General features: G+C 38.5%; 1 protein-coding gene across 1 annotated transcript; it reads right to left on the bottom strand.

Moving 5' to 3' along the window:
* Positions 1 to 10,959: 10,959 nt before the first annotated feature.
* On the bottom strand, positions 10,960 to 14,689 carry LOC148041142 (uncharacterized). The gene is made up of 4 exons (XM_087676985.1): positions 14,278 to 14,689; positions 12,665 to 13,705; positions 12,369 to 12,524; positions 10,960 to 12,252 (listed from the first exon to the last, which is right to left on the bottom strand). Exons 1-4 carry the CDS (start codon positions 14,401 to 14,403, stop codon positions 12,076 to 12,078), a joined length of 1,500 nt encoding a protein of 499 aa, XP_087533111.1. The 5' UTR covers positions 14,404 to 14,689; the 3' UTR covers positions 10,960 to 12,075.
* Positions 14,690 to 144,179: the final 129,490 nt, after the last annotated feature.

The following is a 144,179-nucleotide window of genomic DNA, read 5'->3' as shown; positions in this document are numbered from 1 at the left end:
TATACTCATGCTTGCATTATAATTGAAACATAGAGGGGAGAAGCTCGAGTGAGAGCATGAGCATGCCATAGAGAAAGAGAACAAGACTCAAGATGTGGGAACTCCAGTAGTCACAAAGTGTGACTAACCTTCCCATTATTTAAACATCACTAAAAGAATAAGGAATGAAATGGCAATGATGGTCACCTTCCACCTACAATGTACAGGTGTGCATATACTATCAATGTAGTAATACATGATTGGTGTAGCATAGATGCCTTCAACTCCAACAACCTTTCATTTAAAGGTGAATGTGCCCCTAGTGATGAGAGAATAATAAAAAATGTGACAAAGTATAAATGTACATAAAGAAGAATAGGATGAGGAAAGATATCATCTTATCCAACACCCATCAGCTTCTTAAGAAAGGCAAAATGATTCAATGAGGGACTTTTATGTTGAGAATATGGATCTAGAACTAGATGAGCTATGGTGGATGCAAACACATGATACATGATTAGAATGAGAAATTGTAACTCAAGTGAACTAGATGAGCTATGGTGGACGCAAACAAAATCTTGAGTGACTCAAAATGATTTGTACTCTATATTGAAATGAATGTCAAGTACATACCTTTATAGCTTTTTGGATAGCACCACTCTCCTCACTATGCATATGGGATTCTGAACATCTCTTCCAAGAGCATACATCATTTGTCTATCTTCTAGCCTCTTCAGGGCATACATCTAGCCTCTATGGCATACATCATTTAATTTCTCAACACCCCCCCCCCCCTCAAATAATGAGTCTCTACCCTTGCTCGCTTTTTGCCCCCCCTGCATGCAAACATGGACCAGGAGACTAGCTCTTTGGCAGTCTAGTCAAGTTAAGGCTTGAAATTTTACATCTTGGTAGGGTTTTTTACATCCATTATGGGAAGAAAATCCACTAGGGGTATTCGAGATCCTCTATGGGAAATTTTTGCAAAACATTTTGTTGCTTTGTAGCAACGGAAAATATTTTTTTCATCCTTTTTGTTTTGTTGCTTCTTTGGCAACCTTTGATCTTCTTTGTCTTTCTGGACTTCTTTTTCTTCATGCTCCTTGGCTTTTGTTGTGCTTCTTATCCCTTTTGCCAATGCATGGTACTTCTCTTTTTGCTTCAATCTTCTTGACACAATCATTTTTGCTTCATTCTTTTACACGTGAGTATGCTGATGGATACATGAGCTTTGTTTGACAAACTCTCACACATGAGATGAATTTCGAGATACATGGTTTTTGGATTTTCATTTGGCTTTGGCTTTCCTTTTGAGCCCTTATGCAAGAAAGTCATTTTATGTAGGAAGGTCTTACTGCGAGTATACTCGGGCAGTGTCTAGTCCCTTACAAGAATAGGAGTTCAATAGAAACTCTAATCACAAGTAACCTCTTAGGATTTTTGATAACTAATTATCAAGCATATTAACAATCTTTTCTTTTAGTTCAAGCCAAGTTGAGACACATATAGTGAGAAAGTTAGTTAAATGTGAAGGCAATTTGATGATGTAGTGTTAGATGAGGAGGCTGGTTTGAAGAGATAGAGTGTGAAATAGGCTTGTGAATGGAGTTGTTTTGGAGAAGGAGGTGTGAATGGGCTTTATAACACATTGATTTGGGAAGTAATTACGTGTAAAAAAGGGTTGAAAAAAAGGGAAGAGTTTTAACCTTAGTAAATAGGGTTTTAGTTTAAAAAAGAAGGATAATGCAATCGTGAACCACACGTCAGTTTCTAGCGTCGTTTTCGTCTCCTCCTCTCGATCTGATCTGTGGTGGGCGCATCGACGATGGTAGCTCCAGCCTATTTTATCATTTCGGTGAGCTTCTTAGATATGAGTGCATGTCCAAGCCATGCCATTGAGTGAGCCAGCTCCACTACAGTAATAAAGTCGTTGCCATTGGTATCAAACGCATAAAAAAGAGCTCGTAACTGCTCTTCTGTGTATGATGATGGCTGTTCCTTGCTCAAATCAGGCGCAAGAAGATCAACAAACTCTTGAAACTCGATCAAACCGTTGTTATTGGTATCTACTCTCTACGTCGTGTGCTCTCCACCGTCACTGTCCGTCTAGTGGATCATCTGAAGAAAGCATATGATCTCTATGCCTCACGGTAATTATACCCTGCCATTGAATATTGATGAGACCTGGTGTGTATCTCTTTAGCATTTGAGGAGGCATTTTTGGTAAAATAATAGGGCTGTTGTACTCCATCCCTGTGCTCCAACCCATTTTGCCAGGAAGTCGCTCGCCATGGATGGTGCACCTTTTGATCAAGAGCAGCTAGTTGAATTGAAAAAAAAAATTCAAGTTTGATCGAGATGCAGATGAGAGCATCACAGAACTAGTGTTTGGCTCTCTCTTGAGGTCATTGGGCCTAAAGTCAAACAAAAGAAATCACACCACTAGCTACCTAGCTCAGTCATGGATCTGATACCATGTTGAGAATATGAATCTAGAACTAGATGAGCTATAGTGGACGCAAATCAAACACATGATACATGATTAGAATGAGAAATTGTAACTCAAGTGAATTAGGTCCCAAGATAGATTAGCTTGGACTCATAAACACAATCTTGAGTGATTCAAAATGATTTGTACTCTATATTGAAATGAGTGTCAAGTACATGCCTTTAAAGCTTTTTGGATAGCACCACTCTCCTCACTATGCATATGGGATTCTAAACATCTCTTCCTAAAGCATGCATCATTTGTCTATCTTCTAGCCTCTTTAGGGCATACATCTAGCCTCTATGGCATACATCATTTGATTTCTCAACATTTTTGTGAGTAGATCTACAGGATTTTGGTCAATTGAGATCTTGACAAGCTTGACGGACTTATCCTCAATGACCTCTCTGATAAAGTGGTAACGCACCTCAATGTGCTTTGTCTTTGCATGGAAGACCTAATTCTTAGCCAACTGAATAGCACTCATAGAATCTAAATGTAGTGTAGGGACAACATCGGTAATACTAAGATTTGTGACTAGATGATCTACTCAGAGAGCCTCCTTACAAGCCTTAGTGGCTACAATATACTCTTGTCTATATAGTGGATAGAGATATGCATTTCTACACCCTGGACAAATAAAACCTCTAGTAAAGGTGAAGACATAGTAAGAGATAGACTTTCTACTATCAGCATGTCTTTGCATAATCAAACTGTGTGTGCCCTGCAAATCCTGTATCTCGACCACCATAATAAACGCACGTATCTGCATTTCCCTTAAGGTACCTCACGATACCCTTCACAACATCTAATGCTACCTACCAGGTGTAGCCATATAGTATGCCACAACTCCCACTACAAATGCTATGTCGAGACGAGTGGCTATCATGGCATACATCAAACTACCCATTGTAGATACATAAGGGATCTTGGCCATCTCATCCTTCTACTCATCAAATTGTGGACAATTGGCCTAACTAACCTTCACATGAGAAGGTAAAGCATAGCCATTAGGATTAACATCTTGTATATGAAATTACTCAAGGACCTTTTGGATATACTCCTTGTGTGACAAGTAAAGGAGCCCCTTAGAGGGATCGCATGTGATATGTATCCCAAGAATATGTGAGGCATATTCCATGTCATTCATCTCAAAGCTCTTCTTGAGGTGACTATTCAAGGCATCTAGCTCATCACGAGCAGTCCAAACAATCAATATATCATCTACATGGAGTGCCAAAATCATAAGACTCCCACCATTGCAAGCCTCATTCATATATAAATATGGATCTATATTACTCTGGGTATATCCTTGTGAAGATATAAATTTATCAAACTTGTGGTACCATTCCCTAGATGCCTGCTGAAGGCCATAAAGGCTCTTTCTCAACTTGCACACTAGGTGTTTCTTGCCTTTTTTTCTTAAAGCCCTTAGATTGTTGCATATAAATCGCATTATGCAAGTTCCCATGTAAGAAAGCCATATTGACATCCATCTAATAGTGGTCTAGATCTAACGGTGCAACCAAAGCCAATCTATCAAATGCATCTTTTTTTGTTATGGGGATGTAAGTGAGATGGGCTATCACCTATGGAATCTGCAAGGTCATCCATGACTATGATGTTGTTTTTCATAAGGAGAAAGTACGTAAGCAACTTGAGTAGGTCATTGAGGTCTACAAGATGATATTGTAGGAGGAGTCTTCTATTCCTGTATATAGCTAGCTAGACACCCTGTCATCGCAGCTAATGCTCTAGTGGCCCACGACCATGATGTTAAACTAGATGTACAGACCCCACATGCTATTTTGTGGTGGTCTACTAGATATAGATATCAACCTAAGTAGGTGTGCTCTATATGGATTATGTTATAGTGAGAGATGTTGGTAAGCCTCTTACTTATGATGAGGCCATGCGCAGAGGTAACAGTCACTCTTGGGAGAGGGCCATGCAATTAGAGCATGATTCATTGCACAAAAATTATACATGGGATTTGATTCCATGTATGCCTAGTGAAAGCATGCTTTTCCATGCAAGTGGGTATAAAAGTTGAATAGTACCCCTAGACATCCCAAGCCAACCTATAAGGCTAGATTGATTGCTAATAGTTTTAAGTAGGAGCATGGTATTGACTTTGATGAAGTCCTCCCTTATGTAATCAAGATGACTACCCTACGCTTGGATCAATTAATCAAATATATGGCAATAGTAACTACATCAGCCTTGTGTTGTGTTAAGCCTACTTGGCTAAGCATACTATAGACTCTCCTAAATCATCCTATTCATACGCTCAGCCATACCATTTTGGGGTGGAGTATATGGGGTAATCAACTAATTCTTAATTCTCTCTTATCACAAAACTACTCAAAGGTTTTAGATGCATACTCACCCCCATTATCGGATAGTAGACATTTTAGTCTATATCCAAACTAGTTCTTCTCAACAAAAGTAAGACAATGTTGAAACATAGCCAAGACTTTTGATTTTTTCTTTATGGGATATTCTTAGACCTTGTAAAAGTAATCATCAATGAAAGTAATGAAATATTTTGCACAACCTAATGACTTTTAGAGCATAAATCCACAAACATTTGAATGAATAAGAGCTAGAGGCTTTCACCCATGTAGTCAAGGGACAAATGATATTGCAAACGAGTAAGTATTTTCATTTTCTTTAATGACATGTGCCCAAAGTGATAATTTCATAATGATACATGTGGTACTACAACCACTGCCAAAACATGGTCGATAGACCCAGATCCAAGTAAGGGATAAAGAGTGCCAGACTTGGCACCTCATGCCAAGACAAGATTCCCATGGGTAATATTCCATAAGGAATCACCAAAAGATACAACATAACTTGTATCATCCAATTGTCCAATAGAAAGTAGGCTTTTAGTCAAAGCTAAAACATGGTGCACATCATGCAGAGTAGACTAGACATCTCCAATACTAACAATATCCAATGCCAAGTCATTATCCAATCTAGCAAATCCTATCATAGTATGACAGGAGTGGAAACACTCACGATGAGTGTAAAATGAAATGAAGCCCTTAAATCAAGCAACGAATACTAAGCATAGGTGGACGAGGCATCCATCAACTACGAAATATCAAGAGAAGAAGCTACAAGTATATGATCATCATCAGAATCAGTTTACACGATGATAATCTCCTCAATGTTGATGTTGAGCTTGTTAGGCAACACTATATTAGGGAATTTGGAAATTTCCATGCACTTTGGAAACCCCTAGTACCTTTATTATTTGACCACATGGTCAAATCTTGTTTTTTTACTTAAAGGTGGAGTGTACTCTAAATGCTATATAAGCTATCTTCCCAAATTCCACTTTCAAATATGGAGCAAGATTTAGCCACGTGGTCAAATATTTATCACTTATTTGAAATTGGGACTTGGAAAATTCCTTGATTCTCTAATATGGTGTTAGGCACAATGTTGCAAACATCATTCTTTTCGTGCACTTTGCTCTTTCCCTTTTTCTTACACTTTTGACATCATCATTTTATGGGATTGTGGCCAAATATGACTCTACTTCCCACAATAATGAAAGGTAAATGTGGACTTATGGCCATGAGACTTACTGTGAGACTGCCCATGTGACTAAGAACGAGACTTTGACTATCAAAGCATGAGAACTATAGGAAGCATCAATATTCTTTTGTTAACCTCTTCATTCAAGAGTGCACCCTCTACATCCTGCAATTTCAATCCATCAACATGCATATTTGCACACATAGCAATATGGAATATGTCCCATGACTCAAGAATGCAATCAATAGGAACAAGGGAGGAAGATTCTCCTTAAATTCAATCCCTTGTGAAGACATGTGGCTGAAAATTGAATAAAACTCATTTAAGTAGGCGGGAAGCAAGACTTTTTTTGTCATAGATATCATGAATCTTCTCCCATAACTATCACATAGTCTCTCCTTTAGAGACAACATTATATAAAACCTACTTAGAGAGTGAAAAAACGATCGTAGATTTATATAACTTATCTAATTCAGCCCAATCCTTTGTATCAAAACATTTGGGCTTTACACCCTCATATCTCAATTGCTTAATCTACAATTTTTGCACTAGAACCCACCATATCTGTGCCTTTCAATACCTATAATTGGTGCCATCCAACTTGTCAATATTGAAGATAGCGCAGTTGTTCAAACTACCAGCCATAATGCAATGAATGAAAGCATAGACCAACACAAAGATATTATTGTAAATAATAGAAAAATAGGCCAAAATCGAGACCAAGATAGTGTATAAATAGATGAAATCAACAAAGGGTAGGGTTGTCTACTAACTATTAGTAAACCATGGTCAAGTCAAAGTATTTTCCCTCATAGATGATGCATAAACGTACAATTATACCAAGCTGAAAATAATGACAACAATAAATCCAAGACCAAGTGGGAGCAATTAACTGATAGAATCCAATGTATAACTTCTAGGTATATCCTACAAGAAGCGGGGTATATATGAACCAGTAGTAGTCACTAAGCATGCAACTGGTATTGAGAACTATCAAACCCAATGTGTTAGAGTGAGATACATCCAATAGGCATAGCTATTATATATAGTAGGTCTCAAAGATAACAGAAGAGAACTACTAGATACAAAAGTGACTGAGCAAGTGTAAAGAGGCTCAATACATAGCCAAGTAGGATGAAAACATCACTAGCAATAACTTGACAGAGATAGGTGCCAGCTCACAGCATGAATCAAATCACCCCACTAGGAAAAAACGTCATCCAAATAGCATATGGATACCATGAACATAACTCAATCGAGTGCCATGGTCTTACTGAAGTAAGATCAACTACATAAACCTAGAGCTTTCCTCAAATGCAAAATATCCAAGTAGCTAAAGTAACTACCACTGGAATAAAACCAGATTCCAAATGAGCAATGCACACTTAAAACATCAATTACATGGAAATCCAAAATCCCAAATACATGAAGTGTGGAGTCGAGAGCATAAAATCCAATAGAATCTTCAAGCCCATAATAATGGTTTCTGTCTCGTCTATCACAAAGTGCTTTCTCAACCTCTCTCTCGCCATGTTTGTATCAAAAGAAGGATTCCAATTGAATTAAAAGGAGGCAAGTGATTTTAAAAGGTTTTGGGCACATTTAATTGTGCATTTTTGCACACATTCTAAGTGACCCTTTTTTATACGAATTTAAATATGCCCATAGGTTGTGGCAGTTGTATGTGCATTTGATTGGATTTCTAGGACCTCAACTAATACCCCAATGTCAAACAAGATGCTTCATGGGTTTGTAAACATGACTGTAAAAGTGCATCATGATCTTGTTCTTTACTATGATTTTGTTGTAGTGGAAAGAGACATGTTGAAGGAGCGAGAAGAGGTGAAAAGCCACCTTATGTTCATTCAATATCACATACACATCCAAGTTATGAACAACTTCTACTATCCGACAATATGTCAATTTTTTCTACCTATAGATTTAGACTAATTTACCCAAATCTACAATTAGATGCTAGGAATGCCCATGAATTGAAGGATCTTACAAAATAAGAGGCTCTTACATCTAAACGAATTTAGAAACCCAAGCCATGTGAAAGGTCAAACTCGAACCATGAGCAAGATTTCAATCGAAGGAGGTGGAGTAGGCATAGGATTGCTTCCCATTCAAAGGATAGATAATGTTGATTTAGGGATGGCCCTTGAGAGCTAGATCAATTGTATTTCAATGCCTATTTAATGGCACTTTGATTTCATTCTATATAGTATGTGTAGTTGACCAATTATGTCTTCACTTGCATGCATTATTAGAACAACCTTGCACTTTCTTTTTATGAGAATGATAAGAGAGCTATATATCCTATCCTTCTTTGTCATGATCCTAATGCCTATGCACCCTTTGACTCAACATTTTTACATGCCACTATTAACCTTCAAGAATGATTAAATGATTTTGGATGCGAACTCATTTGTGTCGCTAAGGAACTGGAACTTAAGATTTGAACTCATACCCAAACTCAAACCACTCGACTGCATTGGCACATCTTCAAGCATGATTTTCACTGTCATGGAAAGGTCAAGATCTAGTTGGCTTTAGAAGGGACTTCATGGTTGAAGTACATTAGAATATGTTGCATTTTCTCACATGAAGTTTTCCAACAAATTTCCCTTTTCCCTACTTTTGACATTCAATTTTTGTTACACTAACTTGGTAGCCACCTAATCAAAGTTGATAGTGATAAAGTAATAATGCTACAAATAGATTACTCTATGAGCTTTTAGCCAAGAAACATCCACCCATGCCCATCAAAGCCCTTATTACTTGTTGCCATACATAGCATGAACACTTTTGTGTGGTATGACAAATTCTAGGTTGCTATGGAGTCAAACGGTTTAAATGTTACTTAACAGTGAGAATGATCCTCATACAGGACTTTGGATACTTGTAAGCTCTCGAGGGGTTCACTATATATATATTCTCTATATAACGTGCATTCATGGCCTATTTATAAATATCCTAATCTGTGAATTTTTCTTGAATAAAAAACAACCCTTTTCTATTCACCCTTCTGTATGTAGAAAATGTATAAAAATGGTGTTTTAAAAACCCCTTATGTTGAACTCACGTTATATATACATATATTCATGAGTGACCCCCTCGAGTGTAAGCTCTATATAAAGTAATGCAATCCTTCATTTATTATCATCTTTATATTTGTATGTTAGTGTTATATTTCCAACCTAGTATTCAATGCAATTCCTATTTTCTTTGTTATTCCTACACTTTTTGTGAATTATGCATATATTGATAAAGTCACAAACTTAGAGTGAATATTACTGTCACTACTTACAAAATAGAACAAAATTTATAGAAATGAGGTTTCAACTACCATTGTATTAAGGGAGCTACATTGCAATCATTCCACAATCTCAAGGATATGTAGTATTTTACAATCATGCTATGTTTTACAATGTTTAGTCCTAGTCTTAGTCTTAGTCTCATCCAACTAGCTCTCTAATCTAAAGTAGATGTGCCTAAGGGAATCACCACACATCCTTTGAATCTCTTGTCTAAAGACTCTCATTGGACAATTACTTTGATGATTCTTCAATCATGGCCTTATTTATGAATTGAAATATTAAGAATGCTTTATGTCCTAAATAATCATGGTCCTATCATTGATATGACAAGAATGCTCTCCATCCTACATGCTCACCCAATCAATCTCTCTCTCTCTCTCTCTCTCTCTCTCTCTCTCTCTCTCTCTCTCTCTCTCTCTCTCTCTCTCTCTCTCTCTCTCTCTCTCTCTCTCTCCAACTATATCATAGTCCACTAGACTATGTGATGAGCAAGTTTGGATGTTCCAATCATTTCAATGTAAACATTAGTTTTGATTGGCACCATTTAAAGTTTGATCTCTTAGCCTATCAAATCAACATAGAGCTCATGTTATATTACATTGTAATGGTGTGTAGTGTGCAAATAATCTATAGACCTTAGTGCCATATGAAGTGTGGTTTAGCACATCACCTCGTACATGAATGTGAATTTTGTTTTTGCATAGGTACTTCTGATGTAAATGGCTCTTAGCTTTTAACCTTCAAAGCACAATTTGAATGGAGCTATTTGTTCAAAGTCAAAGTGGTGTTTAAACTTATTTATGAAATGCAATGGTACTTCTACTATGAATAGCTCTTATATTCTAACCTTCAAAGCATTATTGAATGAAGCTATTGCATCAAGCTCAAATTGGCACCTACCAACGAAGTTATTGTGAGGTTATTGCTTATTCTGAGAATCTTAAACTTCCAAACACTGGGGTGTAAGGCCCAACTTTGTGAAACATTGAAGGTATCATGCAATTGAACTTGGAGTCTTAACTTATCAAAATATGCACATTAGAGGAACATCAATCTTTTAAAGTAAAGGGGAAAATAAAGTGACACCCCCAAAAGCATGATATACCCCACCCCAATTTAGTGGCAATTTTGTACAAATGATGCCTCATTTGTTGCTAACATGAAGCTATCACATGAATTCTTAGCTATTGAATATAGGTGTGAACATAAAACATTGAGTTATATCATTTTTTAAGTATTTTGGTTTTTGTAGAACCTTCAAACAATGCTTAGTTACATCAATCAAACGATTGAGTTCTATGATTTTTTTAGTGGTTTGATTTTTGTAGAACCATCAAACAATGCTTCCTTTACTATCATTATATGGGCCTCTCATTGTCACTCTTTTGTGAACCCTTGATTTATAGCTAAGTCTACCTCATAAAGAGATCAAAATGCTAGACTAGGTTTTTCTTAGAGATGATATGATGTATATAGTTCAACTATAAAAAGAGGAATCATACAATTTATCTAAATTAAACAAAGATTAAATGAGGAATCCTTAAATGTCACTAAATAGGCCCCTTTACCCTACATGTTGTGAGGCCATGTTCCATCTTCTAAGACAGCCTGCTGTTCATTTGCATTCTCGTCCAAAGTTCTTTTACTTCCAGTTCATTTCTGATCATTTTCTAGTGTGAATGCTTATAAACTAACAAATTCTTCTGTTCTAAAATTAATCCATCCTTCCCAAGGGTAATGCCTAGCACTCTCTATACACCTGTCTGCCCCACAAATCTTCCATTCTCAGTATCAAAGGATTGTCAAAACAGTCATTTTACTGATTTAAGGAACCTTGGGCAAAGTTCTATAAGCATCTCATGATTCTCAGGCTCACTACATGATTATATAACAATGATTTCCCAGCTTGAAACTTGTACATACAACTTGCCCTCACCAGCATCCATTGGGAATTGTCAAGTCCAGCAACTGAACCAAACACACCAATAATCTGCTCATTTTTTCAAGAGCAGTCCATTGAAAGAATGCTTCAGAATATATGAACACCCAAAGGTTCACTGCTCAGCTAACCTTTGAAAGACAGGATATTGGAAATTTAAAGAGAAGAAAGTCTCTCCCTGCAAATCTCAGCCAACTTTTGACCATGCCCAGCTAGCAGAGTCACCATAGCATTCTTATATGATTCAGATTTCAAGATTGAACTCTGATATTCGTATTTAATGGTAATATACAACACATCTTGATGCCCTTCTATAGGCAGATGCATTGTTGCATTCAATCTGGATCGCAATGTTCTCCCACTGTCCCCTCAGCTGCTGAATAGTAAATAACGCCAGCATATTATACAACCAGAGGAGTTTCTAGATTCATAGTACATCCTTATATTATTCATATTTCAAGATTGAACTCTGATATTCATAAATGGTGATATACAGCACATCTGGATGCCCTTCTAAAGGCAGATGCGTTGTCGTGTCCAATCCAGATCACAGTGTTCTCCCACTGTCCCTTCAGCTCCTGACAGTAACTAATGCTAGCATATTATACAACCAGAGAGGTTGCAATGGCAAAATGCAACCTGAAGGAGTGCAATGTAAGCATAAACTGTTTATAATGAATGCTACCCATGCATTACAATTGGACCTTTAGGTAATGCATAGACTTGACCCTCCCAATTTTTACAGATATAGGCACAGGATGCTCAGCTCAGAACCTAAACAAAAGAACTAGAATACTTCAGCTATGTAAGGAACAGCTAGATAACCTTTGCTGCCAATGGGTCTCCTCATCTTCATCCTCCTGGCTGCGCCGCCCACCAGAGTGAAAGCTGAGGGCATCATCCATTTCATCATTCTTGGCAAATCTTCCTCTTACTCGAAGGCGATTGTCTGCCAATGTTTTCCTGCATGCATACTGCATACATGCAATGAAAGGATAGTAAATAGCTTAGCATGTTTACAAAATCTCAGTGTCTCAAAAAGTGGGCATTGCAATGGCTCCAGCAATTCAAAGCACAGCAGTTATTGTACCTTGATCTTTTTGCTGAAGTTCCTCTCAGTGCGCTTCTGTCTGTACCTACAAATTCTGTTCTTTCGCTCCTCCAAAGTATAACGCCCTACCTTCAAGTTTCTGTCATCTAATACTGCAAAAGGGGGGCTTTTTCCAGATTCCTGCAAATTCATAGTCTGCAGTATAGACAAAGGAAAACTCAAAACCCAACCAATCACATTAAAGAGCAGTAGCCTTGGTTCTCAACCTATGACCTAGTATCCCACTTGAATCATTCTCTTCAGATTTCGCATGGGCAATGGGATAGGATATGGACCTGAATATCGCCTGTGCTGAAAACACGACGTATTGAGCAGGCTGGAGTTGTGGTACAGTTCCAGGCTGAGCTTGTCACCTGGAGTTGTGAGTGAGCAGGCATCACATTAGAAGGTGAGCAAAGAGATGCTGTCTGTGCAAGGGACGGCAATTCGATCATATGATCCACAGCCATGTTGCAAGTATGCAGCTGCCCCAAAGCATGGCTACTTAAACTCCGCTGTATAATGCGAGTTTGAGGAACCTTCACAACCTCAAACAAGGGAGACTGAGTCTTATAACTCTGAGTTTCCATGCCCTCAGCTGATAAATCCTGCCTGTGCATAAGACGCTTTTCAGGATTTGTAAATAAGAGTGTGCCATTCTGCAGAGCTTTAGAACCATTATCCGGGCCATCCTCACCATCATCATGGTTATGGTGTTCATCCAGGCTATAGACCATGGCATTGTTCTGGCTCATTGAATGTGTGCGAGAGAAAACTGCTGTATTGGAGGAAGTTCGCTCCAAACTGGCAATTGGAGCGTAGATTGGCTCAGCCATAACTGGCTGCACATTTGCTACAGTGATTGCATTGGCAAACATGGAGCTTGGGCTGAGAGATGAAAATGACTGCTTATCCTTACATACAAGGCCATCGAAGCAGCAAGACTCTTGTCGTACAATGTCTGGATTCAATGCATCTGCTGCAGTCAAGGTGCTTTCAGAGCTGCCAGTTCCTGATGCAATGGCAGGAGTGCTGTTAACACCATCTGTGTTGGCACACACATAGCCAGACTGTACTTCTTCCTTCAGCTCCTCTTTAATGGTAAAGGATGAGGTGCAAAGACCATCAAGTTTATTGCAAGGCACTGCAGATTGAAGCAACTCAAAGTTGTGATCCTCTGAAACCATAGCCGATGATGAAAAAACCAGAGTCTCATTAGCTTCAGTTGGCACAGGAGCCTCCAATGGCATCCTAGTTGAGCCCAGAGTCGAGAAAATGTCTTCATTATCTTCAAATTCAGCAATTGGGTCCTCGGACACAATATCGAGGATGCTCCGCTGCAGCATATGTCAAATTCAGGAGAAGTACAAAGCAAAGCCCAGCATGAATGAGATAGTGTGTGAATCAAGTTCGACATTACATAGCAAAAGCCAGAAATTCAAGTAACATTAACGTCAAGGAGGTAATATGGTATGATGCAGACGGTTTGCAATGCCACCCCAGCCTGGCCATGGTTTGCAGTGTTAAAAGAACCCCAAAGATCTCAGGAGCAGAAGATTTATGTAATACAAAGTTTTGCAATCAACAAATGCCATCTCAGTCTATGCATTAATACTCACAATAATATCAACATCTACATCACCAAAGCCATAGTTGAAAAATGCCATATATTTGCAATTCGGTTATGTCATTTCAGCCAGTGTTGAAGCATGTGAAATAGCAAAATACACATGTGCTTGCACAGATAGAAGTGATCAAACACAAACATGGCACAGATAAAATTGATTAGACACAGCATTGCACAGCATCTCCACTGCAGCCCTTTTCTAATCCACAAGCAGCAGCAAATGATATGGATCCTATATGCCGGAAAGCCCCAGTTGAGTTGTTCAACGGATGAGGTAATTACCGAGAAGAATCCTCTGCTGCTGAGATCAGGCAATCCTCCATCGGACTGGATACAATTAGACGTGTAGGGGAAGTCCAGAAAAGGGTTAGAGAAGGAGAAGTAAAGCTCATGCTCCATTGAATTCATGTTTAGCCAAAACGAGGAAAAACGGTAGGAGGTGAGAGAGCAAATTATCTGAGAAGGGTATCAGGTTTGTTAACCTGGTGATCAAATCACAGTAGAGTGAGCAAAACCAGGCACTGTCGAAAGCCAAGTTGATCAATGCAGCTGGGGACAGATGGAATTGTGCCAGAAAGATGAACAAGCTGATTTAATGCAGGGCACATAAGTCCGCTCTCCTTTTCAGACAGAAATGGCGACGCACGATGATGAAAGGAAAGGTGAAGGAGAGAGAGAGAGAGAGAACAGGCAGGGCAAGAAAAGGGGCAAAATTTCGCAGAAACCCAAATTATACAATATATACCATATACCTGTAGAAGTGAATGAAAAAGACAGGGAGACATCCCTGTAATATATTTTTAAATACATATTAAGGCTAAAAATATATTAATACGGCCTTCTCAAGACAAAAGATCTCCGTCATATATTTTTAAGCATATATTAAGGCCTCTTCAAAACAACCCCTTAAAAAAAGTGCCTCATCAATTTTCTGTAGTACGTTTTTTAAACATATATTGAGGTCAAATTAATCAGCCAAATTAAGATACGTGTGAATGCAAAAGAAATCGATGGAGCTCTGCCAAATTGAAGCAGGTGTGAATGAAAAGAAATCAATGAGCCAAATTAAGCCAGGTGTGTGAATGAAAAAGTTATGGAGATCTTTGTAATACGTTTCTAGATATATAGTAAGGCCTTTTTAAGGAAGATGCCTCATGAATCATCAAAGGGTCACACCACCCCATAGGCTATCAAAATGAGGCAGAGAGAGAGTGTGTGTGTGTCTCTCTAGAGACTATAGAGTTATTTTTTAGTCGTGTGAAATATAGTTATATAAAGATATTTGCAAGCCCTTCCAAAAAAGGAAATGTTAGAGCTCAAAATTGGAGAAATCATGCAAAAATTGGGAAAAGTCGGCCAAAACTTAGGTCTTGTAAAGTGCTCTCAAAAACCATGTTTGCTAATGAGCTATATCGCCTAGTTGGTAGAGGTGGGTGTATGTGTTTCAATCGGTCAAAATATTGATTCCTCCCAACTGCTGCTACAACTGTGCGGCACGTGCCATCCTTCAGAGTGGTGCTTTGATTGATATCTCGCAATAAAAATTTAAAGCAACCCATTTAGCAACACAATGCAGAAAGTAAAAAACTACATTCTAGTGTATTTGTATTAATTGGAAATTTCTAACACTGGTGGAAATACCCTTAAAAATAACTGTGGATTTTTTAAATATCTTATTTATAAAATCAGCCTTTCATATAGATTTTGAACATCAAAACCAGTTGCTTTGGGACTTGTCTTTATTTTACGAGTTGAGAAAAAAGTTTTTCCTGAGCACTAGTCCAACATACTTATGTATCTTAGAGGTTTGAAAAATCAAGGTCACACCTATAAGCATATAGTTATATGGTTGTGTCGCATTAGGGTGCAACAAGGCTAGTTGCGGGGTGGGCAGGAAGAGGGAGGGAGAGGATTAACCTCAGTCCCATGAGGTTGCACAAAAGAGGGATTAGGGGGAGTGGGGTTTGTTGAAACCCCACAAGTGCTACTAAACCGAACGAAAAAGGATTGTTTTTAAAAACCTCTAGTTGCATTCACAAATGAGAGGAAGGATCAATTATCAAGGAACATGAAGGAGCCAATCAGAATTTGCCAACACAAAGACCTTTCATAAGTTGTCATTTATTATAAACGACACACGGAAACACTTGAGCATCTACAAACAACTCGCATGATTGGATGATACCTTTTTCCTTCATCGTCTTCCTCTTACCCCCACTATACCTCATGCGGCATAATTCTTAATATACAACACTCGCACAAGCTTGACTCTGGTCCCAATTGTGACCATGACTCATGCCAACACCAAGTGGTACCAATCAAGCAAAAAATGAACAACTTTAATTGCTACTATTGTAGCTTAGCATCAAATAGGAAGGTTTAGGGTGACGCCATGTTGGGATTTGCTAGACTTTCTAGAAAGTAAAGTCTGCCTTGAGTTGGTATAAAGAATGAAAGTTTAAGAAGGTGCCACATGAGGCTTGCTTTACTTGTGAGACTTCAAGAAGGCATAACAATATCTCATGTGACACTGCCCTTGGAGACTAGGACACATGGACAAGAGTTTGAGTTGCCCAAAGTGGGATAATGGAGAGGGATTAACCCCACTCCAATCTACTCTTTCAAGGAAGTCACTCATGCATATGCAAGTCTAACAAGTACTCTAAGCAAGGTTAAGCATTCATTGGTGAATTTAAGAAGGATTTTCTGCTTCAAATGTGCACACCTTAGTCCTTTATTATATATTAAATGTTATGAAAAGTGGGCTTGCATTTCTAGGGGGCTATTTAATGCGAGTATGATATAATTGTAAGTATGCAAGTTGAAGCCATCCTTTACCACCTTAACACACATGCATTGTGAGGAGGATGCAAAAAAGAGGAGGAGAAAGAAAAGGATGGGAAGGGGTTAGAACTTGAGACAAAGATATCAATGTGAAACAAAATGTGCAAAGGGATTGTGTGTGCAAGTTTGTGCATGTGTGTTCGAGTGTATGTGCATCTAAATGTCCATATGTGTGTTTTTGTGCTTGTGTATTTACAATAGCGAGAGAAATGAGCTAGCAATTGAAGAATAATTGGGGGTCTTTTGGCACATGTTTCAGCGCCTATCATCATTTTGCTAAGTAGTTCGTAGAACAAAGTTCTAGATTTGGAGCATATGTGGTGCATCACATGACATTGGAGGGAGAGCATTACATAATAAAGTTGGAAGCAGGGGAGGGGTGTATGGGGTATAAGCCATCAAAGGGATGGTTATTGTCTCATTGGCCGGGGTAATGTCGTGCCATGGTGAAAGAGTGCTAATGAACATAGAAATGATGCATCACTCTAATGTAGTGACTAATGGATAGAGAAATTAGGCATCACTATATCCACCTAACACCCTCAATGTTCTCAATGAACATTGCATGTGTCACACTTGTTAGGAGAGAGCACTAGAGTTCAAATAGCTCAAATGCAAAGGACCCATGGTTTTGCACTAGGGTCAATGCTTTTAAAAAGTTGTTTTCTACTGTCAAAATGCATTATAGAAAGTGAAGAAAGAACCACCAAAATTTTCCATAGAAGGTTTCAAAATTGATTGGCGAAATAATTTTAAATATCTCGGAAACAAACTTGCAAAATTTTACGGGGGGGTTTTTTTTTTATACTAGTTGTCAAATTTACTTGATTCTTTGTGAGCCAAGACCAGCTAGCTCAAGTGGTAGTGAACTGGATTGATAAACCCATGGTTGAGGGTGCCATTCTCATGGGCTATGATAAGGCACAATGTATATCGTAAACAGTGATTTGGCTCCACTTGGTTGACCACCGAGGTATATGTTGTAATGGGACCACACATAAGTGTGTCAATAATCATGGGTTTGGGTGGCCCTTGATTTACAAGTATGGATGTGAGCCTAGCTATTCAATTAGTACAAAATCATTTCGCATCCACGAAAATATTCTGCTAGAGTTAGAATCGTTGCTAGATCATCACTCAACATTGCTGCAGTGAATATGTACCCGAGCCGTGTGCACACCACACATAGACTAGCAAATGATTAGGGTTTTGGCATCGCGATGCGGGTGTACATGGGACTAGGATTATAGCACCGCAATGCTAGTTGTGAAGTTTGAAGTTGTGGGGGCAGGTGTGGGACCCACAAAGGGCGAATCTGCCTACTTTTTGGGATGCCCAGGATGTGGGCCCACCGCAGGCACGCTCAGACCTCAGGTCAGCGCGTCTCCATCGGGCGCCACGGAGGTCGCTGACGTTTTCTCCTACGTTTCCTCGCACGTACATACGTCATGACGTGTCACCATTGTATCGTGATTGCCCTGGTCGAGTCTCCCTGGTAGTGGGAAGAGAGAGAGAGAGAGAGAGAGAGAGAGAGAGAGAGAGAGAGAGAGCGAGCGCGCGAGAGAGAGAGAGAGAGAGAGAGAGAGAGAGAGAGAGAGAGAGGCTAGAGCAGTCAAGCCCCAAGGACCAACTCCCCTCAATTTCAAGGGTACTCTCTCACTAATGGCAATTCTAACATGCAACTTCAAAAGGTGTGATCACATAGACTCTTCTACCTAAATCTGTCCTTGCTCTAAGCCTCACTATAAAACTTTCTTTTAAACTTGTGTTGGGCTTCAAATTTAAGGCTAATTATGCATGCACGCACACACACGCACATGCACACACACACACACACACACGCACGCACACGCACACATACACACACACGCACATGCATGCACTCACACCCAGACGTAGAGGTGAAGGCTTGAATTTCCATCTTCTTATTACCTATCATGGAAAAGGAGATGTACTTCTCTTGCAGAATTGATGTGTTCAACTTTGCAAGTCTATCATTACAAACACCAATGACAAGCATAGGCTTGTTGAACCCTTGTATCTTTAAGATCCTCACAACCATGATATGGATTCTTCAAATCCTAGAGAGCATGCATGAAAGTTGAATCCACTAAGTATGATGGTCCAATCTAAATTTATAGATATAAGACGTTTCTTACAGATGTGGGGAGCCAACGTCCCGACTATGTCAAAGTGTGAAAAGTTTTATTGGAGGAACCACATCTTCTATGGAGTCACATTTATTCATGGTCATTTGTGAAAGGTGTTAAAATAGATTCATATACTAATATGACCATCAACATCTTCTCACGGGAAAAGAACTCACCTAGCATGAGTACATATTATGATGAATCACATATTTCTTGGGTTTTTTTTTTCTGCACAAGGTGCATGGGGGTGTATCTAGATCTATATAACCAAAATTCATTCTAGAATGGGGGTAATTGAGTGGTAAAGGAAGGGGGATTTTTTCAAATGTTATATAAGTGTATACAAATAAGACAAGCTCAAATTACTTTTCCTTACTAAAGAAGGCTCCAGTTATTTTTTGTTACTAAGCCTTTAGAAAAGGAGGGATGGGGTGTAGGGTTTTTAAAATGTTTTTCCTTTTGGGAAGAGGGTAAAGGTGCATAACACACACACACACACACACACACAACATATTTATAGTTCTACTATAAACATTTCTTTTAAGTTTATATAAGTTATTTATTCATTATTATAAAGTCCATTGAAAACTTTAAACTTAATATAAAATGCATTATTGTAATGATTTTAACGTGATATAAATAAGAGAATCAATTAACACACAATGGGGTAGATTCCTCTTATATGAGTGGTAAATATAGGTTTTTAAACTCTTCACTCACAGGTGACATGTCTTCTTTCTAAAGATTGAATCCCTTGGGTGTAAAATAGCTAGCTATTCTCATTACGAAGTGCAAAAGATTGCAAGGTATAACAAACATGTACATCATCATACACACACACACACACATACACACACAAAACAAATCTTGCTAAAGATATAATTTTATTAAAACTAAATGAGTATGTTTTTGAATATTGATGTAACGTGTAGGTATGCTAATTTTTATGTCACATTATTGAAAGAGGAAACTTGGCCAAGACTTTTTAAGTCATTCCCTCTTGAAATTTGGTACATCTATATAGCTCTTATGGATGTTTTGATTGTTATAAAATGCAATGCTTATTATGCTTACTAGTTAAGAAGTGCAAATAGTCCACTTTCTTTTCTTTATCAATGCCAAATGGAAAGCCACTCTATTGAATTACAAAAGTGCAACAAAAACAAACAGATATTTGACTCGAGGACAAATCATGGACCTTGCTTATGGAAAAGCCCCTCTCCTCATGAGAAGATTATTGGCATTAGGAAAACAAACATTGGAGCTCACATCTACAAATGTATATTTCTCTTATAGAAACAATAGTTTATAGTAGCTAAAGCTTTGGACATTGTCCATGTCTTTTGCCACATGAGAATGGACCTAATCACAAATGGCAAGTGTTTTTCAAGTAAGTTTCTATAGAAGTAAATACTTAGCATACATTAAACGTTAGAACAAACTTAGATGGTAGCAACCATTGCTCTATAATAATTATTATGCTACATCAACATTATTATTATTATTATTATTATTATCATCATCATCATTATTCTACACCAATATTAGAACAAACTCAAATGGGTAACGGACATTGTTCTATGATAATGATCTTTTTTCTACACCAACAATTACATTATAACATAACTAGTAGAATGGCCAACTTTTGAAAATTGAGAATATTTCAAAACTTGCATGTGTGTTTGACCTTAGCATTATTGTAGAAGTAGATGTAGTGCAAGTTAAATTACTAAATTACTAAGTGATCTCATGAAGTGCATTAGTTGAATGATATGGTGAATTATATTGGCACAATAATGAGATGTCAAATTGATCCAAAGAGGAAGGAATCTCCCACTCCATGTTTTTGCAAGTTAAAATCTTCCAAATTTCTAGGGCTTTTGTATGGTTGGTAGTATAAAAGCTTCACTTTTGAAAGTGCATTGCAAGCACAATAGTAATCTCCTAACTTGGCCTCCTTCCTTGTTAAAGTAATCTCCTAGCTTGACCTCCTTCCTCACTTCAACAATCTCCTTAGAGTTTGCCTCGTTTTGGTGTTGCCACTACCAGAAGATGATTGATATAAACAATTTTGGTCATTTCACACTTCACAAGGTAGGGGATATCATTTGATATTGAAGCCAACTATGCAAGAAAAATATTACAGACAAGAAAAACTTTCTTATCTTGTTGGTGTCACCTCATCAACTTAGCCATTTCTTGGGACAAATTCTTAGGATGCATGCACTTTTCCAAAATAGGAAGGTGATATTACCTTGCCAAATATAGGGAATCTTGCCATGAGTGTTTATGAAACCCTTTGAATATTGGACTATATTTAAAGCATACCCTCACTTTTATGTGCATGATCTTTAAAAACTTGGAAAAATCTTCCTTGCACCCACTCTTTCAAATCCTTGTAAGGCATGAAGGCTACCAAAGTATTTGGTTTAGTGCAAAGTTTTGGTATTAGAATGTGTTGCTTGTATATAAAATGGGCCCTATGGTTGTGAAGACTAATTTTTCTAGAAAAAAAGTTAAGATTAGTTATATTACTTGTGCAAAAAATATCTAAGTTTACTTAGAATAGAGGTTGATCCCTTAGGAGCTCTTAGGCCTAGTTATATATAAGAAACATGCCTCGGGGGGGATCACTCATGAATATATGTATATATAATGTGAGTTCAAAATAAGGGGTTTTTAAAACACCAATTTTATGCATTCTTTACATACAGAAGGGTGTCATATAAAGGGGTTACTTACAGATTGAATAGGAAAGGGTTGTGTTTTATCCAAGAAAAATTCACAGATTAGGATATTTATAAATAGGCCATAAATGCACGTTATATAGAGAATATATATATAGTGAACCCCCCGAGAAACATGCACACATTATTGTTGAGATGGCAAGCTCAATATGTGCGGACATTGATGATGGACCACTTGGTTAGATGGGTTCGCACGTCTACAGTTAGCACCTCGATTGTCATTATGATCCTCATATGGCCATTGAATTATCACTTATGATATTTGATTTGTTGTATCTACCTATAGCTCGTATAGTTATAGCACCAGTCAATTAATATAGTAAGTACAACAAATCAACAAGAAGAAGAGGATCATTTGCATGTGAAAGAAGAAGAAAAAACCAACAAGAAAAAACCAACAATGTTTTCTTGTTTAATGTTTTATCTTATGTTTTATCTTATCTATACTTTGTGAATATTGTATTGCATGTGAAAGAAGAAGAAAAAACCAACAAGAAAACATTTTTGGCCACCATCTCTCTTCTTGTGTTCTTGAGTGAGCTTTCTCTTGTATGTATGGTGTGTGCTTGGCGCAATAGCTCAAGGAAGTCCTCGCACCACGTGTTTCATAACATGGTATCGGGGCAGTGCTACTAAGAGAGGCTAGTTTTGAAGACATAAGTAAGGGAGAAGAAGCAAGAATTCAAATAAGCAAGCAACAAGTAAGAAGCTCTCCCATTCTTCCACTCTTTCTCTTATGGATAGTGCCTGTGGAGGCACCAAAAGCAAGGAATATAAAAAATCTCAAATCACTATGTGATTCGGTGTGTGAGTAGAATACAATATATTCTATACATTAGGCCTTTGGGGTTGTCTTACTACTTTCTTAGCCATCGGAGGCTGTTTGGAGCCTTGTTTTAGACTCACAAGGTTGTGAGTAACAGTTTTAGGGTATACTATGATTTTGGTAACTTGTGTTGATTGAAAGTAGGTGTATAGGTTAAAAATTTTGAATCCTTAAGTTTTGAGTTGTTTTCCTAGAAGCAAACACAAGTTATATTGGCTAACAGGTTGCAAATTACATGTACTGTTGAGTAATCACTAAAAAAGATTGGTTAGTGTGTTGCTATGCACTTGTTGTTGTGAAAGGGTGGTAAAGACTTGCTTGCTATTTTGTATCAATTTTGTGATAATGACATAGACTAGTGAAAACCCATCATTGAGAAGCTAGACAAGAACAACTATCCATCATGGAAGTTTTGAGTGACAAACTTTCTTACTATCGGAAAAGGCCTCTATGAGTTTGTTTTAGGTGAAGAAAATGAGCTAATTAAAAGTAAAGTAATCCTACGAACTGCAAAAGAATTAAAGGTATGGAAAGAATGGAATGCAAAAGATAAAAAGGTGATGTATTGACTATCTACAATAATTGATAATACTATATTGAGACATATTAGAAATGTAGAAACTTCACATGCATCTTGGATAATTTTTGAGAACATGTTTTTAATAAATACAAAGGTGCAAGAGATTCAACTCAAGCAAGAGTTGAATACTTTGAAGAAAGAAAATATGTCTATAAATGAGCATGTTTCAAAAGTGAGAAGCATTGCAAATGCCTTAATAGCTATTGATGTAATACGTAATGATGATGATTTGGTCTCATCTACCTTGGGTGGTCTTAATAATGACAAGGCATGGAAATCATTTCTCACTTCTATGTATGTACAGAAGCTATTTCTAATTTTTGATGAGTTGGCATGTCTCATGATTGCTAAAGAGATCAACATGTACAGTGAATCATCTAAAAGAAGTGGTGAATAGATCCAAGCATTTTACTCAAGTTCAAGAAGGAGATGTAGTAGATCCTCTTCAAGAGGTTGTGGTATGGGACATATTGGCGATAACCAGTAAAATAGGTTAAATCAACAATTCTTTGAAATGTAAGTTTCAAGAGGCCATGAAAACTTTAGAGGTAGTGGGAGCTTTAGAGAAAGATGTGGATGGCAGAATAGAGGCTCTTGTATTGATTGTCATTATTGTGGTAAAAGAGATCATATTGCAGCCCAATGTTATCCTAAGAAGGACGATATCTATAATGATAGATGATGCAGGGAAACTATGTATCATCTTCATAACAAAATAAAGAAAGACCTTTTGAAGAAGAAGTTTAAGATGAAGTATTTGGGTAAGCTAAGGTACTTGGTATTGAGGTGATCAAATGTGATGATGGTATATGGCTATCCCAAAGGCAATGTGTCTTGGATATGTTGTCCATGTAGAAATTACATGACATAATGAATAGAATGTGAGTAAGGAGTAGAGAACACACAACGAATACAACAAGAATAGAGACTAATTTAATTTCAAATGAACTTATATGAAGATGACTCTATTTACACATGTGCTTCCAGTATGAAGCTTAGATGGCAAAACAAACAGATGATAGGTGAAGAGCTTAGGATAGCGGGAAGAACTCTGACTAGATGAAAGATAGATTGACAATGGCTTTAAAGGAATATTCCTTTTATAGCCTAGGAAGGTAGTCTAGTTGCCATGTCCAACCATATCATGAATCTTCCCTTGTCGGCTAAGGAATATTCTTGGGAATATTCCCTTTATGCTTGAGCGGAGCGGACTTTTCTCCTTAGACCTATACTAGCGGACATCGCCCCCCTGAGACTCTCGTAGCGAAGGGTTGTTTCCATAGTCCTCGAACCCCAAATAGGGGCCCATGATAACTCTCACAACCTAGAACTCGATTCATTGTGCCTTGAATTGCTATCAGCATAACTACTCTATCTACCCCAAAGGTTAGATTCACAAAGGTCACATTTTTGCCATCTAATCGCATAGATCTCATGTGATATACAAGCTTAGAACCCACCCAATGTCCATGCTCACACATGGCTTCTCCCCATAATGGGGGACTTACAACTTAAGAGCACCATGGATCATTTGTGGCACCTTACAAGGGTGGGGTATTGAGTATATTAAACACCCCCCCCTCAATGTTCCACATGTAGATGAACTACATATTTTGCCAAACACTGAGTCTTTGAAGATGAATTCGAAGGAGATCCTTTGTAAGAGCTTTGGTAAGGATATTTGTTCCATTCTCCTCTATTGGAGAGTAGACCAGCTCTATTATCCCATCCTCGATCAAGTCACACACATAGTGATATTGGATCTCAATATGTTTGGTGTTGCACGCATGAAAAATTGGATTTTTGGCAATGGTGATGCAACTGTGATTGTCACATCTTAGTAGTGTTGGATCTTAATCTTGTGCTTCCATATGACATAAGATCCTTCTTAACCATATTTCTTCATATGTAGCAATACAAGCTGCCTTGTACTGTGCTTCAGTAGAAGACAACACCACAATTGGTTGCTTCTTATTGATCCAAGAGAAAATTCATGAACCTAAAGAGAAACAATATCCAAAAACTAATTTCTTGAAATCACTGTCACCTGCCCAATCTGAAATCACTTCCAAAATTGTCAAGAGTTTTCTTCACATACCTGAGAACTTGCATTCTAGGTTTCCAATGAATTTCTCGGGGTTTATTTGAGAAATTGCTTAAAACACCAACAACAAAACTAATATCTGGCCTAGTGTTACACAAGTAGATGAGAATGCTAACCAGCCTCATGTATCTCCCAATGTCTGCTATAGTGGCGATGTACCCTCATATGGATAACTTCACATTGACCCCCATAACTGTAGCTATCTCCTTACACTCGGTCATGTCAAATGCTTTTAAGATCTCCCATACATACTTTTTTTGAGAGATGAAGATTTTGCCAAGATCATGCAAGACTTTAATCCCCCAAACAATAGTGTAACAAGTCCAAGTCTATTATTTGAAACTCACAGCTCAAAGCCTTTCGAGTCTAATGGATCACTTCTTCATAGTCACCTATAATAAGAAGTTCATCCACATATAGGACAATCACTACAAACTTTTCACTATCCCTATAAACATACAATTTAGCATCTGAGTCATATCGTTTGAAATCCAAACCTAGAAAGAATTTATCTATCTATTGGTACCATGCTCTAGGGGCTTGTAACCCTTCTTTAGCTTACAAACTTTGTTCTTAGAATGGGGGGCCTCCAACCCTGGTAGCTGAGCCATGTACACCTGCTCCTTGAGGTCACCATTCAAGAATAATGATTTGACATCCATTTGGTAGACTGGCCACGTCTTATGAGCAGCCATTGCAAGTACTATGTGAATAGTGGCCATTCTAGTAGTTGGAGCAAATGATTCTTGAAAATCAAATCCTTTAACTTGTGAAAATCCATTTGCAACTAATCTAGCTTTGTACTTTTCTAAGCTGCCATTAACCTTGTACTTTATCTTCTAGATCCACTTGGTACGAATAATCTTCCTCTTTTCTGGCTGATCCATTAGGTCCCAAGTATTATTCTTGATTATGCTATCACACTCATCTTGCATAGATGCTCTCCATGCTAGATCGACAAGTGCTTCTTCCAAGTCTATTGGCTTCTTTACTTCTTTCATAATCTCAGCCACCATCAAGGCCATATTGACTATGTGAGCAAAAGCATTTCTTTGATCCTCTATTCTTAGAGACCTCCTTGGTCCATCCGCTTTTTCCTCAATGTAGTAGGCATAGGGTTACTGCAATCATAGAGTTTATTAACCCATCATAGCAATGGATTTTTTGGTGGCGTAATTGCAGGTTGGTGAACTTTGTCTTTATCACAACGCTACCTCCTCCTTGAGAGTAGAGACAACTCTTGGGATAGATTCATAGTGGATTACTTCTTCACTAGATAATGAAGTGGAAGAACTTCTCCACTATATATGGTTGCTCCATGAACACCACATCATGGCTCTCTATGATCTTCTTTGCCTCTTTGGTCATACAATTTGTCTCTCTATGATCTTCTTTGCCTCTTTGGTCATACAATTTGTAAGCCTTTTACTCATCACTATAACCTAAGAAGATACATTTTGTGCTTTTTTAATTTAATTTTTTTCTTTTATCCTTTGGAACGTGTGCATAACTTTCACATCCAAAAGTTCTAAAATGTGAAATAGATGGTTTCTTATCAAAACAGGTCTCATGAGGAGTTTTGCCCTTAAGAGACTTTGTGTAACGCCAATTGAGAATGTAGACTGTAATATTAACAGCTTCTTCCCAAAACTAGTTAGACAATCCCTTGCCCTTAAGCATGCACCTTGCCATTTTCACAATGGTGCAATTTCGACATTCAATAATACCATTCTACTGAGGTGTATGAGGCATCATCAATTGATGTTTAATCCCTTTGCTATTGCAAAAGTCTTCAAACTCATTTCAGTTGAACTCTCTACCACGATCTATTCTAAACTTCTTCACACTTTGCCATGTTTCATTCTCAACAAGTTTTAGCCTTTCTTTAAACTTACCAAAAGCTTGAGCCTTATCACAAAAAGGAAGTACACCACACCTTCCTATTGTAGTCATCGACAATCAACATAAAATAAGAAGATCCTCCCAAGGCTTTTGTAGGCTTTTTACCACACAAGTCAACATGCACCAACTCTAGAGGAGCCTTTGCTCTATTCTTGCTTTCTTGTGGAAATGCCTTTCTTTGTTGCTTACCCATCTTACAAGCTTCACATGGTTCATTCATTTCAGTTACTACAAATAGGTGAGTAACCATACCTTACTTATGCATCTACCTCATCATTGCAACATAATGTGACCAAATCTTTCATGCCAAAGTTTACTTATGCCCATATTAGTGGTGGCTATAAAAGCACTTAGCTCATACATGCTATTCCTCCTTTCTTCTTTGCCGATAACTTTGCCAGCGCTATTGATTATTTCTGCACCTATCTTAGTGAACCTTACCTCATGGCCTAGATCAGTTATAGAAGCAACTGATAGCAGATTTCTCTTCATCTTTGGAGCATACAACATATTTGAAAGATTTTTGAGTTCACCATTTGCAATAGCAAAGAAGATAGTATCTATTCCCTCAACAAGTTATTTTATATCATTTCCAACCGTCACAGTGATGGATTCATGTAGAGGCTTAATAGAAATATATAGACCTTTCTTGTTGGACATGCAACAAGAGACACCACTAGCCAATATTCATGAGCCAGTATTAGTTATTTCTTGCATCGAGATACACACTTCCTCAATGGATGAGTAACTCCACCATATTGGTTGTTCCTTCTCTTTAGTCTTCATGGTGCCATTCTTTTCATCTGCCTTCTTGACATGACAATTTGCAACTTCATGTCCTTTCTTCTTACAGTGGAAGCACTCTCCTTGAAAATTTTTCTTACCACCCTTCTTCTTTTTGTCACTATTGGTAGAGGAACTACCTTTACCTTTTGCATTGGTCGGGATTGCAACATCTCCACTATCGCTACCTTCTTAGATTCAAGCCTTAACTCCTTCTCCATTAGTAGTGCACAAAATTCCTCAAATGTCAAAGCTTGGGGTCTCACCTGAGTGTTTAGGACAATTACCAATCCATCAAACTTTGGTGGACAAATTTGAAGATAGCTTCGAGCTAGCTCCCCACTAGTCATTTGTATCCCAGTGCCAACCATTTGGTCACGTAGATTTTTTATCCCAATGATGAATGCTTCAACTATCTCTCCTTTAGCAAAGTTATTTGAAACTAGTTGACTCTCCAAGTTCTAAATCCTTGTTTGATTTTGCATTTTGTGCTGATTCCTCAGTATATTCCAAGCCTCTAATGCCTTGGTTATATGCTGAATCAAGGTCAAAACACTATCAAAACAATTTACAACTGGTACACAATGCATCTTCATTCCTTTGTTTCCAAGGTCATAGAAATTGCCATTTGGAGATATCATAATACTGAAATTCGATGGGTGAAGGGTGGGTTGTGGTTCTAGATCAGTCTCCACACAATCTCCACCAGAAGCTCATCGGATTCAAGGATAGTTGTAATTTTAAACTTCCGCAAAGTATAGTTTGTACCATCTAACTTGCCTTTTGTTGAAGGTTGGTGGATGAATTCTTAGTGTTTGAATTGCTAGTATAGCAGCACCACAACCTGATGTGCCAACACCACTACTCAATGAAGTAGATGACATTTCTCATCTTTGCTATTGAAGTCGTTGCCTCTCGTGTACTCTTCACTCCTCAAAGCCCCTTGGGCCTTGATAGCATGTAGAAATTACAAAACACAATGGACAAAATTCAAGCAAGGAGTAGATAACACACAACAAATATAAGAAGAACAAAGTCTGCTTTAATTTCAAATGAGCTCATACAAAGATGGCTCTATCCACCCGTGCACTTCCATTGTGAGGCTTAGATGGTGATCCAGATAGATGATAGGCAAAGAGCTTAGAGTAGCTAGAAGAACTCTAATTGGGTGATGGCGATCTAGACATATGATAGGCAAAGATCTTAGGATAGGTGAAAGAACTCTGACTAGGAAAAAGATAGATTGACAATGGCTTTAGAGGGGTCTTTCTTATATTGTTGGGGGAGCTAGTCTGGTTAGCATATCCAACCATATTATAAACCTTCCCTAGTCAACCAAGGAAAATTTTAGGAAATATTTCCTTTACCATTGGGCTAGGGGTGCTACCCTTGAACCCTCGTCAAGGGGCCTATTACCATGGCCCCTGGTTGGGGGGTCTCAAAGGACCAATGGGTCCTTTGATGGGGATCAAAGGGTAGTGCCCTTGGCCCAATGGTAAAAAGGGACTTGGACCCCAAAATAGGGGCCCTATGTCTCAAGTTACTACTGCCAATATAACTACTCTATCTAACCCAAAGGATACATCCAGAAAGGTCATCCATGGGGGCCTTACAACTTAGAGCATCATGGGTCATTGGTGGCACCTTACGAGGGTGGGACATTGAACATATCTGATAGTCCAAGTATGGTATGATGGTGTATAAGCCTCTTTCAATACCATTGGAGCAAAATGTGAAGCAGAGTGCTAATGTCGAGGATGAGATAGAAGACCCTAATATGTTCAGGAGGATAGTAGAAAGTTTAATTTACATGACTATCACAAGGCAAAACTTGAGCTATGTAATTAGCCTTGTTAATAGTTAGTTTATGCAGATGCCTAGAAAATCTCATTTGGATACAATTAGACACATATTGAGGTATGTAAAGTCCACTTTAAATTATGGAATTTTTTATGAGATAGGTAAGGAAATATAGTATTTAGATATATAGATGCAGATTGGGTTAGTAGCATGTCGTGAGACAGAAGATCTACCAGTGGATTCATGCCCTCCCTTGGTAGTACAATAGTTATGTGGAGCAACAAAAAGTAATCTATACTTACTTTATCAAGTACAGAGTTGTTGCTATGGCCGCATGTGAGGTGGTATTGCCGCAAAAGTTATTGGGCAATTTCGATGTACACAGAGATAGTCCAATTAACATTCATTGTGACAATATGAGCAGCACATAGTTAGCTAGGAATCTAGTGTTCCATGCTAGGACAAAATACACTAAGATACATTACCACTTTATGAGAGAGAAGCTACTTTAAGAGAGATTGAATTGGTATATATCAACATAAAGGATCGGACATTTGACATTCTCACAAAGGAATTGGGTATAGATAAGCTTCAAAAATTGTGAAGTTCACTTGGAGTTGCAAAGAAACAATTGAGCTTGAGGAGTGTTGAGATGACAAGCTCAACATGTGTAACCATTGATGATAGACCACTTGGTTAGATGGGTTCACACTTCTACACTTAGCACATTGATCATCATTATGATCCTCACATGACTATTGACATATCAGTTATTATATTTGGTTTGATGCACCTATCTATAGCTGGTATAGTTAGTATGCCAGTCAATTAGTATAGTCAATTATGCACTATTTGACTTAGTAGACTAGTTATTTTAATGTTGTATCTTATCTATACTTTGTGTATATTGTACTGTGTGTAAAGAAGAAGAAGAAAATAGCAAGAAATGTGTTTGGCATCCATCTCTCTTCTTGTGTTCTTGAGTGACCTTTCTCTTTTATATGGCGTGTGTTTGGCATAGCATCTCAAGCAAGTCCCCCCACCATAGGATTCATAAAAATTACAAAAGAAAACCACACATCATCACTTTAGAGCTTTCAAACTTAGTTCTTGACTTAGTTGACCATGATGTCAATGCACATGATAAAATGGGAGAATAAATTGGACCCTTGAGACCTTAGGAACTTAAGCTAAAACACTTGGTTCTCTCAACTTGAGTTTCAAGTTCTCTTGATCCAACATTCTAGAAAGTAAAGCATCCTTCTATTGATCTTGCATTCTACATTTATGTAATTTTTTGAGTGTAGAAGTAGAGTGAGAAGATTCCTCTTTTAGTTTATTACTTGATTAACACTAATCACAAGATATCTGAAGGAAGGCCAATATGAGAATGTAGTGACTTGGTTTAGGCTATAGGAGGGCAATAATTTCTCATCTAATAGTCACTGTAGCTCCTAAAAACACGTCTTTAATATAAAATGTAGTCTCCTAGGATGTTCTAATCATAATATTCTACTAATGAAAGTAATCAAATAGGAGTATTGTTAACCCTTGGAAGACCAAGATGGAAAATCCAAAAAATCAAGGGTGAAAGGCAGTCATAAGGCAAGAGGAAGACAGAGGACAAAGGCGCACTAAGGAAAATTTGAGTACACAAAGTGCATGAACAAATTCTAAATATAAGAGGAGGACACACAAGAATAAGTGCATCTTAATATTTTTGCAAAAAGAGTGTCACGTGCACTGTAATTTATTTTGTAAAAGAGTGTCGGTGTAGGGAAGTTACTATATGTATATCCGTTACATCACGTGCATTGAAGGCCTATTTATAAATATCGTTATCTATAATTTTTTCTAAATAAAACATAATCCTTTTCTATTCAATATGTAAATAATCCCTTTATATAATACTTGTTTGTATGTAAAAAATGTATAAAATTTATATTTTAAAAATACATTATTTTGAACCCATGTGATGCACATATATATTCATTAGTAACTTACCCGAGAGTGTCAGCGGGCTCTCTCCTATGAAAGTTGTAAAGAATATGAGGCACTGCTTAAGTCCATGCTCATAGGAAAGGAGGAGGAAAAAGAGTGGAGGAATGGACAAAGGCTAGAGGACCAAAAAGAGGATGGTGCTGTTAGAGGGATTTTAGTCGAAAGATCGTATCCACTGAGGATCAGAGATAGAAAGAAGTAGAGATAGGAGATGGAAGAGAAGGAAACGAATAGACAAGAGGTAAACACAATAAATACAAAGCATAATGAATCGAATCAATAGGTATTGACAAAACTTGAAATCTCCTGGAGCTCCTTCGTAGACAAAAAACATGCATAAAAAATTGAGCTTCTTCTTTGCTACTTAGAACCCAAATTTGATGGCTCTGTTGGGTCCAAAAGGGGGGTAAAACCTGGGATACCTACTCAAGGATCTGCTAGTTCACTCCTTATTCTAGTTCAAAGTGTTGTTTTCACCCTGTCAACTGCGATCGTGACACACACGATTTTTCCCATCTTTCTTTTTCATGAAAAATCCCAAAACTGGCTTAAAAAGCAACTTGCTTTTTGCATGCCATCCTAATCTAGAAGCTTTCTCAACTTTTTAGGATTTTTACAATACATAATATCAAAAATAGGCTAAAATTGTCCAAAAATCTAGTATTTTTGGACCTTTCATGCCACACACTAACACTAATGACTCAGATCACGTTGACTCTCTAGATCAATAAGAAAGTCGGATGATGATGCACTCTAGAGTTTTTCACACTGTGTCTGTGTAGTAGTGGCACGACATCCACCCCCTCTCTTGGGGAAGTTACTATATGTATATCCTCTACATCACGTGCGTTCAAGGTCTATTTAAAAATATCCTTATCTATGATTTTTTCTTGAATAAAACACAACCCTTTTCTTTTCAATCTGTAAATAACCCCTTTATATTGCACGTTTTTGTACGTAAAAAATGTATAAAAATGGTATTTTAAAAATACCTTATTTTGAACCCACATGATGCACACATATATTTATGAGTAGCTTATCCAAGCCCCCTCTGAACTTGCACATCCTCCGATATGTACCAAAATCCTAGTTGTCACTAGATTGTGAGTCATCCTCATCTTGTATAACCATATCCTTTGCTTCTTCAACTTCCATATCTTCCTAGCTACCCCTTGTACCATGGCCACTATTTTCTTCCAATTCTGGCAACTCATAGGCACTAGATTCCGGCCTCTTGAATAATTTGATTCTCTTTTCTACTATCGGAAGTTTTATGGCTATCCCATCTAGCTCATTTAATGCATAAGTAACATTATCTTACCACACAAGGTCCAAACCATCTTTTGGAAACTTTACACATGACACTATGTTGGTTGTCTAAACTGCTATCATAAACCAATACCCAATCCCCATCTTGTATGATTCTTGGTCTCAGTCTATGTCTTTTGTCAAACCGTTTCTTGTTTTGTATTCTTGCTGCCCTTAATTTTGCAACAGCTGCCTCTATGTCTTCTGACTTTCTTTCCAACTGTCTAATGTGCAAGGCGAACAACTCCTCTTGATTCAATTCCTTTTCCCAAGGTAGCACACTCCATGTGAGTGTCATCTCTTCTATCGACACGATAGGTTTTTGACCATACATCAATTCAGAAGGCATATATCCTATAATGACATTATGAGTTGTTTTGTCAACCCACAAAGCATAAGGGAGCAATCGTGGCCACTCTTTTACCTTCTCTCCACATGCTTTTGCCAATGCCTTCACAATAGGTGGATGATCTCGTTTAGTTTTGCCATTTCCTTTGGGTTATAAGCTAAAGTTAAAGCAAGCTTTATCCCCAACCGTGCAAAGAAATCATGAGCTTCATCTGCATCCAACTCACCCCTATCTACTATAATTTTTCCCACATAGCCATACCTACAAAAGATCTCTTCTAAGAGAAAAGTACACACCGCATTTGTTGTCTTAGTACATAGAGCTATCCCTTCTACTTGATTAGTCAAGTCTTCACGAGTAAGTACAAGATATCTCATTTGCCAAAGACCTATAGGCATCGTGACTAAATCCACCACCCACTTAAAAGGAAGAGACAATGGATATGTGGGCTGCAATCCATCCCAATGTCTCACAGATGAATACATTTGACATGTCATGCATGTTTCCACAAAGTGAGCAACATCCTTATGCATACCCTACTACCAATATCTTTCTTTGATCTTTGCAAAAGTAACCCAAACACCTATATGGGTAGCCCATAAGCTTTCATGAAATTCTTGCATAATATTTACTTGTGAAGCTCTGTCACCCAAAACTCACAATGGCATACCCTGTTTCTTTTTAGCATGTTTGCATAAGTATCCATATTTTAAGAAAAACCTATGGGGAAGGGCAAAGTATCCATATTTTAAGAAAAACTCCTCATCTAACCATTCATCTCTATTTGTTAATGTACTAAGGTATTGACCAATTCTCTGCCACTCTCCTACATATTTTTCTTCTAGAAACACTTATATACAAGATACAAAACATCTAAAGTGTCTTCTCTTTGTTGTCCAATCTTCCATTAATACTATAGCAACTCCTTGCATTGCTAAATTCGCTCTTACAACATCATTTTCAGCTGCAAGAAAGTCATCTCCTTCCTCCTCATGCATCATCCCATCTTCATTCTCATAGCATGCTCCAAATAACATGTTTGCCACTAGGTTATCTCTTCCTGCAATATGTTGAAATTCAGGGTTCAAAGATTTTATGTATGCAATCCACTAGAGCATAGCAATGTCTGGGGTAGCACAACTAGTAATCATACCTAATACTAGAAAAATTGGTCTCAATGACTACACGAGCACCCATAAAATACTCTTGATCACATTTAAGGGTTGTCACAATTTCCCATAATTCTCTTTTTACCTATGGATATCTTCTCTATCGTTTAATCAATACTTTAGCACCAAAGTGAATTGCATATCTTTGCCCTTCCTCATCATATTGTCCAATTGCCCATCCAATCCTGATTGGGCTTGTATCAACATAAATAATGATAGGCTTTCCATGTGAATAATCAGCCTTTCTCAATGTAGAAGTAGATTTTAAGAGCTGTTTCAATTTCTTCATTGCTTTCTAATGCTTCCTTTCCCAATGAAATCTCTGACCTTTCCTTAGAAGCTGATATAGAGCATCAGCTACATGTGCAAAGTGAGGAATCCATATCAAATAGAACACACATGCACCCAAGAATCTATGCACCTTTGATACATTCATGCATACATCTTGCATTCTATCAATCCCATCTATCTTTGATGGTGATGGTATTCACCCATAGGCCCCACACATATGCCCAACAATCAAAACCTCTTCAACTCCAAAGACAGTCCAGAAAGAGTTAAATGCACCTCTTCTAGATGTGTCAAAATCCTCTCACAATCCACAATATGGTCTGCAACAAATTGTTTGCACCCATGAGCATCCACATCTTCATTCTTTTCATCCATTGCACACCCTTGGATTGGAACATCATCCAAGAAGGGCATTGTCAATTGTGGTATAAAATCCATGAGTACTCTATTCATAGCATTTGTCATGTGTGCCATTGATTTTGTTGCACCTTGTGGGAGAGTACACATCCATACTAACCCCAAAGGAGTCTTCATGGTTGTGATATCCCTGCTTTCAATTGCAAGCTGAAATTGATCATACCCCGAGTGATGATCACCCAAAGAATAGATCACTTTGCCTGCAAAAGCCTCTGCAAATTTATCAACCACAAGATGTGCACCCACATTTCTTATGGTCACTTTATTGACTTGTTTCATGTCTTGAATAAATCTCAAAGTCGTGGGTATAGTAAACCAATGATTTGAGTATGGGGCTGAAGAGGGCTCCAAGATCTTCATGCGAATCTTTTCATTTAGCAAATCCATTAGCTTTGGCAAGTAAGCTTTAGGCACTGGAATAGGCCTCAAGTTCCATGGTACATGTGGCACAGTAAATATTACCATAGGAGAGACAACATTTGTATCCACACAACCTATTTTAGTTGGCTGAAATGAAAATGCCTTTCCATGCCTAGCCAACATCTGCATAAAACAATCTCTTACAATAGGCAAAAGAAACCCTTCTGCACCAACTTTCAATTTCTGTAATGGTTCAAATGTAAACTGATGACCCATATTTTTAGAATCCCATAAGCTTGACTGCCTTGACACTTTCTTGTTGGAAGAGAGGGAGAGAGATAGAGTGGAGTTGTTGTTCTTCCATTATTCTTCCATCATACAAACTGAAAGAGACTTACACACATAGGTATGACTAACCAAGGCTAACTGTGGTTAAGTCACTGACTACATCGACTTATTGAATGTCACACACATGTATAGCTGTATCCAGCTAATGTTGATCACAAACATAAAGATAGGCTAACTATGGAGTAACAGGAGCTTGATATTCTAACACTCCCCCTCAAGCTCAAACCATCTGATAAACTACGAGTAGCTGTCTGAAATATATGAACTTTTCTTTACCAGGAGACTTGGTAAATATGTCTGCTACCTGGTCTTCAGTCTTCACATGAATCAAAGTCAATCTGCCCTGTAAGAACCATTTCTTTGATGAAATGGTAGTGAACCTCAATATGTTTGGATCTAGCATGGTAGATAGGATTGCTAGCCAACATAACACTATTGAGGTTATCACAATGCAATCTCACTCTGCTTTCCAGATATATTCCCAAGTCTTTCAGCAGTTTCATTAGCCAAACTGCTTCGCAAGTTGCTAAGGCAGCTCCTCTGTACTCAGCTTATGTACTAGATAATGCAACAATAGGTTGTTTCTTAATTTGCCAATTGATCATATTGTTGGCCAATCAAAATGCATAACCACTGGTTGACCTCTTGTCATAGGCACAACCAGCCCAATCAACATCAGTAAACCCTGTCAAGTTAAGAGATTTTTCATACGCATAAAATAGTCCATAATCTATAGTACCCTTTACATATCTTATGATCCTCTTGACTGCATCTAAATGTGGTTTGCAAAGCTTCTGCATGAACTGACTAATCAGCCCCACTGCATAACATAAGTTAGGATGGGTAATAGTCAAAGTATATCAAGCTACCCACCATCTGTCGATACATGATCACATTCTCTATGTCATTCCCAATATCAATCTGTAGCTTGACATTCTGATAAAGAAGTGTCTCCATAGGCTTGCATTCAGCCATACCATACTTCTATAACATGTCATGAGCATACTGTTTCTTTAGCAGCCATATACCTTGAGGCGTAGAAACTACCTCAATCCCAAGAAAATACTTTAGTTCACCAAGGTCTTTGACTTTGAATTCAGCCTGTAAACATGATTTAATTTCAGCAATGCCCTCTTCATAATCTCCAGTGATGATAAGATCATCTACATAAACCATTAAAAACACATATCCATGATCTGTCATCTTCTGAAAAGACTAAGATCTGCATCACCCAATCTAAATCCATGTTGCTATAAATAACTACTAATCTGAGCATTCCATGCTCTAGGTGCATGTTTCAGTCCATATAAAGCCTTTTTCAGCTTACATACATGTGTAGGAAAGTCCGGTGAACATAGCCTTCAGGCTGCTCCATATATACTTCCTCAACGAAATCACCGTTCAAGAAAGCATTCTTGATGTCCATTTGCCATGATTTCTAGCCTTTGCATACTGCCAAAGCAATGTCAGTTCTGACTATTGCCATTTTAACGACCAGACTGAAAGTCTCCTCATAGCCAAGGCCATATTGCTATGCATACCCTTTTGCAACCAGCATAGCCTTATAGCATTCTAACAAACCATCTGACTTGCACTTAACCTTGTACACCCATTTGTTGCCAATGGGGACCTTTTCTTTAGGCAACTCAACCAATTTCCATATCTCATTTTCAGCTAGGGTTGCATACTCCTCTTCCATGGCAGTGCACCAGTTATCATTTGCATCATCAAACTTTGTAGGTTCTTTGTAACCTTTGTAACCTGTCACACTAGCCATATATGCATAATGGCGGGCTGAATAACCAATGTATGTAAACTTGTCAACTGGTTTTCTGACTCTCTCAGATCTCCATAACTGTGGCTCACTTTGAGCTTGGCTTTCATGAGGTGGTACATAATGACTCTGCCTTGCTCCAGGCATCATAATAGATGGAATGCCCAACTCACTATCCAAACTATCGCTATTAGATGACTCATAACTTACTGTAAGTGGACTTGTTACACCCTCAAGTATCTTTTCTTTTTCCTTATCCAATCTCCCCCTCACTGACATATCCGTGTCAGTGGACGTAGGAGTATGACTCCACAAGCATCCTGACCAAGGACTTACTGTAGGTGACCCAACACCTATAGGACCACTCATAGATGTACTCACTATAGGTGTATTTTCAACATTACTAGTACTGGCTGATCCTTCAGTAGCCACTGCAACTGGATTGCCATACCATGATGCCATCTCATAAAAAACATCTCTGTTAATCAATGTCTCATGTGTAGATGGTACATAACACTTGTAAGCTTTTCAATTTTGTGCATAACCAAGGAATACACTCTTGACAGCTTTAGGATCCAATTTCTTCCTCTTTTCATTAGGAACATGCACATATGCAATGCTACCAAATACCTTCAAGTGTGAAATGTCAGGCTTATGACCATACAACCTCTCATATGGAGTTACATCATGAATCCCTGCTGTAGGGGTTCTATTCAGCACATAGATAGCAGTCACTACTACTTCAGCCCAATAACCATTTGGCAAACTCTTCTCATTCAGCATAGCTCTTTCCGATTCCATCAGTACCCTATTTTTCCTTTGTGCCATACCATTTTGATGCAGTGTATAGCTGCAAGTTAACTGTCTTCTAATCCCGTGTTTAGCAAGGTAGTTGTCAAAGTAATTAGAGATATATTCTCCACCTCCATTTGATCTAAGACATGAAATTTTACAGCTCAACTCATTTTCAACATGCTTCTTGAAGTCCTTGAATGCATCTAACACATCATCCTTATGTTTCAGTATGTAAAGCCAAGTATACCTCTGCTAAAATCATCAATGAAGGATACATAGTAACGAGCACCACCAAACAAAGCATTATGAGATGGACCCCATACATCTAAATGTACCAACTGCAAGGCTCATGAGCTATTCTGTACATGTCTCATAAATGGAAACCTTGTTTGCTTTCCAAACTGGCATGCATCACCCAAATTCATGATACTTGAACTTAGGCAGCCCAAGCACAATCTCCTTTTGCTGCATAGATTTCAGCTATTGTACATTCACATGGCCAATCCACTTATGCCATATCTCAACATTCTGTATAGCACCATCACCATTTGTAAACATGGCTGCTTCCAATTCTGGAATTGACGCATCAAGAGTAAACATTCTACCATCTCTTCAGCCTCTTCTAGCAATCAATTTAAAGCATTACCATATTCTTCAACAAAGCATCCATCTCTATTAAATCTCACCTACAGATTCTGTTCTGCCATATGTCCAATTGACAAAAGATTCTTTGTTATTGTAGGTACATGTAGTACATCATGCAGGTTATTTTTCTTGCCATCAAGCTCAACAGCAAAACAATTCCTATGTGTTGAATGTCATCCCTAGTACACACATAACCATGTGAACCTGCAACCATATCATCAAACCATTCTCCATGGGGTGTCATACGATTTGAAGCCCATGAATCAATGTACCATCTCTCATCTCTATTATACCTAGATACATTCTTAGACACATGCTGCATGACAAAAAATTTGTCAATTTGCTCATCATGAGCATCGCTAGAAGATGCATAGTGCCCATGTTGTTTGCCCTTTGCCTTCATATCTCCTTGCTTCTTGTAACAATCCTTTGTAATGTGTCCATATTCGCCGCAGTAATGACAGTCCTTATCTCTGTTTGACTGATCATTTGACTACCATGGACCAGATCCACCACCTCTATTGTGGGGTGATCTTCCCCTGCCTCTAAAGCTGCCGAATCCACATTGGCCATGTGTATTTGTGCCTTGTCAGGCATTCTACTGATGCTGTCCATAAGCATTTTGAGTGTCTCCTTGACCTCAAAAAGTGCCATGGCCTCTACCACCTCTACCACGCTGGCTAGAGTAAATAACAATGTCTTTACTTGGAGACGTACTACAACTTGTATTCAGCCCAAGCTTAACTTTCTCATGCAGCAGCAAAGCAATTAGCTCATCCCAATTAGGGGATTCAACTCTCTCAGAAATAGACGTATCAAATTCCTTATACTCTTTGCCAAGTCCATTCAATGTCACTGCAATGATATCATCCTAGGCCTGAATGATTCTGCCATTCCTAGACATATTATTGAACTGTTGCTTCAACTGAATCTTTCTTGCATGTGTTACATCTCTATAACTCTTCATGAGTATGTACCATGCATCCTTTGGAGAATTGCATCCACTAATCTGTATAACCATAGTATCGGATATACATAAGGAAAACCAATGTAACACCTTGCATGCTCTCTCAGTCCATAGGTTATGAGCCCTTTTCTAATAATTTGCTAAATTCCTTTCATGTATTTCAGGTTTAGCCTCATCACCTGTACATAAGTCCCAATAACCTCTGCCAACAAAAAAAATTCTTAATACGGAACTTCCATAAAGCAAAATTTTTGTTGTCCAGCTCTTCTCCCACAATTTGAGTGATATTGTCGATGCCTTGAGCATTTGCCATAGTTGCAGCTTAGGTATTCAGTGATGTATATAGCTTGTAAGTATCTGACTCCTTTTCCTACAGTTCAGGACCAGCTCCCTGCTATTCAGGACAATTTCTTGCAATTTAGGACAATTTTCCTGATAACCTGCTTGCTGTAAACTATATTTCAACAATGAAAAAACATAGTCAACTGAGCATAAACCAAGCTCAAATCAATTCAAAACATTCTATGGTAGTGCCAAAACATCCCAACAACAAACTATGTCCATACAAGTATCAATGTTTGTACTGTATGCAAGTAGCAGTACCAAATATAACCAGCCCACTGCTATAACTAGCTTTATTTTCTCTGTTAAAATAAGATTAATCAAAACTCAAAAAAAGCCCAAAACATCTCATTTAGTTGCCACTCTATGCAGGAGTTGATACATATCCAACCGGTTAGAATATATTGCATGTATGTTAAGTGAAGATGATAGGTATCCTTCCTACAGATAATAAGCAATCAATACCCTGGTATAACCAACAACAAATCAATCCAAACTTTGGAATTTTGGCACTCACAACATCCCAAAAATGATCTACCAATCAAGTGGTATGATCCAAGCATTTGTCACTAACAAATAAGCATCACATATACTTCAACCCTATAGGTATATTGTTTTCAAATTTAGGATAGCAACCATTTCACTATTTCTAGCCTGCAAATAAGCTTCAAAACTAAGCCTTTAACACTCCAATATATCATGCTCAAATGCATGATAATAATGGCGTATACATTGTTAGGATGAAAGCCACCAGTGCCCTGGAATCACTTGTTGTTTACTGCAGTAAATAGCCAGTCTGCATAGGTCTGTGCTAAATATCTAAAAATCTGTGAGGAGTTTGAAAAAACTTTCTTCTGCAAAGTTGTAGACACATCAAAACGGTCAAGAATCACTTGTCATTTCTCCAAAAATCATTTTTGCAGCAAGATATAGCTTCAGCAAAAAAACCAGCTGCAAACACAGTCTCCTTTGATGACATTTTCTTTAGATCTGATGTCTTGATGTGAAATGGCCACTGCCAAGCCTTCAGGCTTTAGGCGTTCAAGCTCTGATACCATGTTGGAAGAGAGGGAGAGAGATAGAGTGGAGCGAAAGATGAGCCTCAGCTCATTATTGTTATTCTTCCATTATTCTTCCATCATACAAACTGAAAGAGACTTACACACATAGGTATGACTAACCAAGACTAACTGTGGTTAAGTCACTGACTACACCGACTTATTGAATGTCACATACATGTATAGCTATATCCAGCTAATGTTGGTCACGCACATAAAGATAGACTAAGTAAAGAGTAATGAGAGCTTGATATTCTAACATTTTTCATTTAGACCCTCACTTTTTGAAAGGTGAGAATGATCGAAGCTTGCTTGGAAGTGAGATATGGCGGAGAGCAAGAGCAAGAAGAGAGAGACACACAAATGGGAACTCCAACAACCACAATGTGTGGCAGGGCCTTCCTTTATTCAAACTGTCACTAAAAGAATAAAGAATAAGTGACTATGATGAGCGCCTGCCACTTGCAGTGTGTAGTGGCAAGTACTGTCAGTGTAGTAATAGACGGGCAGCTAGGCAGAGGCGCCTTTACCCCCAACAACCTTCCACTTAAAGGCGAATCTGCCCTAGTGAGAGAGAAAAAAAGAAAAGACAGTACAATATGTACACATGTACAACAGGATGAGGAAAAATACATCATCTCATCCAATGCCCATCAATCTCCTAAGGAAGGCAAAGCACTCGGTAGTGAGGCTTTTAGTGAGCAAGTCTGCAGGATTCTGCTCAGTTGGAATCTTGATAAGGTCAACAGACCTGTCCTCAATGACCTCATGAATAAAGTGATACCTCACCTCAATATGTTTCGTCTTTGCATGGACGCGATCGGATTCTTGGCCAATTGAATGGCACTCATAGAATCCGAATGCAGTGTAGGCATATCATTTGTCATACCAAGGTCTGCAATCAAACAACCTAACCAAATAAGCTCCTTGCAAGCCTCTTTGCCTGCAATATACTCGGCCTCTGTAGTAGAAAGAGCCATACACTTCTTCGCCCTGGACATCCAAGAGATAGCCCCTCTAGCACAGGCGAACACATAGCTAGAAGTGGTGCTAGAAGAAAACTGCAGCCTAATATCTCCGATGCCCATAATGTCAAGAGACCTGTCATCACCAAGACGCACAGAACTAGACATGGTACGATAGGTATGAAACCAATCTCTACAGGGTGTCACATGAAAGGATGCACCCGAATCCAAGAGCTAGCACTACGCATACATAGAATGTATCTCAGAAGTCTGTAAGGCATTGCGTGAAGAAGCTGCAAGTATGTAATCATCATCTAAATCAGTGGATTGCATGACATTAACCTCTTCTATCTTCACTCTGGACTTTACAGGTACAAGACTGTGCTAAGAAGACTTTTCCTACACTTTTTCTTCTCCCATTGCACATTTTATGGCACTGCGGCCTAATATGTCATTTTTCACAATAATGACAAGTAAGATCAGACTTTCGTCCACGAGACTTACTATGACCATGTGACTTGGACTTGGACTTCTGAGAGTCCCTGCCCTTATGATCATTATCATGCCTACCATTTCTGCCACCTCTAATGGTCAATGCATATGAAGAGCAGGAAGCATCATTGTTTCTCCTGTTGATTTTCTCAGTCAATAAAGCACTCTCAACATCTTTGATTTTCAGCCCATTAAGCTTGTTCGTGCATATGGCAATACACGGAATATATCCCATGATTCAGGCAAGGTGCCAAGCAGAAACAATGGGTGAAAGTTGTCTTTGAACTCAATACCCTGTGACAGCAGACTCTTCATGATAGCATGAAACTAACTGAAATGAGATGAAAGGGAGGTCCCCTCCTTCATGTGAAGGTCCATTAACTACTTCAGCCAATACATCTGTGACGCGGGACTTTGCTGCGTATAGAGCTCCTAAATCTTCTCCCATAAATCCCATGCACTTTGATTCTCATCTTCAACAACATTATGATGGACCTCTTTTGAGAGTGACAAAATAATGGTAGACTTGCATAGCTCATCAACTTCCATCCAAACATCATCATCCATATCCTCAGGTTTGACACCCTTGAAATGCAAAGGTTTAATCTACAAACTTCTACACCAAAACCTACCATATTTGGGACTTGCAATACCCATAGTTGGTACCATCCAACTTGCAATGTTAAAGAGAGCTGTATCTTTCAGAGGACAAGCCATACTGTCCCAAATCAAAGCAAAAAGGCAAAATTGCAGGTTGCTGTAATTAGCAGAAAATGCACTAAAACCACTGCTAAAACTGGCTGAAAGGGTGGATTTCACCAAGAGAAGCACCTGTCCACCAAATATGAGCAAGATAACATCAAATAGTAAGCATTACCCTCATAGAAGTGCTCAAAATCTGTAGATTTCAGCTTGTTGTAATAAATAATAGCAGTATGTAAAATTGTCCCAAAATGAAGCAATCACTGATACATATGTCACTACAACTACAAGGTAACAAGATACATCCAACAGTGAGTTTCCAAGGGCAAGAAGGTACCAAGAACTATCAAACCAATAACCTATTAGGCAATAGGCATCTCATAGGTCCAGAAGTCATGCATGTAATGGGTCCCGGGGTAAGAGAAGAAACCAAGCACAAGCATAACTGAGAGATCAAGAAGATGAATACATAACCATCCAAGATGCATACAAAACTGACAAACCTATGACAGAGATAGGTCTCTGCCCCAATAGTCATATCAAATCAGCCCCCACTACAGACAAACTGTAGACATAAAGCTCTCAAGAGAGCAAATGTATGTAATTGTCCCACAAGCTCAAGCTCATCTGTAAATAAGACTCTGTGTGCATCCGAATATACCAAGAGGCTCCCATTGGAAGTGAAGGTCAAATGCAAAGAGAGCAAGCAATGCTCTAATACATCGAATACATAGCATCAAACATGTCAAATCTTAGTAGGGTACATCCGAAGCATAAATCCCAAGCTATCTTAGACCCATAAAGCATAAGCCTGAATGCATTCAAAGAGCATGTAATTGACAAAAAAATTTAATCCCTAGTAGATACAAAGTGCTCAAATACATTTAAAGATGAAGCTCAGCGTGGGCAAACCAAGTGGTATCCATATCTGACCAAAGCATAAACGTAAGAGGCCTAAATGTCAAGCAGTGACAATAGGCATAGACTGGTCCAAAGCTTGCCAACTGAAGCCAAATTCCATTAAAGAACAACCAAGTCAGAGCTTAATACAAGCTCAAAAGCATTCTGGAACCAAAGACAAGCTCGATGTCGTACCCCAAAGGTCAATACTTCATTGCATATCCCAAAGACATAGCTCGAAACCAATAGACATAACCAAACATGAGATAATAGGCTTCAACCCACTATGGTACATTAGTGATTTATTGTTCAAAACTGAGTATTTTCAGCAAGAAAATCAGTCCAAAATGATGGTATAACATGTGTCTTGCATCCCCCAAACAATCGGGCATCAATAGGTACCAAACCGGTTAAGTAGAAGTGCCCAAACAAGCGTAGCATTAGATGCCAATGTTACTTCTACATAAAATGACTGTGGGACTACTGTAAACAGTCTTGGGAATGTACAGATCAGATCCAAAATTGATGCCAATGATCAAGGAGGCTTCAATCAAAGTTAGAGACCATTGCCAAGTGCATTGCCAATCCCAAAGAAGCATGACATAGCCATCAATGAGGAGTAGGTGAGCTGCTATAGTGTGATGTCCACAATAGCCAAAAAAATGGTGTAAATTTTTTGATCCCTTCTTCTGCTCTTGTGTATCCACGTGGCCTCAATGGTAGTGGTTGGAGGCTTCGGGGGGTGCCTAGGGAGGCCCACAACAAGCCTCAAGTGCCCAAATGCAAGAGGGAGCAAGATCCAAGCTCCAAGGGTTTGAGCTATGGCTGCCTTGTTTGACTGCAATCTGAGAATTGAAGAAAAACACTAAAAGAACACTTCAATACCTTTTTTGCAATGCCCTAAGGGTGTCTCAATAGGCCAGGAAGGTGCTCAGGAAGCCAAGGAGTGACTGGAGTTTGGGAAGGTCCGCTGCTATGGTTGCTGGGAAGCAGACCCAATGCTATAGGTATTTGAATGGAAGCTAAGAATGCCACAAACCAAGATTGGGAAGTTGGGAAGCTTGGCTTTGATACCAGTTGAGAGGTGAGAAGGATCGAAGCTCTCTTGGAAGTGAGCTATGGTGGAGAGCAAGAGCAAGAAGAGAGAGAGACAAATGGGAACTCTAACAACCACAATGTGTGGCCGGGCCTTCCTTTATTCAAATTGTCACTAAAAGAATAAAGAATAAGTGACTGTGACGCGCGCTCACTAGCTGCAGTGTGCAGTGGTGGGAACAGTCAGTGTAGTAATACACGAGCAACTAGGCGGAGGCACCTTTACCCCCAACACTTTCTAGTGGAAGTGGCAAAGAAATTGGTTTCACCTTTTTGTCAAATATCTTATACTTTGTCTCCACAAGTGCTTCAGCCCATTGTAATCCTTCATGCTGAGCAAAGAATGCTATAACATCATACATGTCCAAAGAACATACTGACAACACTCTGTTTTCAACCTCATTTTCTGCATGTATAGATGCTGAAATTTCAGCCATAGTGTCATTAATATTCAGCCCATAAAAGATGCATGAAATGCCTTTATTTTTAGCTAACAGCCCTAGTGCCCTCAGTTCCTTAGTAGTCCATTTCATAGATATGCGTTCAGCCTTGCACATAGCTTCCATAGGCTTAAAATAACATGAACTGTTTGCTATAAACTGAGAATAACCAATAGTAAATACATGCTTCATTCCATCAAGAGGCGAGTGCATCCTCTGAACAACACTACTGTAGCCCCACATTATAGCAGTGCTTAATGAAAATCCAGATCTTTGAATTCCCTTGCATTTGGAGGCAAAGGAGACTCTTGAAGCGTATCCCGATTTCTAGGATGATTAACACAAACAATATGAAATTGGACTACTTTCCTTCCATCCTTGCTTCTGACTCTTGCATAAGCAGAACCATCATCAAGCACCTTTGTTTCCATATGCACTCTTGTAATATAGGGTTGTCCCAAAATCATTGCATATGAGGAATTATATTGCACAAAGAAGTGTTGCTCTTATTGTATATTACCAATCATCACTTTTACATTAGGACATGTTGCATAAAGCTCTCCTAAAGAATTATTTGCAGCCCTCATAGGCGTACCATGATTAGTGTCCACAGGCCATGCACCATTCTCATACAATCCACTCTCAATGACATTGATCTCAGATCCATAGTCAAGCAAATCAACACAATGAGTTTCATGTTCTCATATTTTCATTACCATTTCAGTGGTAACCCTAGCCTAATGATTTATTGTGTAATGACTTCGAGGAATAAAACCTAGAGTCTCTTCCCCATATTGTGCATCTGCCTTACTCCACCATGCATATTGCTACAAGATAATGCATTTTCAGCCACTTTCTTCTCTTTTCCACATGCTATCTATTGATTGGTAGCTTCCTTCATAGATAATCCAGTACATACTTCATGCTCATATTCAGCCCGAATACCCAACAAGCCAATTTCCTCTTCAAATTGCAGCAATGCACTAGTGGTGTCACTGAGAAACTGACGCTTCCTCTTAATTATGTCAATGATCTTATCATGAAATTCTCTCTTGGTGATGCTAAGTGCCTCTTCCAAGGTGAAATCCACCCGTCTGTTTAAGATCCATTATTCAAGAACCTTCTTAAGATCTATGGATGTCTCAATGTTAGACTGTAATTTATATCTTGGCTACTTGCCCTTCTTTTTGCCCTCTTGTTTGCTATCCTGTTTTTGCTCCTGACTGACCTCTTCCATAACATGCTCAGGAGGCAACTAATTTGCAACTTTAGAGGATGATCCATACTTCTTCTTGTCACTCTTTTAGATGTCCCTACATTATCTCCATCTCTCTTTCATTTCTCTTCCACAAGTACATCCATATTTTGTACCTTTGCTAAATATGCATACATTGAATATGCATCTACTAGTGATTCCCAACCAGTTATGACATGAATGTCTTGCCTTGCATGAGACATTTCACTATCTGTAACTTTTCTCTTTTCAAATACATGTAAAGCATGTGTCCATATTTCATCCTTTGGAGCCAACCATCACTTGGCCATGCATTCTATCCAGCTGCAAACCAAAAGTAAAAGCATGTACAGCTGTATAAGCATTTGGACAGCCAAGTCTTCCAACAACTTCTGCATACCTCCCTTTCCAAAATTAAAAGCAAGAGGTAATCTTGTTTCTTGTACATGGATCTTGCCATCTTTCCAAAAGATGAGCTGTTGTCGTGCCAAGGCCTCTTGGTAGGCAGCACAATCCTTTCTCTCATACTGCAAACTAGCACACCACATATATCTTTTTCCTGACTTAGGAGTTGTTTCTCGTCCCCTTTCCTCTTCTCCTTTTTCATCCAATTTTACGACCTTAAATTGAAGATCCGTCATATTTTAGACCAATTCATCTAATACATCTTCCCTAACACTGGGAACAATAACAGGTATAGCCATAGGTTTAGCCATAGAAGAGGGTGGCTTATTAGATACATCAACTGTTTTGCATGTAACAGTGGGCAAGCTAGAGACGTGTAATATTTCTCTTCTTCTATGCTTTTTCAAAGTGTAGTAACAACTTCCTTTCATGTCTCCACTTTGTTTTAAGACCTATCTCTGTAGTCTAATCCTCTAGCAAATCATCAAGGTTCTCTTGAAGCTCAAGATCTGCTGCTTGTAGAAACAATCCAATTTTCTGACTTGCAAGAGCTTTATGCAAGATCTAACTAGTCAAATTGACTTTCAAATTCTCTTAACAAATTTGTAACAAGACCCTTTATTGGGTTGTATAATCCACTCCTGAAAAGTCTTGCGAATAATCAAACTAGTATCTCTAATGTAAAATTCTTCCCTTAGTGTCTTCTTTAAAGCTACCCAGTCAACATCCTACATGTACAATTTAGTAATAACACAATATTACTGACTTTGGGAATCTCCCAATTTCCATTTTTTAAATACTAAAAAGATGGCACCCAGATAATATACCCATAAGTTTCTCAAAACCATATGATGTGACCTATCATTGGAAAGCACTTGAAAAATGGAATCCATTGAGCTATAGAGCACTTGATTTGGAGTTATAGTGTTCAAGTTATGGCAAATCCAAAGATTTGACCATGTGTCCTAAACTTATGGGAAATTTTCATATTCCCCAATATGGTGTTTAATTCGTACTTTCAATTCATGCATAGTGATCCAAACAAAATACTAGCTCCATGCAAGTTGAGCCACTCCAAAGAATTCCATCTTTTGAGCATAGGTATGTACATATGCAGATACATTACTGCCATTGAATAGCTTCATCTCACGCTCAATTGCTTCACAACACTTTTTGTTTGAGCAAAAGCATGCATCACCTATTGTTGTTGTTGTACATGCATAAGCATATTCATATTTTGCACCAATTGTTGCAAAACATAATTGGAAATTGTGCTTGAAGGTTCTCCCATCTTGTCTTTCCTTCTGATGACCTTTCACATCGGGTTCACCAATGTCGGAGGGATTTTAGTCAAAAGGTCATATCCACCGAGGATGAGAGATAGAATGAAGTAGAGATAAGAGATGGAAGAGAAGGAATAGACAAGAGGTAAACACAATAAAGACAAAGCACCACTACAAGATATAGGCCTTATACTGACATTAAAAGCGACGAAAATATAAATAAAGAAATCATCCCCTGTCATCGCAAAAAGCGTCGTTATTGGCGACGCCATAGAACAATCGATATTAGCGTCGTTATCAGTGTCGTTATTTGCATCAGTATCAGCGTCGCATTTAACGACACTGATAATGATGCTTTGTGATGCTAATAACGATGCCTGGAGGTAATTTTGTGATGCTAATAGCGACAGTAACAGGGAAAAAAAAATTTGTGGCAGGGGAGCCACATATAGCACTATTTGCTTTATTTGAGCCATATAAAATAGTTTTTGCACTGTGTATAATGCTCATGTAAATAAAGACAAAGTGTACTTAAATCATAACACTGATACATGAAATAAATACATTATCGCATAATGAAAGCGATTGGTACAATCATGGCAAGATATCACTACTACATAGAAAATGCCTACATAGATCACACGACCAAAAAAGAAGGGTGTGTGAGCTCCAGGGATCCAAGGGCGAGCTATATATCCTCACCATCCGAAAGCTCGTCCAACCATAAAGGAGTATCGAATGGGCTCTGTAAAAAAAGAAACAACTACACATCAGTCCACCATACAATAATGCATTCTAATTAAACATGGTAACTACAGACAAGAAAGATGAGTGACTTACAGGGCGGTCGCATCTATACAATCGGTCGATCAATGCAGTGAGATTGTGCCTCTCTACATATTGAGTCTCAAGGCCGGTCGGATCGCGATTTGTAATGGAGTGCTGCAAAGAAAAAAAAAAACTAATTGTTAGAAACATGATTGTCAGTACAAAGGATATTGCAAAAAAATAAGCAAGCAAAACAAAAGAAAAACTTACAAAGTACTCCTCCAGATATGTCCTGTGGCTGCCACTCCCAAGATGATGGACCACTCCAGCCTCTAGTCGTGCCCTCACTGCCTTGCGCTACTGACTCCAATGTCATAGAGAACCTGTAGCCTCCTCCCTTAGTTGGCGAAAGTCGTTCATGTCTAGCCACTTGGGCTTTGCAACCCCACTCTTGAGTTCCTTGCATGCATTCGATTGTCTGTGTGACATATATGCATGCATGCACTCCATCATCCAGCCCGTAGAAAATCTATCTGCTGTGGCTGGAACCAAAAACTCCTCATGCAAGGATGCTACTATGTAGTCCTTGCTCCCCTCCGGTATGTTTTTCCAATGATCTAAGACATTGTGCCGACATGATCGCATCATGTGACTTTGGTGATAATATTATGATCTTTATTTCTAGTAAGATCTTAAATCTATTAAAGAAGTTTAAATTTTTTTATAAATTTATTAGGCTCTAAAAAAATGTGGAAATTTTAAAAGATTTTTTTGAGCTCATTTGCTATTTTTAAACTATTTTAAGCTACTTTTTTTAAAATGACAAAAAAAGGCCATCATGATATGGTGTGAATAGGGGACAGGGTTGGGTGAGTCATCCAACCCCCCTATTTGTGCCATATCATAAATGCCTATTTTTTGAGTCACTGAGTCACCCAACCCCCCTATTCGAGACATCCATATCATGATGGCCTATTTTTTGAGTCATGCAACCCCCTCTCCACGATATGGAGCAAAAATGATCATGCCAAGATTATGCATTTCCACGCTCGCACCATATTGACTGCTCCACGATATGGCCCGAATAGGACCCTGTAGAGATTGGGCTTCATTGTTCTCATGTCGTATCAACTTATTCTCTATGTACTATATCAACGATACCTCTAGTGAAAAGTTTTTGATTGTTGTACCTGTCATTTTCTATCAAGCAGTGATGGCAAGGACAAAGCAAATAGCATGGAAAGTTTATATAGAGAGCAAGGATAGTGAACAAGAGATAAGGCCATCACAGGTTCTACAAGCTATTGTCCCTCCTGAGATCCCTCCTACACCTGGTTTTCCCCAATCTCCTACCATGAAATCAAAGCAATCAAGTGTAGAGACTATGTCTTCTCCTCCTAGCCAAGACAAGGTCCATGTGGTTAATGACCAACCCTATGATCTTGCTGAGAGTCCTTCTTACAACTGCCAAGGTTCCAATCTTCCCTATATCACTTAATCATCCAATAGATCAATCTAGACTCTCTTTTGCTCAAGGAAGTGAGCCTGCTAAGCCAAGGAGAAAGAGAATGTCTAGGTTTTACTATATGCAAAAGTGTTTTAGTGAGATAAGGAAGGCCTAGAGAGCTACATAGCATGTCATTCCAAAGAGATCTTTTATCAAAGTTGTCTAGGATATTTGTGATAGATTATCAAGAGTGTTGACTAAAACTAGCTTGCAAAAGGAATAGTAGCCTATAGCAATTCTTTGTCTTCAAGAGGCAATTGAAGACTTTGTTATTGACTTTATGAAGAATGATGCTTACATTGTTACTACTCATGCTCATAGGATCACCTTGATGAACAATGATTATAGTATGGTCAGCAAAATTAGATACGGCCCTTGCCCACTACTGATAAAAAAGCCTTTGAGATCCTTAACATTCCCTCAAAATTATCCAATAAAGAAAAATGACCAAAGATCGAGGATGTGGCACATCTATGCCCAACAAGGACCGCATCCTAGCAAGAGTTTGTCCAAAAAGGAAAAACATAAGAGGTCATAGAAATATAGGATGATGTTTATAAGAGAAAAATTTATGTGCTTGGCCATGTTATTATAAGAGAATGGGTTAGGTGTATGGACAAATGGTTGTCAATGTTTCTTGTACTTTTGAGGAAGAGGACTATCTTAGCATATCTCTTAAGGACAAGTCCATGCTAGTTAAAAGGATATTCAATTGTCAGATTCTGTAGTCTATTGTTGCATAAGGTAAGACATTTTGACTCTCAAAATTTTTAGTTTATAAAACGATTGTGCTATTGATTGCAAATAACACATCTTTATTTTTTCTATTAACTTTAGGGTGTTGATTGCTTCTCTTAGCCAAGAAATCTCTAAAAGTATATTTATTGTTGATCCACTACTATCACTGAAATTATTTTCGAGATATGGTTCAAACATAGCACTGTTTTTCAAAGCTTTTGATTCCATCACAAACTACCATATTTTTTTTCCTTACATGGGATATACTCACCAAGGAAATTATCCTCATTAACTCTTAAGTGGTATACGTGGCCAAGCAAAAATGTGTGTTTAATGGAATACTCCTTGCTTTTTGGTTAATCATTTATTTTATTTGATTGTCTATTTTAGTTACATGTTTCCATTTGCAGTGTTGGCAGGCTCGTGACTACCATATTGGACACCACACATGAGGATATTGTTAATCCTGAAAAATCATATAACTTTCTCCAACAAGAAGTAAAATTTCAAAGTGATATACATACTTGTGGATGGAGAGTGATTCAAATGTCTGTAGGACAATAGATTCAAAGATACTCAAGATAGATGGGGTGAACGTAAGTCTTTTTCATATTGTTTGTTTTTTAGGGACTCTTTTTCAACTTACCAACTTGTTACATTTTTTCTTACAGTTCTAAGATTACCCTGACTCATATATGTGGTGGATAAGGGAGCAATGTATTGAGTTGGTTTTGGATAGGAAAATCACACTAGTTGATCTTGACTCCCCTCTACAAAAATCTGCAAAACTAAGAGTAAGGGCAAGACCAATTGCAAGTCATCTAGAAAGACTAGTAAGGTAAAATCCAAAAAGAAAGGAGTGCCAACACTTTCTCCTATGAAGTTTCATCCATCTCCTCTTTAGCCTGAAGAGAAGAGAGTACCTATTAAAGTCAAATTCTTTGAGCAACCAAAGAATGGTATCGCTCTTATGGTCATACTCTTTAGATTTCTAAATCCTTCCTATAATGTTATCCATTTCCTCTTCTACAAAATTTATACTTAGCCAAGATACATTTGTTCTTTGTAAATGTGCTATTTTGAGGCACACCACCAAGATATGCAAGGGTATAAGCCATGATAGGCATATTCTTTTTGAGATTCTTCCATAACTATCATGCACTTTTGAATATCTTGATATACTTCGAATTTAAAATCGTGCACCATTGCCTTATCAAGAATCTTTCAATTTATAGATGAAAGACTTGGCAATGGCAAATCCTTGATATGTCCATATATACCTGCTCTAGAGGGAACCACATAGCATGCATAATATATAAAAACCCTTCCCTAAAAGAACCCACAGTCTAATCAACATAGATAATGTCTACGAATACCTTATGAATCGCATGGAAGATTCCACTTAAGCTTTCCACAGGTTGCCATTATGTACTTGTTGACATAAATATGTCTACAACCAAGAATTCGTTATTAGTACTTGCTTAAATGAAAAAAATATTATATACATTATCAACTCAAGATTTGTAATGTGTTTGCTCTAGGAAAAATGTTTATTTGGAGGCAAGTGCATATCCTTGGCCATGTAAACATGTTGCACTTTGATAAACCACCCTTCAAGCATAATTTTGAAAGCAATGGTATGTCCCTTCCAGTGATGTTTTATATTTTCTTGTTTTATATTTTTCACCTTGTGAGAGTCCTTGCAAGAGGGTAGCATGGCAACCTAATCATTTTTGTTAAATATTTTTGGCTCCCAATTTTCATAAGCTCCCTGGACATAGATTGTGCAGGAGTTTACCAAATGAGAAGGGTGCCTTCTGGATGCCATACTTAAATTGAATTTGCAAAGAAAGAAGCTCACCGAGAAAGGTGAATGAACTAGAAATGAATACTAAGAATACTAATGAAAATATATTGGTTGCCAAAAAGTTCTCCACTTTCAAAAAAGTCATTATTAACTTCACAACATATTTATCACATCCTTTGTTAGATTTTATAAGTAAATAAGGACTTCAGAACTACCAAAACATATCAGACTTTGGAGGTTTTGGTTAAACAAGAGAAGAGAATCACGAAGTGGACTCTACTATCTCCAGAAAAGAGGAGACAAGAATACCATATTCTTGTACACATGGAAAACTCTCTTTGGCCATTTTCTTTGGCCATTTTCTTAATCCAATGATTATCAAAAGTGTATTTTTTGAAGCGTTTTTAGCCCTATTTGTAGTTACTTCCATGAAACTAAAGACTCTTTTGCAATAGAGTCAAACTAAAAGATGTTAATAATTTCTTGAAACCCATCTTTTTACATCTCTTTGTCTAGTTTGTAACCATTCAAAATATCATTGCTTTGCACAAGAGTTTAAGTATCCCTCTTTTCTTCTTTGGGTAACAATGGATATAGTCATTGCCAAAGATGATGCATTACATGATGCGATTGTGTATTTGAGCTTGAATTTGTGCCAAATTTGAATGTAGAATCATTGAAAAACCTCTAAACTATTTGCTTCGTATCTTCCACCTCTATGTCTTGTGTGTCTAAAGTATTTTGTTCTTGCTTGCTAATGTGATTTTTCCATACCTTGGGTTGACCAAATATGGAGCATGGTTGTATAAAATATGCTACATAGTTAACAAATAAAGAAATTCAATTAGAAAACCCTGTATGAGTCAAACAATAAAGAGACATACATACACAAAATTCTTACCATATAGTGAGTGAAGTGTTGATTACCCCAAGCTTCTATCATTGCCTTTTCAAAAAGGTTCAATTGGTTTTTGAAGTCTTTGAGATCATCATCATTCCACTCTATTTTATCACAATAAAAGAATACTTTGTCTAGTGTTTCCTAATCATTGGCTTTTCTATTCCGAGCTTATCCATTATTAGCATGATCCTTAACTGCATTATGTAGTGGTTTGCATATGTTATTCTTGGACAAAATTCTACCACTTCAATGACATGATTTGAGGTATAGGTCCATCAATGCAACTCAGTATGCATGTATATCTCATGTATACTCTATGACTTATAAGTGAAAATGAGATAATTCTAGAGGAGCAGCTAGGAAAATGTGCTTATGGTGTTGTTTTCAAAGTAAATATTGTTGGAGAATCAAGATTTGATCACAATAAGATTTATGCAAGAAAGTGTTATAGATGAAAATACTGCATAAGGAAAGTAGAGCAACAAAGAGAGATAGTAATGCAAGTCAAACATCAAGTATTAGTATGTATGATTGTAGCTATTGCAAAATAACTTTTTGGACTATCACACCATACTTTGATGGTGGAAAATTTTCAAGTTTCATGACACAACTTCCTATATCTTATGGGTGATTCACAAGGTTATTTCATACTTGGGGTATAGGCAAAAGAAGGCACGATGAGGAAACTCAATTAAGAAGTGATGAAATAGTGTATCTAAATATATTTTGTGAATGCATTACATCTATTATGTATGCATTAGTTTTGGGGCTGTGTCATTTATACAAGGCAAGGTGGTTACACATTGATCTACATATCCCGGTAATATTGCATTTAATTTTATTGGTGATGTTTGCTATGTGAAAACTAGGATTTCTCAAAGAAGAGAAATGCATTTTCTTAGCCATATCAAGAGTGTATTGATGATGGAAAACTGTATGCAAAGAAACTAGAGCAATGCAAAGCAAACCATGCATGGAGAAAAAGTTTAGCCCTTGAATTGAAAGATACCATATTGAAGGATTGTTATAGACCATAGATTGATGTTTATGCTCTTGGGTGGATAATATGGGAGCTTTGCTATTTCTATGAGGATATGTTTGATTACTTTGATGTAACCAAAGTTATCTCCCCATCCCTAACAATGATTAGACATCTTTCTAATGTTTTAGAGATCAAATGATAAATCTAGATTTATTTAAAAGAGTCTCTTTTGATTAGATTAATGAGTATATCTATAAGTGCCATGGCATGGATGGTGAATTGACCACATGTCCCTTGGAAGGAATGGAACCAAGTTTTATCTAAATACTTTTTTATGTAATCAATACCATGTCACGTGACTTGTAACTCATTTCACTTGGTTATCTAAAGTAGAAATCCTTTTGAAAGCCCTCAAATGCTTAAAAATGCACTTTTTATTTTGTATATGCCATTTTGAAATGATGGTACTAGGCTTCTTGTAAACTGAGTTTTTCTTATGAAACTATGTTCATTTGAATATTTCCATGTGACTTGAATTTTTTATTTCACTTTAATAGGTATGGTTTATTTGATTAAATATCAATAGACTAGATACTCAAGGATACTTGCAATGCTTCAAGAATAAGCTAGTTATGTGGGTATAAATCATGTTGTAGAATAGTATCTATAAGTCTTTACTAGTTAATAAATGTGCAAATATTGGTGACTAGCTTAGTGTCTATACAAAAATATTGCTAATTATATATGCAATATATTAAGCAAACATGACACTTGGAAATATTAGACATGCTCATCTAATGAATAGATGTTTTTATAACATCCTCTTAATGTTGGATGCAATTTTTACTTAAGTAATATCAAACTTGATATTGGGGCTTCATGGGATATTTGCACAAGTTTCAAGTGATCCTCATGATACTCAAGAAGAGTTAGGTCTCGTAAGAATAAAAAAATATGGATCCGAATCTACCTTTGCTCAGATCTATGAATAAATTGAGGTTAATGAGTTTGTGGATCAATCTTTTGACTTCATTGAGGATAACTATGTTATTAAACGACAATAGGAGTGATGGACTCTTAGTGACAACATTGAAATTTGTATATCAAGAGGAGTGCTAGTATCTCAAGCAAACTTATTTCTTCAAACAAGAGACCATGTTTTTTAGAATAAGTTGAAGAAAACCAAGATGACACTCCAAGCAATCTCACATCCAAGCAAGGAAGTATATTGTTAAGTCCAAGCATTCTTGAGACCTAGAGACAAGAATACAGTAGAGTAAGGTTGAAGTTAAAACAATCCACAATCTCAAGGGATGATAGGTTTGAACTACACAACAAAGATATTTATGGAGAACCTCAAGTTTGAATTTGGTTCAATGAATGTAATTTATTTTATGAGAAGGGCACATTAGAAGGAAAGAGTGCCACATATACTCAAAAAATGTAAGACAAAGCAAAAAAAGGCGACCCAATGAAAGAACACATTAGAAGGAAAGAGTGTCACATATACTCAAAAGATGTAAGACAAAGCAAAAAAAGGCAACCCAATGAAAAAATATGAGGAAAAATGAAAAAATCCTAGGAGTGACTTTAAAAGTCTAGGACGAGTGCAAAAAGAGAGAGGCACATGTTAAATATAAAAGCATATCTTAAATTTTTGTAGAAGAGTGCCAGGCTTCCTCTTGTGCAATTTTAAAGGTAGACGGGCATGAGTGAAGGAACAATGTGAATAGGAAAAGCGGACCTAGGCTAAAATGGCTCGTTATGTAAAAAAGGGATGGATACTCGAGGAAGAGGTAGGGTATGTATAAAAGGTAAAAAATAAATGAAGAAGCTCATTCTTATGTGTGGCAAAAACTAGCTCTCTTCTTCTTCTTACTTGTGCTCGTGCTTGAGAGAGGGAGTGTGAGGGATTGAGTTTGTGGGGGTGAGGGACCATGGTGGATGAGCTCTCCATCTTCTCCTCTCTTCTTCTTCTCTCTTCTTTTGTCTTGCACATAGCAATGGAGCTTGGAGCTTGAGGATTGAGCTTTCACATTAGATCTTGGAGCTAGTAGAGAGCTCGTGGGAGGAGGTAACTCGGTCAGGTGTCATGAAGGTAAGCTCACTACACTCATATGTGGGAGAGTGCGCATGGCTATGTGAGAGGTAGCCATTACACTTGGCTTGAAACTCTTGAAACAATAAGTGGTCTCTGGGTCTTGGCAATCGAGTGTGAGCTCCCACATTTTGGTTCCATTGTTGCTAGGATAGATGGATTCATGCTTTGAGTACTTATGTGCTTTGAATGGAGCATTGAAGTAGGGTTTGGCCTAGCCTGTGAACTGGTGCTTGAGATAGGTAGGAAGTGAGGGATTTGTGGGGCATTCAATCTCCTTTATAAGTAAGTTTTTTGGTTTTTAAGATCTAGGTGAGTTAGTTGGAGTAGCATAGGTACTTGTTTTGTATTTTGGATGCATAACTATAGGAAGAAACAAGGAAAAGAAAGAAAATAAATAGTATGGCTACTATTATTAAAACAAGGTAAAACAGGGAGAAAAGAACTTAAATGCATCAATGGAGCAAAGAGAGACAAGGGAGAAGTAACAAAGCAAGAGAGAAGGGGTTTAAGATGCCAAGAAGAGGGGAAGAGATCTCATTTATGTGTATTTAGTCAAGAGAGATCTTGAGAGAGAGAGAGAGAGAGAGAGAGAGAGAGAGAGAGAGAGAGAGAGAGAGAGAGAGAGAGAGAGAGAGAGCTAGCTAGCTATAGGGCAAGAGCACAAATTTTCTCACTAATTTGGATTCCCGCATCCCCAAGCCCTATAGGTATACTCTGAGTGTAATGGTCAAGGCCGTGGTTGTAATGTTAGCATAGATGTGAGGAGCACTTGGTTGATTTTTTATCATTTTTGATCCTTGGCCGCCACACTCAGATAATGGCTGCATCCTTAAATGGTCTTAACTGACTTGGATAGTCTAAGTCACAGTGCATTTGGATAACCACTAAAATTGTCTGAGTTTGAGACTCTAACTCGGACCCTAAACATCACTCAAACTCGAACAATAAATCCTCAGATGGCTACCCATTCAGCCTCAAACGGTCAAGGCATTACACTCAGAGGCACATGACTCGAACTGGGATGCCCAGTCTACAACTCGATCATCACTGCAACTTGAACAAGTGAACAGATCAATATTTTTGGCACATCACACCCATCGTAGGGCTAGTAGAGACTGAGTCAAAACTAGGCGACACCCTCATAGGCCTCCAGACACATAGAATGGCTCATAGAGATGGCGAGCCTAAGAATGGTAACTTGATGATCCAGAAATGACTAGGTCACTGACCAATAGTCGTTTATCCTACTGGAGACTTGAATTAGCTAATCAAACCTATCATCTCTTAGACCATGCATCTAAAATGTAGTAGAGACCAGAACCAACCATGAAGAGTGGCCATCACCCATATGAAGAAGCTGTAATTAGCTGAAACTGATTGGAAAGAGTGTAATATGCATTCCTTCCATTGAACTCACACACCACATCACTCAAACACATAGAGTGCACCAGAAAAGTAGAAAGCTTGATTTTGCACGATGAACATTGATAAGCACTACTTGAGCGTCTAAGTGTGTATAATGTTTAGGATTGTTTTGAATGATAAGGAACTCTCACAAGATAACATAAGTCAACAAACCCACTAGTAGGAGGAGACTACCAGACACTAGACAAGTGACCAAGAAAACCAACCACTGAAGATTGAAAGGCTTGATTCATTGAGTTGCTTAGCGAGCAATAAAGATTGGCATGATTAGGGATGTAGCTCTACTCTACCTAATCAAACCTGATACATAGCGCCGGCATGCCATGAACTAGTACCAACCTTGGAGACAATTAACTCAAATTGGGGGAATTTCCAATTGATATCCAATAGCTTGTAAACTACTATGACTTGTGAACAAAAATGGTGCATCACAGTAGACTAGCCGAGGAGATCATAGCTGATCTTAAGGAAGAGAGAAATTTGCAAGAAAAGCATTGCAAAGCATAGCCACCTACAACAACCAAGAGTAGTGAGCTCAGAAGTTGAGACAAGACATAGAAATGCATGAGGTCAAACATGTCTTAGCTCTCAGCAATAGAACTAGGGTAGAACCAAATATTGATAGGGAGAGAGTGCTAGAGGTGGATCTTATGCAGAGTGAGCTTCTTATGAAGTGAAATTTAGATAATACGGTTGAGTATCCCTAGCAACTACATTGCTAATCGAGGTTAGGAATCACCCCAAACTCTAAGAGCCAAACCAAGATACCTGCAGTTGCTGAGCAACTTGACAAGTATCAGCATGATGATGATGCATATAGATTCATAGAGCAGTTTGAGAAAGTATGCAAGGAGATGAATGGCCTCATGGACCTTGCTCAACATGCACAAGCTTTCAAACTTTGCCTGGGAGGAGACAAAGGACAGATGCGGTATACTAGCCTAGATAAACTAAACATAATAACTTTAATAACCTCAAGGATTTATTCAATAAGAGATTCTTCAAAGTGGTGGGATACTCCGACAACCTCATTGTCAAGTTAATGACTGTCAGTAGAGCCAAAGGGACAAGGAGGATATCTGATATTACATTACTTATGTGTAGAGTCTCTTTAAGAGAACCCCAATAGGTAGAATGACCTGATAGAGGAGCAATCTCCCCACTATATTCATAAGTGGAATTTGAAGCGAAGAGCTTTCCCTCATGTAAGTTATTCATGAATATATGTGTGCATCATGTGGGTTCAAAATAAGGCATTTTTAAAATACCAATTTTATACATTTTTAAAATACAAAAGAGTGTAATATAAAGGGGTTATTTACAGATTGAATAGAAAAGGGTTATGTTTTATTCATGAAAATTTCACAGATAAGGATATTTACAAATAGGCCTTGAACGCACATGATGTAAGGATATACATATAATGACTTCCCTGAGAGCTTTACAACGCCTTGGTGAGAAACTTGAACCTGCAAAGGGACGTGTTGACTAGGGTCCTCAAAGAAGTCATATGTGTGGATTACCTACTCAAGGAGAGAAGCTCAAGAGCCACAACTCAAGACAACACTACCTCTAGATCCTCAGAGAGAGCTATGGCCACCATTGGCAAAAGATCCAACTAGAGCACACAGGACAAGGGAAAGAGTATTGACCAGAACCAAGAGTTGGCAAACATTAAGGTGGAGTTGGCTAAGCTTCAAGAGATGATGAGAAGGCCTACATAACCTCACATGCAATGCATGTATTGTGGATAAAATCACCTAGCCGAGTGCTCGGACCTTAGAGATCGAGACAATGTGCAGGTTTGGCCCACGATGTGATGCATTGTAGATTGCGGAGACAATTCTCATACCCACAACCATACAATTAATTGTATTACTTAGGGAATAGGCTATTGATCTTCAGAAGGGGAGCTCCATTAGCACTCGTAGCACCCAATGACTCAAAGCTAGCCATCCCTAGGCTCGGGGAAGTTACTATATGTATATCTTCCACATCACATGTGTTCAAGGCCTATTTATAAATATCCTTATCTGCATCATTTTTAGAGGAGGAAAAGAAGCTAAAAACTAAGGAAAAATTAGGCACCTCTAGATATGAATAAGCATTATATGTTGGCAACATGTACAAAGGCAAGAAGAACCAGCTTTTCTGTGATTTTTGCAAAAGGACCAAACACAACAAGAAGTTATGCCATGTCAAAAAAAGGTCCCAAAAGTCTATCTTATTGCAATTAAAGAAGAAGAATACCATGGAGAAAAGGAAGAAGAAGAAGAAGAAGACCACTAGAAGAAGGACAAGCCTCATCAGTCCTTCTATTCTGATAGAATTTTTTAGCCTTGTATTGCCTAGCCCTAATGCTCTGACATAGGCTTGTAAACTCCTCATGTAGCCTTGTACTACATCCTCTGTACACTTTGTGAGGCACCTATTATAGCCTCTAGATGTCCACCATGTTTGTGGTACCCACACTTAGCCTTTTCTATGATAGCCTCTAGTGTTTTGCCATGTTTATGGTGTGCCTACACTTTGTAGGTGTTGCTTTCTTTAAAGTCTCTGCACACTTTTTACTTCTAGTTGTGATTGATGAGGGGTATTGAGATATTTGCAATCACACCTACTTCAGTCTCTTTAGATGGAGCAGTGAGGGCTCATGACAAGAATCCCATAAGCACAATAGGAGGATGTGCTGCCTAGAATTGCCCATAAAGAATTGTACTTGCTTGTCATTTTTCATATGAGATGAATACAATGTCATTGTCATGTTGCTCCTCAGTATAGTATACATGATGATTGTAATTTGATCTTGAGTCAAGGTTCTTGGTCTCTATCATGTTAGTATCTTCATGTGTCTAGTCAAGATCTATGAGCCACCATAGTTGCCATGCTCTAGATCCTGTGTTTTAACAAATTGGAGGTAGTAGATAAGGTTAAGGAGTTGGCGAGAGAAGCCAGTGAGCACCTATGAACCCATCATTGAAGACGATATTGAGATGAGCTCTCTAGCATGAGCACACCATTCTCACCTATGCAGGTAAGATTGAGAGACGCATACACACCCCATCTAGCACCACATAAACAAAGCCTACACACCACAAGCATACAAACTGCTCAAAATCACTTGCAAAAGAGCATAGAGCTTGATGAAAAGCAAGCTATTGGTAATTTGCTGATGTATTGATATTTTACCCTATGACTCTACCTCTAGGAGAGATGCTTAGGCAAAACCCAACAGTATAGAAAGTGTCGAAGCAATGGTTAAAAGAACATGACAAACTTGGACCACCAATCAGATTTCTTGACTGGGACACATCAATGCAATTATTGAACTTAACTTAAACTTAGTGCCTAAGTCCCTACATGTAAATGCCTTTTGAAAAAGGCACAAAAATTCAACAATCTTACCAATTGTAGCATTAGGAGATGCCATGAGAAACAGAATCATAGATATAGGAGAAGGAGTTAGTGTGCTTAGCCGTACAATCTTGTAGGCCTAGAGTAACCCACTTATGGGTAGAGACTGTAAGGTTTAATGTCATGATGGCTAATGGAATGAAGGTTAGACCATTTGGAATACTTAAAGATTGGCCCTTGAATATAGCAAAAGTTCAATTCTTAGTGAACTTCATAGTCATGATGGGAGTGGACTATGACATCCTACTAGGTCGACTCGCATGCAAACTGCACAAGTAATAGAAGATTGGGATAACAATCTAATAGAAGATTGGAAGTTGTAAGAGGTGAGATGGGCACTTGGAAGACCGTGCCAATTGACCAAGATGCCAACCCTGCCATCTTGAAAGGAGACATACAAGTTGAGAATTCCTATGGGCCATTAATGAAGTATATCCCTTGCCCTAAGGAGGAGTGGGATTGGATGCATGTGCTAGCTGCTAGATATGCTCAATGCCCCACCCTCATAAGGTGCCACGAATGATCCATGGTGCTTAAAGTTGTAAGGCCCCCATTATGAGGAGAAGCCATATGTGAGCCCAGATATTGGTTGAGGTCCTCACTTATATGTCAAATGAGGTCTATGCGACCGGATGGCAAAAAGGTGGCCACTATGGGTCTAATCTTTGGGTTAAATGGAGTAGTTAAGATGGTAGCAACTCGAGGCACATTGCATCGAGTTGCGGGGTAAGGGAGTTATTAGGGGCCCTAGCCAATGGTAAAGGAAATATTCCCTAGCCAACTAGTGGAGGTGCACATGGAAGGTCAATAGACACATGTGCATATGGAAGGTCAATACACACATGGGAACATGGAATGTCAACAGACACATGTTCATATGGAAGGTCAACAGACACATGGGCACATGGAAGGTCAACAAACAAAAGTGCATATGATGGAAGGAAGCAACAATGGAGATGCTGCATTCTCTGCCAATGCAAAAGGCAAATGTGGTTCCTCCACCAAAAATGATGGTGATAAAAAGAAAAAGGACGGTAAGAAGAAGTTTCAAGGAGAGTGCTTCTATTGCAAGAAGAAAGGACATGCAATTTCAAATTGTCGTATCAAGAAGGCAGATGAAAAGAGTGGCACCCTTAAAAGTAAAGGGAAAGAGACAACCAATATGGTTGAAGTAGAGTGGGAGTTATTCATGGCAACCATTGAGGAAGTGTGCTCCTCGGTACAAAAGAATCTACCACTGACTCATGGGTGTTGAATAGTGGGGCCTCCCATCACATAACCAACAAGAAAGGTCTATACAATTCTATGCAGCCTCTACAAGAATCCATCACTATGACAATTGGAAATGATGCAAAATGCCATGCTACAGGAATAGGTGCTATTTCTTTTATTGCTGCAAATGGTGAAGTCAAAATGCTTTCAAATGTGTTGTACGTTCTCGAAATTAGGAGAAATCTGTTATCAATTTGCTGCCATAATTGATCTTGGTCATGAAGTGAGATTCAAGAAGATAGTGCAGAAATTCTCGACAGTGCTGGCAAACTTGTTGGCAAAGGAGAAAGAAGGAACAACCTGTATGAGCTAAGTGCTCTTATAGCCACTGCTAGATGGGCACAAGTAAGCTTTGGCATGAAAGTTTTGGACACATTGGATTTTCAGTGCTGAAGGAGATGCACAAGCAAGGTATGGTTGCTCACCTACCTGCAGTGATTGAATTGAAGAAACCATGTGAAGCTTGTATGATGGGCAAGCAATAGAGAAAGGAATTTCCACATGAAAGCAAGATTAGAGCACAAGCTCCTCTAGAGTTGATGCATGTTGACTTGTGCGGTGAGATGCCTACACACACCTTGGGGGGATCTTCTTATTTTATGTTGATTGTCGATGACTACAGTAGGAAGATGTGGGTGTACTTCCTTCGTGATAAGACTCAAGCTTTTGGTAAGTTTAAAGAATGGCTAAAACTTGTTAAGAATGAAACATGGAAAAGTGTGAAGAAATTTAGAACAAATGGTGGTGGTGAAACTCAAAGGAGATGCCTCACACACCTCAGCAAAATGGTGTTGTGGAATGCAAGAATCACACCATTGTGGTGATGGCAAGATACATGCTAAAGGGCAAGGGATCGCCTAACTATTTCTGGGCGCTGAAGCTGTTAATCTGTAGTCTACATTCTAAATCAGAGCTACACAAAGGCTCTCAAGGGAAAAACACCTCATGAGTCTTACACTCGTAAGAATCCATTTGTCTCACATTTCATAATTTTTTGATGTGAATGTTATGCACATAAATTCCAAATGAGAAGAGAAACACGTTAAAAGCAAAAAACAAAAAATGTATTTTCTTGGGTTATAGTGATTGAGGAGAAGGCTTACAAATTATATAACCAAGTGGCAAAGAAGATCATTGTACCATGATGTGGTGTTCAAGGAGTAGCGGCATATAGTGGAGGAGGAGAAGGCAAGTTCTTCCACTTTATCATCAAGAGAAGAAGTAGTCCACTATGAACTTGTCATGAGAACTGTCCCTATCCCTAAGGAGGAGAAAGCATCATCTTCAGATGATGAGGAAAAAGTTCACCAACCTGACATGACCCCACCAAAAAAGCCATTGCCGCATTGGGTGAAGCAAATATATGACCACAATAATCCTATGCCTACATTTGTTGAGGAGAAGGGAGATATGATCAACCAAACTCGAAAGGCTTTGAGTTTTGAGTTTGAAATGATAGACTTGGGCTTGCTGCAATATTGTTTGGGGATTGAAGTATGATATTCATCTCTTAGAAGAAGTATGCATAGGAAATCCTGAAGATATTTGGCATGACCGAGTGCAAGGAGATAGCTACACCTATGGAGGTGAATGAAAAGTTATCCATTGAGGATACATCAAGAGGATACATCAACACTAGCAGACATTGGAAGGTACATGAGGTTGGTCGGCAGTCTCATCTACTTGTGTAACACTAGACCAAATATTAGTTTTGTTGTTGGTGTTTTGAGCAGGTTCTCAAACAAACCTCATGAGAGTCATTGGAAAGCTAGGATACGGCGGGTGCTTAGATACTTGAAGCAAACTCTTGACTATGGTATCACATACAATTCTTCTGGAAGTTCTCTTGTGGGAAACTATGACTCAAATTGGGTAGGAGGCAGTGATTCCAGGAAGTCAGTTTCTAGTTATTGTTTCTCTTTGGGTTCAGGAATTTTCTATTGGATTAGTAAGAAGCAACCAACAGTGGCATTGTCTTCTACCAAAGCAGAGTACAAGGCAACTTGTTTTGCTACATGTGAATCAGTGTGGTTGAGAAGGATCCTATGGCATATGGGAGTGCAGGATGAAGAACCAACTGTGCTGAGATGTGGCAACAATCAGAGTTACATCGCCATTGCCAAAAATCCAATGTTTCATACATGCACAAAAAATATAGAGATCTAGTATCACTATGTGTGTGATTTGATCGAGGATGGGATAGTGGAACTAGTCTACTGTCCAACATAGGAGAATGGAGCGAATATCTTCACCAAAGCACTTACAAAGGATTTTCTTCAAGTTCATCTTCAGAGACTCTCGGCATTGGGCCAAGAAGATAGTTTAGGAAATTGAGGGGGGGTGTTAGATATTCTCAATGCCCCACCCTCATAAGGTGCCACCAATGATCCATGGTGCTCAAAGTTGTAAGGTCCCCATTATGAGGAGAAGCCATATGTGAGCCCGGATATTGGTTGAGTCTTGACTTCTATGTAAGATGAGGTCTATGTGACCGGATGGCAAAAAGGTGACCGTTGTGGGTCTAATCTTTGGGTTAGATGGAGTAGTTAAGCTTTGCTCAACTCGAGGCACATTGCATCAAGTTGTGAGGTAAGGGAGTTATCAGGGGCCCTAGCCAATGATAAAGGAAATATTCCCTAGCCAATTAGTGGAGGTGCACATGGAAGGTCAATAGACACATGTGCATATAAAAGGTCACCAGACACATGGGCACATGGAAGGTCAAGAGACACATGTGCATATGGAAGGTCAACAAACACATGGGTACATGGAAGGTCAATAGACACAAGTGCATATGGAAGGTCATCCATCATGACTCCCTTCACATGCTATAAAAGATAAACCCCTTCACAACTATCAATCGTCTATCTTTCACCTAGTCAAAGTTATTCCAGCTAGCCTTAAGCTCTTCACCTATCTTCTTTCTAGATCGCCATCTAAGCTTCACAATGGAAGCGCACGAGTGGACAAAGCCATATTTATATTAGTTGTTTGGAGCTAAAGAATTTTTTAAATTCTCCTCTTATCTGTTGTGTACTCTCTATCTCTTTCTCAGATTTTGTTCATTGCGCCATGTAATTTGTACACTAACCACCATCGATCTACCATTCTCACGTTATAATGAGGAGGATTATAAGCGGGCTGCAAGAAAAGCCAATGAGCCCCATAAATTCACACCATCTTAGCTACCCAAGAGTAGAACCACATCATCAGTACAACTCTGCATGATGGTCAGGATCTCTAGTAGTTGATCAACAGCTATCCCTTTCCATATTCCATCTAGCAAGTTTGAACTCTAGGGGATTCTTGAATACTTGATGAGAGAGCTAGTTGTTGGTAATCCAAGTACCAATCTAAAACCCCTCAAGACTTCATGGAGGAGCCGAAGTAGCAATGGAACAAAGTGCATGACTTGAACCTATTGTACAAGTGGGTACTAATCACCACGAATGAAAAGAATGATGAGAGTGGAAGTCTAGGAAATGAGGAGTAGTCAAAATATGACGATTCAGACAGAGAGTACAAAGATTGCTACTCTATAAATAAGAAAAGTGAGGAAGAAGCTAAGATGATAGAGTACGATATAGATGATCGAGTGATCAAACAAGTACGAGTAGATTCCAAGCCATGAAAAAAACATTTTTAGTACTGAAAGAGGAGTCATCAGGACGGAATGCAACTGTACTTGGTTGGACCACCTAGGTGTAATAGACTATGAGTGAGCCGGATTAGTTTAACCTAGCATCGTGCCACTCTTTAGAATTGAATCGGCCTCAGAGCTGTGACCACCAAGGGAAACTCCTTCTAGTGAGGGTTGTGAGTTTAATTCTAAGTTAGAAGTGAACTCCAAAAGCAATCCGAAAATACCCTGACCACCTAAGACTAAATGCACCAAAGGGGACTTGCTATTCCACCTAAGGCATAGATAGTTGAGGGAGGGAAAGAGGAGGCAATCAAAGGGGTCAGAAGCCAGAGAGTAGAGAAAGCCCCAAGATCTACCAAAGCACTTCATGAAGTCCAAAAAAGGCGATAGGATAGTGATCTTGTTGGGAGCTAAGTAGCAAGGACAAGCAAGAGAACCCATAGAAGGGGATGTTAAGATCAAGGAAGTTAACTTGGCAGAGAAAGGGGAAAAGCCTAAAATCGTATTTATATATTTGGTTCTCAGATGAGCTAAAAGGAGTATATTCGAGGGTTGTGACTCATAACATCCCTATGACTCCTGATGCAACACCAGCTAAACATCCCTATGACTCCTGATGCAACACCAGCTAAGCAGCAACCATACTCAATGAATCCAAAACATGCACACACTATTAAAGAAAAGATAGATAAGCTGTTAAAGGCCGAATTCATCTACAAAATTTAGCATAAAAACTAGGTGTCACCTATAGTAATTATGGTGAAGAATAATGGAAAAATTAGAGTGTGTATGAACTATAAAAAGGTCAATGCTGTGACCAACAGAGACAATTATCCACTACCCTATACAGAGCACATGCTCAAAAGAGAAATGGAGAAAGAAGTCTACAATTTCCTGGATGGCTTCTTAGGCTACAACCAAGTGCAGATGCACCTTGATGATAGACATGTAATAATATTTGTGACCAAATGTGGCGTGTTTGCCTACATAACATGTCATTTGGGTTGATGAATACACCAGCTATCTTTCAGTGCTTCATGTGTGTCATCTTCAAAGACATGCTTAGGCGAGAATTGGAGGTGTTCGTTGACAATCTATGTATCCACTCGAATTGGAGGGAACACCTAGATAAACTTCGTATAGTCTTTGAGCAGTGTAGACTATATTATCTCTCCTTGAGTCCCCTGAGGTGCCAGTTCTGGATAAAACACAAACGTATCCTAGGGCACGTAGTGTCTAAGAACAAGATTGCCATAAAGTCAGAGCCATTGTTGATTTACCACCACCCACGAACTATAAGGGAATTCAGTGCTTCATGGGACACACACAGTACTATTAGTAGCAACAATTCACTCTAAACTATGCACTAATAGCTATATACCTTTAAAGATTGTTGATTATATTTGAGTGGACCGAGGAATGCCAATGTATCTATGAGGAACTAAATAAGGCTCTTACAACCGCACCAATCCTACAAGTCCCAAATTGGAACATAACATTCCATGTGCACATTGATGCATCAAAGTTCACCATGGGAGATATTTTGTGCCAACTTGGGAAACATACTCTCGATTATCCTATGAACTTTGCTAACACACAACTCATGAATATGGAGATGAATTACTCCACAATGGAAAGGGAAGGTGTAGCTATGGTGTTTGTCGCTATAAAGAAATTCCATCATTATCTTCTGGCTATGCCCTTCACCTTCTTTGTTGACCATCAAGCTTTGCTTTATTTTGTAAACAAACCTTGCACTACAAGGATGCATAGCTAGATGATTACTTATGCTTCTAGAATTTGACTTCTCCATGCTTGTATGTAAGAGTAAGTAGCATTATATGGTAGATCATATGTCCTACATACCCATAGGAGAAGCGGTTGAAGAGGGCATTGTAGATGACTTAACTAATGCACATCTTTTCAACATGTCCAATAAACAAGACCTGTTTAGGAAAAATCTAACATCGTATTGGGCATATGACATAGTCCAAATCATAGAGTATGGATTGTCTGAAAGACATATAGAGAAGGATAGGATAAAGTATATTATCCTCAAGATTTAGCTCTATCAGTTAGCCAACCAGCTCTATATGCTGGGGCAGGATGGGTTATTACAAAAATGTGTGTGTAAGCATGAGATGTATGATGTACTTCTGAAGTGCATGGTGGAATGGCTGGAGGACACTTCAATGGAGACACTATAGCACGCAAAGTACTGTAATCTCAATTGTGGTGACCCACCCTCTTCCGTGATGCAACTAAGTTCATAAAGCATTGTGATGAATGCCAAATGATCAAAATTCCCAGTAGTTAAGGACAAGATGGATTTGACCCTAGTAATAGCATGACGACCCTTTGAAAAATGGAAAATCCACTTCATTGGGCTAATCAACCCCGTGGTGCAGGACTCATAGGCAAAGTACATAATTGTAGGAACGGACTATCTCAAAAAATGGGCAGTATCTTGGGGCACCAATGAGAATGGTACTAGGACCATGGCTAAGTTCCTTTGGGAGTAGGTGATCTCATGATTCGGTTGCCCCATCAAACTAGTTAGTCATCAAGGCACGCACTTTGTTAATGATGTGATTACCCACTTGCTATCCACCTTCTTAATCATCCATAGGAAATCCTCATCATACTATCCTCAAGCTAATAAGTAGGAAAAATCCATGAATAAGATCGTAGCAAATGTATTGACTAAGGTAGTCTCCACCTCATGCACTAACTCGGATAATAAGCTCATGGCAACACTATGGGCATATAGAATAGATTATAAGACAACCGTAAGGCAAACACCATTCAAACTGACCTATGGAACCAAAGCAATCCTATAAGTGGAGTTCTTCATTTCTAAGCTTGAGAGTGGAAATCCAAGAGAGATGGGATGGAAAGAAAGCATGGATAGGAACACTTGGTAGAGTTAGAACACTTGGGACATGTGACTCCTGGCAACTCATACACTAATCTGCAAGAAGGTAAGATGCAAAAACTGATTTGACAAACATGTCAAATAATGCAACTTCGTGCAAGGCAACCTAGTGCTGTTGTACTCTGTAAAGGAACATAAGAAAAAGATGAAGTTCAAAGGATTGGGACCTTTCAAGGTCAGCAACATTGGTCAAACTGGAAATGTAGAGTGCTCGAGACTCTAGAGGGAGAGGATATAGGCTTCTTTAATAGCAATCACCTCAAGAATTACTACCCTCCAATGCATCTATTGCATGAGCCTCCAATGTTGGAACCACCAATGAGCATGAGAGTTACCACCATGACTGAGATAGAGGACGAGGATGAGGAAACAATAGCACCTATCTCCCTATGCATATCGGTCACTATCGATAAGACACATGCCTTTGACACACTCATTGACGAGGGAATTGTGTTTAATATTCTTACATGTGACCATTGGACTCTCATTTGCCAACCCCAATTGTAGCTCACTAATTCTAAACTCAGCTCGTTTGGGGGATAGCCTTACTCACTCTTGGAAAATTACAAATTAGCAGTCTTTATCGAGACTGAAAGCCTACCAAAGATCTTCTACTTGTTTCCTAACACTAAGATTTCTGATAAGGAGACACTGCTAGGATATACATTCAAGAAACAAGCACACTGCAATGTCAAATATGACTCACAGTGTAATCACCATGCCATTGGCAGTGTTCAAATAGTGACGACTTTCACCAAGGGTAGCATGGTTCCATCTAAGCCCATAGTGACACCAATAGAAGAACCTAGTGCCAAACCTAAGAAGCGGGGTTGTGACTTGCCCCACCCCACAAAAGCAAACCAGCTGCAACCCCCAGTAGCAAACACACCTAAGACCATTGAGCAACAGCAACAGCTCAAATGGATACCCAAACGACAATTGCCACTGTTTAGGAGCCAACCCATGCATGAACTCATAATCCCAGAACCTCACATCCTAAGTCTAGGAGACAAATTTGGCACTACATAAGTAGAAAAATAGCCAAGCTGATGGGTCCTTAAAGCCTTATTGCACACTCAAGGCTATTACAAAGGCAAAAAATGGATTTGGTTGTCCGAGGCTACGAGTGGTATATGCATGCCCCTCAAACATTGATTTTCAGCCCATCTCCATAAGACAATAAGCCAATTAATAATGATAAACCACTTGACCCAAAAGGTACCAAACCCGTAGGACCACAATAGGGTTATCGACCAAAATTGCAGCCCTCTACATTGAAACTGACTCAACCTGACACTTGTCATGTCATCCCAACTATTCCATAAGCAAAAAACAGTACACCAACTAAGCTACAAGACCTACCAATTGCACAAGTAGTCGACAGACACCCTATTGACTAGTCCATGAAGTAGGCATCAATTTCTAAGTTATCTAGTCTAGGCAAAACCTAATCTCCCATAGGCCTTAGACCCTCCTATGCATAGAGATCTATCCTTACTTTTGCCTATGACCTAGCCACAAATACGAGGGACAAGCTAGTCATCTGCATCAGATGCTTGGACACCACCTTCACCATATTTTCTAAAAGCTATGAATTGTTGGATTTATGTCACCTAGGAGAGAAATTAGCAATAGATGTACGCTCCTTGCCATGCACCTAGGAAGAATATGAGTTCATATTTGTCAAGGTTCCCATGGTAGGCAAGGATTTTATCAACAACGAGATTTCTCAAGAGCTAGCTCTCAAACAACACCTAATCACCTCCCATAGTAAGAGAAAAGCCTTTGCAATAAATCAAGAGCTAGAAAAGTTAAAAAACCTAGCTAGTTCTAACTCTTCCTATGTGTGATTATGGTATTCTCTCCATCTTCAATAGGAATACGAGGGCTTCCAAATTATGATCAATGCTGAGAAAAGATGTGTAATCAATAACTCTGAGTATGACCCAACCTATGTGGCCCCTACCTTGTTTAGGGTCTTGGAGATCACTCCCAATCGATCATTAGATCATATTATGGCCGATATTTGGACCGAAGCTTCACTGTGTGTGAGAACTGCATATTGCTAGCAAAATGAACTCTGATGTTGACATTCTAGCCGATATCCTAACCTACATTACATGCTTAGGCATTAGGCCATATGACATGAATGGTCACACCCACTTAGAGTATAATCCATAGTTCTATGATTGGCTCATGAAGAAGTAAAACCCAGCTAGCTGGCATTGTTAATGCCCTTAACTCTTCCTCCTCCAATCTGAGGAAGGATCTTCATCATTCACGGAGAGGGAGGGTGTAAGTTGGACAAGAAAACATGAGTTGAACCTCAAACTGAATTTCAAAAGCAAAAAACGATGATTAAATTAAATTTTTACTGAAGGGATTTTTTCGTGAAATTCTTATTGTAATGTGTGGACTGCTTAAAGAAAAAAATATCATTATATACTTGAACATTACACCATTCCATAACATACATTTGTGATCCTCTTATCCTTTTGCAAAATGTCATTTCAAGTGAACTAATAGTGAGTTGTCACATCATGACAGGAATTCGAGGTGGCACGGCACCAAGATGAAGGCAACAAGCTTCCATTCTTGGAAGAAGAGCATGCCAAATACGTTATTTCTATTGAAACTAAAGACTTTAATGTGTGGACCATTTTTGATTGCAGTCTGATGTTAGGGTTGGGGATATTGACTAAATTAATCCCATCATTGGTGTACACCTGGCCTGTGTCCATCCCCAACATGCCATATATGTCTCTCTTTGGTCGCTTCTCAGGCTTATTGACAAGCCCCAAAGCCCTTTGCACCTATTGAGGACTCAGCTCGACTTCTACTCTTTGGGTCTCCTCTCCCTATCTAACCATCATTGTGCCATAGTTCATGTTGGCATCGAAGGACAACATGAACTCCGTGTACTTACTGTAATTGATGGCTTGGCTAGTCTTCTCTAGATACTTGTTGAGGTTGCACTGGTCAATTATCTGTTTCATAGCCTACTCCTCTATCACCCTAGCTTCTAGGTTCTGAATGCAAGAGCCTTGCAGCTGGATCCTTGGATGATGTCAAATAGAATGGCTATGTGCATAAGACCATCAAGTCTTTAGCAAAAGCACTAGCCACAGGATCTAGAGTAGTAGGTGGGGAATCTTTGGATTCCACAACAAAGACAACAAGAAGAGGAAACTAGTGGCCAAAGCAACCAACATAGGGTTTGTGAGTTTGCTAACCGCCATAATCCAAGAAGAAGTGGGAGATATTGAGAGGAAAGAAGTGGTGGAAGAAACACATGAGCACTCACCAGTGCCAGTGCATTCACTCATTAAGGAAGAAGCAAAGCAAGTTGCAAAGAAGAAGGAAGCTCATCTCCAAGCCCAACAAAAACACGAGGGTTTAAGAAAAAGAACTGTTAATGAGCGAGGTGAGGAGGGATCTGTCCCATTGAGCTAGGGAGGAAAGGGAAATTTTATGTTGAGAATTCTAGGAAAAAAGAAGGGAACTACATCAAAAGGGGACAAAGACTTAGAAGCCACATAGAAAGAATCAAGGAAGCTAGAAGAGGAGTGAAGGAGGAAGCAAAAAGAGGAGGAGGAAAGGCTAAAAAGAGAAGATGATGAGAAAATGGTCCTTGCCCTCAGATTTTCAATTGAGCAAACCTCTTGATTAGAAGAGTTCATAAGGAGGAGCCTAGAAGATGCACCAAGCACCAACTCCACAAGGGCAGAATCAGCTCAAGGACTTATAGTGGTGGTAGGCAAGGGGAAGACTTCATTATACCCACCATCATTGACTGTCATGGTTTCCATGCTTACCACTACATAGAAAACAGCAAAAGCCATAGTGAACCAAAGCAAAGTGATGGCTTGGGTACAATACCTAGTCAACATAGTGCATCAGCTTGGCACAGTGGCAATAGTAGATGAGCCCTAATGCCACAAACAAAGAGACTAGCGGGTGTAGATGCAAAGTCAAGAAAAGACCTGAAGAAGCCCACAATAGAAGTCTCAATGGCATCCATACCCTTGGCTATGCCAGTACCTAGGAATTATGACAAATATATAAAAGAGCTGCTAGCCCAAATGGAAAAGGTGAAGGAAGAGAGGCAAAGCTAGAGGGGGAAAGAGAGGCATCCTCAGCTTACCATTTGGAAAAGATGAAGCAAATAGCCACCCAATAGAGCCAAAAAAATATCTGAAGAAGGAGTTGGAAGTTAAGAAGTAAGAAGACAGTGCAAAGAGCCCCATGATGCGAAGGCAGGGGAGGAGATAGGGGTGGAGATGGATTTCTCAACCCTCTTACAACAAAATAAGAACATGGAGGAGCACCTCAAGAAACTGAGGAAAATGAGAGATGAGCTCATCGAGGAGCTAGAAGAAAGAGTGAAGACCTAGGCCTATGCGCACTCAGCAACAATGAAAATAATTAAGGCAAGCTAGGCTCTTGACAAAGGAGCTGGAGGAGTAAGGGTTTGGAGAGTAGGAACAAAAATGCAGTGCCCCACTAAAAGGCCAAGAGAGCATGTGTAGAAAGAGGGGCTAGACTTTGAGCAGGGCAAAGATGAGGAAGAGCAACCACATGAACCTAGTCCACCACAGTAGGAGATGCCTCTTGAAAATCCCAAGGGAAGTGCCATTCCAGAAAGGGTGATAGAAGAAAAAAGGAAGAGAAGAGAGATGGTGGAGCAAGCACAAACACACCTAAGGCCCCAACCACAACAAGTTCCTAAAGTCTAGATCCTGCAAAGAGAAGAATGCTATCTTGTAAATTGGGCCCAAGAACTAGGTGTCTGGGAGCACTGGGAGAACAAATGCAAACCTTTTTAGTTCTCCTTCCAACACTACCATCGCTCCTTGGGTAGGGTTCTGTCTCTAAGAGAGTGGTGGAGCAAGTGATTAGGCTCACCCAATGATTAGGAAACTGATGGACAAAGAAAAGAGAAAGATACCCTACAAGGTGGAGAGAGAGCCTCCAGATTACCCGGGGCAAGACAAGGTTTGGGAGATCCCAAAGACCGTCAACAGATACAAAACCCAAGAGAAATGGTGGTGATGTGTTTGAGACTCCAACCTTGATACTTGGATGGCCTTCTATAGTACCATACTGGAGGAGTGCAATGATCCCACCTAGATGCTCCATGCATTGCTTTCTTTTTTGCCTTGCTTTTGGGGGGAGATCACATTTTTGCAAAAAAGAGATCATTTCATGGTAAAGAAAAGATGAAGGGTGGACAAGAAAAGCTTAGGATGGAATCATGCTTGCATTGATTGCATGGGGGATATCAGCCATCTCTCTTGGATGGGTGATGTTGGAGGTTTACTCCTATGAATTATGTTCCTCATGTTGATTTCAAAAGGAGGTAGCTTTTGGAAGTTTTCATGGGGACAGTTTTGTTGCATGGGCATCATCAGAGTTAAAGAGGGGAAGGCGATGATTGTTTTGGTTTGCATTTGATTCTTTTTCATCAACATTAGGCATAGTTGAGACAAGCAACAATCTTTGCCTTGGAGTTGTTGAATTGAAAATATCAGTGTCTAGAGTAAGATGGCATATTCTAAGAGCTTTGCAAAGTGGACAAAGAGATCCTAGGAATCTGCGCTACAAAGCCAAATGGAGATGCATCCTTCTTTCTCAGTGAAGGGATGCACTAATATAAAGCACTGATGCAATATCAAACATCCTCATCACTAAAGCACTATGGCCTGATCTAGTGTAAAAGGTTGAGTACTTGACTTACCAAAAACAAGTATATCATCAAAGAAAATAATCACAAAATCTTGATAATCCACAAAAATTGTATTCATCATCCATCTAAATGTAGCTAGTGTATTAATTAGACCAAAGGACATAACAATAAATTATATTGTCCAAAATTAGCTAAATCTCTACAATTTTGATGATATCTTGATTTAAGGTCTATCTTACTGAAAGTTTTGGCTCCCCTAAGTTTTTGAAGAAAATCACCAACCCTTAGAATAGGATAGTGATTTTTAATAGTCACTTTAGGGCTCTATAATCAATGCACATCCTATAGGTTTTATTTTTCTTTTCAACCACAATAAGACGTGTACCAAAAGGAGAAGAGCTAGGAAAAATCAAACCCTCATTCAATAATTTAATTATTTATCTTTGAATTGTATTAAATGCAAAGGAATGTGCCTATATGGAGCTTTCTATGGTGAACTTACCCCAGGAAAAAGTTCAATTTTGTGATCTAGGTCTCCTCAAGATAGTGGTAATTTAGGTGGATAATCATCCGCAAAGAAATGCTTGTAAGAATCTAAGAAATTTTTGCGTGTAAGTTCCAATGCAAAGGTTCAAGAGCTTTTACTTCAGTCACAAAAGACATGCATGCCTTTTGTTGCTTTCTAAGTGATCCTTTAGCTGTGTGTGACTAATCAATAGGAACAATTTAGTCTTAGGGTCACTAGTCAAAGAAATAGTTGTCCTTGTTGGTACCTAAGGTGGAGGTTCTTATGCTCAAGGCTTATCCAAGTTTGTATGTCTATGACAATGGTCTAAAATGAATTTGATTAAACATGTAGGGGGGGAAGAAATAGACATAGTGTGTGGTTCATCGTATATCCTAGTAGACACTGTGTTCTAAGCTATAGTGTACCATGATGACTATTTCTGGTTATGTGGTGGTGACTTATGGTTCCTCTTTGGTTTCTAATGTCAACCCAAGATAGTAATGCTCCTAATGAAATAGGAAGTTATTCATAAGTTATCTTTCTATGGACTACACCAATGTGTAGTGGATGGTATTGATCTAGGCTAGATGTACTTCTTTTTGTTGGGGGATAAAGGTGCATGTGCCTATCCACTCCTGTATTAGTTACATTAATAGTACCCACACCATATATTAGTACCTACACACCTGTATACTACAGGTAGTGGGTAACCAACATTGTCACTATATTCTTTATTCTTTTAGTGAAATTTAAATAAAGGGAAGGTCGGTCACACATTGTGATGATTGGAGTTTTCACATCTTCTCTCTCTCTCTCTCTCTCTCTCTCTCTCTCTCTCTCTCTCTCTCTCTCTCTCCCCCCACAATAGCTCTTGCTTCCAGACTGTGCTTCCACTTTAGGGCTCACTCCCTTCAATCGATATCAGAGCCATTACACCAATATTGAGAAGCTATTTCCCTTTAGCTTACTTTAGCCCAAATTTGAAAAGCTTTAGCTCTTCATTCATAATAGCCATGGATTTAGTCTATCAAGGCGTACCATTGATGCTTAGCTTTCTTTAGGCATCTCTACACTTGTCGGAGACCTTCTGAGGAATACTTCAAGCACCATCAACAACCCTTCAAGCCAAAGTAGCACCAGCACTTAGAAAAGGCATCAACAAAAATAGGCACAAAAAAATCAACGTGAATTTCTCTAGTTTGCTCTTCTAGACTCAGCTTGCACTTCTAGTCATCTCTTGTAGTCGTGATGAACACTCTTGGGCATTAAGCACATGCCTAACATAAGCTCCTAACATTGATATTGAGTATGTGGCATTGGATTTGACCTTCCATACTTTTGTTCATGACTGTCATATAGGACAGTTTGCTTAATAACATCTAGGACCGCATACTCTTAGAGTTTGGAGCTCTTATTTATGTTTACTGATACTCATATGGTACCTCGATGCTTGAGGGATATAATGACATTTTCTTCTTGGATTGATTTGAGCGCTCATTTGCTCAGTTTTATAAAGGTTTTTATTTTTGTAATAAACAAGGCTAAATACTATTTTATCAAGTATCTTGTATGCCTATTGCTATTGGATGGTTCATGAGCACTTTGGATGCTACACTGGGGTATACCATTGATATCACATGCTTGATTATGCTCTTTACATGCTCTTGAGCTGATATTGGAGCTTTGACTCTTGATATTGGTTTTCATTCATTGTTATGTATGGTCATTTGATGCTACAATAAGAGCTTTGCAAGTTACTTGGATTGAATGCTCCCAAATATATGCTACTTGGATCTTGGATCTATGGATACATTCTATATGATGTTTTGAGATCTATTTTCTCATCTAGCATTCGACTTTTATTGTAGTAGGAGCAACTACTTAACACTCGGATGTTACATTGAGCAATTGGTTGTGCGGTTGAGCTTGAGAGTCTTATAGTGAGACCGTGGGACTTGATGATATGTACATGCTCTTGTCATGCTTTATGTACATAGTTGATGCTTAGTGGATTGATCTAGCATTGTGTTTGATCCAACATCTATCTCTATCACGATGTTGTGAGTGATATATGCATCTCAATTGGCTATGTATTGAGATTTAATTACATTTCTCTATTTGTTGTACCTTTGATTGGTCTCTTTTGTTATCGTCAGACCTACTCTATGCATGATGGTTATGCCTATGGGATGTATCTTAGTCTAGCACATTGATCCTTTGATAGTTCTTGGTGCTACTTGCACATCCACTCACCACTGCTAGTTCTAGTGGCAATTGTAGTTTGTCTTATATCGTTGATTCCTCCTCTTTGACATTGATTTCTACTGTTGTAAATCATTTTTCAGCATAACACTATATTAGAGGATTTGGGAGTCTCCCAAGTTCCACTATCAAATTAGAAATAAAGATTCAATCATGTGGCTAAATCTTAATCCCTTTTTTGAAGATGAAACTTGGTATTATCATATATAGTATCTAAAAAATGCTTCACCTTCAAGATGTCCATGGTGCAGAAATGCATAGCCCTATCTACTATAGAGGTACAGTATGTTGCAGCCACACTGAGGCTTGCAAGGAAGGTCTCTTTTTTATCCCTAGATCATGGCATTATTGATGAGGTTCTTAGACTACATTCAAATTCTATGAGTGCTATTCAGTTGTGACGACCCCCTAGAAAGCCCCCAGATATGTAAGCAAAATGGCTATATGTAAAGCCATTTCACTAATTAAGGTTTTAGGTGGATATTTATATATTCTTCATCTTTAAATTATCAACATAAAATTCATATTATCCTCTTTCCTAGTAGTCCAACTAATAACATTCTTTGCATATTTGCAATTCACTAAACATCATTATTTAACTTTCATTTTGAACAACAACCTATAATATATAAATTTTATTATCTTCAAGATTTCTACTAGAGAAAGAACTTACTTAAAAACTCTTAATCCATACTTAATTTCTATTAATACATTAATACTACCACTAATATTTACTAATTACTATTTTAGCCCTAAACTATATTTAACAAAGAAAGTACATACAAATGAAATCCATTCTTAATAAAATTTTATGAGAAAATTTTGAACAATAAATAAATTATAGTCTCTTTTCAATCTTCCTTCTAAATCACTCATTATCAAAAGTTATTAATTTTTCATTACTACTATCCAAAAAAAAAAGAAATATTTATAATAATTACATATGATCATAATACATAAAACCCTATTAACCAAACATTTCTTATATTGATTTTAGTTTGAGGACCAATTTTCATCCATAAACATTTCCATTTACTCTTATATTTACTAAATACTACCCAAAAATCCCCAAAAAACTGATATTTTCACCATTAAAATTCAATAACTTTAATTTCAAAAGTATGTTGAAACTAATATTTAATAGATAAATCCATAATGACATAATTTAAATCTATTTTTATTCCTCATCCTTAATATTTTACTAATACTCTTAATTATCACTCATTACAGTAAAAAACTGCAATTTTTAATACTAAAATACATATATCTTTTAGTAAACTCATCTCCAACATATAAAACTTCATTTTTAGGTTCCTTTCAATGCATTTTAACTTTGTTTTTATTTACTTCTTATCAACATTATACAAAACTCTTAATTTACATTAATTATGACCTAAAAATACAATTTTTACCCTAATTTCAACCATTTCCCTACCATTTCAATGCAACTAATGCAAGAACTTTGATTCTTGTCTTCCATTTTACCTTTAGAGATCATAAAATGAATGCATACAACCATAAATCATACATTCTATCCGTTTCTTATTCACTTTTTAATGAAAACTTTTATATATGATTAAGAAGATAATTAAGGATGATTCAACGTATTTGAGAGTGCTCATGCTTCCTCCTCATCTCCCTTCACTTTCAAAAATCTTCAGAATCCTTAAAATTTCTCTTTCTACACTCAAGAATCATGATCAAGAATGGTATGAGGCTGAAGGAGATGTAAGGAGATCAAATGTAGCCAATCCATGTTGGAAATGAGGCAACATCTGCAACAAATCGGCAAAAAATTCCCAAAATGATGGCACACATTTTTTCTTGTCTTATTTTTCTCTCTACAACTCCCCTCTTCACTTTACACCCCCCCCCCCCCCCCAAACTTTTTGAATAACCTCCTTTCAAAAATGATCGTTTTCCCACTTGAACCAGTTTCTTTGACATCTCTTCACATCTTTGCACGTAATTTGTCCTTGCCCACAGCTTCTTGACCCAAACTCCATGTATGCATAAATTATACCCATATTTCTATCCGTCTCCAAAATATCTATGCTTTTCACTAAAAAAATTCTCGCATCCGCCTTTTATCACTTATTAATCTTCTGCTCCCTAAATTCTTCATCTAAAAATATATCGACTCTCAACTTCTAATTCCACCTTAGCACAGCCCAAATACAGCTTAACAACCTTATTTCTAATTAAATTTTATGAAAAATAATGCATAATATAGAGCTAAAGCCCTTCAGTTTTGCCGAAAAAATAGTGTAGAATGGCACAAAATAAGTAGTTATCATTCCTCCCTCACTAGCTTGAGTGAGCTCCTGTGAACTAACAAAATGATAACTATTCCACTCTTCAAAAATAGCTTCAATAGCAACAACATCCAAGAAAGCTTCAATAGGTCATGTGAAAAAAAAAAAATCTCCCCCTCCAAACCATGAGCATCCCCACAAGCATAGCTACATCTGCAACAATCTTGCAAGGAACACAAAGGAAACAAGTATATTCCAACAAAGAATAATCTATGTCTTCTACAATTAAGAACTAACTTAATGTAACAATAAAACCAGTCCCCAAACCACTCTGTCCACTAACATGCATGACATTGCAATTCCCGAGCAAGAATCCAACCAAAAAGAAAACCATAAGAGCTGCTAAGAAACAAAAAACCTCTCAAAGCAAAGAAATGCTCCACTACTCTCCTTCCAGATATCCATAATGAAGACTTTGCTTACTCTTACAAGACCAATACTAGACCTCAACAAAATTGATATAGGATACACCACAAGATACAGTCTCTAGGGCAGAACTACTAGCCTCCATGAAAGAAGAGACAATTTGTCTATCTACTAACTGGTTACAATATAGAATCTAAGTATTAGTACACCTCTATCTCCTTTTATTAAAGGCTTTGTTTTCTTTTTTTCCAAAGACTTGTTTTTAGCCGTGCTCAAAAGGTTCCACCCCAAAGAGATACAAGGCATTGGACATAGGGCACCTGTCAAGAAAATCCCTATAGCAGCCTACCAAGACCTCAGAGGTGATGGATATCTTCTTTTGAGGGTGTTTTTTCTTTTTTCTTTCTTTCTTATCATGGCTTCTTTTTTTTCAAGTCTTAATGTAGGGGTTAAATATATATAAGGGTTTTGTTCTTTTTTTTAAAAACAATACTTACGCGGTCACTATTCAGCATTGAACCTACAAACATGTTAGCTCAACAATCCTTCTCGAGAAACTTAATCAAGAGAGCTATACTAACTAGTCAGTTGACAACTAGGTTAATCTCACAAGACTCAACAAAAGTAACTTCATCATAGAAAAACTAGTCAAAAATTCATAGAGAGATGGTTTGTGACATAGCAAATTCAAACAAGAAATGAAACAAATCCATAAGGGATATACTCTAGTGAGTTTCTAGCCAGCTAGTTCAAACTAGAAAAATATGCAGTCATGCATGAGTTAGGAACCCTCCCCCTCTTTAGAACTTAACATTCATAAGTATATCATTCTTATCATAACAAAACAAAACAACTAAAAATTGAAAATTTAGTAACAAATAATTCAAAACAAAACAAGAAAAGGAAACACTTGGTAATAATGTGTCATAATTTCGTAGTGCCCCGTGCGTGCATCTAACTACTGAACTAAGTGAAAACTAAGCTAATGTGTGAAAAACGTTTTTTTTAAAAAGGAAACCTTTCATTAAAAGTGAATCTTTTTTTTAAGATTATGTTTTTTATATTTTGTTGCTATTTTGGTTTGGTTTTTGTTTAAAATTCATGTAAATCAAAACACAAACTAAGCAAATTAAGGAAACAAAGAATCTACACAAAAATCATCACAATCCCATAAATCCTCTAAAACAAACAATAAACGTAACTCAAAATCATCTAAACTATTAACATCAAATCTATTAAGCCAATCACAACATTTTCAACTAGCATAATAAATCAGATGATCTATATTCTTATCGTATGCCTTGACACAAAATAACTTCCACTGTATCCATAGAAGCATCATCATTAATATGAAACTCTCTAGTCCAATCAGGTGAAACCAAAATTGGACCTTCAACCAACTTAGCTTTCAATTTCTCAAATGTAGCTTGGCATATGGAATCCCAATCATAAGGTTGATTCTTCTTAAGTAAAGCACTTAGAGACAAAGCTACCACTGCAAATGACTCAATAAAGTGTCAATAAAAATTAAGATAGCCAAGAAACCCTTGTAGTTCCTTCAAATTTTGTGGTGAAGGTAAATCAACAATTTTTTGTACTTTTGCCATATCCATTGCAATACCATCACCTGAAACTACATGGCCTAATAATATTCCAGGTGCTACTCCAAAAACACTTTTAAAGAAACATTTGTACTCTCACAATGTTGGAATATCTCTTCCAATCGATCAACCAGATTATCCTCATTACCATGCACACAAAATTCATCTAAGAAGACTTCCATCCATCAATCAAAAAATCCTAAAATATTGCTATCATTACTCTTTGAAAAGTAGCTGGGGAATTACATAAACCAAATGCCATTACCTTATAAGAAAAGGTCCCCCACTCTATAGTGAAAGTAGTTTTGGGCTGATTTTTAGGGTTAATTAGAATTTGATTATAGCCGCTAAAACCATCCATAAAAGAATATAGTTGATGCCCTGCCACACGATCTAATAATTGATTAGAGAAAGACAAATGAAAATCATCTTTACAAGTGTGCTTATTCAGTGTGCAATAATCCACACATATGCGAATTTTATTGGAATTCTTCTTGGGAACAATAACTATAGGTGAAACCCAATCACTGTACACAACAAGATAGATAAAACCCACACCTAATAATTTAGTAATCTTAGCATGTACTTTATCTGCGTAGTTCGGATTTGTATGCCGTTGAACGCTGGCATATAGGTCTAACACCACCTGGTTTAATATCAATATAATGTTGGCACAATTCAAGTTTCATGCCATTCAAATCCGCATAGCTCCAAGCAAACACATGAGAGTATTTCTTTAGAACATTTTGTAACTTCTCCAAAGCAACACCTTGCAACTGAATGCCCAATAATAAAATTATTAGTTGCCACTTCAAAATGTGTTGTTTCAATTTCTGAATTGTGCACATAAGTTGTTTGAACCCTATTAGGTTTAATAATTGGTACGTCAATGGATTTCATCATGGGTACATGACGTATCCGATTACCCACTCCCACATTTTTCCCATCATTAACTTTAGATTATTGTGGATCGTGAGATGGTGACTTGCAAGATGTTTGATACACAACTAATGCACTAGCAAGTTCCTCTAGTGGAGAAAACTCGATCTCAACCATATAATGATCCAACACATCTTGCTTCCCCATTAACTCTTGCAATTCCTTTGAATAATACCCTGTACTTTTTGTTTTTTTTCTTACTTTGATCATGTAAACCTTGGCGATAGTGTCACAAAATTTGATTATGAAACTCAAGACATTGTTGATCTTGAAAATTCCACTTCCATCTCTTATGTTTCAACTTAAGTATTAACAAATGAAGATTTTCATTTTCTTCTCCTTGTATGCAACAACCTAAATAATGAATAATTCTCTTTAGCTCTGTAAAATTTGTTGGAGCCATTGTTCATTATTTTCTTCTCTGTAAAATTTATTCCCCCTTTTGGATGATTTATTCCACGTAGTTGATGATAGAGCTAAGGGACATTTGTAGTCCCCCTAGCCCCTAGGAGACACTAGGACGCTTTCACTTTTTCACTCTAAAGACAAATTGTTATTATGAGATGTCAAGCTTGTCACTACTTGCAAAACATTGATGGTTGCATCCCTCATTGTTAATTGTTCCATCATTTGAAATTGTACTTGTTCTATATGTCACTTCTCCTATAACACCTGCTCGGTAAAATTCTTACTTTGAATTGTAAATATTGAACCAATTTCTTATTATTTAATGCTTCACGCTCTGTGGCAGTTTTATCTACTACCTCATCTTTATTACATAAAATTTCCTCCTCCAACGCATCTACTGAGTAAAACACATTCCCTTTGAGGCATATCCATAGCTTTACTATGAAAACTGAGCTCATCCCCGCACTTCTCTTCCCAATCTATCACGGTGACATAATAGGAGACAACTCCATCATCGGGAGAATCATCATCATCTTCTTTACAAGATAGAGAGTGGAAAGACCTATGACTTCCATTACCATGAGATTCGTATTCTTTTTGTCCGATGATGGAAGTAAAACTATTGAATACACAAAGGTAATTGGTTGAACCCAAATGGAATCTTATCCATCCCTAGAGAAGAAAATGTGATAGGTAGGTTCTTTGTTTCCCTTTCATTAACCTCCAACACTAGTGTAAAATCTTCAATGTTTGGTTCATCACTTATCTCCTCTATTCTATCCTTTGATTCTTCTTCATGCATACTGACTCGAGAATTAAACTCAAAGAAGAAATCCTGAAAATGATCGTGCTCTTGTATTCCACTCACATTTAACCTTGGGCTCTCCCTCACCAAGCTTCTAGCATCTAAATTGGCAATCCCCCATTCATCTCTTGTATTTTCCTTATCCATAGAAACTGCCAATAGATCAAATAAACCACTATCAAAGGTGGTCAACCAATTAGATATATCACTATCACTATCATCTTCTGAAGAATATGACACAGAATATTCCCCCATACCCAAGGGTTTTGCCATATTCTTTTGATGTACCATATTGATTGTTTTCTTATCCTCGTGTAATGAGGCACGATGACGTAAATCTCTATATAACCAAGCATAGTTTTGTTCAATCTCTGAGCTCTCATTAAATTCATCCTCTATTCCAAGGCCCTTAGACCGATTTGTATCCATGGTTTCCTCCATAGGTTCATGCAAAAGCTCCCTAGCCACAACTCTCAATTGTACCCTATCATGCTTGGGTCCTATCGTTATAATGCCTTTGAGCTAGCTTTGGTCGCACCGTGATTGCAACAACCAAGGCCTACCCAAAAGAAGTGGAAATGAAGTAGCTCCTTGGATAGGTCGCACTACTAGAAAATTAATATTAAAGTCCAATCCTACAATCATAGTTGGAATTTGACATAAGAGACCTAAGGGAGTCACTTTCTGCTGATCAACTAATCGTAGAATAATACTTGTATTCTCCTTCTTATCATGCAACCCCAATTTAAGCATTGTCTCTTCTTTCATTAAATTCATTGCTACTTCGCCATCCAACTAAGCCCCAAATATCATGTGCTTTATCACCTCCATGTTCACCATTGGAGCTCCGAGGGATCCAAGAATAAATCAATGATTCTTACAGATTGAACACCCATATTTTTAGTATCACTTCTTGCATTAGGCAAGACAGTCATTAGATTGCTCATTTTAGCCCTTTTCCATACTAATCTACGATATATCTCTCTTCTACAAGTAGGAGCAATTTCAAGTAATTGTCTCAAATTAATAGACAAGTGTAAACTTTCCAACTTATCCCATACATCAAAAGATTTTCCTCTATCCTTGTCATTGTCTTTACTCGCTTTCAATCCTCTTAATCTTTGAGGAAATGGAGCCACTCCTTCCTTTATCTTTGGAGAACTTAAAGGAATGGGCAAAATAGGTTGATCTTCTGAATTGGGTGTCGAATCTGTTGCATCTTTTTCTACATCATGATCTTTTGAATGTTTTGGTAAAGATGTTCCTTGTTTTGAATTCTCAGCCTTGGAACTAATAGTTTCATTCAGCCCCAGACTGTTTTCATTCTCTAAAATAATCGTTGGATTTGATTGTGAACGTGTGATTGCTCCAATCATTACAATCGAGCTAAAAGTGACATGTTTTTTCTTAATTGGCCTCATCTCCAAATCCTCTACAATTTCTACTAAGTTCATTGTTGTTGAGTCAGCCAATGCCTTTATCCTTGTCTTGGCTTTGTGAAGATGTGCTTCCTCTTGGACAATCCTTTTGATAATGGCCCTCACGGCCACACTTAGCACACAAAGGACATAAGCCTTCCTCTTCTACTCATTTGGGCAAAATCTAGCCACGCGTGTTATTATTCCTTCTAAAATTAGAATTTCCATATGGTAAGGGCTTACTCTCATTCCCTAAATATCCTCTCTGGCACAGGAGGTGTTTCATGGGTCAACATGCCTCTTGGAATAAATGGCATGTTAGGAGGTGATATCAGATAAGTCAAATTTTGACTATCCATATAATTATAATATTTTTGCATTTGGGTTGCTTGCTGTCCTAGATGAGTTTGCTTAACCCTTGCTGCGTAAACTTAGTTAAAAATTACTCTCTTAAAAGTATATAAGTTGCCCTTTTGGCAGCAGAAAGGTTCCCATACCACAAGGCTGCTTCATCCTTTAAAGTTATTGGAAATATATGAAGTTTTTGATTGTCATCAATGATCTCATTTTCTATGCATGTAATGTCAAACCGTTGGATATGCATATCAGGATCATCATCCCAATGACCAGAGTATTGCATGAAATTTGTAAGCCACACATGTGTTCTCACAGCCATATAGAATATTCTTAAGACTTCCTCTCTTCGAAGATTGGAACCCACTCTTTTGGGTCAGCAAATAATCTTCTAAGACCCCAATATTCAACAAAACTGTCTATTTTGTTATCTTCTATCGTATAATCAACAGGAGTGTCATCTTTTCTATGTCCTACCATTATCATGTAAGTGTTATCATAACCCATCGAATCGTCATTGTTTTGACCCTCTTTTTTTGTATCTTCTTCTTTCTTCTTACTAGTAGTTGGTCCCTTCTTCGAGATACCCTTATTGGTACCACTCGTTCCCTTGGAACTTCCTGCTTGCCTCTCCCAATTGTAATTTGACTCGGTTCCAACAAAAGGTTCCTCTAGAGCGATTTTTCTGGTTTCTAATGACAAATCTAGGCCACCTTGCAAGGTATTTTCCAGTTCAGCATTCAATTGTTCTAATTGCTCCACTATTCGTTGAATTTTCTTTTCCAATCTTCTTTTGGCTTTCTCTTCCCGTTTTGGCTTTCACTCTGGCATGCGATGATTTTCCCTATCAAACACATCCTTCTATCAGTCTCTACTGTAAGAGACCCTGTTTGTGTAAACTCAACATCCGAAGAATGCCAGGTAGTTCCTTATCCTTAGCCCCATAGGGTATGTCCTCACTAAGCTTTTCTACTAAACCTAAAATTTTAGTCACTTCCTGAGCTTCCTTTGTATCAAATGTTACATTCACTCCCTTCGTTATTACTACCCATTGATACACTTGAGCCCAGTCTATTCTCATAAAAGTCTTATATGATTCTCTAGAAAACCAATTGTAATGGTGGTTCACACTAATGGTATTAAGTTGGGTTTCATTGACTAACTAAAAATGTAATGCTAACAGGACAATCCCCTTTCTTTCATCTTGAAACATCCAATTCCAAGTGCATAATTGCTCGACATCAACTCACAATTGAAGTCCGAAATGCTTACCCCCATCCACCAAATCAGTGTCTTGTGCCTTTTTTACAATAATGCGATGTATATCCTTTTGCAATTCAAGAAAGAAACTTCACCAGAAAGCTTCATTGTATCAATACATCAGAATATTGTTAGGTTGGATCAAGAATTCATTGGGTAGGTCTCACAATCACAAGTTAAATTTGATGGCAAGGTCAAATATTCTAATCCAAGGCTCTATAACTTCTCCCCATCTCTCAGGGAAGACTCCTTATATGTTGCTCCTACCATACTTGTGGCACTTTATTATGTGCCCCTTTCGAGATGTTGAACTTTTGAAGAGAATGTGGTTTTCAAGTGATTGAAATATCTATTAGATCTTTCCTCCCCTTTTTTGTTCCTTGTTAATATCTTATCTAACTTAAAATTTATTTTATTTTTAGCTTATGTTCAAATTTAAAACCATCCAAGACTATCCCCACTTTTCCTTAATTAACACACTTGCCTCTCCCGGCAAACGCACCAAAAATGACGGCCCCCTAGAAAGCCCCAGATCTGAAGGCAAAATGGATATATGTAAATCCATTGTATTAATTAAGGTTTGAGGTAGATATTTATATATTATTCATCTTTAAATTATCATCATAAAAGTCATATTATCCTCTTTCTTAGTATTCCATCTAATAACCTTCTTTGCATATTTACAATTCACTAAACATCACTATTTAACTTTCATTTTGAACTACAACCTATAATATATAAATTTCATTATCTTCAAGATTTCTACCAGAGAAAGAAATTACTTAAAAACTCTTAATCCATACTTAATTTCTACTAATACCTTAATACTATCACTAATTACTAATTACTATTTCAGCCCTGAACTATATTTAACAAAGAAAGTACATACAAATGAAATCCATTCTTAATAGAATTTTATGAGAAATTTTTGAGCAATAAATAAACTACAATCTCTTTTCAATCTTTCTTTTAAATCACTCATTATCAAAATTTATTGATTTTTCATTACTACTATCCAAATATATATATATATATATATATATTACATATGATCATAATACATCAAACCCTATTAACTAGAAATTCCTTATGCTAAATGTAATTTGAGTATCAATTTTCATCCATAAAGTTTCTATTTACTCTTAATATTTACTAATTACTACCCAAAAACACCCAAAATTTTGTTATTTTCAACATTAAAATTCAATAACTTTAATTTCAAAAGTCCGTTTAAACTAAGATTTAATAGATAAATCCATCATGACCTAATTTAAAGTTTTTTGGATCCTCATCCTTAATCTTTCACTAATATTCTTAATTATCTAATTATAGTAAAAGCTACCATTTTGATACTAAATCCATCAAGATCTAATTTATTTATTTTTTGGGTCCTTATCCTTACTCTTTTACTAGTACTCTTAATTATCACTAATTATAGTAATAACTGCTATTTTGATACTAAAATGCATATATCTTTTAGTAGATTAATCTCTAACATATAAAACTTCATTTTAAAGTTACTTCCAATGCATTTTAACTCTGTTGTGTTTTACTTCTTATCAACATTATACAGAACTATTAATTTTTTCTAATCATGGAAAAAAAATACAATTTTTACCCGAATTTCAGCCATTTTCCTACCATTTCAGTGCAACTAATGCAAGAACTTTAATTCTTATCTTCCATTTTACCTTCAGAGTTCATAAAACGAATGCATACAACCATAAATCATACATTCTATCCATTTCTTCTTCACTTTTCAATAAAAATGTTCATACCTGATTAAGAAGATAATTAAAGATGATCCACCAACCATATTTGAATAACACTAGTTCCTTCACATAAATTATGGTCACATACACAAAGACAATGTCAAGCATCCTTTGAAAGCAGTTGCAAAACAATGTACATATCATGCACCTTCTCCAAGCTACAATGCCTCCCTTTATCTAGGACTCGTGTCTAGTCTTAAGCACAGACTTAAGCACATGATCCACCAATCTGGCCTTATCTAGCATGAGGATCTTCCAAGATATCCATCTTGGGTCACAGAGGGGTTGGATAGTTCCAAAGAGCATAAGAGAATTACTAGCTAGAGCCCCCTTAGCACCCTCACCTCCTCCCCACCATTTGGGGTCGGTCCTAACTTGTAGTGCAATCAAATAGCCCCTTGGTGAAGTGCTCCCATCACTAACCCTGGGGAGGTTTAGTGCATGACTATAAATTCACCCATAAGGGCATAATAACTTTTGTGCAAACTTAATCGAGCAATCAACTTCTCATCAACAACAACTAGGAACACATTCCTTTTCCATAATAGTAATCCCACAATCACTTAAATATTTCATAAACATCAATCCTTTCTCAAAAGACAACTCCAAAACAATGTCTTTTTGATACTTTGCAAAAGAAGGTATAATCCACAACTTTACCATCCTTGGAATGCATTCACATAGAATTCTTGATCTAGTAAATCATGCTATTTGGACAAATCCTGCTACTAATTGTACTAGTCTAATCTTTACTTTTACCAAATTTTTAGGTTATTGTTAGCTACTACATCACTTATCTTTCTATAGTTTGCTTAGGAAAAAGGTAGTCTAACATTATAAAAGATGCCTAGAAAGTTTGCGATGCAGGTGAAATAGTTGTTGTACTCAGGATCAAGTGTTTTATCTTTGAGATGCTCCTCTTACGAGCCATCATGTGTCCCAAGCTTCATGTGCTCTTTCTTGGATCTCAACAATACTTGTGCTTATCTTTTCAACAATCCACTTTGGTTTAGTGGGGTTTGAAATCAAGGGTCTAGTGTCCACTTGAGTAGTACAACACTTTCTCAATCTCTTTCTTTCCTTCTATGTTTTTTAGTCCTTCCTTCTTGCTCTCTCTCTTTCAATGTCTCCCTCTACCTCCTTCCCTAACCTTCTTCCTAGCTTTCCTCTCTTCCTATCTCTAACTCTCACTCTTTTCCTTCCTCTCTATCTCTTCTTCTCTTCTCCTTATCTTCTTCCTCTCTTCTCCCCTCCCTCTTCTTCTCTTCTCTCCCTATCTCCTTCCTCTCTTCTTCTCCCTATTCTCTTCTTTTCTCCTCTCGTATCTTCTACTCGCTCCCTCTTCTCCTCCTCCTCCTCCTCTTCTCTTCTTCTTCTCTTCTCGTGCCTCCCTCTCTCTCTCTCTCTCTCTCTCTCTCTCTCTCTCTCTCAACAACGTGTCCTCCAGGCAAAGAAGAACCATGACTAGCATATTAGCCTCAATACTAAGGCCATACATCCTTTATTAAGGCTATTATACTTTGTATTCTTCCCTTATTCATTTCGTCATCTTCTTTGATGACTATCTATTTCGTCAGTTGACGAGGACGAGGAAGGAGTTTACGAGATGATTGCAATGATCATGGCAGTGCGACGCATGGGTGGCAAAGGAGGCGGGATTACAATGACGATGAAGTGGCTGTGGATGGCACGGTCAAGTAAACTCTTTTTCTTCTTCCTTTTTTTTCCTTCAAACTAAGGTTTATACCTATGTCTTATTTCTCCCCTAGCCTCCCATTCACAGTACAACCCGGGACGGCTTAGGATATTACAATGATATGTGTGCCAAGTGGCACGTTTTCAACCACCTTCTCTTTGTCTACGTATAATCAATAATTAATTAATTCTGACTTCTAATGTTTTTTTAAAAACTTAATATCAAAGTAAATTCTCTCTTTCTCAATAATCTGGGAGGGGATAATAAAAGAGAAGAAAGTGGGTGGAGAAGTAGAAAAAGATAACGAAGAGAAGATAGATCAAAATGCCAAAGATGACACGTAGTTGGAGAGAGGAGATAAGATGAGATAACGATGAGAAATAGTTGGAAGCGCCAAAGATGGCGAAGAGGATAAGATTACGATACTAATAAGAATGATTGGGGAGGCTAACTAACACCTAATCATGTATTAACTATGCATAAACCTAGAACCATGTGCTCTCATACCATATTGGAAATTCGATATTCCCACACATAATCACGAGCTTAAGGACATAGCTATGGAGAATGGTGCCATAGAGTGCTCATGATTGTATATGTGTGCAAAGAAAAGAGTGTAAAAAACAAACTAGATGCAAAGTAAAAAAGTAATCGTATTGATAGATCTAAGTGTTGTATGTTACAATGCAAATGAGCCTCTTATATAGGTTGAGGCAAGTGGCTTGCTTACATCTTTAGTGATGTTAGGATTCGATAGGTCCAACTACTTCTCTCAAAAGATTCTAAATATATCTCCCCCTTTTTCCACCAACTAGAGGAGGATTCATATGAGTCTATTAAAGAATTACATTTCAACATATCATTGGTTATAACCTCTAGTGCATCATCTCATCTTTGAGTGACATGGGGGTGAGAGCTTGAGTGAGGGACTTGGAGATTTAGTCTCATATTCTCTTGTTTCTTTGCTTCCCTTCTTCCCATTTATCTTCCATATCTTGGAGGGTGAGAAGTGGAGTGAGAGGTTGAGAATTCTTGGGAGTGAGAGTGTGTCTATGAGTGAGTGGTTGTGAGGGAATGGTTGGAGAAGATCTTCTCCATACCTTTCTTCTTTTCCTTATTCTCTACATTTTTGCTCATCATTGGAGCCATTATAGATTGGATCAAATATGAAGGAGTGAAAGAAGTAAGAAACACCACACGGATCATAAGGCACCATCATTGGACATCATTCAAGCTATAACATGGCAAAGATATGTGGGTGAGCCTACTACATCTCTTGAGTTATTTGTTTTCTAGCTTACATTGGCATAAGTGAGAAGAAAACTAGATGGCTTGGAATTTGGAGTGCAAGTCAACTAGGTAAGAGATAGATGAGCCACAAGGTTTTTGAGTGCCTGAAATAATAAGATTCTCCAGCCAATGTCCCACCATTAAGCTCTCATAGAGGCCAACATTCTTTCTCCAAGAACTCTACACATATGCTCCTTGAGGTGTGGTGCTCTTGCGAATGTGTGAGATACTCATCAATGTATATTTTCAAGCCTTTAAGTATCCCTCTCTGGGAAAGAAACATCCTCTTTTTGTCAATGTTAATAAATTTAAGCACTAGTACTCTTATTTATGTCATTTATTTCCCTACTCTCCAAGTACTTGCTACACGTAATCTTCGATGCATCTAGATTTTCACTAAATACCTTTACATCCTGACTTCTTTTTCCAATGTTGTATTTTCTTATATTTTTTAATTTACTTGTTTGGCTAATTCTAAAATAGATTTAATTTTACTCTACATGTGTCTTCAATTCTTTAATCTCCTATACATATCAGATTCCTATCTAGCCCCTCAGATCTGGACAAAACATCAATGGTGGCAACTGTCATCAGTTATGACAAGCTTTGAGGTGCTAAGAGCGTGCACCTTGACCTGTAGAAGAAGTCTCTGGAAGAATGTAAAGCTTGAAATGGCCTGGTTTGCTCACACTACCTCCTCCAAGGTCAGTAGGTATGACAGCCTACAAGCACACACAAGGACATCAAGCAATAATTTGTGCAATGCTAGGTAGCATAGACCCCAATGCTCTACTATAAAGTGACACAAAGATCCTTATCGAGTTAGAGAACAATTCTTTACAAGGATGCTTGAGGAGATTTGGTAGATCTAGGTGCTGCAAGTAGACATTATCCATGGCGCCCATGAAAGGTCCAGTGAAGGTGAAAGTGAAGTTCGAGTAGGAAATGAAGGCTTGAGCTAATACCAAGATAGGCAGAGGTGACAAAAACAATGTAGACCATTGTTACACAAGTGAATTGGGTTCCAAGATGGAAAGCTTGGACTCATAAAGACAATCTTATGTATTGGACTCATAATGAAAATGACACTAATTGAAAGAGAAAAGCATCATGATATTGTATTCATCATTGTGAAAGTGATAGTCAAGTACAATGCTTTATAGAAGATGGGTTGTTCCACTCTCCTCACTGTGCATATGGGATTCATGACAACTCTTCCTAAAGCATACATCATTTGTCATTTCTCAATAGAATCTTGGATAGCAAGGTTGAATTGGAGAGGTTTTGGGAATTGCAAAGAGAGACTTTCATGAGGAAATTATAGATATCATTAAGAGGAAGAAATAGGTGATCTAGACTCTAGAGGAGCTTATCATTCAAGGTATAATGATTGAGGAGATGATTGAGCAGAGTGATGATAAAGTTATTATTGAGGATGTTGTAGTATGTCTAAAGAATGTACAACCAATGCTCTTTACAAAGGATGATACATCTACAATGATTCCCTATAGTGATTTTTCTAAAAGTCATTGGACATGAGCAACCATTGAGACAATAGTACTAAACATTGGAGAGATGGAGAGGCCATGTGTTGCTTTGCTAGATCATGGCTCAGAGATAGATGTCATAGTTTACAATTTGTATGAGAGTACAAAGTGGCCCATAGATGTAAAGAACGAATGGTGGATGAGAATTGCCAATAAAACTATAGGAGAACTATATGCAATGTTTCCAAATACAAGGGTGTCCATAGGGGATGTTTAGGATCATAATAATTATTTTTTGTGTAGAATTCATGTTCTTATTATGTCATTTTGGGTCAACTCTCTATCACCCAAACACAAATGGAAACAAAAGTTATAGATGATGGATGTACATATGTACAAGTTTGAAGTAAGGATGGGAAAAGTGATGTACAGTTTTTGAGTGTCTATGTGAATCATGCAACAAACATAGATACATTATGGGATTCCCTCTACCTGTAAAAGAGTCAGATTTTCAATAAGTATCACTATCCTACAGGATGATAATGGTACAGAGAGAAAAAATCTCTCACCTCCTGGTAGTAATGGTTTTTCTTCAAGATTTATTGGTCTTTTAGTTGAGAGTTTTGATTGTTAAAGTTGTAGAGTTATCTACAGTTGCCAGACACAAAAGTATGTATACATGAAAGAAAAAGAGTTTAGAGAAGCAAATTTGTTGCAGGATGACAAGTGCATTGATGGAATATATAATGGATTTTCTTGTATAGATACTATTACAAAGATTAAATATATGTTGAAAGTAGAGGTGCATAGTGGTTCCAATTTTGTACAGGCTCATTCCTTGACTATGTATCATGAGATCGTTGTTTTTATGCAATAGAGAGGGTTGGATGCTGGTTTTTTCAACAAAAGAGTCATTACTAATTTGTTTCAACAAACTAAGAAGAGGGATAAATTATTTTAGCCAACATAGTTATAGGAGGCCGAGTTATTTTAGCCAAAAGAGTTAGATGTTGATTCATTTCAACATGCAAAGTTTGGGATTGTTTATGTGTAATCTAAAGTTTGGGACTGTTTATGTGCCCATTTGCAACAAGAGTTAGGTTTACCAGAGGAAAAGAATGAATCTAGGGCTCCAACCAAGTAAAAAACAATTGATAAGAAAGTGAAATCGGTTGTAGGGCCATTACCTCCTAACAATGATGAGCAAATGAAGAGAGTTGAAAAATAGCTAAATTTGAGGAATCCAAAAAATATCAGGTATAAGCTCTCTACAAAGACATTGGCAAAGTTAAAGATCAGGAATGGGAAGTTCTTACTTCCTGCTAAAAGACAATGCTTTATAGAGATGTTAGAGTGGCATGGTAGAGCATTTGCATTGTATCCACATGAGATTGAGTGTGTGAATTTAGAGATTGTAGCACAGATGGTGATTTTCACTATTCCTCATATACCTTCAAATCTTTGCCTCTATTCTAGTGCCTAGAGCTCTATCAAAATTTATTGAGTTATTGAATGAAAGGATCATGACAAGGATACTTGAGCTTTCTTTTGCACCATATTCAAAGCGATGGTTTACAATGCCTAAGAAGAATGGGTCTCTCACGTTTATCCACAATTTGTAGTAGCAAGTGAACAAAGTAACTATTAGGAATATAGGTGCAAGGCTTATTGTGGACAAGTTTGATGAGCCATTTGTAGGGTGACCTATCTATTAATTTGGTGATCTTTATTTAGGTTGGGTATGATCAATTTCAGCTTACCTTAGAGAGCAAGGATCTAGCTACCATGAAAACTCCATTGGGCCTTGTCAAGATGATGTGTACTTTGCCATAGGGGGCTACAAATTGTGTAGTGCATATGATGAATTCCATGAATAAGATCCTACATGACTATATCCCTTACCTTAGAATGCCATTGCTGGATGATGTGTCTATATATGGCTATGCAGAAGAGGAGAAATAAAGGCACAAGATATACATAGTTGCAGATGTTTTGATGTATATCAAATTTTGGATTGTGAGAAGATATTTTCTAGGTTAGAAGAAATAAACCTAATGTTATCAAGGTCGAAATCAGTTTTTGGGATGAATAAAGTAGGATTATTGTTGGACATATATGTGGATACTATGGTAGAAGTCCTCTTGCTAAATTAGTAGATGCTATTAAGAAGATTGTGGAGTTTCGCTCTTTAGTATTAGAGGTGAGAAGGTTTCTTAGGCCATGCATCTTCTATATATGATTTTGGTTTCGCATTTTGCATATATTGCAAATGTATTGTATCAATTGCTTCGATAAGGATAGAGGTTTTTTTGGGATGAGAAGCATACTAGAGCTATGAGAAATTTAAAGAAGTTATTGCAATCTACTCCGCCCTTAGCAAGGCAGACTATACATGTGGGAGGCCTATTACAGTGATTACAGTGGATACTACTTCGATTGGGATTGGCTAGTCCATTGGACAAAATGATGGAGAGGGTCACATGTACACTATATATTTTGGAGCAAAAGTTTTGAAGAATGAGAGACATTGAAGGTATCCATAGATTAAAAGAGAGCTTTGGGGGACTACTCTTAAGTGCAACAAAGAATATTTTATTGGTGCTTCTATTATGGTTGAGACTGATTGTTTGCCTTTATTACAAATAGTGACCAATTTCTCTACACCTGACATTGCTATACTCAAATGGACACAAAATATAAAGTCCATCAATCTAGAATTTAGGCATATTGTAGGGAAATAAAATCTAATTTTTGATATATTATTTGCGGCCAAATTTTAGGATGAGGAAACACTTCTTGTAGATAGCATTATATTGGAGAATTGGGCAATATTCCAAGTCCCAATTTCAAATAAGTGATAAATATTTGAGCACATGGCTAAATCTTGATCCATATTTGAAAGTGGGATTTGGGAAGGTAGCTTATATAGTATTTAGGCTAGACTCCACTTTTAAGTAAGACAACAAGATTTGGCCATGTGGTCAAATAATAAAGGTATTGGGGTCCCAAAGTGCACGGAAACTCTCAAATTTCCTAATATAGTGTTGGATGATGGTGAGGCTAAGATTTCAGCTACACTCTTGTTCACATATGTCTTGTTTCTTTAGTTGAGCCATTCCTAGAGTATCTTTAGATAGGAGAATGGTTGCAGATAGGTCAGTACCAAAGTACAGTGACTAAGAGGGATGAATGGTCAAATGTAGAGTTCAGAAAGATTAGTTAAAAGGCATATGGGTATTACTTTAGGGATGGGGTGCTATTGAAGCATCCTAAAAAGAGAGGTGGAGTACTATTGAGAGTAGTGTGTGATAGGACTACATAGTTGCAAGTCATAAAAGAGTTTCATGAGAGCCTATGGGCCAGACATAGAGGTGTGTGGGCCATAGATGAAAAGATCAAAGAACAATATTGGTGGAAAGGAATGTACAAGGATATATCTCAGTTTGTTGAGTCATGCAGGGATTGTCAAATGTACTCTTCACTGCGACAAAGAGATGAACTACCTGAGACTTACCAACTATACATGGATTATAAGTGCACGATTAATTTGGTCACTCTGTTGAGTGGTCTTTGATAGATGAGATACATTGTTCTACCTAGAGAAGACCTAACCAACCAGGTTGAGGGTAGAGCATTGAGGACAAAGGCTACCAAAGTCATATGCAAGTTTTTGCTTGAGGAGATCTTTTGCAAGTATGGATGTGTTGGAAAGATCACTGTAGACCGAGGTGAGTTGGATGCAAAATGTAGCTAGGAAATTCTTCTCTAGGCATGGTATCAAGCCATCCTTGACTTCTACATATAATACAAAGGGTAATGGGGAGAGTGAAAGGGACCATCCACCTATAGTGAAGACCTTAAACAAAGATTGCAGTGCAAAGCACTTACCTTCATGGGAGAAGGGGGATGTGCATCAAATAAGTATTCTAGGATGAACTTGGCATTATAGTTTTCTTCTTGGGCAAGCATATTGAGCTTGAGCTTTAGTTAATCCAAGTAGGATTGATACTTGGTATCATAAGTTCTCTTCTTGGGTAATTAAAAAGATATTATATTGGTATGCATGTATCTTAATAGTCCAAAGAATTCTAGAGAAACTTTTAATTTTCTTAGAAGTTTGAAGCCAGATTGAAAAGTTGAGGAAAAACTTTGATACTTAGTCATGATGAGGTACTCTCAATATGTTTTTGTTTTGTTTTAAAGCATATGTTAGACACTCTTTTGGGGCTAGGAGTTACCATGATAATCTCTCTCTCTCTCTCTCTCTCTCTCTCGTTTGTGCACTCTCTCTCTACTCTCTTTTTCTCTCTCCACTCTCTCTTTTTTCTCCAGTTTTACTCTCTCTCTCTCTCTATTCTTAAATAATTTTACTTTCATAATTACCTAATTTTAAAATTAATTTTTAATTTCATAAGCTACTTATACTTCCAAAATTTGTTAGATAGCATACTTTGGGTATGCTTGAAAAAAATGCTAGCGAAATCTCTATGCACGAAACTTTCCGCCAATACCACATTGTATATGTTGTACAAGACAATTTGTATTTATCTTCAATAAATTAAACTTCATACCTCTCTCTCTCTCTCTCTCTCTCTCTCTCTCTCTGTCTCTCTCTCTCTCTCTCTCTCTCTCTTTCTCCCCTAAAACTAAGGTAATATCTTTGAAACACAAACAAAATTTCTATTTTCTACCATCCACATTACATTCACATGCAATAAACTATCTTGACCCACACAAAAGATTGAAAAAAATAGCAAAAGATATAGGGTTTGAGCAGTTAACTTCAAGCTTAATGGCATTGAAATGAATGGGAAAGGAAAACCCTTAGCTATAGAGGCATTTTTTACGAGTGTTGAAATAGTCATTAGCATATCCATTGTATGCTTAATGGAGATTTTTTAGGTTAACATCAATATGATCATTGGTAAATATCGACAGGGTACCATTTTTTATATTGGCACTCATTTCAATGACTATACTAGTGCATATACTAACACCCCAAAATTTTTCAAAATTGCATAGGAATGTAGTGAATGCTCTTCATCTCTTATAATGTTGGGAGATTTAAACAAAAAAGTGATAGCTTGCAAATGTTAAAATTAGAGTTGAATTGCCCCAACAAAAAGGGATAATTGGGATTAGTTTATTACATGCACGAACACTTTTGGAATGAAGTTATTTTGCAAGGCTATTGCCCTTACTAGAGAAGAAATGCGTGGACATACTATTGAGGTATCTTGAAGTCATAATGGCGAACTAACATTCTTGTATCTCACTTTGACAGTATAGAACCCAATGGAGTTGTAATAATGGTGGAGTGGAACTAGATGAAGTAGTAATAGTGGTTGTAATGATGTGTCCCATTACCTAATATTTCCTAGAGTTGAATGTATATAAATCTTTTCAAATTTCTTGAATGAAAGAACCCTTTATGTACACGTATCCTGTGTAGCTTTCATTAAGCCCACGTGCTATCTAATGTTTTAAAACACTTTGAAACTTTGATTAGATGTGTCTTTACATATTTTCATTTTTTAAAAGATAAAGATATGTTTTCTGTTGCTTTTGTTCCTTGTAGACCTACTATCTCACTTTCTCTCATTCTTTCATGAAAAGCTTGTTGACCTTACTTTCTCACATCCTTTCATGCAATGTTTGTTAATAATTTGTTGGGGAAAATAGAGATAGTGGATTCCCACTTTGTAGGCACATTGTTTTGGTCAATGTGTAGCTGCACTCTTAGAAGTTAGACCCAAGCCTACAGGCTACATGGTAGCAGCAAAAAAGAAGAAACACAAAGCATCGCGAATCAAAAGTGTTGGCTTTCCTTGCATGCATCCATGGAAGTGGTGGTTTCAACCTTGGATGTAATGAGTACCTTTGGAAAGGTATTGGGGGCAAGGTCTAAGGCTGGGAGAAAAGAGAAGCAATAAAGGTAGCAAAAGCATGAGCAATAACGCTTTGCTAACAAGGTTTCAAGCTAGCAAAAGCACAAGTAGTAAAGCTATGATCAAAAGCATGGGCGAGGTGGCGTGACTACACCACGAGCCGAGGTTAATTAGCAAAAAAGCTGCAATGAAGCTAGCAAAAGGAAAGAACGACTGACTAGGTACTCTTTCCTTTTATGATGGTGTATATGGCGATGGGAACCTTCAACTGCTCTTTCCTGTTGTGATGGGATGGTGACGCTTTTGGTGGGCGATGCCGGTTTTGCCGAATGAGGCTGGCTATCCTGAAGGCTGACGGGACAAGGCGGTGAGAGTTTCTGTTTGAGGCAAACTCAATTAACGTTGGAATAACGACGCACTTCTTTTGGTGTGCGGACCGAATCCCGATGTCTGTTGCTGTGCGCGCATGCGTGCGCGCCTGCCTTTCCAATTCGGCTGAATCAGCAGCAGGACCCGGGTGGGTGCATGACAGATATTCTCTCTCGTCTCTTTCTTTTCCCATACGGGCCACGGCAGCGCCTCCCATCGAATCTCGTATTTTAGGGCGCAAGCGCAACCTTTCATAACTCTTACGTCTCCCATCGCATCTCGTATTAGTTCATTTTCCCTCCGCCTCAGCAGTCAGGCCCCCCTCCGGTGCTCACAGAAAACCGTCCTTTAGTGTATTTTTCCCGGGCAAGATTCTCTAAAAAACCGGTTGGAATTAAAAGCTCGTCTTGACGAAAACCGGCTACTTTTTTAGCATTTTGGTTATAAAACCGACTGTTTCCCTCCCAAAACCAGCTGAGGTTAATCCTGGTCTTTTTCTCATTGGATGGGAAAAAAGTTTTTCGTGAGCATTGCACCCCTCTGTCTCTCCCTCCCTCCCTGCCTCCCTCTGTCTCTCTCTCTCTCCCCATCATTTCTAGACGCGATATGATTTTCTACTAATTGAATGTACATCAGTCATTGTAGTTAACAGACGCCTAAACCCTTAGCCACTCATTTAAATTACAAGTAGTCTCATCATAATGTCCATCTTCATCACCAACCAAGTAGAGTCATAATCAACTTTTTATATCTTATGTCATACATGGTGTCACCCCATTGCCTGTGAGAATGAAACTCGTGATCTTTATCACACAATTTCCTTCTTTTTTTTTTCGGAAAGATGCTTGAAATATGTACTATAAAAGAAGGTAAAATCTATTCTTACTTATTCTGGTTGGAGGTTCGGTTATCTCTCGAACCTCCATTTTTCTCCCAAGCCTCAATTTTTCTCCCGAACCTTCATTTGAATTTGAATTGCATGCATGCATGGGGGGTTGAGGTGACTTTGATACCCCTCTACGTCTTTATGTCCTCCCTCTCTCATGATGAGGATGATTTAGATATATCCAGGTGATCAAGTCCAGGTGATTGAGATGATGCAAGTGGAGGAGGTTGAGGCTTCAAGAGCTTCATTCAATCGTTCAGGAGAAGGTGCAAAACTCCTCGCTTCGTTCAATCGTCGTTCAGTCGTTCAGGAAGCTGCAAAACTCACACACACACACACACACACACACACACACACACACACTCTCTCTCTCTCTCTCTCTCTCTCTCTCTCTCTCTCTCTCTCTCTCTCTCTCTCACAGCACCTCTGTGACCCCCCCCGCCAAGTCACTGGCCTCTCTCTCTCTCTCTCTCTCCTCCGACTTCGAACCCCCTCCACCGTGCGTTGTCGAAATCCGCCCCCCCTCTCTCTCCCCCCCCGCCACGACGCTGCCCCCTCGACGCGGCAGACACGCGCGTTCTCTCTCTCTCTCTCTCTCTCTTTTATTAATTAATAATTAATTAGTTAATTTATTAATTTAATAGTTAACATTAATTAATAAATAATTAGTTAAGTTATTGTTATTAATAATAGTTAATAATTAACAGTTAATGTTAATATTATTGTATTATTAGTTAATGTTAACGTTAATAAAGTTAATGTTAACGTGAATGTTAATGTGATGTGAATGTTAAATGTTAAATATTTGATTAATGTAAATGTGAAATAGTTAATGTGAATGTGAATGTGAATGTTAAATAGTTAATGTGAATGTGAATGTTAAATAACTATTAGTTTATTTTATTGTTATGTTAATAGTTAGTAGTTAATGTTATAGCTAATAGTTATATAGCTAATAGTTATTAGTTAATAGTTATAATTAATTAGTAATTATGTTATATTATGATGATATGATTATGATGTTATTAGTTTATTATTGTTTAGATATTTTTAGTTTATATCTAAATAATAATATCTAATTAATTTATTATTGTTGTTTTTTGTATTATTTTATTTAGAGTTAGATATTATTATTATTATTATTATATGATTATGATTATGATACTATGATTATGATATGATGATATGATGATGTTATTTTATTTAGATATTATTAGTTTTTTAGTTTATAGTTTATTTTATTGTTGTGGTATTATTTTATTTAGAGTTAGATATTGTTTTAGTTAGTTATTATTATTATTATATTTTATTGTTACGTTAATAGTTAATAGTTAATAGTTAGTAGTTAATTAATGTTATAGGTAATAGTTATATAGCTAATAGTTATAAATATAAATTATTAGTAATTATGTTATGTTATGATATGATTATGATGTTATTAGTTTATTATTATTTAGATATTTTTAGTTTATATCTAAATAATAATATCTAATTAGTTTATTATTCTTGTTTTTGTTATTATTTTATATATATCTAATTGTGGTATTATTTTATTTAGATTTACATTAAGATTTAGATATTATTGTTTTATATTGTTGTCGTTGTTGTTGTATTATTTATCACCAACAAATTGTGTTTTATTATTATTATTATTCTTATATAGCTATATAGTTTTGTTAATGGTTGTTATTTTAACTTTGTTATTGTTAGTTATTATATTATACTAGGCGCTCCGCGCCTAGACTCGCCCCGGTGCTTCGCGCCGGGGCGGGCACCATTTTTGCCGGGGGGCAGGTGCTGGATGCATGGCACCCGCCCCTACATTCTCTTTTTTTTTTGTGGGGGAGGTGGGGCGGGCACGATTTTTGCCGGGGGGTGGGTGCTGGACATGTGGCACCCGCACCCGCGTTCTCTTTTTTTTTTGTAGGGGAGGTGGGGGGCTGCCACATGGCACCCGCCCCCACCTCTCCTTAACTAATAGTATAGATTATATTCCATTTATTGTTGTTTTATTGTGGTATTGTTATTGTTATTTTAATTGTTGGTTAGTTTTTATTTTATTTTGATTGGTTTAGTTTATTATTATTTGAATGTGAATGTGAATGTTAAATAGTTAATGTTAATATGAATGTGAATGAATGTTAAATAGTTATAGTTATAGTTATAGATTAATGATAATGATAATGATAATAATGATAATGATAATGATAATGATGATGATGATGATTGCTGTTGTATTGTTTATTAGTTTATTGTTGTTTAGATAGATATCTAATTAGTTTATAATTATATAATAATATAATAATGATGATGATTAATTAATGATTAATAACTAATAATAATAATTAATAGTTAGTAGTTATAGTTTAATAGTTTAAGTTTATTATTATTGTTATTTTTGTTGTTTTATTTTATTTTTTATTATTGTTATTATTGATGATGATGGTTACTCTTGTATTTTTTATTATTTTATGTTAGTTTATTAGTTTATTGTTAGTTTATAGTATGTTGTGGTATTATTTTATTGTGATGTGATTAAGGTAAGATTTAGATTTAGATTTAGATTTAGATAGTCAATAGTTGTAGTTTAAGTTTATTTATTAGTAATAGTAATTATGATTATGATTATTTTATTGTTATTGTTGTTTATTGTTATTATTATTGTTTATTGTTAGTTTATAGTTTATTTTATTGTTGTGGTATTATTTTATTTAGAGTTGGATATTGTTTTAGTTATTATTGTTATATTATATAGTTGTATAGTTTTGTTGATGGTTGTTATTTTAACTTTGTTATTGTTAGTTATAGTTATTATATTGTATTATATTATAAATTATAAATATATATTGTTAGTTTGTTATTATTATTATTGTTATGTTATTATTATTAGTTTATTATTAGTTTATAGTTTATTTTATTGTTGTGGTATTATTTTATTAGAGTTAGATATTGTTTTAGTTATTATTATTATTATTATATTTTATTGTTATGTTAATAGTTAATAGTTAAAGTTAATAGTTAGTAGTTAGTAAATGTTATAGCTAATAGTTATATAGCTAAAAGTTATTAGTTTATTATTATTTTATTGGTATAAATATATATACAAAAAACTAATAATAATAATATAAAAACAAAAATAAAAATATAAAATAATTAGTTATAGTTGTAGTAAATAGTAATTAATAGTTAATAGTTACTTAGTCTTATTGTTTTGTTATTTTAATTAGTTTAGTTGGTTGTTTGTTATTATTATTATTAGTTTGGTTCTTTGGTTATTATTGTTATTTTTATTGTTATTAGTTTAGTTTTTATTCAATTTATTATTATTAATATTGTTTTGTTATTTTAATTAGTTCCTTTAGTTGTTATTATTGTTATTATCTTGCTAATAAACGTTTTAGGATATGTGTTTTAAGACATGGAGTGGAAGGTAACTTTAAGATATGTGGAGCTAAATTATATTATATTATATATATATTATATATATATATAATATTATAATAATATATCATAATAAAATAAGATATAGATATAGATATAGAAGATTATATTAGATAGATATAGGTACAACTATCCTTCAGAACTCATTGCGATTTGTGGGGTTGGCATGGATGTAGTAACCCTTCATGGCATTAAAAATCCGTTATTGACATTTTTAAACTTAGGAGATTGTTTGGTGTGTGAATTATAGTTTTATTGGTAGGGGTGGGGAATGTTGCATTGTCTAGGGGCATGATTTTCTAAGAAAGGATATTGTGTGGTGTGCACCATGCAATGTTAAGTGCACCATCTAAAATACCAACTCACTGGTCATTGTGACGTTGGCTTTGATCCTTGATTGGATACATCCATTGTGACAAAAAGCCTAATCTCTCAACTAGGAGCCATAAGAATTTGCTTCAAATAATCCAAATGCATCTTGAAGACCCACTTGAGTCTTATGCATGGGATAAACAAATTGAAACCTCACTCTAGATGCTACTTACTATAGCAAATTCTATTGTAGTCAATCATATGGTCTAATGCACGTATGTTTAAATTTAATGCATTGGAAGTTAATCTAATGTCATCTAGGATTTTTTACTATTTCTAAATTTTAATATAAGATAAGAATAGTTTATATGTACCTTGATGTTGACACATGTGTTTTGCGCAGCATGGAGGAAAAAAATGTGTTTGTAGCAAATGTTGTGCAGTGCGCTCCCAGTATGCAAATGAATGTGTGCAAAGGGAAAGGGGTTATAAGGAAGAAGGCAGTTCACTCAGGCATGTTGGAGGATATGAAACTGCTGTTAGTTTTTTTTGAGTCATTCATCGCTTGGATGGGCTTGAGAAGCAAGTAAAGGCACTCTTTCGACGTCAAAGGGCTTCAGTTTCTCTTGGTGAGAGCATTGATAGCCATCTACAAAGGATTGAGAGAATTTTGGAGGAGAAATACGAAGGAAATCTTTGTGATGGGGTGAGGATACAAGATGAGTTGGAAGAAATCAAGGGTTATATAAGGGAGATATATGAACATGTCCAAAAGTATTGGCCACGTATTGGATCCTTGGATGATCATGATGAGAAGATGAAAGATCTTATTGACAGTGCTGGTCGTATAGAGGATGGCGTATGTGAGTTAATTGCTCACAAGAATGAAAAAGTTTCCCTTGATGTGCAACTTACTTCTTTGAAAGTTTCCCTTAATAGGTTTTCGGCAATGTTAACCCAGATGAATCACCGTGTGGGGTCATTCCCTTTCACTCGAGAGCATTGCCCTTGATGTGCGATTTGCTTCTTTCAAAGTTTATCTAGATAGGTTTTTGGCAATGTTAACTTGGATGAGTCGTCACTACATAAGCACGCCCTTGAAAATCTCCATTTTGAAAAACATTGTCTATCTCTTCCAAATTGAAAATCGCCACATGCTTGATATATATAATCTTTGCAAGAATTTTTAAATGAGTTGTGTTTTATTCGATTGATGAAAATCTCCATTTTAAAAAGCATTGTCTATCTCTTTCAAATTATTAAGATTTTTTAATCTCATTTTAATAGTTTATATTTTCATATTTTCACCTTGGTATTCATTCATCTTTGAGCGTCGAACATTTTTGTATCTTTAACACATTCGAGCCTTTGGCAAGACCTATGTATGGATCTAGACGAATGAACATCCATTAGTAGGGCTTGCATAGAGAGAGAGAGAGAGAGAGAGAGAGAGAGAGAGAGAGAGAGAGAGAGAGAGAGAGAGAGAGAGAGAGAGAGAGAGAGAGAGAGAGAGAGAGAGAGAGAGAGAGAGAGAGAGTGTGTGTGTGTGTGGGAGGAGAGGAGGTAAGGCATGGCTATATATTTGGTGAGTGTCATGTGCTCATGCATGATTATTTACACGTGTTTGTGTATTACTATTCTTTTTTCTTTGAGTCCAATACACTTTCGATTTAGGGTTTTCGGTTGGAAATGTGTTTGTCTTCAATGGCTTTGAGATTTCTCTATTGGGACTCTTATACTCTATTGATAGTTTCGTGTAGTCATCATGGAACAAAGCAAAGCTATGGACGATGTTCCATATATAGTGCATTCGACTCCATTGAATGCAATTGATTTGGTTGAATCAAAGAAAACGGCCACAACATCATCTCTTCCATGCTTGCTTGCTTGGAGCCGTTCGCATGGGTATGGGAGATAGTTATCCTAATAATTGTATTTTCACCAAGGTATTCTGTTTTTTTGGGGAGATAGTCATTTGTGTATTTTGTTGCAGCCAAAATGTGGAGCTTAATGGAGTGAATAAAGTTAATCTACGAAAGATGAAAGAAGTGGCGAGGCAACAGGGAGGGCATGTTAGTAAATCCACAAGGACATCAACGATCCAAAGAAACCCAAAGATTGCTTCAAGTTCTTTGGAGTTTAAATGCCTCGAGACCAAGATGAATGAGTTGATGGAATTGCAGACGAGTTTATCCACACGTGTCGATCATTCACTTGCTAAGGGTTTGTATGGTGTTGTGTGCGAGACAAAGCACACCCAGAGTGTTCTTCAACAAGTCTCGAGGTGTTTGCGTGGTGAAGTGATGGAGCTTTCAGCAATTGTCTCTGAGACAAGTAGGTTGATGAATTTGTTGTTGAATGATATGTGGGCATCATTTTGGGGGCTTGGAGATGACCACGAGCCTGTGATTTGCCAAAGGGATTGTCAACTACCGTTTTTGCAGTTCCAAATGAACGTTAATAGGTTCAATGCCTTGCTACAACAATTGAGTCCTCAAATGAATGGTCCCAATTGAGGAGGATTTGCTTGGCTGAGGCTTATGATCTATTATCGTCTAGCTTATATCTTACTTAAAAGTTCTTGGACCAATGTTTTTTTGTGATGATGTGTGCTTCCTTTTTGTGACACTTATATTGTTGGTTTTAATGTAACGATGTGATACCTCTTTCTTGAGGTTTGATCTCTCTCTGTCTCTCTCTTCAACATTTGAATCAAGGTTATGATCTATTGTTGTCTCGCTTATGAAGATATTGAAATGCTTGGGCCACTGTTTTTTTTGTGATTATGTGTGCTATCTTTTTTTGTAACGAGACTAAATTGAGTAAACTGTATTGGGTATCTACAGTGTAGTGTGATGTCTCTTTCTTGACGCTTGATATCATATCAAACAATGTGGATATATAACTTTATTCATTTTTATGGTGTAATGCATGTGAGTAATATTTTCTAATTCTATGGTCTAATTGTAATATTCTCTCTCTCCCTCTCTCTCTCTCTCTCTCTCCAGTGTTTGGTTCAATTTATTGGGGGTGATGCATTCTTTTCTCCTTTAAAGAGTTTGTAAACATTGATCTATAGTTTATTTATAGATATAATTATTATGTATTGCAATGTAGTACGTATCAAAGAGTAATATTCTCTGTAAAATACGTTTCAATGTCTAGGTACTTGCTATGGATTGGAATAAGATTGTGTATTCTTTCTCTTTTCAAGAGTTTGTAAATATTAAATACATTTTTATTTTTAAGTATATTGCCTCTTTCTTGAGGTTTGATCTATAGAAATACTTATTATGTCTTGCAATGTACAGAGAAAAGTTCATTGATTTAAGAATCCTAACGTTTTATAGTTTATTGCGCATTCATGTTGAAGAGTGATGTTTGGGTTTGAGTTATAGGTTGGGGGATCACGCGCCGGTTGGATATAGTTTTTTTAAAAATCTTTGGGTTAGATATATCTAATTGTATAGAATATATAAAAATATATGATGATTCTAATTTTGACTGCTATTGTTTCTTGCACGTAAGAGGATTGTACTGATTTAAATTGTCGTACTATTTTTCGATTATGTGATTCTACTTTTAAGTCTTTTTGGAAATACTAATCCCAATCAAGTCTTTGCTTGAAAGAATGCATGTTTTCTCTTGATGTGCAGGCTTTGTGAGAATCCAAACAATATGGAATTAAATAATCAGAGAGCTAGCAGGGATTATGTGTTGCATATTCATAGGCATAGACTCAACTCTACACGATATAGACGACGATAGATTGCTAGGCTTAGGGCTCAAATGGCAAGACATGACCGGAGGGGGTATAAAGAGATGTGTTCTACTATAGTTGAGTGCCGGAACGTTTTGCAAGGAGGGGCTGTAAATCATGATAGCTTGATTCGTGAGGGACTTCACTATTTGATTGAGCAACAGTTTGCTAATGATTATAATTGTGATGTTGAAAATCACCAAAACCTAGGAAATGCTGTGATTAATGAGTCACGTGTCAATAATGCTCCAACCTTTAGTGCTCGAAATGGGGGTTTTTGCTCCATTTTACATGCTTTGCCTGCAATGGATATTCATCCTACAGCTACAATATTGCTATTTCAAGACTCGATTGTGCATTCCATGGGGAGTCTTTCTGAGATGTATGAGCGATGTTCGGCTAAATTATGGAGATGTGAGGCTCAAGTGCAGGGGTCAGTTTTGTTTGGTAAACATTGTTGTCAAAATGGAAAAGTAATGTTGCCACGGTTGCAATATCCACCACAACTATTGCATGATTTGTTGCATGGTGTGCATCCTCAAAGCAGAGTGTTTAAAAATAATATATGAGCATATAATAGTGCTCTTGCATTTGTGTCGCTTGGTGCCAATGTTGATGAGATTTTGTCTGTTGTGGGAAATTCTTACACCTTTAGAGTGCATGGCTCCATTTATCATCGTATAGGCCCTTTTATTCCTAATGTGTAACGATAGGAAAGGCCAAGATTTGCACAACTTTATATTTATGATACTGAGCATGAGTTATCTAATCAGTTGGATGTTATGCCTAATTTATTGCCAAACTTGCTTGGGGAGCTTAAGTCTATGATGCATCAACACAATGCATATGCACAAGCTTTTAGATCCGTGGGCATAATTGCAAACTTAGATCCGTGGATGTTATGCCTAATTTATTGCCAAACTTGCTTGGGGAGCTTCAGTCTATGATGCATCAACACAATGCATACGCACAAGCTTTTAGATCCGTGGGTATGCAATTGCAAAACAATCTCTTGCATGATTTAAGAATGACTATTTTTGGGGTTCAACATGCTAATAGACAATACTCAGCTCCAGTGGCAACTAAGGTTGCAGCTATCATGCCAGGACAAGGCGATGAGAATACTCTTGATCGTCGAGACATACATGTTTATAGTTGGGATGGACGATGTATTGCCATTTCAAACTTGCATAGGGCATATATGCCAATGCTATACATTCTTCTTTTTCCTATGGGTGATGATGGGACGATGTATTGCCATTTCAAACTTGCATAGGGCATATATGCCAATGCTATACATTCTTCTTTTTCCTATGGGTGATGATGGTTGGCATGTAAAGGTACCTTATAGTGGTGTTAATGTTCCAATTAATATACATGGATTTTCTAATAAGAACTGTGTTACTCAGAAGCAATTTTATGCATTTTGATTACAACACTACAAGGGAATGGGGCAATAGCGACGCCGATTAGCGACGGCGGATATCGGCGTCGCTATAGGCGCCGCTATTGGCGTTGCAATTGGCGTCGCTATTTGCGTCGCATTAAAGCGCGGTCGAAACCAGAGCGTCGTTTTCATTTTCTTTTCTTCGCCTTTTGAGAGCGAGAGCGAGGGAGAGAGCCAAGGCTTTGTGAGAGAAGAAGAGGAAGAGACTTGCTGCCGCCGCCACCCCCGTTGTTCGCGAAGGAAAGGAGGAGCCCTCGTTGCAAAGAGAAGCCGCCCACGCTCGCCATATCTCATTGGTGAGTCTCCCTCTCTCTTTCTTTTACTTGTTGAAGGTTTAAATCATTCTCTTTTGTTTGTTTAGGAGAGGAAATGAAAGAGAAGGAGAGGGAGAGGGAGAGAGAGGGAGAGAAAGAGAGGGAGAGGGAGAGAAAGAGAGGGAGAGTGCATTCTCTCTCTCTCTCTCCCTTTTGCTTGTTTAATGTTTAAATTACTTTCTTTTTTGCTTGTTTAGGAGAGGAAACGAGAGAGTAAGAGAGAAAGAGAGGGAGAGGGAGAGGGAGAGGGAAAGAAAGAGAAAGAGAAAGAAAGAGAAAGAGAAATAGAGGGAGAGGGAGAGGGAGGGGGAGGAAATAGGAGAGGGAGAGAAAGAGAAAGAGAGGGAGAAGGAGGGAGAGTGCATTCTCTCTCTCCCTCCCTCTCCCTTTTTCTTGTTTAATGTTTGAATCACTTTATTTTTTGCTTGTTTAGGAGAGGAAATGAGAGAGAAAGAGAGTGAGAGGGAGAGGAAGGGGAAGGAAATGAGAGAGGGATAGAAAGAGAAAGAGAGGGAGAGTGCATTGTATCTCTCCCTCTCCCTTTTGCTTGGAGGATGTTTAAATCACTTTATTTTTTGCTTGTTTAGGAAATGAGAGAGAAAGAGAGAGAGGGAGAGGGAGAAAAAGAGAAAGAGAGGGAGAGGGAGAGGGAGGGGAAGGAAATGAGAGAGGGAGAGAAAGAGGGAGAGGGAGGGAGGGAGAGGGAGAGGGAAAAAGAGGGAGGGAGAGGGAGAGGGAGGGGGAGGGAGGAAATGAGAGAGGGAGAGAAAGAGAACGAGAGGGAGAGGGAGAGGGTGAGAGAAAGAGAGGAAGAGAGGGAGAGGGAGAGAAAGAGAGGGAGAGGGAGGGGAAGGAAATTTAAGATAATATACGTATTGATAATGGTATGCAATGTGCTTTGCATACAGCCACGTACTTCATCAAAATGAACCCAAAATTATTGTTATAGAAGAAGAAACCCTTAAATTGAGTATTGGATAATTTCTCTCAGGTCTTATGACTATGAGTAGAATTGATTGAAATAAATTTTATTACTATAGTTATAAAATTTCATAGATGGCGCGCATTAATTTTAAAATGGATTACTTATACTCAAAGCCGAGATATAATAAAAAATTATCTACTGGGACAAACAAATCGTTGAGCATGATACAAGGCCGAGATATAACATCGGAAAATCTCTCGACTACTATATACAATGCAAGGTTTATGGTCAACTTGCAACTTGATGTACATCTCCATAAAGCTATCCATTTAAGCCTCGTTTGCTGTAATGTAGATAAGATGGCAAACGAAGAAGGTCTTATTGTTCAAGACCGCGAGTCGTATCTTAATCAGCGTGTCCCATGTCCTTGCTCTCAATGCAAGTTGGCAATTAGACGAAAATGCCGATTGTCTATAGAACACGTACGACGATTTGGCGAGTTTCAATCTGAGATCATTGATCAGGCGATTGCAGATTTTCAGCAAACGGTAATTTGAAGTTAGCATTTTTCATGCATTGTACTCTCAAGCTAATTGAAAACCATACACAATAAGATAGGGTCTTGTTGGCAAATTTTGTATCCAGGGGGGTGATGTCTCGACCCAAGGGGGAGTGCACCCTTTGCGGCCAATTAGAAGAGTTCGTGGACGTGCGATGGATGGATTGTAGGAGCCAATCGACCACTCGCAAGGCCCATCTATACCGTCAATGCCAGAGGAGACAGACAACCTTCCCGACTTGCCTACAATCTTGGAGCCTGAGATGGAGGCAATGATCGATGCATTGATTCCCATGGATGTTGAGACATTTGACCCACTTAGAGAGGAAGCATCCATACCATTATATGATGGGTGCCGAGTATCTCGGTTGAAGACATTGCTTGCACTCTTAAGTGTGCAAGCAAAATACGGTTGGAGCGATACGAGTGTGACTGAGTTATTCAGGTACCTTGCACACAGACTTCATTGCTTTTAAAAAAAATAGTATTATTGCAAACATGGATGGATTTTTCAAGGTGTTTTATGATTTTTTCAAGTTATTGAAATATCATATATTGCCACCTGCAAACACCATGCCTGAGTCTCGTGATGATGCACGACATGTTTTACGGAACCTTGGCATGGACTACAATAACATCCATGCATGTATCAACGACTGCATATTGTTTCGAGATGAATATAAGACTATGGAGACATGTCCAAAGTGTGGTGCTCACAGGTATCGACAGGACTTGCAAGGGCAGACCATCCCTCAAAAAGTCCTCAGACACTTTCCGCTCATCCCCCGCATAAACCACATGTTTCGCACGTCTGCCATGGCAAGCTTGACAACGTGGCATGTGCAGAATAGGTCCATGGATGGAGTGCAACGAATATCAGCAGATTCGCGCGCATGGAGCCACATTGACTCTACCTTCCCAGCCTTTGCGCAAGAGCCAAGGAATCTTCGGCTCGGTCTCGCCATGGATGGTGTGAACCCATTCGGTCTGCGCTCGACTTCTTACAGTGTGTGGCCTATAGTGCTTGTCAACTACAACATTCCTCCATGGCTTTCTACGAAGAAAGGACATCTCATCCTTAGCTTCCTCGTCCCGGGCTGCTACAAAGTAAAAAATATGGACGTGTATCTTCGTCCATTAGTCGATGAGCTTAAGATTTTGTGCGAGGAGGGGGTCACGGTGTAAGATATGAGCAGGCGTGATGGTCGGCGGTCAGCCAACATTCGAGCCATTCTCATGTGGACGATGCATGACTTTCCAGGATTGGGAGAGTGCTCAGGTGAGCAGACCTTTGTTCTCATCGGTAATATCTATATTTTATTTCATTTAATCAAGTATTCACTAGGTCGTGGATTGCCTTGCAGATCTCGTTACCTCAGGTTATCATGCATGTCCATTGTGTGGGCCACAGTTAGACTCCCGAAGGTCACGAACCATGAAGAAGATGGTATATCAAGGACACGCCGCTTTCTTGCCGAAGGATCATGAACTCAGGAAAGGTTTTCTTGGACGACCTCCAACACGTATGAACGCTGCAAGCTGGTACGAGCTGAAAATGGTAAACCCGAAATCACATCCAAATGGAATGTGACGGCTCTCAGTTTTCTACGAGTTGCCATATTGGACCCACTTATAGGTCAACCACTTGTTGGATCCCATGCATATTTTCAAAAATGTGGGCAGCTTGCTATGGGACCACATCACAGGAAAGAGAGACACTATAGGGTCACGAATGGATTTAAAGGAGGTAGGTAAGACGGAGGCGCTTTGGCCGCGGTCAAGTGCTGAAGGGGGAGTGCAGCTTCCTCGCGCTCCCTGGGTTTTGTCTACCAAAAGAAGAGAGCATTGTGAAGCAAGTAATCAAGTCTATCTGCACTCCGACGGGTATGATGCGTTCTCTCAGGTCTGCATTTTCTAAAGATGACCAAATGTTTGGGCTAAAATCCCATGATTGGCATAAGATATGTCAGGTTTGTGAACAGAATGGATTTTAATTAGCGTGGACATTTTGAAATTTGAAAAACGATCATTATTCTTAATGCTTTATCATTTGTGGCAGTTTGTCCTACCGATCGCGATCGCGGGATGCCTAACTCCAGAAATTCGCGGGGCCATTTATAAGTTGTCGACCATTGGTGCAATGGATCTCACAGAAAGAGATTAAGACGTCCTATATTGAATCCGCAAGGCAGGGAGCAGTTGAGACGGTCTGTCTCTTTGAGAAATACCTGCCCACTAGCATACTCACGATACAAGTTCACCTTCTTGTGCATCTTGTGGACGAAGTGGAGATTACTGGACCTGTCCATACGCGATGGATGTTCTTCTTGGAGTGCTTCATGAAAACCCTGAAAGGCTTTGTGCAACAACGAGCTCGTCCAGAAGGTAGCATGGCGGAAGGTTGGTTGGTGTCAGAGGCGTTAGTGCATATCTCACAATGGCTACCAATGGTGGAACCAGACAATGAAATGCTATGGACGCTGAAGGACGATGACAGGCTGACTGGAGATGTGGTGGTTGGAAATGGGATAGAAAAAAGAATGGATGCCTCAATGGAAGAGAAGGTGAATCGCTTTTGTATGTTGCACCATGCCTCCATGGAGACGTGGCTCGCCAAGTACCAGATTGCAAGGCAAGATCGAGAGGAAGCGCGAGTTGAATTTCGACGCAGTAAGCGTCACCGACCGATTCGATATCCCGAAGGCATGGAGGAGATGCCGCGGCTTATGTCAACACGATGGTTGCATGGAGCCTTGACCGCAGCATCCAGCGAAGGGACAGAGGTCTCAATGGAGGAGTGGGAGTTCTCAAGGGGATGTAGTCCAAAGGTAATGAGGGGTTTAGAATGTGTCGTATCTAAATTTGCTTGCTACATCTAATTTGAGTGTTTCAATGTGCAGTACAAAATATATAGTGCAGCGTGGTCGCACGGACGGCATTTTCGGGTGGAGCGTATTGACCAAATGCGCTCCACAATGGACTGTGGTGTCATGGCAAGGTTTGAGCAAGAGAGCCGGCGACGAGCAACGGATCCGAACACGGTTGTGGATGAGATGGAGTATTTTGGGAACTTGCAAAGTATTAATACGGTGGATTACCGTAGCTTCTCCATGATAATATTCGATGTGTAGTGGTTCAAAGTGGTACTTGGAGGAGCTGGCGCAACAGTTCGACGAGGTCCATCTGGATTTCTCGAAATAGATTCCGAAAAAAAATGGATGGATTTGCGCGACACCTTTGTGTTGTCGGCCTATTGTGAACAGGTACAACTAGTCATTTTTTTGCTAATTGTAATACGACATGGTTTATGTCACAATGGTTTGAAGCCGCTTTGTAAGTGTTTGTGAACCGGTAATCTTCTATCCAAATCCCCGACAACCTCGATGGTGGTATGTTATACCTTCAACTCCTCGAGGTGTGAGAGTATACGATCAAAGCCATGTTCCAGGCATAGATGAAGAAAATATGCAAATAAAGGGATCGAAATTATAAGGGGTGGAGGCCACCGCAAGCTTGGAGCCCGCATCGGCTAACAATGATGGAAATACAGAAGTCGTAGAATTTTTTGAGAACGAGGCAGACTCGTTCTTTTATGGTGACATGTCTATCGACCTTCCAGTGTATGCAGAGTTGTGTCAGGAGATTAACATGGGACCATAGAATACTTCATTCTTGGAGAATTGTATTACTCAATTCGTTGTTTAGATCTTCCATAAAGGTAGATAAGATATGCATTTTAAGAGGGATTTTTCAAAAATGATTTATATTAATGTGCTTTGTATAGTTTAAATTGATTATTCTAACATCATTTTTTATCTTTGCAGGTATCGACATTTTCAGGATGAGTCGAGGGATGAGCGATGAGGAATTTCAGGAGATGATGGCACGCATGTCTCCAGATCAGCTCGCGAGATTCAGAGAGATGTCAGATCAGGAGCTGTCTCGTTCTTCGTCAGGGCACTCTCCTAGATCAGCTTCAGCGCCTTCAGATGCTTCAGCTTCGAGGAGACAATCTCGACGCTCGCAACTTGGGCCAGAGGGAGGGACTGCGACTACAGGAGGATCAGGGGGGTGCTGCTATGGAGACACGGACGCGGTGTCTCCGTCTCGTCGTTCAGCTGGAGCTCGGTCACCTCCAGGATTTGTCACACCTGTGGGGACGTCCACTCCAGTTACTCCAGCTTTTGCGCAGCCGTCGGCAGATGGCATGCCTTTTGGTGGCACTCCTTTTGGTGGCACCCCCTTTGGTGGCACCCCTTTGAGTGGCACTCCGGGAGAGGGTACCCCCGTCGGTACACCGGATGTACAGAGGTCTCCTGGATATGCCCAGGAGTGTGGACAAAGATGGGAGAGGGCCCATACAAGGCACACTCCTAGGGATTATGGATACCTAGTGGATGGCAGGTCAGGAGCCATCATCATGAATGATGAGGGGAGGAGGGTGATGGCTCGCATGAGGGAGTTGTGCCAACAAGTTTTTCGGCACAACGTCCTGGATCATTGGAGGAACATACCGGAGGGGAGCAAGGAGTACATAGTAGCATCCTTGCACGAGGAGTTCCCAGTGCCAGCCGCAGTGGATAGATTCTCTACGGGCTGGATGATGGATTGCATGCGTGCATATATGTCACATAGACGATCCGACGCACGCAAGGCAATCAAGAGTGGGGCTCCAAAGCCCGAGTGGTTAGATGCAAACGACTGGCGCCGACTGAGGGAGGAGGCTACAAATTCGCCAGGACGTTGGAGTCAGCAGAGCGAGAGGCGGCAAGGGCACGAATTGAGGCCGGATCGGTACATCATCTTGGGAGTGGCGGCCACATGACATATTTGGAGGACTTTGTAAGTTTCTCTTTTGTTTTGCTTATTTGTTTTTTTGAGATATTCTTTGTAATGACAATCATGTTTCTAACAGTTAGCATTTTGTTTTCTTTGCAGCACTCCATTACAAATCGCGATCCGCAAGGCCTTGAGACTCGATATGCAGAGAGGCACGGTCTCAGATCATTGATCGACCGATTGTATAGACGCGGTGGCCCAGTAAGTCACTCATCTTTCTTGTCCGTAGTTACCATGAGATATTTGAATGCATTATTGTATGGTAGATTGATATGTTGTTTCTTTTTTTGCAGAATCCGTTTGATGCTCCTTTGCAGCGGGAAGAGCTTTCGAGGGACGAGGATTTGTAGCTCGCCCTTGGATCCTTAGAGCTCACATACCTTTAGTTTTTAGTCGCCCGATCTATGTAGACATTTTCTATGTATTAGTGATATTGTTTTATGATTGTACCAATTGCATTTTATGCGATATCATGTATTTATTTCATCTATCAGTTTTATGATTTCAGTATACATTCTTTTTGTTTGCAAACGCTTTGTATGCAGCAGTGCAGAAACTATTTTGTATGGCTCTCATACAACACACAGTGCTATATGTGGCAGGGCACCTTGTTGCCCTGCCACAATTTTTTTTTCTCTGTTACCATCGCTATTTGCGTCGCAAATTTACTGCACGCGTCGCTATTGTTGTCGCTATAAGCGTTGCAAATTCTCTGTAACCATCGCTATATACGTTGCAAATGCAACGTATATAGCGACGCATATAGCGACGATTCTATGGTGTCGTCAATAACGATGCTTTTTGCGACAACGGGGGAAAATTTTGTTGTTTGTATTTTCGTTGCTTTAAACGTCGCTATAAGGTCTATATCTTGTAGTGCAAGTGTGTGAGGACACTGAGGTGTGCATGTTGCGGGGTGGCCGATTGTTGCAACAATTTATTGTTGATGCTTATTGTAGTATAGAGCAATGTAGGTTAGCTTGGTGTCGTCAAAATTAATCAGTTTTACGCTCGGAAGTTTATAAGGGATTAGCAGATATGGTGGGAGTGATGGATGATGGGCCCATGGGGATTATTGGTGCCTCTATTGGAAAAAGGGTGGTTTTGCCGTCTTCTTTTACTGGTGGGCCAAGACACATGTATCAGTTGTATCAGGATTCCATGGCTATAGTGCGAAGTAAGGGAAAACCTAATCTATTTATAACGATGACATGTAATCCAAAGTGGTTAGAGATAACTAATGCTTTGTTGCCTGGACAAACTGCTTATGATCGTCTTGATTTGACTACTCGAGTATTCCATAAAAAACATGCTGATATGATGCATACATTGTTGAAAAGGAATCTATTTGGAAATGTTGCAGGCTATGTTAGTGTGATTGAGTTTCAAAAGTGGGGGCTACCACATTCTCATACTTTGCTAATTTTGGAGCACTCTTTTAAACCATCTGAAGCATGCCATTATGATAGATTTGTTTGTGCTGAGTTTCTTAATAGAGCAAAGTTTTCAGCTTTGTTTGAAACTATCTCAAAATACAATGTCCATGGTCCTTGCGGTGTAATGAATCCCAAAAGCCCTTGCATGCGCAATGGTCAATGCACTAAAAAATTTCATCGGAGGTTTGTGAATGTAACAACTGTTGATAGCTATGGCTATCCTGTTTATAGAAGACAAGATGATGGAAAGACAGACACAATAAAGGGTAATACTATTGATAATCGATGGATTGTTCCATACAATCCGTACTTGCGTAAAAAATACAATGCACATATAAATGTTGAGGTATGCTCAACGGTGGCACTGTTAAGTATTTGTATAAGTATATATACAAGGGACATGATCGTGCAACGATTAAATTTTTTGTTGGAAACTCGGGGTTAAATGGTACGACCTTTCGTGAAGTGGATGAGATCGAGAGTTATTTAGATGCACAGTATGTTTCTACTTCAGAAGCATGTTGGTGAATATATGACTATGCATTGCACAATGAGAAGCCTGATATACAGCGGTTCCAGGTGCACTTGCCTGATGAGAATTATGTGATGTTTCAAGATACAGACAATATATCAGATATTATGTAGAATGAAGATATCAGGAAAACTACTCTTATGGAATGGTTTGTGTACAATCGTATTCATCCAGAGGCTCGAGCTATTTGGTATCAAGACTTCCCGGTGTATTGGGTGTGGAATGCACAACGAAAGGTATGGACGAAGAGAAAGCATGGAAATACGTGTGGTCGAATATACTTTGTGCCGCCCACATCTGGTGAGCGTTATTACTTGCGAATGCTCTTGACAGTGTCTCGAGGATGTATATCTTTTGATGATTTGCGTATTGTTGGCAATGTGGTGTACAACACCTTTAAGGAAGCCTACATTGCAAAGGGCATGTTAGAGGGTGATGTTGAGTGTGTTGTGTGCTTGGAAGAGGCTACATCTGTACAAATTGGTGCCCAGATGCATGCTTTGTTTGCTGCAATTTTGGTCTTCTATGAACCTGTGCAGCCTGGTCAGCTCTGGGATAGGTTTATGTCACGGATGGTGGAGGATATTTTGTATAAGTTATAGCTAGAGTATGTGCATATATCTTCTGTAGTTCTACAACAAGAGGCATCAAAGAGGGCTTTATTGCATCATCAGGATCTTTTGCGACAACATGGGTGAAGATTGTCTGACTTTGATGGATTGCCAGAATCTCATCAAACAAATTCTCAGTTGTGTGCTAACCCTCTTTTAGAAGACGAATATGCATATGATATACTAGAGCAACGTAGAGTTTGTGTTTGTATGGAGGCAATGTTGAATGATGGATAGAGGGTTGCATATAATGCAGTTATAGGTGCCATTGGTGGAAACTTTGGGGATGTTTTTTTTTTTTGGATGGTCCTGGTGGGTTTGGAAAGACATTTCTTTACAAGTGTTTACTTGCTAGGTTGCGCAGTGATTGTCATATAGCATTAGCAACGGCATCATCTGGCATTGCTACTTTGCTTTTGCAGGGCGGTTGTACTGCTCACTCGAGATTTAAAATTCCATTGGATCTATGTAATCGATCCACCTGTAATATTCCTGTTCAGAGTAATCTGGCTCAACTGTTCAGACAATTGAGCCTTATTTTATAGGATGAGGCTCCCATGATGCACAGGTTTGCATTTGAATATGTTGATAGAACTTTAAGAGATATTATGAGCTATAATAAACCATTTAGTGGAAAGGTTACTTTGCTTGGGGGTGATTTTAGGCAAATCCTGCCCGTCGTGATGAAGGGCTCCCGTGAAGATATTGCTAATGGGGCACTATGTTGCTCTCATTTATGGTAGTATGTTAAGGTGCTAAGGCTGTCTGGAAATATGAGGATGTCAACCGCAGGAGGTGTAATGGATAATGGATTTGTTGCTTGGATTCATGGGATAGGGACTGGAGTGGATATTACGAAGAATTCTGATAAGTTACATATTCCATCTAGCATGGTATTGAAAGGGTGCTCTATTGAAACCTTGGTTAATAGTGTATACGGTGAAGTGTCCGCAGTGAGGGACTTTGGGGCATATTTTAGTGAGCATGCTATACTTGCAGCGCGGAATACAAAGGTAGCTTCATTGAATCATTGTGCATTGCAATCGATTCCAGGCAAAGTTATACAGTACTATAGTGCGGATTCAATTGCAGAGGCGGGTGATAGCTCATTTTTATACTCTGTAGAGTATTTAAATACACTGGATTTTGGAGGTGGATTTCCTCCCCATCTATTGTTGCTAAAGATGAATGCACCTATTATTCTGCTTAGGAACTTAAATCCAGCAAAAGGTTTGTGTAATGGTACACGGTTGATGTGTAAGGCATTCAATAAAAAGGTGATAGATGCTGAAATAATAATAAGGACAAATGTAGGGGAATGAGTTTTTATTCCTAGGATCACTTTTATTCCTAGCACCTTGCATTTCCATTTGCTATGAGGTGGAGGCAATTTCCTATTCGATTGGCGTTCACTATGACGATCAATAAGTCACAAGGCTAGACATTGTTTGTTGTTGGTCTTTGCTTAAAGACACCAGTATTTACACATGGACAGTTTTATGTTGCATTTTCAACGATGAAATCCTCATGCGGCGTGAGGGTGTTATTGGATGAGGATGGAAGCACATTGTGTACAAGGAGGTACTTCAGAAGATGCAATGAGGTGCATTGATTTTTTGCAAAGATGCATATGGAGATGAATTTTTTGGAGAGTGGAAGATATGCTTGCATTTTTTTAGAGATGTATCTATTGAATTTTGATGGCTTTGTTGTCCTTGCTTGGTGTGTATATGAGATAGCCTCAAAGCTGTATTTGGTTGGCATATACTCGATGGTAATTGAGTATATATTCGCTACACTGTATATAAGTGTTTGCTTGAATTTTGCAGATGCCTACTCCAAGCTAGGATTATTATCCAGCTTCTGAGTATTAGAAGGAACTGTAGTGTAACTTGCGCGCAGTGACAACGGTTGATATTATAAGAAGAATGATTGCAAGGGTCATTGAGCGTTTGTATGATGATGTCAACATAGAGATTTTACTTCTAGTCTTTATTGAGGTGGTGCATTGTGGGTATACTCATTGCTTTCGAGTGCATATGGGTGAAGATGAGCAGGACAAGAGGTTTTGGCGATCTCACACTGATAGAATACCGAGGGGGTGGCCGGCGTATGAATTTAAGGACCTCAGTTGTTTTGTGACACTACATCAAGCTGTGACAATGCCTGCCAAGTGGTTTGCAAGTGTTAAGCCAAGTATTGTTATTTCAATGTTAAGTGATCTTTGTCAATTGTTGGATGTGTTCATGTTTACGTTGTGAGCTTTTAAAATTTTAGGCGCAAGAAAGAGAGGAAAGACTATCATGTCCCCTGTACCATCACCGGGATGAAGAGTGGCAATGGAACTTGCTTCTCCTAAGCATGCTGTGTTGGAGAATGGAATTTTTCCCAGTGATTCCTCAAAGAAAAGAAAGCTTCTTTTTGGTTAGGCCCCATGGAAAGTTTTAACATCTTTGTAGCATTTGGATGTAGATATATCTATATCTATTTATCATAGGTGTAATCAAGAAGTGGTACTTGGGCTTTGCTTCACCTATCTGTATTTGATGCTTGGATATGCTTACACTTTGTGGTTCATTTCAGGATAGCAATGTTATTTCTGATTGTAACATTGAATGATCATGTAGAGCTTCTTCTAGCTATTGCGCATAGCAGGTATTGTTGTTTTAATGTTAAGTAGTCTTTGTTGGTTGTTAGACGTGCTTACATTAACGTTGTGGGCTTCTAAGATTTTAGGTGCAAGAAAGAGAGGAAATACTATTATGTCCCCTGGACCATCAACAAGATGAAGAGTGGCGATTGGACTTGCTTCGCCTGGCCATGCTATATTAGAGAGTGGAAAATTTTCCAGTTATTTATCAAAGAAAAGAAAGCTTCGTTTTGGTTAGACCCTATGGGAACTGTAAATTTTTTTGTAACATTTGGATGTAGATGCATAGGCACAATCAAGGAGTGAAACTTTGTGGTTTGTTGATACTTGAAATTGTGGTGCAAGGTTATTGGTGCAGTCTCTAGAAGAAACTTTGGTTTCGGGCTTTGCTTCACCTATGTGGGTTACTAATACTGAGAGTTTGCATGTAATGCTTGGACAAACTTAAATTTGTGGTGTGGTTCATACATCTTTCATTTGTGGTTCGTTTCACCGTAGGAATGTTATTTCTCATTGTAGCATCCAAGGATACAAGTTGTTTCTAATTGTTGTGCAGAGTAAGTATAGATACAAGTTTATAAGTTTGGTGCATGGTCATTGCATGTATATATGAGTCTATGTACTCCTTAAAGCAAATGCATATTTGGCCTTTTATACATGTGTGTGTGTGTGAGAGAGAGAGAGAGAGAGAGAGAGAGAGAGAGAGAGAGAGAGAGAGAGAGAGAGAGAGAGAGAGAGAGAGAGAGAGAGAGAGAGAGAGAGAGAGGGAGAGAGTGATAAAGCGAGTGAGTGTGGATACAAAGGGGGGGAGGTGTAAATGGGATGAGAGATAGAGGGGTTCTGAGTAGAGGAGAGTAAAGCATGTGATGTTTTTGTGACAGCATTACCCACTGTGCGATAGGGAAGTGAAGCTGCCGTGTGATAGCACGACAGCTTCACTTCCCTCGCACCTCGAAGCTGCTGCGAAGCAGGATAGCATTCCTCGCGCAAGGAACGCTAGTTTATACAACTAAGGGGTATGTAATGCTTCTTTAGAAATAAGATGCTTATTTTGAGGTTACACATGCTTTCAGCTAAAAACAAAAGGGCGCTTTTCTTTCTTAATTCTCTTCTAGTTGAACTTGCTTTTCATCTAAAGAAGGATGCCAGCTACATCAAACTCTACAGTCTCCAACTGAGCAGCACCATGCATCTTTTTTAGTTTCTATATTAAAATCATTATTAAACGTATGTAGAGGATCAATACATCATTTTTCAAAAATCATATTATCCTTGCAAATCTATATATTCTGCATATAGAGACTTCTCAACTAGTTCTAGACAACCGATCAAAAGCTATAAATATCCCCCAAGATTATCTCCTTCCAAGTCACTATAGTTGGATGGTAGGGCATGAGAAGGACTTGCATGAAGCAAAAAATATAAGCATATTGTGGATAGCTATTGAAAAGACAAGGGATAGATTCTACCTTTTGATTGTACCTTGGGCATATGCCATTACTTAATCCTGCTTTTAGAGCCCTCTCATTAGTCCAGAATCCTTTGAGAGTAGTTAGCCACATGAGACAACACATTTTGGGTTGAATGACTAGTGACCACAAGTTAGTAAATCTATATTCCCACAATTTTGAACTACAACTAATGTGCCATTTTCCATTTAGTTTGCAACATAGCTCATTATTGCTCATTAGAATGTCTGATAGGGGGAGTAGAATTTTATTTCTTGCTAGACAAACTCCTCTATGGTTGAATGGGAGATTCAAGCTTATGGCCGCTGAGAGGTGGGGACCCCATAGTGATGTCTTGTTATTTATTAGTGCTATGCAAGAGTTTTTCAAGTTGAACTCGTATTGGAGCTACTCTTCAAATAGCCATGTTTTGGTGATAGGGTTTGATAGGTCACCCCATGTATTGATCCCTCTCCTGTGAAGTTTACAAGCCTTATTAAGTTCTATTGCAAGTATGAAATCTTGGAAAAAGCTAAACCAATTGAGCAGCCCAAGGCAAGGACAAGTTGCGAAGAGGTGAGGGTACCAATTAAACCATGCCTCCCATATTCTTTTGGTTAGTTTTGAACACGCTTTAACTTTAATTTCCATTGGGATGATGATAATTGTGAGAGAAGCTAGGTTTTTCCATCTAGGGCATCCTACCATTTGGAATTGAGTTACAAAGGCATGTAGTACTGTTATCCAATCCTCTTTCTCTCTATTGTTACTCCTAGCCACCCATTTGGTAGCAAGTTTATTTGCCAATCCCTAGAGATTTGGTAATCCTAGCCCTCCCATATATTTAGGGGTAGTACATATAGCCCATGATACTTTAGGGAGTTTAAACTTATTCCCATTCCCACTCCACAAGAAGTTTCTACCTAGTTGTTCTAGTTGCTTGATACCTACTTTAGATGGCTGCTTGTAGGCCAAAAAGTAGATTGTAGATGGGATGATCAAATGCTTTAGTACCAGACACCTTCTAGCCAAACTTTTTGGCATTCCTTTCTATCTTTCAAACTTTTTCTAACTCTCTCAAGGACCCACTTCCACCTTTGCTTCATGGTTACTCTAAACCCCATGGGTATTCCAGCAATCTAAACACTTTGCCCACTTCTATCTCCTTGCATCCTGCTTTTAACAGTCATCATAGAGGGGAGGAAATCATGCTTTGGATTCTTGTCTTGGTTAGGTTAATAGCAGATCCCATTAGGAAAAAACTGAACTCACAAATTGGGCCTTCAAAATAATCTAGTTTAAGATGTGGGCCTTTTGGATTGTCCCAATAAGAAGACTAGATGTTGGCATCCATGGAGGGTGAATCTTCTCTTTCCAAATCTTAGGGTTTTTATTTAAAAAAGGGTTAGTGGGGAATTTTTAAAAAAGAGAGAATGAATAGTACACAAAATTTGAGTTTCTCTTACCTCGTATTTCCCTCCCTTTTTTGGAGAATGTTCAATTTTGGTTTTTTTTTCCTCTCACAAAATCAGTTTGGCCCAAAAGTTGAGCAGCAGACCACTTCCCCTCTCTTCTCTATACTAGTAAATTTTCATCTCCATTGAAGCTCCTTGGTGAGAGTAATTAGGGTTTTGAGCGTTCTACTTACCTCTGCACTTTCTTCTCCGTGCAGCTCCAGATTTTGGGCAAAACATACGTGCCCATCTCTCTTAGCATTTTCTCTTGTTTGCTATTTTTTCAATAGGGTTTGATGGCATCATTTATTACTATTATTGTTGTATTGTAGGAGACATAGGTGCTCATCTATCTCTCTCTATCCTTTCTTTTCCCCCTCTCTGTATGTGTTGTTTTCTCTTTTATGTTATGTTTTCAATAGATTGTTTTGGGTAGAGAAGACACATGTGCTCATCTCTCTGTCTTTGTCTCTGTCTCTGTCTCTCTCCTTTCTTCCCCCCCTCTCTTTATGTGTTGTTTCTCTTTGACATTGTGTTTTCAATAGAATTTAATATTGGTTCTTATTGTTGTTTTCTTGTAAAGTTTATTTGGAGCAAGAGAAAATGTGTTAATCTCTCTCTCTCTCTCTCTCTCTCTCTCTCGCCTTTTTTTGCTGCTATCTTTTCAACATATCATGGTGTTAGTTCTAACCCTTGTTGTTGTTTTATTGTAGATATCATTTTGAGTGACATTGCTTAAGTGCTCATCTCTCTCTCCCTCTCTCTTTCTCTCTCTATGTTTCCTCTTTCCTAGTATTTTTTCAGTATACCTTCATGTAAATACTAACTCTGCTATTGTCTTTTGTAGAGATTAAATTGGGCAAGATTGGATAGGTGCTTATTTCTCTCTCTCCCGTGTACTCACACACACTCTTTCTTCCTCTCTGCGGTTTTCATTTTTTACTATCTTTACAATAGGGTTTGATGCTAGTTCTAACTTAAGGATCAATTATTGTTGTAGTACTTAACACAAGGTAGAGCAAAGATTCTGTAGCTCAATTTACAGATAAATCTTCCATATTTTGTGGTGCCAAAATTTATTCATTTGATTAGTGACTTTTATTAATTATGGGATTGATATTTTCTTTTGTCCATAATTTGCAATGGGTTTTGATAAGAAACAATTCAATCTTATCTTTAGTAGATCAACTTATCGGTAAATTGGCCCTATTTTGTGTTGCTTCTATTCATGTAGTTATCTAGATATTTTTTGTTAAAAGGGATTCATGCGGGTATTTTTTTGTACATGCAAGTATTGTACAAGGTTTAGATGAAGCACATAATTCTCAATCAACTACTTTATTGTCGTGAGTGATTTCTTTATGTTGGATGATATGGATCTGTTGGAAGTCAATGGTTTAAAAATCCTCTACTTTATTGGTTATGTGTGTCCATTCAGATCTCCATGCCAATTGAAAATGATCTATGAAACTTTTGTATCATATCATCCATATAATGCGCAATGTATTGAGTCATAGAATATCTCAGATGTCAATCCAATGTACCTATTAAGATTTGCATGCCATGTGACTACTATCCTTGTAACAACTACTATGTAATACCCACATTTTATACAATATATTGAGTCAAATTAAACTCCTATTTAGTATACAAACTCTGTTCATTCCTTTGGAACAAATGCACCCTTCACTGCTTGAAGATTTCTTACAAGTTGGAAGTCCTTGGAAGTTACAGTGATGCACTTCACATGTATTACATAACGCTGAGCATCAATCATCAAGTCAAACAAAAGGGCCTCTGTAGCAAACTATAGAGCATGAAGACATTCTTTTGTGAAGTGATAATGTCTATCTTGACCTTGTGCCAGAAACCACCTTCTACTTTCTGTACGGTAGATGTCTTGCACAATCTCGCGAACAAGTCTCGAGAAGCTTGCTTTTAGAATGATGAGATCAAAAGAGTACTAATATCTCTTGATTTCTCTCAAGGTCATTGTACTTGACTTCCACTTGTGTTTCTTATGGGAATGTTGAGGAGGACCCTTGTGAGGGTGGCTTGAGAAAGCTTGGTTAGGTTGAGAAGGGGATGCATCTGAGCTAGTAGATGCTCCAAGGGATTGAACACGATATGGGACTCTGAGCAGAAGCATCTTTGCACCTACCTTAGGCCTAGCCATCTTTCCTACACAAGAGATGTGAGAACTCAATGAATAAGATAGAAAGTGAAACCCTCTTTTATGTAATCCTAAACTATAAGACTCATTCACATAGATGCACACTCTCTCTTTCTCTCTTAAATAATGAATTGTGTTCATACCAAATACATTGCTCGTCTTACTATCTTAGCTCTTTTCAAACCCATTTTCTGCCTTCTTGAAGCCTTGTTTCTAGCTAGTTGGCATGGTTTTCTTTGGCACTTGAGGCTTCATTACACACTCTTTTAGTGATACGACGTGATTCCATCATGTCTACGTCTGATTCATCAACACTTTCATTTGCTGTCATTTGTGAGAGTTTAGCTTCATCTGCTACTATGATCGTATAGCACCAAGATAGCATTTGGATCATTGTATTGCTACCTTTCACCCCTCCACCATGATCAGTTTTTCTTTGGTATGAATCACACACTATCCAAGGTGAATTTTCCATCCCTTGTGTGGACTAAACTCAGATGCTTCCCTTTTCTACAAAGTATGGCCCATGTGCCTCAAGGATATGCTACAAAGACATTGTAATAACCCCCTCTTTTCTGTTTCCCATAGGAACCCCCCTCCAAAATTAAAATTATTGCAATTTTTTTTTGCTTCCCCCTGTCAACGCCACCAACTCACGGGAGGGAGGGGAAGTAGAAGAAGAAAATGACAATGAGGAGGAGGGGCACACATGTGCCACCTCCCTCCCTCTCCCCCACTATCTCTTCCTCCCAACTTGTAGTGATGATGACTGCATGATGGTGGCGGCCGTTTCTTGCCACCCATGTGGAGGGTGCGGAGAGGGGCATTGTCACCCCCCATACTACACCTCCTCCTCCTCCCTATAAAGCTCTTCCTCCCCCCCTCCCCCACCCCCCCTTGGGGTGAGGATGATGCCTTCTTCCCTTCCCCCTGTCAAACTGGGCAAGGAGAGAGAGAGAGAGAGAGAGAGAGAGAGAGAGAGAGAGAGAGAGAGAGAGAGAGAGAGAGAAGAAACTTCTAGAAGGTTCCAAGTTTCCCCTTTGAGTGGGATTCCCACGCCCTGTCTCTCGTAAGGAGAAAACTCCCATAATAGTTTGTGCATGCTTCTGTTGAAGAAGGTGCGAGCTAATCAATGGCTCCAAAGTGAGGGAAGGTTCAAGGGAACACTAATCCGCATCAAATGATGGAGCTACGGGTCAAGGAACTGCAACACTTAGTAACTAGGTGCATTCAATTACTTTTACTCTAGTAGAAATCATCTTAAAGGAACAATAAACACAGATCGATTACGTTAATTAGGAAAAAAAGCATTCATGCTTAAATTCATGATAATAAGGCACCAATTATGTTGCATTAAAAAAATCACGTTGGAGATTGTATTTTTACTCACCTTAGCCAAAAAAGAGAAATTATGGATTTTATTGCACTAAAGGCATGTTATAGAATGTAACAATTTGCATAATAAACTTCGCATTGGTTCACACAGAAATTAGAGAATTTTGTATTGGTTTCTATTCTTGGAGCATGAAATTTTATGCACTACCATTAGCATACATGAGAGATAAAAGGAATTGATAGATGTTTGCACTCGAGTGTATAGAAAAATGATACAAACTTTCAAGGATTGACATTTTACATCAAAGATATCATGAAGGAGACTTGCATATAGGAAGTTGTGTCTTATGATTGCAAGGAAGGATCCTAAGCATCTTAGTTAATAAAGAAATATTTGCATCCATTTTTGCAAGAACTAAATACATTCATGAAAAGCATTAAAGTCTTGCTTTATTGCATGTGCAAAGAGTTAAGTTCATCTTCTCTTGCATAAGTAGTGTATTCAATTTCCACTTCACTTGAAGAGAGGGAAGAATTGAAGGAGATAAAAGTGTTCTTTCTTCTTTTTTCCACAAAATTTTGTTTACACCCCATGATTGCAATGTGTATGAATTAGGTTACTTGCATACACTAAAGCATAAAAAAATGTATCTACAATAATCAATGCTTGATTTACTCGAGATAATGACATGGATAATTAGACTATTTAAAATTATTCAAGGAAGAAGGTCAACACGCTTAGGTTTATCACCAAGGATTCTTGATCAATAGGTAAATCTTAGAGCGATAGTTGTGACCCAAATATCAAGACAATGGAAACACTGGACCGATCCATAAGACTACTGATTTCTCTTTCCATACTCATTGGCGAGATCATAATTGCCCACAAACATGTGACTATTCATAGCAAACTAGGATTTGCTATCATGGGAAAATAGAAACCCATGATGGTGGTGGTCATCCAAACTACGGAAGAGTCATTCTTATCGTACATGAGGTAGTTGACAATGATTTTTGCAAGGAAATCAAAGGAGCAAGATAATGAGAATAGGAGGGGCCCTAAATAGAGCCTAGAGTGATCTAGGATGACTTAATTTGACTTATGCGGAAATTGTAATCCTAGAGGATTGGGTAGGTTTTTGTGGGGATAATAATGGGGATGGTAGCGCCTACTGAAGGCAAGTTGCAATTCCTATTGCAAGGACAATCAAGGGATGAAGCGTGGATTACTCATCTAGGAGTAAGAGGACTTGTACCTAGAATACCTCTCTCACACGAGAGATATGGATGATAACATCGAGGATTTGATGCAAACACATCATGGCCAATCTCACCAAGGCAAGAAAAATCCGATGGTTGAATGCTAAGCGTTCAAAAAGGAGCTCCACCTTAGCAGGTGTTTTGAGCACTAGTCCACATTATTGTTTGTGCTTGCAAACTTCACAAGCACTGTTTTTGAAAGGATTGTTAGGCGAAAGCTCTCATAAGAATCTTGTATAATGAATTAGGTTAAATTCCTGAAGGGTGTGCCAAGCCACCCCTAGCTGGCCGTCAACCCTATCCAAGGGGGTTCTGAATAACTGTGATGGGAATGTGGACCGAACCCATCACAAGAGGTCTCTCTGTGGATTAGTCTGATTGTAGGAGGATGCTTAGATGCCAGGGGGAGATCTGGCTATAAATTCCTTGCCTTTGAGTCCTACTCAAATGGTCTATGTGACTCAAGATGGATTCTTGAGGCCCTGTTACTAATGCAAGGGAAAAAACTTGGAGGATAATATGATGTATCCTTACGGATTATGGGAGTTGTTCTATGGACGAGATTTGTATCTTAGTTGAAATCTTAATACATAGTTTACTTTTCAAGGAATTTGTCTGAACTTTTTTTGTGTCAGTGCATAAAATTACGTAAAGGAACATGTGGCTAACGGGTTAATTAAGGAAGTTTCTTAAATGTGTTGCCACTAATGTGCCCATAGGTAAGTAGAAAACTAAAGCTATCAAGGGAAGTGGGTGGGCATAATAGGTCCATCCTACGACAAGGTGGTCCCTGAAAGCTAGGAGGCTTCTCAACATTTAAATTGCGATGACGTATTGACCTTAGATAATGTAGAGTAGAGCCCTGGCTCATATCGTTTTAGCGGACTGGAATGGGACTTTATCCTATGGGTAGAGAGGTCTAGTGATGCATCCCTCTCGTTTTCCATTCTCTTTGAACCAAGTGCAATATGAGTCCACCTCAGTTTAGATGCTGTGTGCAAAGTAGATCGTCTAAAGACTCGTCTGACGCTAAAAGGCTGTAGTATGACTTGACTGTTAGAAAGCTAGAAAGATTCAGGTTGATCCTAGTAGGGTTGGCCGATATACTTCGTTGCAGAGTAGATTTGAGATTCACTATCCGACAAACCCTGTGATATTCCGTAGGAGTGCCAGGCAGCGTCTTTTAGATCAGACTCCCGATGGACTGCTAAAACATATCAAGGACTGAACACATTACAGTTGGTATCAGAGCGAACCCATGAATAAAACATTTAAGATAAGAATAATTCAAGAAGGGTGAAGTGATGTTGTCACTAGAAAACATTTTTCTTTTATTCACTTCTAGATTGTTATTGCTTCCAGACCTACGAGTCTTGGAGCAGGTTTCTCATATTTCATATCATGTTCAGGATTGCTATGAATTATTCAAGTTATCACAGAAGAACAACATGATGGGGATCCTGGATCACCTCTATAACCCTTCATCACTGTATGGGGAAAGGCGTTGGACTTGGAGTGCAGGTTATTGCTACATAGATGTTAACTGGCTTGCCTATCTTCAAAACAATCTGAAGAGGCTAAAATGGTTGGAAGACTTGAAGATTATCAAGTTATTCATCTTCCATGAGGCACGTGTGAACTGGATCCTACACATTGAATGTTGACAGGTAGAACAGACTGGCTACATCTATGAGGAGGTCTTGCCAACATATAGAATTAAAGTAATGGGGCAAAATGAACGTCATGGCTATCAAAAATAGGGATTTCGTGAGCTTCCCATGACTTACTGCTTCTTAAGAATCCATTCCCCAAACCCATATTACTATTCTATCCCCGTAGCTGAATCCAATAAGGAATTATTAACTTGGTGTTGATGTATCTCTTGAAAGAAAAATCATCCCAAACACAATATTAGTGAGTTTGGGAATCTCCTAATTCCCATTTTTTGAATACTAAAAAGGTGGCATCCAAATAACATCCCCATAAGTTTCTCAAAACCCTGTGATGTGACTTATCATTGGAAAGCGCTTGAAAAATGGAATCTATTGAGCTACAGAAGCTCGATTTGGAGTTATAGTGTTCAAGTTATGACAAATCCAAAGATTTGACCACGTGTCCCAAACTTATCGAAAATTCACGTATTCCCCAATATGGTATTCCCAGCCTATCTTTATCTATCCCTGAATAAATGTACTTAAGGCTTATGCCTCTTTATGGATAAATGAGAATTTTATGATTATTTGTCTTGTTGCACACTATTGATGAAAAATAATCTACGCATTGAGATAAGTTTGAAGATATGTGTAAATGTAATCTTAATGCCAAAGTTTAAATTGAAACCAGATATAACCTCAAACACAAAATCAGAATATTATTCCCACACTAAGCCTAGTAGAGACACAAGAGAAGAAGCTTCTTCTCAAAAAAATCAAACCAACGGAATTTGATGGGAAAGGGAAGACTATTGAAGCCGATGCTGAAGTATGAATTGAATACATGGAGGATTACTTCAATGTAGTTGAAAAAACACATGCAAACCAAGCTATGATTGACTGATGGGACCTAAAAATGGGCACTAGCTAAGGTACTAGCCGGACCTCATGCCCTCAACAAACAAACCCACCACACCACACTGCCTCGCGGGCCAGGAGCGTCTGTCGAGGGATACACTATCCTAAACACTAATCACTGCGCGTTTATAGTCTGTAATCCAACTGATGTTCTCTTTCCCTGTTTCCTCAGAGGGAGATTATACATATACCGGCAATAAATGCCACATATCACACACGTAAGGGCACCCCACCAGTTGATTGTCGTAGCCCTACTGTAGCTCTCCTACATCTTGGGGATTGGCCCCTCGATGCGCTGCTTCCACACGTAGATACATTCGAAACAAACTCCCCTATTACTGCCAATATATTTAATGTTCCAGCAATGCACTTATCCTTACTTATCCATCCCCTTGGACCCACCATCTAGACCTACAGTGGGATTGCTCACTCTCTCTACGTGGGTCAAGTCCTAAAGAAACCAAGTGCTATGCATCCAAGAGCTTGTAATTGATACCATTTAACGATGCTTGATGCAAATGTGTATTTGATTAAGTGCTCAAAAAATTGAAAAACAGTCTCGTGCATTGTGCAAATCCATTCTTTTCATGTTTCCATACACTAACGCGTAATTGCTGTGATGAGAGAAGACACCGAGCCTTACACTCGTGTTGTACTTCCCTTTATTTAACTTAACGTCATCCTATATGAATAATGCAGCAAATAAATTAGATTTTATATTATGTTTCAACACTCAAACTTCCCTCCTTCCCCTACCTTTTAAGGTTTTGCCTCATTTCATAGGTAAAGGGGTGATTTTATGTGTATTTCGGACAAAATAAGCAGCAAATACGCACAAAAACACATAAATGGGGATAACCTGAGTAAACCCTCATGCTCTATCTCATTATACACTCACAAACACATCCATAATTTTCCATAATTTTTCTCGTCCGTTCCCTATTTTTTTCCCTTTTGAAAAGCATTTTCTCTATTTTTTCTTATTTTATCTTATTTTTTATCAAAAAATGGAAGAAAATTAGCATTATTTCAGAGCTGTGACTCTTGGTTCCTTGGATAGCAACCATGTGCATTTTATTGGTGTTTTGTTTCATACTTTTACAATTTTAAGTCCAAAAAAACCCCAATTTTCCTCTAAAAACCATGCTTTTCGGATTTTTTTTTCATTTTTTTCCACACTTTAAGTGTATATTTTCTGAGGTTTTTATTATGAAATACTAAAACCAATAGCAAACAACATGTCCATCAATTTTCAGCCCATATGAAAATTGCTAATCTCATCAAATGCGAAAAAAGAGCCATTTTCTTTGTAAAAATGTCATTATCATGTATTTTTCATTATTTCAGGTTTTGAAACTTGTTGTGGGTCTGCAAATCAAGGCCCTTTGATGCTCAGCCCACCTCCACACTGCCATCTTTAGCCCACCTTTGGTTTGGAAGCAATTCGGTACCACGCCGGACGAGCATTCACCAACCGGGCTTCATTCTTCTTCACATGCAGTAACTGCCCCTTGCAGGAGAGAGAATGGCTAAAAAATGAGATTTTTAAATCCTCCATTAAAATGGGCAATCTTGCACCCATCTTGTTCCTCTCCCTGCCCTGATTGAGAATCTCCCTCTCTCTCCAAACGGGTTTGAATCGGAGAGGCAACGAGCAAAAATGAGGAGGCGCATTGACGCTTCCCTTTGTTCAACAGTTTTTGCATTAGTTTCAAGGCTTTTATTAAGCTTAAGGTTTAAAACATTAAAATAACCAGTTCATCTTTTTGTGTTCACACTGTCCCGCATGTGGATTTTTCAATTTTGAAGGCCCAAACGAACTCCGATTTGCAATCCGATTGGACAGGCAGCTTCGTGGCGTCGAACTCCATCAACCTAGCCTCTCCCACACACTTTATGGCTTCCCAATCCATTATTTGCTTTATAACACTGAACCTTGCGGGGATTAAATGGAGGGTCAAACGACCTTCGATTGACGAACCGAGACTTGTGTTCGATTTCTAATGCCAAAATGAATCTGGGAAAACTCTAGCTCGGCCATCTGCCACCGTTTGATTTTTCATGAAAATTGGCTCTTCAACACCTCTTGGGCACTTTCCAGCTCTAAAATGAGCTTCAATGCTTCAAGAACGGGTCCAAATCGGGTCCTAACATCCAGCTCTCATTGGCGACCATAGGATAGGGCGACTCAGCCCGTCGAATCCCACGAATGAATCTGCACATAAACACAACCACAAAGAGCATTACACTGATACAAAATAGATACACAACACAACACATCACAACTCTCACCCTACCCCCTTGTCAAAACCAAGGCATGAAATCCACGAGGATTAGGCCTAGCATAATTTGATAGAAAGTCAAAAGCTAGTCACTAACCAACTGCGCCAACACAACCAAGATAACAAGAACCATCAAAGAGGTCATCCTTAGTGGTGGTCTAAACTACCTACCGAATTAAGGACAACTCAACTAAGAGCTACTACTGGGTGAGGACTCCTATAGCCAGATCAACAAATATTATCTTTTAGCACATTGGGTCTTTTAGCCTCTTATTTTCCATTCTCGAGCGTGTAAAAAGGAGGGAGATGAGCGTAGTGACCCAAGGAGAGCAAGGCATCGGCCTTAGGTCCTGTCTCAGTACCCAAGAACCTACCAAGCCTGCGCAAGGCGACACTTAATCCTTTTCTAACACTCACTTTTATTTTTGCTCCAACCTTATTTTATTCTTATTTTTCTACTAGAAGCCACCCTAGGAAGACAAGGCATCGGCCCTGGGTCTTGTCTCGACCCTAGGCACCTACGAGGCCTTCGCAAGGCGATAAAAAACAGCTCAAAGATTTTTCTTTCTTTCCATTTTTATTTTTATAGGGGTTAGAACCCATTTTTACATACCTCCGTATATTCATATATTGTCTTTTAGATATTTAGGGGTTTTCTCTCTTTCCATCATTATTTTAGTAAGCTTCTCTAACTGCCTCACAACTAGCAGGAACTCCTAGAACGGCCGCCTTGCAGGTCAGCAAAACAGGGTCACTAGAATTCCCATCTAAAACAGGTCTTACAATGCCTGACAATGCCTTGCAGGAGGCAATGACTACTCAGACCTCCCGTAGACATACAGAGCCTAATCCTCGGACTTCATGCCTTGAGTGTCAGTCCCCAACAAACAAAATAAAGTAACCCTTATATGTACATATATCATTAATTGCTTAAGGGAAACGACTCGGAAAGGGAACAAAACCACCTAGAATGGCCACCAGAAGCTCCTTCGCAGCAAAGGCTCTCTCCAGCAACTTCGTTGACCTATATGATGCAATCACTACAACAAAAACCCATTAACTGTACCTACACCAAATAGATGAATGGCCCTCTTGATCTAAAGAAATAGCACATTTCACTACAAACTAGCTGGCCCTCCTGGCCTAAGGAAATAGATAATTAAAACCTAAAAACAACTGGCACTCTTGGCCTAAAGAAATCAAGCAAACCTGCTCATATAGATCCCTCCTTGGAAGAAGACAGATATACAAACACATGCTCCACTCCAAGGGGAAAGACAAGGCGCTTAGCCCTAAACTAAATGCATCAAGTTATGACCCATACCTCCTGCATATTTAGCAAAAGAGACGTACGCATAAGATGTCGTTGAATCAACCTATGGGTCTAAGATAATAGTGGTAGATGGGTCTCGGCTACTCTTCTCATTACCCATATCAGCCATCCCCTGCCATATAATGCGTGGTCTAATAACAGTCCCCACAAGCAACCAGGTCTCCTCTCATTATTAATAACAACATTCGGACTTGGACCACAGTTGAAAAAGAGGTCCTCCTCATAAGCAAGATTGGCTAATGAATCTACAAACTGATTCCAATAACGTGGAATGAGCTGAAGGGATATGCTCCCAAATTCATCAAGTAAGGTTATAGCAGTTCGATGGTACATACGAAGGATAGGATTCTGAACTGTATATGTCCCATTAAGTTGATTTAAGATCAGCTAGGAATCCCCTTTTACTAACAACTGCCTAATGTCAAGATTGTGGGAGAGAAGGAAGGAGTCTCACTTGTAGCTTTCTTGCTTGCACAATGGGGGAATACACACAAAGGTGGAGGCTGAAAACAGTTTTCCTCTTCTTAGTTGTGTAAGCCAAAAAGAACTCAAGTACATAGAAATAGAAGAACCCTATATATGGGTCTCAAACCAAACTCAACTAACTAAGGTGGCATACTAACTGAGCCACAAACTAGAGTAGATAAGGATAGCTGTAATCTAGCTATTATTCATGGGCAGTGTACCAACCGCATCTGCAACTAACAAGTCGGTGACATAAATGCACAACGGTCACCCTGGCATATCACGAGTGGAGTTCGATATTTCAACACTCCCCCTCGAGATTAATCCCAATTCCTGCACACCAAGCAGGTCTCTGAACTTGCCAGCTTCTCTGCGCCCAATGCCTTCATGAATATGTTGTCAAGATTGTGGGAGAGAAGGAAGGAGTCTCGCTTGAAGCTTTCTTGCTTGCACAATGGGGGAAGACTCACAAGGGTGGAGGCTGAAAACAGTTTTCCTCTTCTTAGTTGTGTAAGCCAAAAGAACTCAAGTACAAAGAAAATAGAAGAACCCTATATATGGGTCTCAACCCAAACTCAACTAACTAAGGTGGCATACTAACTGAGCCACGAACTAGAATAGATAAGGATAGCTATCATGTAGCTATTATTCATGGGCGGTGTACCAACCGCGTCTGCAACTGACAAGTCGGTGACATAAATGCACAACGGTCACCCTGGCGTATCACGAGTGGAGCTCGATATCTCAACACTCCCCCTCGAGCTCAATCCCAATTCCTGCACACCAAGCAGGTCTCTGAACTTGCGCAACTTCTCTGCGCCCAATGCCTTCGTGAATATGTCAGCAACCTGATCCTCTGTGCTGACATAAACTAGATCAATAAGACCTAGTAAAACCCTCTCTCGCACATAGTGATAATGCACCTCAATGTTCTTTGTTCTAGCATGATAGACTGGGTTATTTGCCAAGTGTATACTACTCATATTGTCACAATAAATGACAACTGGCCCATCTGTAGACTGATGCATATCATAAAGTAGCTTATGTAACCAAGCTACCTCACATGCAGCCATTGCTGCACCCCTGTACTCAGCCTCTGTGCTCGACAAGGCAATTGTAGGCTGTTTCTTGCTGCTCCAAGTGACTGCAGCACTCCCAAAAGAGAACACATATCCACTGGTAGATCGTCTATCAGAAATGCTACCAGCCCAATCAGCATCAGTGTATCCATGCAACTGTATTTGAACCCCAGTCTCATAAAATAGTCCATACTGCAATGTGGACTTCATATACCTGAGTATGCGTCTAGCCGCATCCAAATGCGGTTTCCTTGGAGCCTGCATAAACTGACTTACCAATCCAACAGCATAGCTCAAATCTGGCCTGGTAATAGTCATATAAATCAAACTTCCTACTATGTGTCTGTACATAGTAGGGTCTTCTAGAAGCTCACCTGTATCTGCGCTCAGCTTCACATTCTGCTCCAAAGGAACTGAAATAGGCTTACAGCCTGTCATCCCATATTTGGATAGCATGTCCAATCCATACTGCCTCTGCAAGAGCTGTATCCCACTTGGTGATCTAATCACCTCAATGCCCAAGAAATAACGCAGCTCTCCCAAATCCTTCATCTCAAACTTCTGCTTCAATAGCATTTTCACATGAAGGATATCTTCATCACTGTCACCTGTCATAATCAAATCATCAACATAAATGACAAGTAGCATAATACCTTTCTCTGTTTTTCTCACATAAAGTGAGAAATCTGCCTTGGAAATCTGAAAGCCAATAGTGACAAGATACTGTCCTATCTTGTCAGACCATGCTCTAGGTGCTTGCTTCAAGCCATACAAGGCTTTCTTCAACCTGCAAACAAACTCAGGATGAACATCATGCACATAACCTGGTGGCTGCTCCATATAGACCTCTTCTTGCAAGTCGCCATGCAAGAAGGCATTCTTTACATCCATCTGATGTAAAGACCATTCCTTTGATGCAGCCATAGCAATGACTGCTCTTACGGTTGCCATCCTTGCAACCGGACTGAATGTTTCTTCATAGTCAATGCCATATGTTTGTGCATACCCCTTGACTACTAATCTTGCCTTGTATCTGTTCACAGAACCATCTGCATTGTGCTTCACCTTATAAACCCACTTACAGCCAATTGCATTCTTACCTTTAGGCAAAGGTACCAATTCCCATGTAGCATTTGCTTCCAAGGCATCCATTTCTTCATCCATGGCTTTCTCCCATTTTTCTTTTCCCATGGCTTGCTCAAAAGAAGTGGGTTCTGGTTCCTGTATCACCTTGACCATATATGCATAGTGAATGGCTGTAAATCCATCATATTTCAGCCTATCCACAGGATACCTAGCTCTCGTAGACCTGCGCAAAGTAGGTTCACTCCCAGGTGCTCTCAAAACATCCCTGGTCTTCCTTACTCCAGGTGTAACAATAGAAGGAATACCCAACTCATCATCAATGCTCTGCTCTGAGCCACTGGATTCACCATCCACATAAGAGTGACCTGCATTCACATCAAACATGGGCTGATCAACTTTCTCTTTTCCTTTTCGTGATACCTGCATATCACTATCTGCATTGCTTTGAGAAGAATCTCCTGATCTCAATCTGCCTGTCCATGGCGAAGAATGTGAACCACTGCTAGAGGACGCTCCAGGTCCACTAATATTTTGTGACTGCTGCTGTGAATTTTGTGCAGCATTACCATTTTGTGCATCTACATCATCAATCACATTTACTGGTTTATACCAGCTACTCATCTCATCAAAAACAACATCTCTGCTCACTGTAAACTTACGAGTAGAAGGGTTATAGCATCTATACCCTTTTTGCTGCAGAGAGTAACCAATAAAGATGCACTTCTCAGCTTTTGGATCCAACTTGGATCTCAGCTCATCTGGCACATGTACATAGGCAATGCAACCAAAAATTTTCAAATGAGAAATATCTGGTTTCCTACCAGTATACCTCTCCTCTGGAGTCATTCCATGTATTGCTGCAGTGGGAGACCTGTTCATTATGTAGACTGCTGTAGCAACTGCTTCAGCCCAATAAAAATCTGGCAAGTCTTTTTCATTGAGCATGGCACGAGATACCTCTCCAATATGCCTGTTTTTCCTTTCTGCAATTCCATTTTGTTGTGGGGTATAACTGCATGAATATTGCTGCTTTATGCCATGCTCCCGCAAGAACTTTGCAAACTCATTTGAGAGGTACTCTCCCCCTCCATCTGACCTCAGGCATTTTATTTGCAGACCTGTTTCTTTTTCAGCCATAGCTTTAAGGGTTTTGAAATGCCCAAAAACTTCACTTTTCTTTTTCATAAAATACACCCAAACTTTTCTGCTATAGTCATCAATAAAAGTGACAAAATAATGACAGCCTCCAAGAGATGCAGCTTTAGTAGTCCACACATCAGAGTGGATTAATTCCAATGGCTTCTCACTCTCTTGAACATGTCTAGGAAATGGTTTCCTTGCATGTTTTCCAAACTGACAGGCTTCACATACCTTATGCATTTCTGCAACCTTGAATTTGGGCAATCCTGCAACAATATTTTGGGCCTGCATTGATTTAAGTCGCTGTACATTAACATGACCAATGCGTTTATGCCAGATATCAATATCTGCAACTACACCGGTCCCATGTGCAAACATTGCTGCACTCAATTCAGACATGTCTGCATCCAATGTAAACATTCTGCCCTTCTTCTTTCCTTTTGCTATCAAGCGACCTTTATTTTTCATATCCTCAACAAAGCATCCATGAGGATTAAATCTGACCTGCAAGCCCTGTTCAACCATTTGACCAACTGAAACCAGATTCTTGGTGATATTCGGGACATGAAATACATCGGACATGTATTTCTTTTTCCCACCCTGCATAGACAAGGGAATTTTTCCAATCTGCACAATAGGATGTGCAGTATCATCACCAGTCTCCACAAATCCTGGTTTTTCCATTTTCTTTGCATCCTCCATCCATTCTGCATGACCTGTCATGTGGTTTGATGCACCTGAGTCAACATACCATACATCATTGCTTTCTTCTGCACTTGTCATAGAATTGTTCATGTGCTGCACCATGAACAAATGCTCATTTCTATCATCACCCTGTCTACTAGAAGATGCATAATTTCCTTGTTGCAGTTTTCCATTCATGATGTCATTCTGCTTTTTATAGCAGTCTTTAGCCATATGACCCATTTTACCACAGTAGTAGCATTCAACATTACTGTTTGCATTTTGGCCTCTTTGCCATCCACCACGACCTCTTTGGCTCCCCCTGCCTCTAGAGTTACCACGTCCTCCTCCATAGGACTGGTTTTCTTGAGTTTGCTGCATATTCTGATTTCTGCCACGGCCTCCAAATCGGCCTCCTCTACCTCTGCCTCTACCTCTTCCAGCATTTGAGTAGAAGACAGCTTCTTTTGAAGTTCCTCCTGAAGAAGATGCACCACCATTTCTCTGTTCCTCAGAAATTAGAAGAGCAATCAACTCCTCAAAATCAGGAAATCTTTCACGAACTGAAATGGATGTCCGAAACTGTGCATAATCCTTTCCTAGACCATTCAAGGTCACGGAAACTAAATCATCATCTTCCACTGGCGACCCAATGGAAGCAAGTGCATCTGCAATCTTCTTCACCTTCATGTGGTAGTCGTTGATGCTCATACTTTCTCTTTGCACATTATGCAACTCTTGCTTGAGCTGCATTTTCCTGGCTTGCGTATTTGTGCTATACATTTTTGACAAAGTATCCCATGCCTCCTTTGGCGTACTTGCATCCTGAATATGCACAATCATAGAGTCTGAAATACTGATAGACAGCCAATACATAACTTTCCTGGCTCTCTCATGCCATGTTTTAAATGCCTGCATTTGTTGTTGATTGGGAACATCAGGAAGAACTGGTTCTTCTTCATTTCCTGCAACAAATTCCCAATATCCTTTTCCCATAAGGAAATTCGTCATTCTAAACTTCCATGCCTGGAAGTTGTTCTTGTCAAGCTTTTCAGTGACAATCTGTGAAAGAGAATCAGACACCATTACAGAATACTGCAAGAAATTCTGTCACTGCAAAAAACACAGCTTCACCCTCACAAGGGCAAATCTGCAAAACTAGCGAAAGTGGTATTTGACCACACAGTCACTTCCTAGTGACGATTTTGCATAAACAGGAACCAAGGATGATTCTGAAACTCCCAATGTCTCTGCGCACAAGCATACGATGCAATTTCTACAGTAACTTTTCACCGACCTGTAGAACAGTGGTCGCACAGCATAAAACTGAGCCTTTTCTTGAGTGCGTGCAGAAAACTTCCGTCTGCAAAACAGGCCCCGAAATGGCCTCAAATCAAAAAAACAAGGTCGCCAAGGGCTAAAGCCATCTCCCGCAGCATATACTGCCCTCTTGCTTCACCGCGAAGGGCGTCTCAACCTGAGACAATGCACTCCTGCAATTTCCGGCTGTGCTACCTGCAGAGATCTGCTCCCAAAACAGGAAATGAAAGCAACACTGCTCCTCTTACCAGACCACCGCGAGCTTGGCTTGCTTTCTTGAGCTCCTTACCACGAACAAGGCTCTGATACCATGTCAAGATTGTGGGAGAGAAGGAAGGAGTCTCGCTTGAAGCTTTCTTGCTTGCACAATGGGGGAAGACTCACAAGGGTGGAGGCTGAAAACAGTTTTCCTCTTCTTAGTTGTGTAAGCCAAAAGAACTCAAGTACAAAGAAAATAGAAGAACCCTATATATGGGTCTCAACCCAAACTCAACTAACTAAGGTGGCATACTAACTGAGCCACGAACTAGAATAGATAAGGATAGCTATCATGTAGCTATTATTCATGGGCGGTGTACCAACCGCGTCTGCAACTGACAAGTCGGTGACATAAATGCACAACGGTCACCCTGGCGTATCACGAGTGGAGCTCGATATCTCAACATATGTCAGCTACGTGATCCGCTGTGCTGACATAAACTAGATCAAGAAGACCTAGTAAAACCCTCTCCCGCACATAGTGATAATGCACCACAATGTGCTTTGTTTTAGCATGATAGACTGGGTTATGTGCCAAGTGTATACTACTCATGTTGTCACAATAAATGACAACTGGCCCATCTGTAGGCTTATGCATATCATAAAGTAGCATATGCAACCAAGCTACCTCACATGTAGCCATTGCTGCGCCCCTGTACTCAGCCTCTGTGCTTGATAAGCAACTATAGGCTGTTTCTTGCTGCTCCAAGTGACTGCAGCACTCCCAAAAGAGAACACATATCCACTGGTAGATTATCTGTTAGAAATACTACCAGCCCAATCAGCATCAGTGTATCCATACAACTGTATCTGAACCCCAGTCTCATAAAGTAGTCCATACTGCAATGTGAACTTCACATACCTAAGTATGCATCTAGCCGCATCCAAATGCGGTTTTCTTGGAGCCTGCATAAGCTGACTTACCAATCCAATATCATAGCTCAAATCTGGCCTAGTAATAGTCATATAAATCAAACTTCCTACAATGCGTCTGTACATAGTAGGGTCTTCCAGAAGCTCACCTGCATCTGCGCTCAACTTCACATTCTGCTCCAAAGGAACTGAAATAGGCTTACAGCCTGTCATCCCATATTTGAACAGCATGTCCAATCCATACTGCCTCTACAAGAGCCGTATTCCACTTGGTAATCTAATCACCTCAATGCCCAAGAAATAACGCAGCCCTCCAAATCCTTCATCTCAAACTTCTGCTTCAATAGCATTTTTACATGAAGGATATCTTCATCACTGTCACCTATCATAATCAAATCATCAACATAAATGAAAAGTAGCATAATACCTTTCTCTATTTTTCTCACATAAAGTGAGAAATCTGCCTTGGAAATCTGAAAGCCAATAGTGACAAGATACTGTCCTATCTTGTCAGACCATGCTCTAGGTGCTTGCTTCAAGCCATACAAGGCTTTCTTCAACCTGCAACCAAACTCAGGATGAACAGCATGCACATAACCTGGTGGCTGCTCCATATAGACATTTTCTTGCAAATCACCATGCAAGAAGGCATTCTTTACATCCATCTGATGTAAATACCATCCCTTTGATGCAGCCATAGCAATGACTACTCTTACGGT

The sequence above is a fragment of the Lygodium microphyllum genome, chromosome 1, assembly GCF_053477565.2.
Source record: "Lygodium microphyllum isolate KBCC chromosome 1, Lygodium_microphyllum_v1.1.10, whole genome shotgun sequence".
NCBI classification, from domain to species: domain Eukaryota; kingdom Viridiplantae; phylum Streptophyta; class Polypodiopsida; order Schizaeales; family Lygodiaceae; genus Lygodium; species Lygodium microphyllum.
The sequence above is the reverse complement of the archived record's forward strand: the minus strand, read 5'-3'. Positions and strand labels throughout refer to the sequence as shown.

Excerpts from the sequence above, each read along its gene's own strand:
- LOC148041142 (XM_087676985.1), bottom strand. The coding sequence starts at position 14,403 with ATGAATTCAATGGAGCATGAGCTTTACTTCTCCTTCTCTAACCCTTTT. Across the intron at positions 12,525-12,664 it reads TCAGCACAGGCGATATTCAG|ACTATGAATTTGCAGGAATC; the intron begins GTCCATATCCTA and ends TCTATACTGCAG. Across the intron at positions 12,253-12,368 it reads ACTTCAGCAAAAAGATCAAG|TATGCATGCAGGAAAACATT; the intron begins GTACAATAACTG and ends GCATGTATGCAG.